Genomic DNA, 144179 nt, shown 5'->3' on the forward strand with positions numbered 1-144179 from the left:
AGGAAATCTTTCTGGCATCTTCATGATGCATGTCGATGATTTTTTTGTGGGGTGGGACTAGTGATTTTGAAGCTATTGTAATTCTGGTTTGAGGAAAGAATTCAGGGTTGGAAGTCAGGCTTCCGGTGCATTTACATATATTGGACTGGAAATCGGACAGACTAAGTTAGGGGTAACTTTACGTCAGCAATCTTATTTGGAAAGCATCAGCTGAATAGCAATTAGTCATGGCCGGGTTTCACAAAAAGACGCAATGGTTTCAAAGATGGAAAAAGAGCAACTGCGAAGTTTAATTGGGCAACTGAACTGGTTAGGGAGACAGACTAGACCAGACGTGAGTTTTAATGTCTTAGAATTGAGTACAAAGATGAATGATCCCAAAGTGGAAGACAAAATGAGGGAAAATAAAGCGTTGGTCAAGCTAAAAATGCAGGAGTGTGTTTTGAGGTTCCTGGTTTAAGGTACCTTAGGCACTTGAGGCTCATAGTTCATAGGGATGCGTCCTATGCAAATTTATGTGATGGGGTTTTATAATTTTTCTTTTGGGGAACAATGGTAAATATTGCCCTCTTGTGTGGGAAACAAAGAAAATAAGGAGAGTGGTCAAAAGCACTTTGGCTGCTGAGACGTTAAGCCTTATGGAAGCGGTGGATATGGCCTTTTATATAAATCAGATATTGACAGAAATTTTGGGATTAGGGGATTTGGGTAATATACCTATTGACTGTCACATTGACAATAAATCCCTGTGGGAAAATGTGCACTCTACAAAAAGTGTCAATGAAAAAAGTTACGGATAGACATCGCAAGTTTGAAGCAGATGTTGGACAGAGGGGAGATAGCAAAAATTAAATGCGTCGACATTAGCTATAAATTGTCAGACTGTTTTACAAAAAGAGGGGCTAGCTCACAGAAACTTTTGGATATTGTTAATGAAGGGCGCCTGTTCCTGTTTCTTCCAAAAAAAAATGAATAGAAAAAAAGGGGGGAAATTGGGTGTGTTTTTGAGTTCCTTGAAATTTTGTTTTCACCTAATTATTTTTTCTCCAAGGAAGGGGAGACTGTTAAGTAAATGGGTGAAGAGACATTCCAATTAGTTGTCTCATTTATGTTAAGTATCCAATAATTGACACTTATATGTAAAGGGGCTTCAGGTGGCCTTTGAAATGAAAGGAAAATGAAAATCGCTTATTGTCACAAGTAGGCTTCAAATGAAGTTACTGTGAAAAGCCCCTAGTCCCCACATTCCGGGAATTGAACCGTGCTGCTGGCCTGCCTTGGTCTGCTTTCAAAGCCAGTGATTTAGCCCTGTGCTAAACCAGCCCCTTTTGTCTCAGGTGATGTGATGATAGAGTTTTGTGCAGTCTGTTAAAGTGAAATAAAGGTGTTTGTGGAAAAGGAGCAGAACCTTTGACTCTTTATACAACAGCAGCTAAACGTCTAACATCTCAGACTAAAAGGACGATCCTTCAAAACAGAGATGAGGAGGAATTTCTTCAGCCAGAGGGTGGTGAATCTGTGGAACTCTTTGCCGCAGAAGGCTGTGGAGGCCAAATCACTGAGTGTCATTAAGACAGAGATAGATAGGTTCTTGATTAATAAGGGATCAGGGGTTATGGGGAGAAGGCAGGAGAATGGGGATGAGAAAATATCAGCCATGATGGAATGGCGGAGCAGACCCGATGGGCCGAGTGGCCTAATTCTGCTTCTTATGGTCTTATGCGGCCTCCCGTGTTGTCTGGGACAAATGTCCTGCTCATCCTCGCCCTGCTCTGCATCCTCCTTTTCGGACAAGGCTTGGTGTTCATCCTCCTCCAGCCATTGCTCCTCTGCTGTGCGATGTTGTGGAGGATGCAGCAGGCCACCACGAGGCAGCGGCCCTCTCAGCATCATACTGGAGGGCCTCTCAGAGCAGTCCAGGCACCTGAATCACACCTTCAGGTGGCCAAAGCACCGCTCAATCACGTTCTGGTCGCTGCATGAGTTTCGTTGTAGCGGGTCTCCACATCGGTCAGTGGCCTCCGGATAGGAGTTATCAGCCATGACCGCAGTGGATAATCCTTGTCGCCCAGGAGCCAAGCCCCTAGCCAGGGTGAGGGGTGTGCCTCGAAGAAGGCAGGAGCCGTCGAGTGTGCCAGGATGAAAGCGTTGTGCACACTGCCTGGGTATCGGGCGCAGATGTGTGTGATGTGCAGCTGATGGTCACAGATGATGTTCATTAAGTGAAACACCTTTCGGTTTGTGTAGAGCGGCTGGTATCCACAGTTGCCCATAGGGAGACATGCATCCAGTCGATCACCCCCTGGACCCGGGGCATGTCATTGATCGCGGTGAACCCCACTGCCCGGGCATCCTGGTGGGCTCGGTCCATATTGAACTGGATATATTGATCCGCCTGGGCATAAAGGACATCCGTGATGGCGCGCATGCACCTGTGCACCGAGGTCTGTGAGATCCTGGACAGGTCCCCACTCGGCGACTGGAAGGATCCCGTGGCCTAAATGTTCAGGGAGACCGTCAGCTTGATGGTCACCTGGAGCGGGTAATCCTGCCCCAATGTGGAATCCCACCCCCTAACTTTTATTTATTTTCATAAAACGTGGAGGAAAAGAGTCACAGAACCATTAATTAGTTTTAACAAGAAAAAAATGATTAAACATGAAAAATAGGATTATAATACAATACTCTGTTACTTCCCCTTAATCAATACACCCAGATTTGAAGGTTAACATGGATTACAAAGTATATCTTAAATTATAATGGTTTCCATAACACAATGCCCGTTTAAACTCACTGGGTGACTGATGTCAAATATACTCTCCACTCTGAACCTCAAGTGAATGTGGATTTTTCCTCAGAATCCCCAGATGATTGACACATGAAGAGTTTCCAAACTCCACTCCCAAAAACCACACCTTAGAATCTTCTTTCGCAATAGTGCTTTCTATTAGCAGTTTGCATTCCGAAACCAGATCCAGGTTTTCCAATTGACTCTTTTAAACAAAGTTTCTGTTCCACTTCAAGAGCGAATCTAGTATTCAGGTTTAACCACTTCCCCTTTAGAATCACTTTGTTTTGGCTTTTGTACAAATTGTTCATAATTGCTTTAACTATCGATACTCGGAATCTGTTATCTTTGAAGTCTGTTTTCTACTTTTATGTTTAGTTACAGCAACTTTCCCTTTAACTCAGAACATTTTGTTTACTTTTCCCCTTGAATTATCCTGAATAATACCTTGGTCTCCATTCCCTTAACTTCACTTTTCTTCAGACATTCTTTCTATTTCAATTCCCTGGACGGCTCAGTAACACAGTCATTAGCACTGTTACGTCACAGCTCCAGGGTCCCAGGTTTGATTCCCGGCTTGGGTCACTGTCAGTGTGGAGTCCGCACGTTCTCCCAGTACCTGCGTGGGTTTCCTCTGGGTGCTCCGGTTTCCTCCCACAGTCCAAAGATGTGCCAGTTAGGTGGATTGGCCATGCTAAATTGCCCTTCATGTCCAAAGGGTGGGGTTACTGGGGTGGAGGTATGGGCTTAAGTAGGGTTCTTTTTCCAAAGGCCGATGGGCTGAATGGTTGCTTCTGCACTGTAGATTCTATGATTCTATGATCTGGACTGTATCTTGTACTTCAGGAAGTCTGCCTCTTTGCAGCTCCCTTGCCCTGTCTCGTCTTTCTCCTGACAGAGATTAGAGGTCTGGTCTGCACTTGCAAAGTAATTCGGCTGAAAACTAAATTCAAAACCCGTTCTACCTTACAAGGCCCCCAGTTGCTAAGCAACCACTGATAATTTATTTACTCTTCACATTGTAACCTTCTCTAAGCACAACAGAACCACAGTTGGAAATGAGACCAACCCCCACATACAAACACATTTGTCCAGCATGGATCTAACTATAGGTTTACTCTTCCAAGCACAAAAACATTAAATTAAACCCATTTAAAGCTATACCCCCATTGCTAATGTTTACCAAAACAAATCCCTTAAAACTGCCTTCGTTTTCCCAAAGTTGGGTTAATTTATCTTTCAATTAAAGATTCAAAGTTCTCCCTATAACAAAATGATAAACGAACCGCTCTACAATTATTCAACTTACTCCTTTCTCACTTTTTAAAAATTGATTCTAAACACAGTTGTCAGCCACACATTCACTTTCACTAAAACCTCGGGAACTTTGGATTTTTCCTAATCGGTCGCAGCACTTCATCTGCTCTTAGCTTTAGTAACGTTTTAAATATTTTCCTTTCATTTTATCTAATAGGCTCTAATTGCTGTTAAGAATAGAAATAGGCTGACAGTAAATCAGCAGCTGAATTTTCACCGTCTTGGAAAACAATGTCCAGATTTTTAATTTCAAGCCAAACTCAGCACTCAGACTGGGCAATGAGTCTCCAACAGGAGTTTGAACTGTCCTTCTGTGAACTACAGTGCAAAGGGAACTTGGTTGTGTGAAAAATCAGCTGCTGATTTACCAGGAGCCAATTCATACATCAACAAAAGAGAAATTGACCATTTATTAGACTGGGAACAGGATGCAAACCCCAGAAAGCTCCTTAGTGAAGAGTTAATGTGATGATCCCAGTGTGAGTCAGTGCAAAAAAGACAATGAAAGTGTTGATTCTGGTGGACATAGAGACAAAAAAAATAAATTAAAAAATTGAGGAAAATAAACACATTCTGTTTGATTGTCAAAGTTTAAAACAGAATAAAATGGTTATCTAATTTTATACTTTAATTTGCTCATTAACATCAGGGAAGTGTCCAGTGTGACAATGACACTGCCTCTCCACATCAGAGCAGCTGAAAACGGTCACTCAGAGATGTTGTGATGCAATAATGTTGTAGTTAAAGTCTGGAGGATATTGGGAATTAGAATTCCATATTTCAAGTCCAGACAAGAATTCAATTTGCAAATCTTATTAAAAATTAGTGTTACAGGTGTCATTTTCAGCCTTTGAATTTCTAATTTTAAGCTCAGTGATTATTAGATGAATTGCTATGATAATGCCTTTTTTCAATTTGTCCTTGGGATTTGGGTGACATTGAGAGGGAAGAACTCATCACTTATCCTCAGTTGCCTCAGAATTCTAAGACCCAAAAGTTTAACTTTCTCATAGTATTACAAGTCTTGAATTTCTGCTAGAATCATAGAATGGGAAAAGCACAGAATGAGGCCATTCAGCCCGTCATGTCTGTGTTCACCCCCTGAAGAGACCCTTCAGCCCATCGAGTCTGCACCAACACATGACAAACACCTGACCTGCCCACCTAATCCCATTTGCCAGCACTTGGCCCATAGCCCTCAATGTTTAGACATGCCAAGTACTCATCCAGGTATTTTCTAAAGGATGTGAGGCAACCCGCCTCTGCCACCCTCCCAGGCAGTGCATTCCAGACCCTCATCACCCTCCCAGGCAGTGTGTTCCTGACCGTCGCCACCCTCCCAGGCTGTGCATTCCAGACCGTTATCACTCTCTGGGTAAGAACATTTTGCTCAAATCCCCCCCTAAACCTCCCGCCCCTCACCTATAACTTGTGTCCACTCGTAACTGACCTTTCAACTAAGGGGAACAGTTGTTCCCTCGCCACCCTGTCCATGCCCCTCATAATCTTGTCTACCTTGGCACATCGCTGGCCTCCCCTTCTGGATCCCTCCTCAGCCTGATGTGTGGCCGGGTCTTGGGGTGTGCGGCTGCCCCCGGCACATGTGGTGCCACCTCCAGCCTGTGTTGGTCTTGCTGTCTTCAACATGTGCCCGACTCGACTGCAACAAGCACAATGACGGCAGCTTCCCCGGGATCGGCACCAACAATCATTATTGTATCTGGAAGTATTTGGAGAATGAGAGAGACCGACACTGTTAGGTCTTCGATCCTGGGATCTTCTAAAGCCTCTCCCACCCTTACCATAACTGCCCTGCCTTCTCTCAGAGTGCCATCCAGCGAGCCAGTTGTACTGGCAAACCTCACTCTGCCCACTCACCCCCGGCAACATCAGGAGCCCCTAAACCCCAGACCTCTGCCGGGAACATTAGGGAGGTCGAACTCAGTTGTCCTCTGCTCATCCACACACTCAACCCATTGGCCATGAGAGGGTCCTTCTCTTTACTGTTTGATTCACATGTTTCAGGTGTGAGATGTTTTAATGGTGAACATTTTACTGTGACAGATTTCCATTCCCCTTCGCAATGGTCAGTGACTTCCCCAGTGTCCACTCACTGCTCCTCTCTCCTCTTGATCTTTTGTATCCCCAGGATGCATATCAATGTTGGGGACAGCCTGGATGGGGGCAGTCCCCAGGATGCATATCAATGTTGGGGGCAGCCTGGATGGGGGCAGTCCCCAGGATGCATATCAATGTTGGGGGCAGCCTGGATGGGGGCAGTCCCCAGGATGCATATCAATGTTGGGGGCAGCCTGGATGGGGGCAGTCCCCAGGATGCATATCAATGTTGGGGACAGCCTGGATGGGGGCAGTCCCCAGGATGCATATCAATGTTGGGGGCAGCCTGGATGGGGGCAGTCCCCAGGATGCATATCAATGTTGGGGGCAGCCTGGATGGGGGCAGTCCCCAGGATGCATATCAATGTTGGGGGCAGCCTGGATGGGGGCAGTCCCCAGGATGCATATCAATGTTGGGGGCAGCCTGGATGGGGGCAGTCCCCAGGATGCATATCAATGTTGGGGGCAGCCGGCTGCTTTCTGTGATCTGTGACCTTTGATTTCCTTGGAAGACGTCCTCTGGAGGTCCTGGAGCTGGAGGTGTTACAGGCGTCACTGTGCCAACCTGTTCTGCCCGCTGCCCTTGAGATGCACAGGTGTCAGGAGGGCAGGATTTGGAAGAACTGGAAACCGCTTTCGTCTCCTTGGTGGAAGGCCCTGGGATGGGCTCCAGCGCTTCCTCCTCACTGATGGTGCCCGGAGGGCCCTGGGGGACACCATGCGATGGAGGGGCAGCCTCTGAGACATCTGGAACTGCCAGTCCTGGAGGCTCCCCATTGTCTGCACCATGGTGTCGATGCCCTCAGCGATGGTCCTCAGTGACTCAGCCACTTTGCAGCGCCTTGCCAATGTCCACCTGCACCTCGGACATGTCCCTCATCAACTGGGACATGATGTCGAGGCCCTCAGCCATGGTTTTCACAGACTGAACCATGCCTTGGACACCACCACTCAAGGTGCGGACATCGTGCTCCAGGTTTTCCACTACAGTCACCACCCTAGTAGTGTTGGCCTTAGTGCCACACATCACCAGCATCATCTCCTGCACCTGAATACTCCTCAAAATGGTCTTGCAGTCCCTGGGAAGTTGCTAACTTTCTCTCCTGAATCTCATGGCTGTATCCTATCATCTGTGTCAGATCAGGGATGGTCCGGCCTTACCGATGGTTATCCTGCAAGAGAATAGACATCTGGTAAGTGAGAGGGAAAGAAAATCTTTGTCGACATCAACAACTCACTTGAGACTGGACACCTGGATAAATGGATCCTCACCTCCCTGGCCCAGGACGATCTCGGTATCATTGTTCTCTCCTCGGGAAACCTCGCAATCTCTAGGGCCTATTCCTCATAGAAGGTGAGAATTTGAATCTCTGGGATTCCTCACTCTGTCTTCGCCCTTTCCCTCCTATTAAGGGCTGTCTTGTCTTGCAGGGACAAAGAGAGGGCACATTTGATGGGTCAGGGGGGTGGGGGGGGAGGTTCTATAACAGATGGCACGATACTGGTCTATAGTGTGGGAACCACACCTGGACATGTTGGGGTTGTGCTGGTGGGTGCCAGGGAATTCTCAGGTACAAACTTGAAGATCGGATGTGGCGAGTGTCAGTCAGTGGATTGGGGGTGGGGGAGGAGAGGGGTGTTTGGGAAATTGAGGAGTGGCAGATCACCTGGATGCCAGGACAGAGGTGGTAACTTACCTTTGAAGCTCGTTGGAGGTCCTTTGTTTTCTTCCGACATTGGATGGGGTCCTCCTGCTGGCCGCACTGATTGCTGCTGCCATTGTCTTCCAGGTGGTATTGGTGACTCTGATGCTGACCCTCCGACCCCCCGCCTCTCATCCGCTTCTTTGAGAAGCCTGGCCAGGTCGGCATTCCCAAAGTGAGGAGCAGGTCTCTGCGCTGCCGTCCTCGTGTTCTGACTGGGAGTGGAAGTTGAGGGAGAATTTGGAAGTAGCTCCCCCATGTTAGCTATGAGCAGCTCAGATGCAAGTTGGGGCAAATCAGACCATGAGGGAGCGAAGCATGGAGACATTCACTTGGGAGCTGATTTTTGGGACTAGGTGCGGGTGATACAGGCCGTGATCTCACCATTGCAACCGACATGAAACACCTTACTAAATCACGCAAACTGACACTTTGACATTTATTGGGTGAATCACACTCAGCGTTTCAGTGAGTGCGATTGGCTTTTGGATGAGTTGTTGAGAAATCCCTGTCATTTCCTTTGCAGTGTGGTGTGTCTGCCCTGTGTTTGCATTTGGTTCATTTGCAACATGGGCTGGATGCTCCGCACCACAACTCCAAAATCGCGGCCTGGCCAGGGCAGAGAATCTATTTTGGTGCATGAAATCGGGACCGGCGCCGGTGCCCCGATTCTCCAGGCCCCAGAAACCTGCAGCCATTGCTGGAGGCCCCGCCCCGCCATTCTCTGCCCCCAACCGGCTGAGGTCCGGATAGTGTGGATCTAACACGGTCCTGCCGGTTGGGATACTAACGTGGGGCTGTGGACTCAGTCCGCGGCCGCCTTGGTCTGGCGCGTGGCCGATCGGGGGCTCCATTTGAAGGGTCCAGCTCCGGGGTCTGAGTCAGCCATGAAGCACAGCGCGGTTCCTGGAGGCTGCCGCCATGCGCATGCGCAGCCTCTGACCCGGACGTGCGGGGGCCGTATTTGCAGCAAAAGCTGCTAGTTTCACGCCGACCACCTGCAGGGCAAGGCCCTTTCACACCAGTTTTCCTGTCGTGATAGGCTACAGTTTTTACAACAGCTTGGGAACATAGTCGCAAAAACGGAGAATTCAGCTCCACAGATTTACTCTGAATATTAGAGTACAAGATAGATATCGTCAGTTGTTTTATCTTTCTAAATTTATATTCATCCGTAAAGATATAGCTAGGGTGTAGAAAGAGTGAATATTTGAATTATTTTCTTGTGTTCGTATTGAGAACTTTTCAAGGCTGTCCCGGTGACTTTATTTCTTTTTCCTTGTTCAATAAATGTTTTATCCTTTTTGCTAAGGTTTCAGCAGACTCTTGTTAATTTGTACAGTAACTTTCCTCCATGGTTTAAAAAAAACAGAATTAGCATCTATCAAGCCAGCTTTCATTCTGCGATCTGACCTGTCCAGTTAGCTGACATCGTAATACTTACTCTGGCTTTTTTCAATTTGCAGTTTGCAGATTTCTAAGGATCAGTTTACAGGAGAGGATGGAATCCTGGACATAGTGACATCAGCATTAATGTGTCTCCAAATAAAGTATCTGGGATAAAAATCACTCATTGGTCCTGTCTCCATCCCCTAGAAACTGGTGTAGCTATCTGGGATGGCCACTTACACCCAGGAACAGAGAAACTCGCAAAGCATAGTGGGTAAAATGGACAATGCAAGATTCAGGCCGGCTCAGAGCCTGAAATGTATATTTGCGAGTGAGGAATCCAGACGGTATCGAAACCCCAACCGATTAGCATTTGATGGTCCATCTGCCCCAGACAAAGGACTGGTGCTTGAGCGACCGGTACAGTCCCAGACATTCCGGCGCCACTCCCTGTACTAGGGAAGCGTAAACAACAGGGTCAGTGACTGCTTGGGACACGCCCAGCCATCCAGACACCCGCCCATTTATTGGTTCGAATCGAATATAGTGATCAGGGATCACCCAATTAGTGGGGTCCAAACTGAAGGACCGCCCAAAAGAGCGTGAAAACCCCCAGGAATAAGAAGAGAGTCGGCCATGTGTTCATCCTCTCTTGGACCTGACGCTCCGACACCGTCCATCTCCAATCGCAGCACCACCAGAAGCAAGTTCAACACCCGCGACCAGGCGGATGAGCCTAGCTGAGCAGCAGTTACTTCTACAGACCCGATAGATCCAGAATCGAACAATGGCTGCTGTTCCTCTGACCTAAGCCGGGTGCCTGAAGTTAAGTACAGGTTGTCTTAGTTGATAGGTGTAGTTTAACTAGTAGTGTTTATGTTGCATGACTAATTGTGTGTGTAAATAAAGTACCCTTGATCTTGAACGAACTAACTGGTGTTTGGCCCTTTGATCGATAGCCGGTTGAACCTTGTGATGGTATCATTGATACCTGGCGACTCTGAGCATTAGAACATAGATATCAAAAGAAAGGAGGGCAACCTCACTGATTGCCATAGTTACAGCAGAGGCACAGAACAGGCAACACTGGTTAGAAATGTTTGATTCACAGAATTTCATGAATATTTAACAGAAATGTTGCCTGGGTCGGAGAGTGTTAGTGATGAAGAGAGATTGGATAGACCGGGATTGTTTTCCTCGGAGCAGAAGAGACTGAGGGGGGACAGGATTGATATGTATAAAATTATGAAGGGCACAGATAGAGTCGACAGGAAGAAACTTTTCCCCTTGGTGGAGGGATCAATGACCAGGGGGCAGAGATTTAAGGTGAGGAGCAGGAGGGTTAGAGGGGATGTGAGGAAAGACCTTTTCACCCAGAGGGTGGTGGGAGTCTGGAACTCACTGCCTGAAAGGGGGGTGGAGGCAGAGACCCTCATAACATTTAACCAGTATTTAGATGTGCACGTGCGATCCCAGGGCAGACACGGCCATGGGCCAAGTGCTGACCCGCTTTCCGGAGAGCGGGCCAACAGGAACGCAAAGCAAACGCAATTCAGTCCCGGTGGCAACACTTATTGCGGAATTCTCCAAACGTTGGGGTTCTGTGTTCCTGCCGGCAGTGGTTCCCATCCCGCAGGTATCCTGGCTGTGTGTGTGGGGGGGGGGGGATAGAATCCCACCGCCAGCGAACAGCATGTGGCCTATAAACCAGCAGCAGGGGGCCGGAAAATCCATCCTTTGTCTCCCTAACGGAGAATTCTGACCAGTAAAATCATCTCGAGAACAATGATTTCAAACATTTAACTTTGCACAGGAAACTTTGAGCACGTGTTACGATATTGATATATTGTAGCCATCTGGGATGGCCACTTTCAGTATATAAAATGGACACTCGCAGAGCATTGAGGGAAATATGGGCAATGCAAAGCAAACAAGCAGGCACAGAAGGCAGTCTGCAGACGGAACCGAAACTCTGGGCCGATTTACATATTGATGGCCCATCTCCGAGGAACAAAGAGCTAGTGCTGAGGTCGCCGATACTGTCCCAGACAGTCCGGCGCCACTACCCCAGCAAGAAGACATAAACAAAGCAAGGCAAACGGCCACTTAGAACATGCCCAGCCATCAAGGCACCCGCCCCTTTATTGGCTTAGATCGATGGCAGTGATCACGAAGTTGCCCAATTAATTGGGACCAAGTTTAAAGCCCGCCTAAAAGCACGCGAAGCCCCTCCAAGCATAAGAAGGAATCCCCGCGAAAGGTTCAGCCTCTTGGATTTGCCTCTCAAGTGGAGAGACTTGTTTTGTTCTGCTCTTGGCGTAGCATAAGCTGCTTCCTTGATATGCACTCTGACAAAGGAAGGCTCTGACTTGGAGATAGCTTTAACACATTTATTAAACTGTTAACAATTCTCCTACTTGGATTCGACTCTCCCGTTAATCCCACTATAGCTACTCAGATTGACGAACCAGTCTGCTACAATCCACGTGGTGGGTGTGATGTGTTTCAAATCAACCCTGTCTACTCACTGAGTGTCTCCACTGGAAAGAGGCTGAGCATGTGTGCTGTGTCCTTTTATATGGGTTGGTATAATGCCCTCCTGTGGTAGTGTCACCTCTGTGTGTATCGTGAATGCCCATTGGTCATGTCCTATCTTACTGACCTATTGGTTGACTGTCTGTGTGTCATGTCTCTGGTGCTCCCTCTAGTGTCTATCTAGTCTACGTGTATTTACATTAACCCCTTGTGTATTTACAGTGATGCATATCACCACAAGATCCTTCCACCAGCACCACCAGAAGCAAGTATGTCCAAGGTCAACGCTCGCTACCAGACGGACGACCTTAGCTGTTCTCCTGTTACCTCTTCGAACCCAACAGCCTCAGATATGAACAACGGCCATTGTTCCTCTGACTGAGTGGGCACCTGAAGTTAAGTATAGATGTTAGTGATAGAGATAGTTTAGGCTGTAGTGTTATTGTGCATGAGTAGATCTTACTGTATGTAAATAAAGTAGTATTGACTTTGAACTAACTAACTGGTGTATTGGCTCTTTGATCGGTATTCGGGTTAAACCTTGTGGCGGTATTGAGAGATACCTGGCGACTCTGAAAGTATACTCATAATTAGGATTAAGAAAGGCGACCTTATTAACCGCCATATTTATAGCAAGTAAACACAGCAACAATATGTATATATAAATTTTCTGATTTAAAAGTGGAAAGTTAGATTTTGGGATATGGTTCAGTTGAGTATCTGGTTGTTATGAGGAGGAATTGCTAAATTTCAAAGCCACTCTCTGTGCTAATCGCAAACACACACGAGCACAAAGTGATGTCAGCCTTTTGTACAGAACCAGAAATGCACATTTGTAAATTGCAGCTAAAAGAAGCCATGCCTGAGGCTCCCCAGATAGTTAAATTATCCAAAACTCTCGCTGTGACCTGTGTCCCAGTTACGGCAATGACTTGGATATCTTGTTTGGCAAGTAGGAGTGACGAGGATGTGATAACGCTGCATATTTACAAGATCACAGATAGTAGCACACCTGCCCCAAGCGAGGGAACATCTGCACATCTGAGACATATAAATAGGAATCATGATTTAATGCCTAGAAATAGCAACCATACATTTTGTAAATAATACTAAATCTCAGTTAGAATTTTAAATCTGTTACACATTTCTAAACCTATTTCTAAATAAGTATATATCCAAAAGACAAATTGCAGAAAATTGCTTCATGATTTAGAGCAGTCAGGCCTTTTATTGGTCAGTTTCATTTGTAGAAAAGTGTTGTTATGTTTAAGCATCTCCAAATCCAGGAATTGTTTCATGAACAGTGAGCTTTCTGGCTGGTGTGTATTTTAAAATTAATTTACGGATGTGGGTGTCGCTGGTTAGGCCAGCATTTATTGTCCATCCCTAGTTGCCCATGAGAAGGTAGTGGTGAGTTGCCTTCTTGAACCGCTGCAGTCCCTGAGGTGTAGGTACACCCACTGTGTTGGTAGGGAGGGAGTTCCACAATTTTGACATAGCGACAGTGAAGGAACGGTGATATATTTCCCAGTCAGGGTGGTGAGTGACTTGGTAGGGAACCTCCAGGTGGTGGGGCTCCCAGGTATCTGCTGCTCTTGTCCTTCTAGATGGTAGTGGTCGTGGGTTTAGAAGGTGCTGCCTAAGGAACCTTGGTGAGTTACTGCAGTGCATCTTGCAGATGGTGCACACGGCTGATACTGTTTGTCGGTGGTGGAGGGTTTGAATGTTTGTGGAAGGAGGAGCAATCAAGCAGGGCTGCTTTGTCCTGGATGGTGTTGAGCTTCTTGAGTGTTGTTGGAGCTGCGCTCATCCAGGCAAGTGGAGAGTATTCCATTAGACTCCTGACTTGTGCCTTGTAGATGGTGGACAAGCTTTGGGGGTCAGGAGGTGAGTTACTTGCTGTAGGATTCCTAGTCATTGACCTCCCCTGGTAGCCACAGTATTAATATGACTAGTCCAGTTCAGTTTCTGATCAATGGTCACCCCCCAGGATGTTGATAGTGGGAGATTCAGTGATGGTAATGCCATTGAATGTCAAGGGGCGATGGTTAGATATATTTATGGCCTATATTTACATTATGTATTTATGTATGTCCTACATTGTTTGTTTCATGTAGTGAATGATCTGTCTGAACTGTACACAGAATAATACTTTTCACTGTCCCTCGGTACATGTGACAATAAACAAATCCAGCCCAATATATCTTCTCTTGTGGGAGATGGTCATTTCCTGGCACTTCTGTGGCATGAATGTAACTTGCCACTTTGCAGCCCAAGCCTGGATATTGTCACATGGATACTTTTTCATTCGGGGCATAAATTCCTACATTTGTCCAAAGAATATTCATTCATGCCCATCTTTAATAACAGCTTCTAACATTTTCCCTACAGCAGATGTTAGGTTAACCTGTCTGCATTTCCTGCTTTTTGTCTCCTATATTTGCTATCTTCCAATCGAATGGGACCGTCCCCCAATTGAGTGAGTTGAGAAGCATCAATGATCTCACTAACCACTTCTTTTGAGATCCGAGGATGAAGTCCATCAGTACCCGGGCTCTTGTCGAGTCGCAGCTCCAACAATTTACTCTGCCACTTCCTTACTGAGTTCCTCCCAACTTCTAATTCCTGGTTTCTAGCTGCTTTTGGGATATTTGTATCGTCCACAGAGAAGACCGATGCACAATATCTGTTTAATTCTCCAGACACCCTTGTTACAGGACTAACGCTGACTTTGTCAAATTGTTTATAGAAACTGTTATTGTGGGAGTGGTTGTCCGGCCTCCCAGCTTTGTGTTTCCCGGCAGGAGGAGGAGGTGGCCGTTTGCAGGTGGTGGGATTCTCTGCTTCCATCGCCGTCAGTGAGAATTCCTGTTGAAGCCTTTCGTGGGCGGGGATGACGCCAATATTCCTGGCCCATTTTTGTTTGTATTCTAATTATTCCCCCACTTATTAATTTTTTAGTCATCCTTTGCTGTTCCTTATGTTCTGTCCAATCTGACCGCAGACAGCTATCTTTGCACAATTATACACTTTGTCTTTAGGTTTGATGCCATTTTCAATCTTTCCAGTTAGCCACGGACGGTGCGTCCATCTCTTCGATTCCTTTTTCGTTGCAATAAGGGTTTCTTTGAGCCCATGTTAGCTGTGCAGGGTTGCCAATCCAGAGAGACTTTCCACACCTCTCACTAGCGACAGCACGAGGCTCATGCCCAAGTGTTTTTGAATATGTTTTACTGTAATTACCCAGCCCCCCGCCACACGAACCCCTCTTGCTGAATATTCCAACCTCATTGACGTCATGTCAGCAAGGTTTACAACAACAATTTGAATCATTTAAGACAACTGCCCCAGGGACCCAAAGGTAAGCATCGACCACGGGGGGAGAGGGTCATGCCCGGGCAGAGTCCTGGAACTGTCCCTGGCACTGCCCTGGTACAGATTGGCATAACTAGATTGGCACAGCGCCAGCCTGGAAATGCCAACCTGTGCCAGGGCAGTGCCAGGGACACGGGGGAGGGGATGAGCTGAAGGAGTGAGGAGGGGATGCCCAAGAAAATTATGCAGCAAATAACAGCACTGATACCTCCACAGTGGGCAGGGAGTTGAACTTCTGGTCTGATTGGAACTCCCTTGAAAGATGATGCCCTGATCACTGTGAGGCCGGCCTTGTCAGCCCTGATCACTGTGGGGCCGGCCTTGTCAGCCCTGATCACTGTGAGGCCGGCCGTGTCAGCCCTGATCACTGTGAGGCCGGCCGTGTCAGCCCTGATCACTGTGAGGCCGGCCGTGTAGGCCCTGATCACTGTGAGGCCAGCCTTGTCGGCCCTGATCACTGTGAGGCCAGCCTTGTCGGCCCTGATCACTGTGAGGCCGGCCTTGTCAGCCCTGATCACTGTGAGGACGGCCTTGTCGGGCCTGATCACTGTGAGGCCGGCCTTGTCAGCCCTGATCACTGTGAGGACGGCCTTGTCAGCCCTGATCACTGTGGGACCGGCCTTGTCGGGCCTGATCACTGTGAGGCCGGCCTTGTCAGCCCTGATCACTGTGAGGCCGGCCTTGTCGGGCCTGATCACTGTGGGGCCGGCCTTGTCAGCCCTGATCACTGTGAGGACGGCCTTGTCGGGCCTGATCACTGTGGGGCCGGCCTTGTCAGCCCTGATCACTGGGGCCCGCTCGCGCCGCCTGCTCCCGCCGGTCAGGTAGGTGGTTTAAACCACGTCTGCGGGAGAGGCCTGACAGCGGCAGTACTACGGCCCATCGCGAGCCGGAGAATCGCCACGGAGGGCCTGCCAACCGGCGGGGCGCGATTCCCGCCCCCGTTGATTCCCGGGTGGCGGAGAATTCCGGCCACGGTGGGGCAGGATTTACGAAGGCCCTGGACGATTCCCCGACCCTGTTGGGGGTCGGAGAAATCCGCCCCTGAAGTCCGCCTACCACCAGCTCCTAATCCGCCCAGAGGATCGGTACTACACAGACTTTGAGGCAGACGGCCGCCTCTTCCACTTCCTCCCGGCCCCTTCGGCGTCACCAACGGGTTCTCGGTCTTCCAAAGAACGATGGACCGAATGGTTGACCAGTACGGGCTGCGGGCCACATTTCCGTACTTGGTCAACGTCACCATCTGTGGCCACGACCAGCAGGACCACAACGCCAACCTCCAGAAATTTCTCCAAACCGCCCAAAAGCCCTCAACCTCACCTATAACAACCTCACCTACAACAAGGAGAAATGTGTTTTCCGCACAACCCAACCGGCCCATCCTCGGCCCTGTCGTGGAAAACGGAGTCCTAGGGCCCGACCTCGACAGTATGTGCCCCTCCTGCAACTCCCCCTCCCCCACTGCCCCAAGGCCCTGAAAAGTTGCCTCGGGTTCTTTTCCTATTACGCCCAGTGGGTCCCCAACTATGCGGACAAAGCCCCGCCCACTGATCAAAGCCGCCATCTTCCCCCTGACGGCTGAGGCCTGCCTGGCCTTCAGCCACATCAAGGCAGATATTGCCAAAGCCGTGATGCGCACGGTGGACGAGTCCATCCCCTTCAGATGGAGAGCGACTACCCTTAACCAGGCAGGCTGGCCCGTGGCCTTTTTCTCCCGTACCCTTAACGCCTCCGAGATTCGACACTCCTCTGTCGATAAAGAAGCTCAAGCCATTGTGGAAGCTGTGCAGCATTGGAGGCACTACCTGGCTGGTAGGAGGTTCACCCTCGTCACCGACCAACGGTCGGTAGCCTTCATGTTCAACAACACACAGCGGGGCAAGATCAAGAATGATAAAATCTTGGTGGAGAATCGAACTCTCCACCTATAATTACGATATTGTGTATCGTCTGGGGAAGCTCAATGAGCCCCCAGCTGCCCTGTCCCGCGGCACATGTGCCAGCGCGCAAGATGACCGACTTCGGGCCATCCACAGCGACCTCTGTTCCCCGGGGGTCACCCGGCTTCTCCACTTCATCAAGACCTCAACCTGCCCTCCTCCATGAGGAGGTCAGGGCCATGACCAGGGACTGCCAAGTCTGCGCAGAGTGCAAGCCGCACTTCTAGCGACCGGAAAAGGCCCACCTGGTGAAGGCATCCCACCCCTTTGAGCACCTCAGCATCGACTTCAAAGGGCCCCTCCCCTCTAATGACCGCAACGTGTATTTTCTCAAAGTCGTTGACAAGTACTCCCATTTCCCCTTTGCCGTCCCCTACCCCGACATGACCGCGGCCACTGTCATTAAGGCCCAGCATAATATCTTCACCCTGTTCGATTTCCCCACTTACGTCCACAGTGACCGGGGCTCCTTGTTTATGAGCGATGAACTGCGTCAGTACCTGCTCGGTACGGGCATCGCCTCGAGCAGGACTACCAGTTACAATCCCCGGGGAAATGGACAGGTGGAGAGGGAGGACACAACGGTATGGAAGGCCGTCCTCCTGGCCCTACGGTCTAGAAGTCTCCCAGCTTCCCGCTGGCACCTCTGGGGTCTCGTTTCCGACCTGGCTGACGACACCGTGGCCTGTACTCCTCCGAAAACACGTGAGGAGCCTTAAGTCCGACCCTCTGGTCGAGAGGGTCCAGCTCCTTCACGCCAACCCCCAGTATGCCTACGTGGTGCACCACGACGGCTGACAAGATACAGTCTCCCTCTGGGACCTGGCACCCGCAGGATCCCTTACGGCCATCACCTACCCTCCCCAACCTACAACGAACACCGCTTCCGCCCATACATGGCCTGCAGCCCCCCTCCTACACCCCCTCCCCCCATTGCCGACCTACAGGGATGAAGTTCCAGAAGACACGCTCCCGGAGACCACACCTGTGCCCGCAGTGAAACCAGAGCTCAGGCGATCACTGCGCATAATCAAGGCGCCGGACAGACTCAACCTGTGAGCCACTTCACCCCCGCTGGACTTCAATTTTTTAACAGGGGGTGAATGTGGTAAATGTATTACGGCAACCATTCATCACTGTATTGCATTGTACTATGTTGTTGCACTTGTGGGCTCCACCTATAGACCATTGTATCACATTACATTGAATTGTATCATGTTGGTGCCCTTGTGGGCTCTGCCCCTGGCTCCTCCCCCTCGGGGGAGGTATATAGATCTGCTGCCCTGCAGGCGGCTCTCAGTGCAGAGCAGACACAGGCAGGCACAGTTCACTTCAACGCTCCGTCTCCTGTGAATTGATGGTCACATCAGTGGGGCTGGCCTTGTGGCCGTGATCACTGTGGGGTCGGCCTTTTCAGCCCTGGTCACTGTGAGGACGGCCTTGTCAGCCCTGATCACTGTGGGGCCGGCCTTGTCGGCCCTGATCACTGTGAGGACGGCCTTGTCGGGCCTGATTTCCGTGGGGCCGGCCTTGTCAGGCCTGATCACTGTGAGGCCGGCCTTGTCGGGCCTCATCACTGTGGGGCCGGCCTTGTCGGGCCTGATCACTGTGAGGCCAGCCTTGTCAGGCCTGATCACTGTGGGGCCAGCTGTGTTAGGTCTGATCACTGTGGGGCCAGCCTTGTCGGGCCTGATCACTGTGGGGCCAGCCTTGTCGGGCCTGATCACTGTGGGGACGGCCTTGTCGGGCCTGATCGCTGTGAGGCCAGCCTTGTCGGGCCTGATCGCTGTGAGGCCAGCCTTGTCGGGATTGATCATTGTGGGGCTGGCCTTGTCGGGCCTGATCGCTGTGAGGCCAGCCTTGTCGGGCCTGATCACTGTGAGGCCGGCCTTGTCGGGCCTGATCACTGTGGGGCCAGCTGTGTTAGGCCTGATCACTGTGGGGCCAGCCTTGTCGGGCCTGATCACTGTGAGGCCGGCCTTGTCGGGCCTGATCACTGTGAGGCCAGCCTTGTCGGGCCTGATCTCTGTGGGGCAAGGCTTGTCGGGCCTGATCACTGTGAGGCCGGCCTTGTCGGTCCTAATCACTGTGAGGCCAGCCTTGTCAGGCCTGATCACTGTGAGGCCGGCCTTGTCGGGCCTGATCACTGTGGGGCCAGCCTTGCCAGCCCTGATCACTGTGAGGCCGGCCTTGTCAGGCCTGATCACTGTGGGGCCAGCCTTGTCGGGTCTGATCACTGTGAGGCCGGCCTTGTCGGGCCCCATCACTGTGGGGCCAGCCTTGTCGGGCCTGATCACTGTGGTGCCGGCCTTGTCGGGCCTGATCACTGTGAGGCCGGCTTTATCGGGCCTGATCACTGTGGGGCCGGCCTTGTCGGGCCTGATCGCTGTGAGGCCAGCCTTGTCAGGCCTGATCACTGTGAGGCCGGCCTTGTCGGGCCTGATCACTGTGGGGCCAGCTGTGTTAGGCCTGATCACTGTGGGGCCAGCCTTGTCGGGCCTGATCACTGTGAGGCCGGCCTTGTCGGGCCTGATCACTGTGAGGCCAGCCTTGTCGGGCCTGATCTCTGTGGGGCAAGGCTTGTCGGGCCTCATCACTGTGAGGCCGGCCTTGTCGGTCCTAAGCACTGTGAGGCCAGCCTTGTCAGGCCTGATCACTGTGAGGCCGGCCTTGTCGGGCCTGATCACTGTGGGGCCAGCCTTGCCAGCCCTGATCACTGTGAGGCCGGCCTTGTCAGGCCTGATCACTGTGGGGCCAGCCTTGTCGGGTCTGATCACTGTGAGGCCGGCTTTGTCGGGCCTCATCACTGTGGGGCCAGCCTTGTCGGGTCTGATCACTGTGGGGCCAGCCTTGTCGGGCCTGATCAATGTGAGGCCAGCCTTGTCAGGCCTGATCACTGTGAGGCCGGCCTTGTCGGGCCTGATCACTGTGAGGCCGGCCTTGTCGGGCCTGATCACTGTTGGGCCGGCCTTGTCGGGGCTGATCACTGTGGGGCCAGCCTTGTCGGGCCTGATCTCTGTGGGGCCAACCTTGTCGGGCCTGATCACTGTGGGGCCAGCTGTGTTAGGTCTGATCACTGTGAGGCCAGCCGTGTTAGGCCTGATCACTGTGAGGCCGGCTTTATCGGACCTGATCACTGTGAGGCCGGCCTTGTCGGGCCTGATCACTGTGGGGCCGGCCTTGTCGGGCCTGATCACTTTGGACCCAGCCTTGTCGGGCCTGATCACTGTGGGGCCAGCCTTGTCAGCCCTGATCACTGTGGGGACGGCATTGTCGGGCCTGATCACTGTGGGGACGGCCTTGTCGGGCCTGATCACTGTGAGGACGGCCTTGTCGGGCCTGATTTCCGTGGGGCCGGCCTTGTCAGCCCTGATCACTGTGGGGCCGGCCTTGTGCCCCTGATCACTAAGGGGACGGCCTTGTCACTCCTGATCACTGTGAGGACGGCCTTGTCGGGCCTGATTTCCGTGGGGCCGGCCTTGTCAGCCCTGATCACTGTGGGGCCGGCCTTGTGCCCCTGATCACTAAGGGGACGGCCTTGTCACTCCTGATCACTGTGGGACCGGCCTTCTCGGGCCTGATCACTGTGAGGCCAGCCTTGTCGGGCCTGATCACTGTGGGGCAAGGCTTGTCGGGCCTTATCACTGTGAGGCCAGCCTTGTCGGTCCTAATCACTGTGAGGCCAGCCTTGTCGGGCCTGATCTCTGTGGGGCAAGGCTTGTCGGGCCTGATCACTGTGAGGCCGGCCTTGTCAGCCCTAATCACTTTGAGGCCAGCCTTGTCAGGCCTGATCTCTGTGGGGCAAGGCTTGTCGGGCCTGATCACTGTGAGGCCGGCCTTGTCAGCCCTGATCACTGTGGGGCCGGCCTTGTCGGGCCTCATCACTGTGGGGCCAGCCTTGTCGGGTCTGATCACTGTGGGGCCAGCTGTGTTAGGCCTGATCACTGTGAGGTCGGCCTTGTCGGGCCTGATCACTGTGGTGCCAGCCTTGTCGGGTCTGATCACTGTGGGGCCAGCCTTGTCGGGCCTGATCACTGTGGGGACGGCCTTGTCGGGCCTGATCATTGTGGGGCCGGCCTTGTCGGGCCTGATCACTGTGAGGCCAGCCTTGTCGGGCCTGATCACTGTGAGGCCGGCCTTGTCGGGCCTGATCACTGTGGGGCCAGCTGTGTTAGGCCTGATCACTGTGGGGCCAGCCTTGTCGGGCCTGATCACTGTGGTGCCGGCCTTGTCGGGCCTGATCACTGTGAGGCCGGCTTTATCGGGCCTGATCACTGTGGGGCCAGCCTTGTCGGGCCTGATCACTGTGAGGCCGGCCTTGTCAGCCCTGATCACTGTGAGGCCGGCCTTGTCAGCCCTGATCACTGTGAGGCCAGCCTTGTCAGCCCAGATCACTGTGTGGCCGGCCTTGTCAGGCCTGATCACTGTAAGGCTGGCCTTGTCGGGCCTGATCACTGTGGGGCCAGCCTTGTCGGGCCTGATCACTGTGAGGCCGGCCTTGTCAGCCCTGATCACTGTGAGGCCGGCCTTGTCAGGCCTGATCACTGTGAGGCCGGCCTTGTCAGGCCTGATCACTGTGAGGCCGGCCTTGTCAGGCCTGATCACTGTGAGGCCGGCCTTGTCAGGCCTGATCACTGTGAGGCCGGCCTTGTCAGGCCTGATCACTGTGAGGCCGGCCTTGTCAGGCCTGATCACTGTGAGGCCGGCCTTGTCAGGCCTGATCACTGTGAGGCCGGCCTTGTCAGGCCTGATCACTGTGAGGCCGGCCTTGTCAGCTCTATCAGGCTCCACTCCGCCAGTCTAACGGTGTAAACTACACCAATTTCATTTTTTAACTCGGAGAGGCCGAAGGTCTGGGTGAAAACTGGGCCTTGCAGCTGGTTTTCAGTCTGTGCCTGACATTTTGAAAAAATATTCTGAAATAGCCTTTTAAATTCTGGAAACTGCATCTCTATTGACCTCTCCCTTAATCAAATTTACCAATTCACTTTAACAAATTCTGCTTTCAAACCCTCAAAATTGCCTGTATTTATGTTTAGAAACATACAGCGGGATTCTCCCTTCCCCACGCCGGCAGGAAAACTGGCGCCAATGACTCCGGCGTCAATGGGCCCCCAAGGTGATGAATTGTCACCTGTCTCGGGGGCTAGGTGGACGCCTGAGGGGTTGGCGCCGCTCCAGCCAGCACCGAAGGGATTGCGCGAGTTCGCGCACGCGCGGAATGGCCGTCGTGATCTCGGGCATGCGTGGAACCGCTGTCATGATTCCGCGCATGCGCAGACCGGCCGTTAGATTTTGCCGTATGCGCGGGGAGTTGTCTTCTCCGCGACGGACATGGCGGAGCCCTACGGGGGCCGGCGCAGAAGGAAGAAGTGTCCCCACAGAACCGGCCCGCCTGCAGATCGGTGGGCCCCAATCGCAGGCCAGGCCACCGTGGGGGGGCCCCCCAGGGTCGGATCTCCCCGTGATCCTCCGAGGACCGGCCCCACCGACTTACCTGCCAGGTCCCCCCATGTGGGACCGTGTGCAATCCACCCCGGCGGGGCTGGCCAAAAACGGATGGCCGCTCGGCCCATCGGGATCGGAGAATCGCCTTGTCGGGCCTGATCACTGTGAGGCCGGCCTTGGCAACGGCCCCCAACCGGTGTGGAGGGAATCCCTCCCCCACCCGAAAAACAGGCGCCGGAGAATATGGCAGCGGGCGGTGGGGCAGGATTCGCATATCCGCCCTGGGAATTCTCTGATCTGGCGGGGGGGACAGAGAATCCCGCCCATATGATGCAATTCTCCGGCCTCATTGCGCTCTCACTCAAACACAACGAGGCCGATGAATAGCGGGAGAGGCTGAAAACAAGGACAGGTCGGTCGGCAAAAGGTTTGCAATGCAACCAGCCTGCTCCTGAAATCAGGCAAGGAAACAATTATCACCACTCAAGCCCCATTTCCATACAATTAGCCACCACATAGCCAATGGCCTCCTCAGCAAATGGTCACGCTGGCGCCAATTACTACTCGTTTTGAAAAACATGAACCTGGCGGAAGGGCTTCTGTGGGGAGCCGAGAAGGTGAGTAGCCATCTTTACTCACAGGCAAAGAGCCCGCGGATACTGGACTAGCTGCCCCTGTGACTGGCGGGGTGGGGGACCCTCGGCTGGGGTGGGCTGCCATGCGGAGTTGGGGGGGGGAATGGATTGGGGGGAGAGGCACTGGGGGAGTTAACAGCATCACCATGCCAACCCCTGGATCGTGTGTTCCCGTTCCGGGGACAACCCTGGTCCCTGTCTGCCTGTCCCACCAACCACCCATCATTCCCACTTAATTGTGGTTAAGTGAGCACTTCACACAACCCAAGTGGATTCCCATGGGTGGGTGGCCATGTAGCACGTGGGTGTTATTGCCTAGCATCCCAATCACACCTTGATGCCTGAACACTGCGGGGGGGGGGGGGGGGGGGGGGGGGGGGAACAGCACACACGCAACAACCGAACACCCAGGGGATGGGGCACAGCTCCGGGACATGTCCACGGCCGGAGGGTGGGTGAGCTGTGAGGAGGGGCTGCCTGAGAGATGGGCCAAGGGTTCAGAGATCAGGCTGCTTGGTGGGTTGGGGGGGGGCTGAATGCCCGCGTGAGAGCATTGGTGTTCACTCACCCGTGTTGCTCGGTGTAGGCTGTTGACTTTCCGGCAACACTGAACGCCAGTTCTCCTGGTCACACTGCCCAAGCTCATGGCCTCCACCACCTCATCCCAGGCGGCCCTGGCTGCCCTGTGGCTCACCTTCCGGGACCCTCGGGGGGAACAGGACATCCGTCCCGGTCTCCATCGCATCGAAGAGCCTCCTCAGGTCCGCGCCCCAAATCTCGTGGCCGGTCTTCTCATCACCATTGTTGCGAGCTGAGTGGGGTTGGCTGAGCATGTTCTGCTCGACCTTGTTATTGGGGGGGGGGGGGGGGGGGGGGCGAGGCTGGCAAGCGTATTCCCATTGGATCAGCTGGTGAGCCTTCATTTGTGCTGAGAAGCCGTGAAGCATCGTTAAGTGGACCTATTAACGTTGAATTGTGTTGCCGGTCTCGCGGGGATGAGTGTTGGGAACCTCGTTATCACCTCGTTATCGCCTCGGTACCACCTCGTTATCCCCTCGTTATTACCTCGTTATTGCCTCGTTGTCTCCTCATTATCACCTCGTTATCACCTCGTTATTACCTCGTTATCGCCTCGTTGTCTCCTCATTATCACCTCGTTATCACCTAATCGTCACCTCGTTATCACCTCATTATCACCTCGTTATCACCTCGTTGTCTCCTCATTATCGCCTCATCATCACCTCATTTTCACCTCGTTATCACCTCGTTACCGCCTCGTTATCACCTCGTTATCACCTCGATATCACCTCGTTATCACCTCATTGTCACGCTTACAGTAGGGTGTGATTCAGGAACCTAGTCACAGCTGACTTGGGTCAGGGAGAGGCTGTTGAATCTCGCAAGAGGCCTGGATCTCGCTCTCGCTGGGTGAGATCCAGTCCCTCATATTTAAATGATCCATTAGGCTCATTAAACAAATGCACTTGCCCAATTCATCGGGGATTGACCGGCCTCACCAGCGAGACCTCAAGCTGGCACCATTTAGTAATGGTCAATAAAACCATGAACCAGTCATTATGGCACCTCCGGGGGTGGGGGGGGTTCTCGCTGGGAAATTGAGGCGGGGTCCTGCCCCTATGAGGTGGGATGAGGGAGATCTTAACATCGGGGCTGCCATTAAAAAGGCGAACCGATCGCAAGCAGTATTCCAGGAACTGACTTAAAGAGTGACCTTGATAGCGTCTCCCTCACCAAGACCAAAACAAACGGAAAAGAGTCGATGAACACGGGGGGGGGGGGGGGGGGAATTCTCCCCTACCCGGCGGGGGGGGGGGGGGGGGTCGGAGAATCCCACCCGGGGTCTTTCAGCATTGCTGACGCCAAGAAAGATCTCACTAAATGTGCCGTTCAGCCGACTGTAACCTGTCCGCTGAATTGTGCCCGCAGCCTTGGAACCATTCCTTCCCACGTCAAACTAAACCTACAATTCAGTTATGTTGTGGTCATATCACGTTTAATTAATTCATGGGATGTGGGCGTCGCTGGGTCAGCGTTTATTGTCCATCCCTGGGGGGCATTTCAGAGTCAACCACATTGCTGTGCATCTGGAGTGACATGTCGGCCAGACTGGGTAAAGACGGCAGATTTCCTTCCCTAAGGACATTAGTGACTCAGGTGGGTTTATGACAATCGACAATGGTTCCATGGCCATCATTAGAGTTTTAATTTCCAATTTTTTATTATTGAATTCAAATTTCACCACGTGCCATGGTGGGATTTGAACCTAGGATCCCAGAGCATTTCCCTGGGTCTCTGGATTACTGGTCCAGTGACAATACCATTATGCCACCGCCACCCCCTCACCACCCCCTCACCACCCCCTCACCACCCCCTCACCACCCCCTCACCACCCCCCCAACAATAATTAAATGAGGGAGAAGTGTTATTTTTTGGAGAGTTAGATGAGGAATGATGGGATGAGGCTGGAGTGGTGCAGAGACACTGACATGGGACTATTTGCTTTATCTCCTGTGCAGTTCATAGAATCATAGAATTTACAGTGCAGAAGGAGGCCATTCGACCCATCGAGTCTGCACCGGCCCTTGGAAAGAGCACCCCACTTGTTTTGTTTGCACTGAGTGCTGAGCTTGTGGCATTTGAGTGCTACAGTGAGAGTTTGGTGACTGAGGGAGTGCTGAGCTTGGCATTTGAGTGCTACAGTGAGAGTTTGGTGACTGAGGGAGTGCTGAGCTTGTGGCATTTGAGTGCTACAGTGAGAGTTTGGTGACTGAGGGAGTGCTGAGCTTGGCATTTGAGTGCTACAGTGAGAGTTTGGTGACTGAGGGAGTTAGGTGAGGAGGGAGTAAGGTGCTCTTTCCTATATTCCTATAAGGTGTAATTTCCTATATTTATCAAAGAGCGTGAAGGGAACCAGGAGTTTAGAGTACAGCTGACTGGGAGCAGAGTCGGAGGGCGGAGGTCCAGTTGGTCCACAGGGCAGCTAATTCTGTAAAGTAAGAGGGGATGGAGGCTAGGGCAGTTGCATGCTCCTCCTGTAGGATGTGGGTGGTGAGGGATACCACTGGTGTCCCCGCTGACTATACCTGCGGGAAGTGCACCCAACTCCAGCTCCTCAGAGACCGTGTTAAGGTACTGGAGCTGGAGCTGGATGAACTTCGGATCATCCGGGAGGCAGAGGGGGTCATAGAGAAGAGTTACAGGGAGGTAGCCACACCAAAGGTACTGGACAAGAGTAGCTGGGTTACAGTCAGGGGAAAGAAAATTAACAGGCAGACAGTGCAGGGATCCCTCGTGGCCATTCCCCTTCAAAACAAGTATACCGTTTTGGATGCTGTTGGGGGGGATGACCTACCGGGGGAAGGCCCCAGCGGCCAGGTCTCTGGCACTGAGTCTGGCTCTGGGGCTCAGAAGGGAAGGGGGGAGCATAGAAAAGCAATAGTAATAGGAGATTCAATGGTTAGGGGAATAGATAGGAGATTCTGTGGTCGCGAGCGAGACTCCCGAAAGGTATGTTGCCTCCCGGGTGCCAGGGCCAGGGATGTCTCTGATCGTGTCTTCAGGATCCTGAAGGGGGAGGGTGAGCAGCCAGAAGTCGTGGTGCACATTGGTACCAACGATGTAGGTAGGAAAAAGGGTGTGGAGGTAATAAACAAGTTTAGGGAGTTAGGCTGGAAGTTAAGGGCCAGGACAGACAGAGTTGTCATCTCTGGTTTGTTGCCGGTGCCACGTGATAGCGAGGCTAGGAATAGGGAGAGAGTGCAGTTGAACACGTGGCTGCAGGAATGGTGTAGGAGGGAGGGCTTCAGGTATTTGGATAATTGGAGCGCATTCTGGGGAAGGTGGGACCTGTACAAGCAGGACGGGTTGCATCTGAACCAGAGGGGCACCAATATCCTGGGGGGGAGGTTTTCTAGTACTCTTCGGGAGGGTTTAAACTAATTTGGCAGGGGAATGGGAACCGGATCTGTAGTCCAGCAACTAAGGTAGACGATAGTCAGGACGCCAAAGCACGTAGTGATGCAGTGGGGAAGGTAACAATGACAAAGGAGAGTACTTGCAGGCAAGGAGATGGGTTGAAGTGTGTATACTTTAATGCAAGAAGCATCAGGAATAAGGTGGGTGAACTTAATGCATGGATCGGTACTTGGGACTACGATGTGGTGGCCATCACGGAAACTTGGATAGAAGAGGGGCAGAAATGGTTGTTGGAGGTCCCTGGTTATAGATGTTTCAACAAGATTAGGGAGGATGGTAAAAGAGGTGGGGGGGTGGCATTGTTAATTAGAGATAGTATAACAGCTGCAGAAAGGCAGTTCGAGGGGGATCTGCCTACTGAGGTAATATGGGTTGAAGTTAGAAATAGGAAAGGAGCAGTCACCTTGTTGGGTGTGTTCTATAGGCCCCCCAATAGCAGCAGAGATGTGGAGGAACAGATTGGGAAACAGATTCTGGAAAGGTGCAGAAGTCACAGGGTAGTAGTCATGGGCGACTTCAACTTCCCAAACATTGAGTGGAAACTCTTTAGATCAAATAGTTTGGATGGGGTAGTGTTTGTGCAGTGTGTCCAGGAAGCTTTTCTAACACAGTATGTAGATTGTCCGACCAGAGGGGAGGCCATATTGGATTTAGTACTTGGTAATGAACCAGGGCAGGTGATAGATTTGTTAGTGGGGGAGCATTTTGGAGGTAGTGACCACAATTCTGTGACTTTCACTTTAGTAATGGAGAGGGATAGGTGCGAGCAACAGGGCAAGGTTTATAATTGGGGGAAGGGTAAATACAATGCTGTCAGACAAGAATTGAAGTGCAGAAGTTGGGAACATAGGCTGTCAGGGAAGGACACAAGTGAAATGTGGAACTTGTTCAAGGATCAGGTACTGCGTGTCTTTGATATGTATGTCCCTGTCAGGCAGGGAAGAGATGGTCGAGTGAGGGAACCATGGTTGACAAGAGAGGTTGAATGTCTTGTTAAGAGGAAGAAGGAGACTTATGTAAGGCTGAAGAAACAAGGTTCAGACAGGGCGCTGGAGGGATACAAGATAGCCAGGAGGGAACTGAAGAAAGGGATTAGGAGAGCTAAGAGAGGGCATGAAAAATCCTTGGCGGGTAGGATCAAGGAAAACCCCAAGGCCTTTTACACATACGTGAGAAATATGAGAATGACTAGAGTGAGAGTAGGTCCGATTAAGGACAGTAGCGGGAGATTGTGTATTGAGTCTGAAGAGATAGGAGAGGTCTTGAACAAGTATTTTTCTTCAGTATTTACAAATGAGAGGGGCCATATTGTTGGAGAGGACAGCGTGAAGCAGACTGATAAGCTTGAGGAGATACTTGTCAGGAAGGAAGATGTGTTGCGCGTTTTGAAAAACTTGAGGATAGACAAGTCCCCCGGGCCTGACGGGATATATCCAAGGATTCTATGGGAAGCAAGAAATGAAATTGCAGAGCCGTTGGCAATGATCTTTTCATCCTCGCTGTCAACAGGGGTGGTACCAGAGGATTGGAGAGTGGCGAATGTCGTGCCCCTGTTCAAAAAAGGGAATAGGGATAACCCTGGGAATTACAGGCCAGTTAGTCTTACTTCGGTGGTAGGCAAAGTAATGGAAAGGGTACTGAGGGATAGGATTTCTGAGCATCTGGAAAGGCATTGCTTGATTAGGGATAGTCAGCACGGATTTGTGAGGGGTAGGTCTTGCCTTACAAGTCTTATTGAATTCTTTGAGGAGGTGACCAAGCATGTGGATGAAGGTAAAGCAGTGGATGTAGTGTACATGGATTTTAGTAAGGCATTTGATAAGGTTCCCCATGGTAGGCTTATGCAGAAAGTAAGGAGGCATGGGATAGTGGGAAATTTGGCCAGTTGGATAACAAACTGGCTAACCGATAGAAGACAGAGAGTTGTGGTGGATGGCAAATATTCAGCCTGGAGCCCAGTTATCGGTGGCGTACCGCAGGGATCAGTTCTGGGTCCTCTGCTGTTTGTGATTTTCATTAACGACTTGGATGAGGGAGTTGAAGGGTGGGTCAGTAAATTTGCAGATGATACGAAGATTGGTGGAGTTGTGGATAGTGAGGAGGGCTGTTGTCGGCTTCAAAGAGACATAGATAGAATGCAGAGCTGGGCTGAGAAGTAGCAGATGGAGTTTAACCCTGACAAGTGTGAGGTTGTCCATTTTGGAAGGACAAATCTGAATGCGGAATACAGGGTTAATGGTAGGGTTCTTGGCAATGTGGAGGAGCAGAGAGATCTTGGGGTCTATGTTCATTGTTCTTTGAAAGTTGCCACTCAAGTGGATAGAGCTGTGAAGAAGGCCTATGGTGTGCTAGCGTTCATTAGCAGAGGGATTGAATTTAAGAGCCGTGAGGTGATGATGCAGCTGTACAAAACCTTGGTCAGGCCACATTTGGAGTACTGTGTGCAGTTCTGGTCACCTCATTTTAGGAAGGATGTGGAAGCTTTGGAAAAGGTGCAAAGGAGATTTACCAGGATGTTGCCTGGAATGGAGAGTAGGTCTTATGAGGAAAGGTTGAGGGTGCTAGGCCTTTTCTCATTAGAACGGAGAAGGATGAGGGGCGACTTGATAGAGGTTTATAAGATGATCAGGGGAATAGATAGAGTAGATAGTCAGAGACTTTTTCCCCGGGTGGAACACACCATTACAAGGGGACATAAATTTAAGATAAATGGTGGAAGATATAGAGGGGATGTCAGAGGTAGGTTCTTTACCCAGAGAGTAGTGGGGGCATGGAATGCACTGCCTGTGGAAGTAGTTGAGTCGGAAAATTTATGGACCTTCAAACGGCTATTGGATAGGTACTTGGATTAGGGTAGAATAAGGGAGTGTAGGTTAACTTCTTAAGGGCAGCACGGTAGCATTGTGGATAGCACAATTGCTTCACAGCTCCAGGGTCCCAAGTTCGATTTCGACTTGGGTCACTGTCTGTGTGGAGTCTGCACATCCTCCCCGTGACTGCGTGGGTTTCCTCCGGGTACTCCGGTTTCCTCCCACAGTCCAAAGATGTGCAGGTTGGGTGGATTGGCCATGACAAATTGTCCAAAATTCTATGATTAACCTAGGACAAAAGTTCGGCGCAACATCGTGGGCCGAAGGGCCTGTTCTGTGCTGTATTTCTCTATCTATCTCACTTAATCCCACACTTCCATCCTATTCCCATAACCCCACCTCACCTTTTTTGCACACGAAGGCAATTTAACATGGCCAATCCACCTAACCTGCACATCTTTGGACTGTGGGAGGAAACCGGAGCACCCGGCCCAACCATCTTCAGCTGCTTCATCAATGACCTCCGTTCCATCATAAAGTCAGAAGTGGCGATTTTCGCTGATGACTGCACAATGTTCAGATACTGAAGAGCCCAGGTCCAAATGCAGCAAGACCTGACCAATATCCAGACTTGGGCTGACAAGTGGCAAGTTACATTCACGCCACACAGTGCCAGGCAATGACCATCTCCTACAAGAGAGGATCTAACCACCACACCCATTATGATGGCATTACCATCATTGAAACCCCTACAATCAACATCTGGGGGTTAGTAGAATACTCTCCACTTGCCTGGCTGAGTGCAACTCCAACAATACTGAAGAAGCTCAACACCATCCAGGACAAAGCAGCCCCACTTGATTGGTCCCCATTCTATATCATTCACTCCCTCCACCACCGACGCAGTGGCAGCCGTGTGCACCATCTGCACGATACACTGCAGTAACTCACCAAGGTTCCTCAGACAGCACCTTCCAAACCCACGACCACTACCATCTAGAAGGACAAGAGCAGCAGATACCTGGGAGCCCCACCACCTGGAGGTTCCCTCCAAGTCACTCACCCTCCTGACTTGGAAATATATCGGTGTTCCTTCACTGTCACTGAGTCAAAATCATGGAACTCCCTCCCTAACAGCACAGTGGGTGTACCTACACCTCAAGGACTACATTGGTTCAAGAAGGCAGCTTACCACCACCTTCTGAACGGCACGTAGCGATGGGCAATAAATGCTGACCTGACCAGCGACACCCACGCCCCATAAATGAATTTTTAAAAATTTAAACTCAATAAAAGAATAGTAGACTGTAAGATTGTGCAGATTCAATTAATTATGGTAGCACAGTGGTTAGCACTGCTGCTTCACAGCATCAAGGACCCCGGTTCAATTCTGATCTTGGGTGACTGCGGTGTCTGCACGCTCTCCTCGTGTGTGTGTGTGGGTTTCCTCCGGGTGCTCCGGTTTCCTCCCACAGTCCAAAGATGTGCAGGTTAGGTGGATTGGCCGTGCTAAATTTCCCCCTTAGTGTCCAAAAGGTGAGGTGGGGTTGCTGGGTTACGGGGATAGGGCGGGGGAGTGGACATGGCTTGAGTCCTCTTTCAGAGGGTCGGTGCAGACTCGATGGACCGAATGGCCTCCTTCTGCACTGTCGGGATTCTATGATCTTCTATTCTATGTCCGGCAGTTTTAAAGTATGAGTTATAGAGGTCACAGAGGTTTACAGCATAAAATCAGGCCCTTTGGCCCAGTTTGTCCATGGTGCCCATTTTTTTGCCACTAAGCTAGTCCCAGTTGCCCACATTTGGCCCATATCCTCTATACCCAGCTATCCCATATAACTGTCTAAATGCTTTTTAAAAGACAAAATTGTACCCGCCTCTACCACTGCCTTTGGCAGCTCGTTCCAGACACTTACCACCCTCTGCGTGAAAGAAATGTTCCTCTGGACACTTTTGTATCTCTCCCCTCTCACCTTAAACCTATGCCCTCTAGTTTAGACTCCTCTGCCTTTGGGAAATGAGGTTGACTATCTACCTTATCTGTGCCTCTCATTATTTTCTAGACCTCTATAAGATCATCCCCGAGCCTCCTACGCTCCAGGGAAAAAAATCCCAGTCTATCCAGCCTCTCATAACTCAAACCATCGAGTCCCTAGTAAATCTTTTCTGCACTCTTTGTGCATCTTTGTGTTTTGCTATGACTTTTGACCTTCATTTTTCATGAATATCTCAATTATGTAGATGCTAGAGGACGAAGGCCAAATGACTTGTTAACTGTACCTGCGACCAATGCAGGTGTGGCAATGGCATGTCCTCTTTAGTGTATTCACTGTGAGGTCATTGCTCTCTCTTGGAGGTGGCACCTACTGTCACTGGTTGAAGGCAACATGATGTCAGAAGTGGTTGACATTTGTATCAACCTGTGCTGAACTTGAATGTCGCTGCTGGAGGCCATCTTGTATCGATTTGTGTAAATTCCATTCTGCAATACATTTTATATCCCATCATGTCATGAGTAATGACATTTGCATAACCCAGCAATCTCCATTTCTACCTTATTACCACATTCTTACGAATATCTCTCAGTAAAGCATCTTTGATATAAACGTTTTAAGCCTTTACAGTACTGGAGCATGCGTGGGCTACATCCACTGAAATGTTCAGATCGGAACTTTGTTCTTTTGTTCTTGAACTTTCTTTCTGATTTCCAGCCCACTGTGTAGATGATGTGTGTTCACACTTTGAGTGGTGCATAACTAACTGTTCTTCCTTCTTAGCATATTTGTGCTGACTATTCGAGGATGCTCCATTACAGACATTACCAACAGTTGCAGGTACATGTTTGTAAATGAAACTTTTCTCAATTAATTTTCATTGAAACTTTTGCAAAATAATTTGCATTAACCACATCTGAGTTATTAGTTGAGTGGCTCATTTGTGACCTAAGAAGTTTCAACGATTCAATGCTGCAGGCGAGTAACAGCCTTTAAATTATATTCTTCAGAAACTTACATCTCAAAACTGTGCATTCATGGGACATTGTTGGAAGAAATTACAGTGATAAACATCCATTTTATCCCCAAAAACCTAACTCCATATTGTTACATTGACAATCCGAAATTGAGTTAAATCCCTCAATAGTTTGAAACTTGCATTAAGTGAACATATTACAAATCCAATACGCAAATTCAGCATTAAACCCAGTCCACTTAATGAGAAGGAACAATATATCAAAAATCACTTCTTAGATCTTCTTTTTTTCAGCTATTGATGTTCAATATTTACTGTTAAACATTTGAGTTTCCAACTACAGAAGGATACTACTGTTTCTTCATCTTAAATAACATTATTTATAAAGGGACAGGACAAAAAGTGCTTCTTTCAAATAATAGTACTTTGACCCAATTCAATCCACTTTGATAATTTGCTGTTATCCCTGTGCTGTATGTAATTTCAGACCATAAAAATACTGTTACTATTCCTTAGGATTTAAAGGTTTCAGGCTTTAGAATTTGTGAGGAACACACATATAGTTAGTTATCCCTAGCTGCAATGTGCCTCTCCAGTACGTCATTCTAATCTTTCATACTCACCATTCTCAAACCATTTATCACGTGGCTAGGCAAGACACGCTGAGAATGACACTTGATAGAACTCTACTGTTGTCTGTAGGCAACCCATAATAACCCTCACAGTCTTCAGAAGGATTTATCTGATTTCATTTGTTTTAAGGCAAAATGGTTATTTTCTGATAACGTCAACATTTAATGCTCCCTCCTCTGCCTTAAGGTAAGTGTTTTGCATTAACACATTGGTAGCTGCAAAGGAAAAGGATGAACTGTTTCTAACCCTCAAGCTGTATTCTAAAGACTGTACTCTGCAGCTTAGTAAACAGAAAACCAGTTAGAATGAGGTATTGCTTTTCTCTGCATGAATTATATTCTTCAGAAATGTAACCAATAGAGGTGACTATACATCATCAAATTTTAATGTATTAATTTACCTACTTTAATGACACTTCAGTACAGTTCCCCTAAGAGTGAAGCAGTTAAAGCATTGCACTTTCTCCTAATGATGCTGGCTTAGCAGCAGGTGGAAGAATCCAGGGATAAACATGAATTGAAGGACAGAGGTTCAGACTGGATACAGAATCTCAGTGAAGGTGTCGGCACTCATTGTGATTGTTCTTCTTTAGCCTAAACCAGCCACAAGAAAAGTCCATGGAGCATAATCACATTTTCACCAGCGACAGTACTCTACCCTCCCATGATGGAGAGCAGTACGGATGTGGTTTAGGATATGTACGTGTTATCTACTACAGTCTTCTCCTGTGCTTAGGATTACCAGGTGAGTGCATGTTTAAATCAGTAAATAACCTTCATACTTAACATTGTATTGCTGTTTTGACATTTATTTAAATAAGTTTTATCAAATATAGTTAAAGAAACAGTAAAATAAATTATGCACCCTTATCTTTGAACAAGAAACTCACATTTATATATGTAATAGTCTCAGTACATGTTACATTAAATAAATGGTATCTAATCATATTTTGTCAATTTCAATCTAATATATTTTCCCCAATGTACACTGTATTTAAATTAAAAATGATTAATTTGAGACATGATTTGCAAAACATTGGGGGAAAATCAATCACCTTATTTTGACTTTATGCTAATTAATTTACTGAATGTCTAATTGGAAAGACAATGACTTGGAGGTGAGGGGCTGTAAGGTCACTGCTTCCTTTGTAAGCTCTCAAAACCAAAACATCTTCTCTTGTATCATTTCAAAATGTGAGCTCTCCAATTTCTAAAGTTAAAAAATATCATTAACTGTTCGAAGCCAAACCTATATCCTCTTAATGTATGTATAATAATCTGTGCAAGCACCATGATTTAAATTTCTGTTTATTATTACCATATTTTTCTACTATTCGAGTTGTTGTTTCACATATTGAAATTAATACATTGACACTTAAAATAATTTTAAACTGTTGACACCCGGAATAATATTTGTATGGATATAATTTATTTGATGTAGCTACAGAATAAAACAATAATTGTTAATAAAAACTATATTCAATGTTAGAATTGTTTATTGGGAATTCAAATCCCCATCTTTATGCATGAATAATGGCAGATAGAAAGGTGATTTCTGTCATAGGTGCAGAGCACAGCAAAGAAAAGCCTTGATAATTCCAGTATCCGTCAGGGTCGGAGGCTGTGACACGTAGCGCTGATCACAGCAATTTGAGTCTGATATGATCAATTCATCTAACCTTTTCATGGGTAAATACTACAGTTAAAATGTTAAATTAGTATTATTCAAACGCTCAACAGTCAGGCTGTTCATGAAAGTGCTTATTTCATCACCAAGAATGTCACAGGAAAATGTGGCCGCCTTTATTGAATACAAAACAGTACATTGGGAAAGGCTTGAGTAAAAATGAATGAAATTAATTGAACTAAATCAGTGTCACAATTAATTGATTTTTCAGAAAGTGAAAAATGTTGTTCACGCTTTTAAAAAAACCATATTGATAGATGGGAGGTGAGAGTGGGGGATGGTGAGGAGGAATTCTAACTTCCTCACAGTTCTTTGGCAAAATATAACAGATTAAAGAAACTGGAATTGTTCTCCTTTGAGCTGGGAATGCCAAGAAGAAATTTGACAGAAGGTGTTTAAAATCTTGATAGGTTTAGATGGTAAATAAGGAGAAAGTGTTTCCAGTAGCTGAGTGAGCATTAATCAAAGGGAACAGCGTTAAGCTGACTGGCAAATATTACCTGGTGTAGCACAAAGAAAAGCATTCTTCATGAAATCAGCTGTTAGGATTTTGAATTTTCTCGTGAACAGGATGGGGGATATAGATTCAATAGGATGGGGATATAGATTCAATAGGATGGGGATATAGATTCAATAGGATGGGGATATAGATTCAATAGGATGGGGATATAGATTCAATAGGATGGGGATATAGATTCAATAGGATGGGGATATAGATTCAATAGGATGGGGATATAGATTCAATAGGATGGGGGATATAGATTCAATAGGATGGGGATATAGATTCAATAGGATGGGGGATATAGATTCAATAGGATGGGGGATATAGATTCAATAGGATGGGGGATATAGATTCAATAGGATGGGGATATAGATTCAATAGGATGGGGGGTATAGATTCAATAGGATGGGGGATATAGATTCAATAGGATGGGGGATATAGATTCAATAGGATGGGGATATTGATTCAATAGGATGGGGGATATAGATTCAATAGGATGAGGGATATAGATTCAATAGGATGGGGATATAGATTCAATAGGATGGGGGGTATAGATTCAATAGGATGGGGATATAGATTCAATAGGATGGGGGGTATAGATTCAATAGGATGGGGATATAGATTCAATAGGATGGGGATATAGATTCAATAGGATGGGGGGTATAGATTCAATAGGATGGGGGGTATAGATTCAATAGGATGGGGATATAGATTCAATAGGATGGGGGGTATAGATTCAATAGGATGGGGGGTATAGATTCAATAGGATGGGGATATAGATTCAATAGGATGGGGGGTATAGATTCAATAGGATGGGGGATATAGATTCAATAGGATGGGGGTTATAGATTCAATAGGATGAGGATATAGATTCAATAGTATGGGGCATACAGGTTAAATAGGCTGGGGATATAGATTCAAAAGGATGGGGATATAAATTCAATAGGATGGTGGATATAGATTCAATAGGATGGGGATATGAAATCAATAGGATCGGGATATAGATTCAATAGGATGGGGGATATAGATTGAATAGGATGGGGGATATAGATTCAGTCGGATGGGGGGTATAGATTCAATGGGATGGGGAATATAGATTCAATAAGATGGGGGATATAGGTTCAATAGGATGGGGATATAGATTCATTAGGATGGGGGATATAGATTGAATAGGATGGGGGTATAGATTCAATAGGATGGAAATATAGATTCAATGGGATGGGGATATAGATTCAATAGGATGGAGATATAGATTCAATAGGATGGGGATATAGATTCGATAGGATGGAGATATAGATTCAATAGGATAGGGGTATAGATTCAATAGGATGGGGGGTATAGATTTAATAGGATGGGGGATATTGATTCAATAGGATGGGGATATAGATTCAATAGGATGGGGATATAGATTCAATAGGATGGGGATATGGATTCAATAAGATGGGGATATAGATTCAATAGGATGGGGATAAAGATTCAATAAGATGGGGATATAGATTCAATAGGATGGGGATAAAGATTCAATAGGATGGGGATATAGATTCAATAAGATGGGGATATAGATTCAATAGGATGGGGATAAAGATTCAATAGGATGGGGATATAGTTTCAATAGGATGGGGATAGAATGCCTTCTAAGCATTGTCTTGCACCTTTGACTTTGTCTATATATATGTTTCCGTTACCTACCTCTTCATTCTCCTGAGGAAGGAGCAGTGCTCCAAAAGCTAGTGTTTGAAACAAACATGTTGGACTTCAACCTCGTGTTGTAAGGTTTATTAGCCGAGGCATAGAGTTTCAGAGTAGGGAGGTTATGCTGAAACTGTATAAAATGTTGGTTAGGCCACAGCTGGAGTATTGTGTGCAGTTCTGGAATCCACATTATAGGAGGGATGTGATAGCCACTGGAAAGGGAGCAGAGGAGATTTACCAGGATGATGCCTGGACTGGAGAGCTTTAGTTATGAAGAGAGATTGGATAGACTAGGGTGCTTTTCCATGGAGCAGAGGAGACTGAGGGGGGACAGGATTGAGATGTATAAAATTATGAGGGGCACAGATAGAGTCAACAGGAAGCAACCTTACCCCTTGGTGAAGGGATCAGTGACCAGGGGGCAGAGATTTAAGATGAGGGGCAGGAGGTTTAGAGGGGGTGTGAGGAAAAACCTTTTACCCAGAGGGTGGTGGGAGTCTGGAACTCGCTGCCTGAAAGGGGGGAGGAGGCAGAGACCCTCATAACATTAAGAAGTATTGAGATGTGTCATTGTGATCCCAGGGCAGACACGGCTCTGGGCCAAGTGCTGGGAAATGGGATTAGAATAGTTAGGTGGTTGTTTTTGACTGGCGCAGACTCGATGGGCTGAAGGGCCTTTTCTGTGCTGTAGACCTCTGACTCTATGACTCCAACTTTCAAAATAGAACAGGAAGGAGAAAGTGTTGCAATGATTATGGGAATGAGGTGGGAGTGGGAGGTACTCATGGGCGGGATCTACTGGCCGCGTCTCCCTGGAATCGGGATGGGACGTGGCCAGTAGGTTCCGAGAGAGATCTCTCCCAGTATTCCTGATGGACGTTATGTATCGCGAGATCTGGATCCCGCAGACAATGGGCAGGGCCCAGACTCCCATCGCTAAAAGAGTTTACAAGTTCGCTGAGCTACGCTGCTGCCAGGTCTAATGTCCACCCGGCCTCGCCCAGGAGACCCCAGCCAGGAGCTGTTGAGCACTAGTCCCCACAAACAGGACCAGGCAGAATGGCATTTGAGGGGGGGTGGTCTCCCTGGTAATCGGAGCCTCTGGCCAGGCTGGTACCCTGCAGTGCCAGGCTGTCGGGGGCGCTGCCAATGTGCAGCCTGGCAGTATTAGCTGCTGGGGGTCGGGCCCGGGGATTCCCTACCTGCATGTGGGGGGGGGGGGTGCTTGGGGACCCACCAACAGATGAGTTGGGGTGTTGGGTGGATCCAGGAGTTGTGTCGGGAGTGGGAGGGGGTGGGGGCGGGGGGTGGGGGGGGGGGGGGGGGGTGAGATTTTAAAACGGTGCTCCGATCTCTTCCTGCATGAGGAGCATCCGCTCACCAGCTATGCGGCTAAGTGTGGCGTCGGCGGGATGTCCCCGGGGGTGGGGGGTGGTGGGGGGGGGGGGGGGCTGGATATACACAATGCTGTCAGATTAACAACGCTGGATTTTTTAAGCTAAATCGTGCCTGATATCTTTTCAACAGATTGGTGCTGACTGATGCCGCTGTGGTCTCCTTCTGAATTTTAATTATAAATCCGAAACCTGCGGCAGGGAGCAAGGTCCAATCAGAGAGCTGGGCCTGATTAATGTATGTGTGCTCACTGACTTGCACTTGTTAGCAAACAGAAGCCCCTGGACGCAGTGGGGGGAGGGTCTGAGGCAGTGTAATAGCCATGTGAGTGTGCAACAATGGTCCACGTTACTCTTCAGGGGCGCAAATTGCTCCCCCTGCCCCATATAGATAATGCAAACAATCCTCTCTCTCCTGACAACTGGTTTTACTGAGAGGAATGTCTGCTCCCTGCAACAAGGCGCCCATGTACACCAGGGCCCCCGTGTACAGCAGGGCCCCCGTGTACAGCAGGATCCCCGTGTACAGCAGGGCCCCCGTGTACAGCAGAGACCCCCGTGTGCAGCAGGGCCCCCGTGTACAGCAGGGCCCCCATGTACAGCAGGGCCCCCGTGTGCAGCAGAGTCCCCGTGTACAGCAGGGCCCCCATGTACAGCAGGGCCCCCGTGTGCAGCAGAGCTCCCGTGTACAGCAGGGCCCCCATGTACGGCAGGACCCCCGTGTACAGCAGGACACCCGTGTGCAGCAGAGTCCCCGTGTACAGCAAGTGCTCCCGTGTACAGCAGAGTCCCCGTGTACAGCAGAGTCCCCGTGTACAGCAGGACCCCAGAGTACAGCAGAGTCCCCGTGTACAGCAAGTGCTCCCGTGTACAGCAGGGCCCCCGTGTACAGCAGGGCCCCTGTGTATAGCAGGGCCCCCGTGTACAGCAGAGTGCCCGTGTACAGCAGGACCCCAGTGTACAGCAGAGTCCCCGTGTACAGCAGAGTCCCCGTGTACAGCGGGGCCTCCGTGTACAGCAGGGCCTCCGTGTACAGCAGGGCCTCCGTGTACAGCAGAGTCCCCGTGTACAGCAGAGTCCCCGTGTACAGCAAGTGCTCCCGTGTACAGCAGGACCCCCGTGTACAGCAGTGTGCCCGTGTACAGCAGAGTCCACGTGTACAGCAAGTGCTCCCGTGTACAGTAGGGCTGTACAGCAGAGTCCCCGTGTACAGCAGGGCCCCCGTGTACAGCAGGGCCCCCGTATAAAGCAGGGCCTCCGTGTACAGCAGGGCCCCCGTGTACAGCAGGGCCCCCGTGTAAAGCAGGGCCTCCGTGTACAGCAGAGTCCCCGTGTACAGCAGGGCACCCGTGTACAGCAGAGCCTCCGTGTACAGCAGAGTCCCCGTGTACAGCAAGTGCCCCCGTGTACAGCAGGACCCCCGTGTACAGCAGAGTCCCCGTGTACAGCAGGGCCTCCGTGTACAGCAGGACAGCAGTGTGCAGCAGAGACCCCGTGTACAGCAGGACCCCCGTGTACAGCAGAGCCCCCGTGTACAGCAGGGCACCCGTGTACAGCAGGGCCTCCGTCTACAGCAGGGCCCCTGTGTACAGCAGAGTCCCCGTGTACAGTAGGGCCCCTGTGTACAGCAGAGTCCCCGTGTACAGCAGGGTCTCCGTGTACAGCAGAGTCCCCGTGTACAGCAAGTGCTCCCGTGTACAGCAGGACCCCCGTGTACAGCAGGGCCCCCGTGTACAGCAGGGCACCCTTGTACAGCAGGGCCTCCGTGCACAGCAGGGCCTCCGTGTACAACCGGGCACCCGTGTACAGCAGGGCCTCCGTGTACAGCAGGGCATCCGTGTACAGCAGAGTCCCCGTGTACACCAGGGCCCCCGTGTACAGCAGGGCCCCCGTGTACAGCAGGACCCCCGTGTACAGCAGGGCGCCAGTGTACAGCAGGGCCTCCGTGTACAGCAGAGTCCCCGTGTATAGCAAGTGCTCCCGTGTACAGCAGGACCCCCGTGTACAGCAGGACCCCAGCGTACAGCAGAGTCCCCGTGTACAGCAGGGCCTCCGTGTACAGCAGGGCCCCCGTGTACAGCAGAGTCCACGTGTACAGCAAGTGCTCCCGTGTACAGCAGGACCCCCGTGTACAGCAGAGTGCCCGTGTATAGCAGGGCACCCATGTACAGCAGGGCCCCCGTGTACAGCAGGACCCCAGTGTACAGCAGAGTCCCCGTGTACAGCAGGGCCTCCGTGTACAACAGGGCACCCGTGTACAGCAGGGCCCCAGTGTACAGCAGAGTCCCCGTGTACAGCAGTGCGCCCGTGTACAGCAGGGCCCCCGTGTACAGCAGAGTCCCCGTGTACAGCAGGGCCCCCGTGTACAGCAGGACCCCCGTGTACAGCAGGGACCCTGTGTACAGCAGGGCTCCCGTGTACAGCAGGGCCCCCGTGTACAGCAGGGCCTCCGTGTACAGCAGGGCCTCCATGTACCGCAGAGTCCCCGTGTACAGCAGGGCCCCCGTGTACAGCAGGACCCCAGTGTACAGCAGAGTCCCCGTGTACAGCAGGGCGCCAGTGTACAGCAGGGCCTCCGTGTACAGCAGGGCCTCCGTGTACAGCAGAGTCCCCGTGTATAGCAAGTGCTCCCGTGTACAGCAGGACCCCCGTGTACAGCAGGACCCCAGCGTACAGCAGAGTCCCCGTGTACAGCAGGGCGACCGTGTACAGCAGGGCCCCCGTGTACAGCAGAGTCCACGTGTACAGCAAGTGCTCCCGTGTACAGTAGGGCCCCCGTGTACAGCAGGACCCCAGTGTACAGCAGAGTCCCCGTGTACAGCAGGGCGCCCGTGTACAGCAGGGCCCCCGTGTACAGCAGGGCCTCCGTCTACAGCAGGGCCCCCGTGTACAGTAGGGCCCCTGTGTACAGCAGAGTCCCCGTGTACAGCAGGGTCCCCGTGTACAGCAGGGCGTCCATGTACAGCGGGGTTCCCGTATACAGCAAGGCCTCCGTGTACAACGGGGTTCCCGTGTACAGCAGGGCACCCGTGTACAGCAGAGCCCCGTGTACAGCAGAGTCCCCGTGTACAGCAGGGCCTCGGTGTACAGCAGAGTCCCCGTGTACAGCAGAGTCCCCGTGTACAGCAGAGCCCCTGTGTACAGCAGGGCCCCCGTGTACAGCAGAGCCCCCGTGTACAGCGGGGCCTCCGTGTACAGCAGGGCCTCCGTGTACAGCAGAGTCCCCGTGTACAGCAAGTGCTCCCGTGTACAGCAGGACGCCCGTGTACAGCAGAGTCCCCGTGTACAGCAGGGCCCCCGTGTACAGCAGGGCCCCCGTGTAAAGCAGGGCCCCCGCGTACAGCAGAGCCCCTGTGTACAGCAGGGCCTCCGTGTACAGCAGGGCCCCCGTGTACAGCGGGGTTCCCGTGTACAGCAAGGCCTCCGTGTACAACGGGGTTCCCGTGTACAGCAGGGCACCCGTGTACAGCAGAGCCCCGTGTACAGCAGAGCCCCTGTGTACAGCAGGGCTCCCGTGTACAGCAGAGCCCCCGTGTACAGCGGGGCCTCCGTGTACAGCAGGGCCTCCGTGTACAGCAGAGTCCCCGTGTACAGCAAGTGCTCCCGTGTACAGCAGGACCCCCGTGTACAGCAGAGTGCCCGTGTACAGCAGAGTCCACGTGTACAGCAAGTGCTCCCGTGTACAGCAGGACCCCCGTGTACAGCAGAGTGCCCGTGTACAGCAGAGTCCACGTGTACAGCAAGTGCTCCCGTGTACAGTAGGGCCCCAGTGTACAGCAGGGGCCCCGTGTACAGCAGGGCCCCCGTGTAAAGCAGGGCCCCCGTGTACAGCAGAGCCCCTGTGTACAGCAGGGCCCCCGTGTACAGCAGAGTCCCCGTGTACAGCAGGGCCTCCGTGTACAGCAGAGTCCCCGTGTACAACAGGGCCCCCGTGTACAGCAGGACAGCAGTGTGCAGCAGAGACCCCGTGTACAGCAGGGCCCCCGTGTACAGCAGAGCCCCTGTGTACAGCAGCATCCCCGTGTACAGCAGAGTCCCCGTGTACAGAAGGGCCTCCGTGTACAGCAGAGTCCCCGTGTACAGCAAGTGCTCCCGTGTACAGCAGGACCCCCGTGTACAGCAGAGTGCCCGTGTATAGCAGGGCACCCGTGTACAACAGGGCACCCGTGTACAGCAGGACCCCAGTGTACAGCAGGGCACCCGTGTACAACAGGGCGCCCGTGTACAGCAGGGCCCCCGTGTACAGCAGGGCACCCGTGTACAACAGGGCGCCCGTGTACAGCAGGGCCCCCGTGTACAGCAGAGTCCCCGTGTACAGGAGGGCCCCCGTGTACAGCAGGACCCCCGTGTACAGCAGGGCCCCCGTGTACAGCAGGATCCCCGTGTACAGCAGGGACCCTGTGTACAGCAGGGCTCCCGTGTACAGCAGGGCCCCCGTGTACAGCAGGGCCTCCGTGTACAGCAGGGCCTCCATGTACAGCAGAGTCCCCGTGTACAGCAGGGCCCCCGTGTACAGCAGGGCCTCCGTGTACAGCAGGGCCTCCGTGTACAGCAGAGTCCCCGTGTACAGCAGGGCCCCCGTGTACAGCAGGGCCTCCATGTACAGCAAGGCTCCCGTGTACAGCAGGGCCCCCGTGTACAGCAGGGTCCCCATGTACAGCAGGGTCCCCGTGTACAGCAGGGTCCCCGTGTACAGCAGAGTCCCCGTGTACAGCAGGGCCCCCGTGTACAGCAGGGCCTCCGTGTACAGCAGGGCCTCCGTGTACAGCAGAGTCCCCGTGTACAGCAGAGTCCCCGTGTACAGCAGGGCCCCCGTGTACAGCAGGGTCCCCATGTACAGCAGGGTCCCCGTGTACAGCAGGGTCCCCGTGTACAGCAGAGTCCCTGTGTGCAGCATATAATCCCATTGCATCATGAATTCACTTTGGAAGCAGATTACTACCTGAATGGTTGTAAATTGGGAGAGGGGGAGTGTGCAGCGGGACCTGGGTGTCCTTGTGCACCAGTCACTGAAGGTAAGCATGCAGGTACAGCAGGCGGTAAAGAAGGCTAATGGTATGTTGGCCTTCATTGCGAGAGGTTTCGAGTACAGAAGCAGGGATGTGTTGTTGCATTTATACAGGGCCTTGGTGAGGCCACGCCTAGAATATTGTGTGGATTTTGGTCTCCTTCCCTGAGGAAGGATGTTCTTGCTCTCGAGGGAGAGCAGCGAAGGTTTACCAGACTGATTCCAGGGATGGTGGGACTGTCATATGAGGAGAGATTGACTAGGTTGGGATTGTTCTCGCTGGAGTTCAGAAGAATGAGGGGGGATCTCATAGAGACTTGCTGGGCGGTATTCTCCACTCCCGCTAAAAATCGGGATGGCCGTTGTGAAATCGGCCGAGGTTCACGACGGCCTCGGGGCTCGCTCCCCGCACCTAATTCACCCCCACCCGGGGGGCTAGGAGCCCGCTCCCCGCACCTAATTCACCCCCACCCGGGGGGCTAGGAGCCCGCTCCCCGCACCTAATTCACCCCCACCCGGGGGGCTAGGAGCCCGCTCCCCGCACCTAATTCACCCCCACCCGGGGGGCTAGGAGCCCGCTCCCCGCACCTAATTCACCCCCACCCGGGGGGCTAGGAGCCCGCTCCCCGCACCTAATTCACCCCCACCCGGGGGGCTAGGAGCCCGCTCCCCGCACCTAATTCACCCCCACCCGGGGGGGCTAGGAGCCCGCTCCCCGCACCTAATTCACCCCCACCCGGGGGGCTAGGAGCCCGCTCCCCGCACCTAATTCACCCCCACCCGGGGGGCTAGGAGCGGGCCCCCGTCGTTCCCGGCCGCGACCTCGGCCGCCGGAAATGACGCGCAAAATGGCGCATTTCTGAGGTCATCCGCGCATGCGCGGTTCCAATCTTTCTCCTGAGCCGCCCGGCAAGACGTGGCGGCTTGATCTTGCCGGGTGGCGGAGGGGAAACAGTGCGTCCGTTTTGGACGCTGACCCGACGATTGGTGGGCGCTGATCGCGGGCCTGTCCCCTCCCGAGGACAGTCGTGGTGCTCCCGTCCCAATCGGACCTCTAGGTGCCCCAAACGGGCATCTGGCGCCCGTTTCACGAATGCAGCGACCAGGTGTGGTTGCTGCCGTGGTGAAACGGGCGTGAAGGGCCGGCCGCTCGGCCCATCGGGCTCGGAGAATCGCCGTGAAAAACGGCGAACGGCGATTTTTCCAAGGGGGGGCGGAGAGAATCGCTGGGGGCGCCAGGGGGGGGCATGAAAAATGTCGGGAGACCCTCCCACGATTCTCCCACGCCACGTGGGGAGCGGAGAATTCCGGCCATAAAATTCTAACGGGACTAGACAGGGTAGATGCAGGGAAGATGTTGCCAATGATGGGTGTGTCCAGAACCAGGGGTCACAGCCTGAGGATTCTGGGTAAACCATTTCGGACAGAGAAAAGGGGCGGATTCTCTCACCCCGGGGCCGGGCCGGAGAACCTCTGCGGCCGGCGCGAATCGCACCACGCTGCCCTGACGCCGGTCTGCCGATTCTCCGGCGAGCAGAGAATTGGCACCGGCACGGTTGGCACGGCTCCGGTCAGGGACAGCTTTACGCAGCCTCACGGCGCCGAGGTCCCAGGTTCGATCCCGGCTCTGGGTCATTGTTCATGCAGAGTTTGCACATTCTCCCCGTGTCTGTGTGGGTTTCACCCCCACAACCCAATGATGTGCAGGGTAGGTGGATTGGCCACGCTAAATTGGGTACTCTAAATATATATTTTTTTAAAATTTTTAATGAAAGAAATCGGGCTGGATTCTCTGTAGCCCGACACCGAAATTGGGATCAGCGATCGCGCGGAAAATGGATTCCAATGGCGGAATCGGGGCAGGTGTCAGTTCGGCGCTGGTCTGCGATGCCCCCTCCAAACCGGTGTCATAGGGACGCTCGCTGCACGCAGTCGCAAGGCCGGTGACGCATCATCAGGTGGCCCTCCCGCAATGTTCCGCCCCCTGCTGGGCCGAGTTCCTGACGGCGTGGGCCACGTGTGGTCCCAGCAATCAGGAACCCGGCGCGCTGGCTGCAGACTGTGTTCAGCGCCACCACACTCATCTGTGATCTGTGTCGCTGACCGCGGGGGTTTCTGCTGGGGTTAATGGGAGGGGGGGTGTTGGGGGTGGCCAGGGGGTGTAGGGTCACGGTCGACAGGTTAGGGTCCAGCACGGCCGGCGCTATGTTTTCTGGCAGATCACTGCAAGCCGTGAGCCCTACGCATGCGCAGACCGGGACCCGGCAATTCTCCAGCCAGTTTCCACGCGATCCGCGTTGATTCCCCTGTTGCTGGTGTTTGCCCCTCACCAGTAACGGAATCAGTGAGGGGTTTGCACCAATTTCCCCGTCGCGATGCACCCATGGATTCTCCATTGGCGCCGGCACTTAGCCGCTGGAACAGAGAATTCCGCCCATCATTTTTATCCACACCCATCTGGAGGAAACGAGACACCAAAGTGTTAGTGAGGCCGTCACCTGGTAGCAACTGAATCAAAGATTACATTTTTAGTTGTTAACAGCCTAAAGGTGGAAATTATTCTGATTTTGTCGAATGTTACTGAAAATAAAAGCCTGGAGTTCTGGTTTCCACATTTAAGATAAACCTGCATTGGAGGTGGGAGAGTGAAGTTTTGCTTGATTGGCCCCTGGAGCGAAGGTGTGCCCGGTCCTCCGAGGGTGTGCCCGGTCCTCCGAGGGTGTGCCCGGTCCTCCGAGGGTGTGCCCGGTCCTCCGAGGGTGTGTCCGGTCCTCCGAGGGTGTGCCCGGTCCTCCGAGGGTGTGCCCGGTCCTCCGAGGGTGTGCCCGGTCCTCCGAGGGCGTCCCCGGTCCTCCAAGGGTGTGCCCGGTGCTCTGGAAGTCTGCAGAGGGATTTGGATAGGTTAAGTGAATGGGCTCGGGTCTGGCAGATGGAATACAATGTTGACAAATGTGAGGTTATCCATTTTGGTAGGAATAACAGCAAACGGGATTATTATTTAAACAATAAAATATTAAAGCATGCCGCTGTTCAGAGAGACCTGGGAGTGCTACTGCATGAGTCACAGAAGGTTGGTTTACAGGTGCAACAGGTGATTAAGAAGGCAAATGGAATTTTGTCTTCATTGCTAGAGGGATGGAGTTTAAGACTAGGGAGGTTATGTTGCAATTGTATAAGGTGTTAGTGAGGCCACACCTGGAGTATTGTGTTCAGTTTTGGTCTCCTTACTTGAGAAAGGACGTACTGGCACTGGAGGGTGTGCAGAGGAGATTCACTAGGTTAATCCCAGAGCTGAAGGGGTTGGATTATGAGGAGAGGTTGAGTAGACTGGGACTGTACTCATTGGAATTTAGAAGGATGGGGGGGGGTCTTATAGAAACATTTAAAATTATGAAGTGAATAGATAGGATAGATGCGGGCAGGTTGTTTCCACTGGTGGGTGAAAGGAGAACTAGGGGACATAGCCTCAAAATAAGGGGAAGTAGATTTAGGACTGAGTTTAGGAGGAACTTCTTCACCCAAAGGGTTGTGAATCTATGGAATTCCTTGCCCAGTGAAGCAGTTGAGGCTCCTTCATTACATGTTTTTAAGGTAAAGATAGATAGTTTTTGAAGAATAAAGGGATTAAGGGTTATGGTGTTCGGGCCGGAAAGTGGAGCTGAGTCCACAAAAGATCAGCCATGATCTCATTGAATGGCAGAGCAGGCTCGAGGGGCCAGATGGCCTACTCCTGCTCCTAGTTCTTATGTTCTTATGATCAGAGGCTGCCTTTATATTTGGAAGAGCGAGAGATGATCTAATTGAAGTTTTGACAGAGGAGGTTGTTCCCGCTGGTCGGGGAATCTAAAATTGGCTGAGTGGGGACAGAGGGCTGTGGGTGGGAGGGGGAGAGGGGGAGGGCAGTGGTGCGTGGGAATAGTCTCCGGAATAAGGCGGCCGATCTTTTAGGACTGAGATGAGGAGAAAGTTCTTCACTTAAAGGGTTGTGAATCTTTGGAATTTGCCACCTCAGAGAGTTCTGGGTGCTCCATTGCTGAATATATTCCCGTATCAGCCTCCCCGGACAGGCGCCGGAATGTGGTGACTAGGGGCTTTTCACAGTAACTTCATTGAAGCCTACTCATGACAATAATCGATTTTCATTTCATTTTCATTTCATCTCATTTCATATTTAAGGCTGGGATAGATAGATTTTTGGTGTCTCAGGAAATGAAGGGTTAGTGAGAGCAGGGTGGAAACAAAGAGCAAAGAGCAATACCGTGCAAGAACAGGCCCTTCGGCCCTCCAAGCCTGTGCCTTGGCCAACAAAATTCCATTTGCCACCATGGGGGCACCCATCCCGGGGCCAGACCCCACCCCCTGAGAGCCCCGCAGGCCGCCCGCAGAGTCAGGTCCCGCCGGGATTCATTGACGCAGTTTGATTGACGCCGGGGGGACAGGCTGAAAACGGGCAGCCTCTCGGCCCACTGCAGGCCGGAGAATCACCGGGGGTGGGGCTGCCAGCGGCCGCCAACCAGCGCAGCACGATTCCCACCCCCGCCAAAACCCCAGCGCCGGAAAATTCGGCAGCCGGCGGGGGGTCGGAGAATCTTGCCCCATGTGTCTATCCAGATAAGCCTTAACGGTCGCTAACGTATCTGCCTCAACCACCTCACTTGGCAGCGCATTCCAGGCCACCACCACCCTCTATGTAAAAAACTTCCCCCATACATCTCTACTGAACCTTTCCCCCCTCACCTTGAATCTGTGGCCCCTTGGAATTGTCATTTTCACCCTGGGAAAAAGCCTCCAATTGTTCACCCTATCTATACCCCTAATAATTTTATAAACTTCTCTCAGGCCGCCCCTCAGCCTCCGTTTCTCCAGGGAGAACAATCCCAGTTTATTCAATCTCTCCTCATTGCTAATATCCTCCATACCAGGCAACATCCTAGTAAACCTTTTAGAACATAGAACATAGAACACTACAGCGCAGTACGGGCCCTTCGGCCCTCGATGTTGCGCCGACCTGTGAAACCATCTGAAGCCTATCTGACCTACACTATTCCATTTTCATCCATATGTCTATCCAGTGACCACTTAAATGCCCTTAAAGTTGGCGAGTCTACTACTGTTGCAGGCAGGGCGTTCCACACCCCTACTACTCTCTGTCCCTACTTTTCTGTACTCTCTCCAAAGCCTCCACATCCTTCTGGTAGTGCGGTGATCAGAATTGCACACAGTATTCCAAATGTGACCGAACCAACGTTCTATATAATTGTAACATAATTTCTGAGCTTTTATAATCGATGCCACATCCGATGAAGGCAAGCATGCCATCGGCTTTCTTTTCCACCTGCTGCTACTTTTAAGGATCTGTGTAATTGAAGCTGCCCAGATCAGCCACAATGGGGTGGTGGTGGGGGGGGGGGGGGGGGGGGGGGGGGCATGGTGGCACAGTGAATAGCACTGTTGCTTCACAGCTCCAGGGTCCCAGGTTCGATTCCCAGCTTGGGTCACTGTCTGTGCAGAGTCTGCAGATCCTCCCCGTGTCTGTGTGGGTTTCCTCCGGGTGCTCCGGTTTCCTCCCACAATCTAAAAATGTGCAGGTTAGGTGGTTTGGCCATGATCAATTGGCCTTTGTGTCCAAAAAGGTTGGGTTGTGTTGGGTGGGGCTACTGGATTACGGGGATAGGGTGGGGGTGTGGGCTTAGGTAGAGTGCTCTTCCCAAGGGCTGATGCAGACTCGATGGGCTGAATGGCCTCCTTCTACACTGTAAATTCTATGAACTGTATTGAATAGCTCAAGGGTGGAAAAGATTTCTGCTCTTATTCCAAACGTTCAAATAAAATTAATATTTATTTGAAATTAGTTTTAAAATGTTTATGCAGGATATACTGTTGGGATGGATCAACACGTTGATATCTCAATGACTCAAGTCAGCATATTGAAAATTGTTGTTTCTAGTAAAATCAAATCATTACAATCATATTTTAAACGAATAAGGATGTGACCCTCTCTACATGAGATGAGATACATTTCAGTGTCCATCAAACACTTTTCCAAAGGTCAATAACAAACATTTTAAATATGGGAGACTGAGTTATTTTGCATCTTTTAAATCGTTCACTTTCTTTTAATTTAAATGCATCAGAATTTTTGTTCCACCCACGAGAAATTGAGGTTAATGTTTCAACTCACTGACCTTTCACCTGGAAGATGTTCGAAATGAAGAAACTTCCTGTGACAGAGAGGAGGCAACAGATAAAATAGAAAAAGGATAGAGAGACTGGAGTGATTAAATGAGAACCTTCTGTCTGCAAGGAAATGGTAACAGTGCTTCAGATCAACGGTTGTTGAACTCTATGGTAAGGCTAGAACCTACCCTATCATAAGAAAAGGTGGAAAGACAAGTGGTGAGGATGGAATCTAATGTGGGCAAATGTGAAGTGATGCACTTTGGTAGGAAGAATAAATGAGCTGAATATTATTTCAATGGAGAGAGATGGAAGAAAGCTGCAGTACGGGGATTTGGGGATTTGGGATCCAAGCGCATAAATCACAAAAAGCTAGCATGCAAGTTCACCAGGCTACAGGGAAAAAGCTAGCATGCAAGTTCACCAGGCTACAGGGAAGGCAAATGCTGTTGACCTTTATTTCAAAGGGAATGGAGTACAAAAATAGGCAAGTTCTGCTAAAACTATACAAAACACTAGTTAGATCAGACCTGGAATACTGCGAACAGTTTAGGTCCCGTATCTAGGCAACAACATATGGGTTTTGGGAGCAGTGCAGAGAAAGTTCACAAGGTTGATCCCGGGTAGGAAGGGATTTTCTTACGAGGAAAGGTTGAGTAGGTTGGACCTGTACTCATTGGAGTTTAGAAGAATGAGAGGCGACCTTGTTGAGACATTTAGGGCATGATTCAGCTAAATGGGAACAAAGTCCCATAACGAGCATGTTTAGCCACGTGTTTCCCAGAGCCCGCAGCACCAACAAACACATGGCGATTCAATGTGACTCGTATTAAATACGGGGTCTCAGCGGGGAACGCGTGGTCAAGGCTCCACATAGCTCCGCCTGCCGGAACTCCTCCGTTTAGCAAGAAAGGATGGGAAAGTTGTTTGAGCCTTGATATCAAATACAAAATGAAACAATTCTGGTTTTATAATCCTGCAAAGTCCCTCCCCCTGAGATTGCCTCAACTGTAAAATAATTGAAGCTTTTTCTACCCCAGATTTGATTAAAGTTTAACCTGAACATTTTCTGCTCTCACTCATTCTTGGTGTAAAGAATAATACAAAATAATTTGAGTTTAGTTTATTTTGTTCCTCAGTATTCCCAGTATTTGTAGCATGGACTCTAGTTTAGAGGACAAGTGATTCCATGAACTTCTTTAGCTTCCCAGCTAACAGCACGGATGTGATCACAAACTGATTTTCTCCTGGTTTAATCGGCAACAAAGCTCACCTCCTGCTCCAAACCAAATCCAATCACGGACGAAAGTTGATGACTCACCACTGGAACTTGAATCTATTGTTCAAAGATAAAAACATTACTCTTGTAATTTTTCGCATTAATCATTAATTAAAATAAAATTGCTTTCAAAATAATCAAACATTTACGGCTCATGCTGGTGAAATAATTGTCTAACTATTTAAAGGAGAGATTCACAAACATCCCGGGCTGGATTATCCATTCGGAAGACGATTGTTCTCCCACCGGAGCTGAATTGCAACCAGTTTATGATCCCCTGAGAACACAAACCACTCAGCAATTCAGTCTTCCACGTCATACAAATTTATACATTGTGTGGAATACGAGGGATTCCCGAGGGAATCTCGATATCAGGCCTCCCGCTCAAAATGGCGAAGTCCCACAGCTGGCCATTCACTGCCCCTCCCCCTGCACCGCACAATGGTGCGAGACCTCCCCCCACAGGAACCCCTGTAATAGGGAGACCCCCCCCCCACAGGGACTACTGTAATAGGGAGACCCCCCCCCACAGGGACCTTTATAATAGGGAGACCCCCACAGTAACCCCTGTAATAGGGAGCCCCCCCCCCCCACAGGGACTACTGTAATAGGGAGACCCCCCCCCACAGGGACTACTGTAATAGGGAGACCCCCCCCCACAGAAACCCCTGTAATAGGGAGACACACCCCCGCACCAAAACCCCTGTAATAGGGAGACCCCCCCCCCCCCACAGGGACCCCTGTAATAGGGAGACCTCCCCCCACAGGAACCCCTGTAATAGGGAGACCCCCCCCCCACAGGGACCTTTATAATAGGGAGACCGCCCCCCACAGGAACCCCTGTAATAGGGAGACCCCCCCCCCACAGGGACTACTGTAATAGGGAGACCCCCCCCCACACCAAAACCCCTGTAATAGGGAGACCCTCCCCCACAGGGACCTTTATAATAGGGAGACCGCCCCCCACAGGAACCCCTGTAATAGGGAGACCCCCCCCCACAGGGACTACTGTAATAGGGAGACCCCCCCCCCACACCAAAACCCCTGTAATAGGGAGACCCTCCCCCACAGGGACCTTTATAATAGGGAGACCCCCCACAGAAACCCCTGTAATAGGGAGCCCCCCCCCCCCACAGGGACTACTGTAATAGGGAGACCCCCCCCCCCCACAGGGACTACTGTAATAGGGGGACCCACCCTACTCAAACCCACGTATCCACCCTATATCCGTAACCCAACAACTACCCCCCTTAACCTTACTATTAGGACACTACGGGCAATTTATCATGGCCAATCCACCTAACCCGCACATCTTTGGACTGTGGGAGGAAACCGGAGCACCCGGAGGAAACCCACGCACACATGGGGAGGACGTGCAGACTCCACACAGACAGTGACCCAGCCGGGAATCGAACCTGGGACCCTGGAGCTGTGAAGCATTTATGCTAACCACCATGCTACCGTGCTGCCCCTTACTACAGATAGGAAACCTCCTATCTAATAGGGAGACCTCCCCCCACAGGAACCCCTGTAATAGGGAGAGCCCCCCAGGAACCCCTGTAATAGGGAGACCCCCCCCAGGAACCCCTGTAATAGGGAGACCCCCCCCCCCAGGAACCCCTGTAATAGGGAGACCCCCCCCCCCACAGGGACCCCTGTAATAGGGAGACCTCCCCCCACAGGAACACCTGTAATAGGGAGACCCCCCCCCCACAGGGACCTTTATAATAGGGAGACCTCCCCCCACAGGAACCCCTGTAATAGGGAGACCCCCCCCAGGAACCCCTGTAATAGGGAGACCCCCCCAGGAACCCCTGTAATAGGGAGACCCCCCCCACAGAAACCCCTGTAATAGGGAGACCCCCCCCCCCCCCCAGGAACCACTAAGTGGGAGCCCCCCCCAGGTCAAAGAAAATCTCTGTGAAGAAGGTATACCTGACTGCCAATCGTTCAAGAGCGGATTGAAAGCTGAGATGGGGTTTTTTTGCGAGTGGGAGTGAAGATAGCAGCTAAGGGTATTGTATTCACTGTATTCATCAGCATTGTTTGAGGGATAAATGTAACTTATTTTCTGGTGTGATGTTAAAGATTTTTATACTGTGTTAGTAATAAAGTTTTGTTTTAATTTGCTATATCCATATTTCTTTGCGAATCACTCCTGGAGGTTATTCATGAATTGTTGTTATTCTCAACCTTGCCCCTCGCCTGAGGTGTGGTGACCCTCAGGTTAAATCCCCACCAGTCAGCTCTCCCCCCTCAAAGGGGAAAGCAGCCTATGGTCAGCTGGGACTGTGGTGACTTTACCGTTACTCCTGGAGCGAAGTATCCTTCCTCACAGTCTTACAAACTTCAAATAAAATATTGGGGTTTCTGTCCAGTATTTGAGACACTGTTGGATCAAGTCTGGGATCGTAACATCTGCTTTTATAATAATACTAATCTATTATTGTCACAAGGCTGACATTAACACTGCAATGAAGTTACTGTGAAAAGCCCCTAGTTGCCACATTCCGGCACCTGTTCAGGTACACAGAGGGAGAATTCAGAATGTCCAATTCACCTAGCATGTCTTTCGGGGCGTGTGGGTGGAAACCGGAGTACCCGGAGGAAACCCACGCAGACACGGGGAGAACATGCAGGCTCCACACAGACAGTGACCCAAACCGGGAATCGAACCTGGGACCTGGAGCTGTGAAGCAATAGTGTGGCTAGACCAGTTCAGTTTCTGATCAATGGTAACCCCCAGGATGTTGATGGTGGAGGATTCAGCGATGGTAATGCCATTGAATGTCAAGGGGCGATGGTTAGATCCTCTTTTGTTGGAGATGGTCATTGCCTGGCACTTGTGTGGCACGAATGTAACTTGCCCCTTGTCAGCCAAAGCCTGGATATTGTCCAGGTCTTGCTGCATTTGGACACTGACTGCTTCACAAATGACTCTGCTAATGTGAAAATTGTGAATAAAATAGCGACAACTGGAGATTACATTACAGAGGGAGAGACCAGGACCTGTTTGATGGAATTACTTGAGGATGAACATTAATAATATTTCTGTCCTAAAGAGGCAGATTATAAAAACATTCACAATGACCTAGAGGATGGCACAAGACAGAAGATCCAGCAAAAGGCATGTTAACAAAAAAGCACATCTAGCCAAAAGATAAATGTTATCAGCAATGGAACGGAAATTGCACAGCGATTCATTGTGAAGAGGAAGACAGAGACAGAATCTGAGTAAGGTAATTAAAAAAAAGCTACAGATTGTACAATAGCATAAAATTAATACGATAATAACATGGAATCTACATTGATATGGCAATGTGGTGTCTCCATTAACTGATGCCAGATTATTCAGATATTTTATCCAGCTCCTCGTTCAGCTGGTATGCATTAGCTGTTGTATTTAATTGTCTGAGCTTGAACCAGAACATATTAACATTTTGATGCTGTACCCACACAGAAAAGAACACAGAAGATGTGTAGCAAACCTGAGTTGAATAATAAGATATTGAAGGTACTTTCTGACTTCAAGATCACTCCAAAGAAACATTCATTAAAGAAAGAGGAGTCCCTTTCAGATCTAACAACATCAGGGACATATCAGTTACTTTTGTCATGTTTTACATCCTCAATGCCCATATCACCCAAGTACAATTGTGTAACATACTCTATTAATTCTGGTGTTCAAAACAACACAAGTGATCCTGCAGAAGAAAATCCCTCTCCTCCACAATAACCTTGCTGCTATGCACTAAATATGATAGAAGATTCTTTCTGCCCTAACAGAATGAGGCTGCAGATGTACCAGCTGCTGTTTAACCCATCAGGATTCACAAGTGAGATTTCAACAGCTAACTGAATTGTTCAGTTGAGGTGACTTCACTCCGTCTCTGACAAATTCCAATCTCGGTACCCCGGAAAATTCCACAGATAGCATTTGTAAACATGCAAAACAATTCAAGTAATTCAATTCATTTTTGTTGTTCTATAAAAATAGCAGCAGATTTTACTGATGTTTGCATTGTCTTAATTTTTTTAAAAACATACTTTCATTGATTCTTTACTGAATAGTTTTTATTCTTGTTCAAAAGCTGGTTGGTAAAAATAATCAGGATAAAGATGCACAGCAACTGTTCTCATTGTTCTACTCTGCTAAGCTCTGCAATCAGTGTGTAGTGAAAATTGTGAGAGGTTAACTAACTGGGTACAGGTCGAGGAAACACTGACCTGAAACCAGAGAGTTGTGAATCTGCTGATGGAACTGACCAGGACTAGGCTACGTCCTAAATGAAGTAATTTAACTGCAAAGTTAATTTGGTTAACTGCACAAAACTTAAATTGGAGGAATGGCAAAGAGAGTTAAATGAATTCCCGAGTAAGTGGTTGATGAGATTCTTGTAGATAAAGAAGATGATGTTGCTAATGGAAAGGGTAATGCAGTGGAACCAACATTTATCTGTTGCTGAGAGAAGTTGGTGATGAGCTTAGCTGAAAGAAAAGTTGACTGGACCTGAATCTATAAGTTGTGGCAGCCAAGTATGTGTTTGCTGATGGTGTGTATATACTGACTGCATCTATATACTGATGGTGCGTATATACTGACAATGCGTATATACTGCCTACATCTATATACTGATGGCGCGTATATACTGGCAATGCGTATATACTGACTGCATCTATATACTGATGGCGCGTATATACTGACAATGCGTATATACTGACTGCATCTATATACTGATGGCGCGTATATACTGACAATGCGTATATACTGCCTACATCTATATACTGATGGTGCGTATATACTGACGGCGCGTATATACTGATTGCATTTATATATTGACAGTGCTTATATGCTGATGATGTGTATATACCGACCACATCTAAAGACTGATGGTGCGTATGTACTGACGGTGCATATAGACTGACGGTGAGTATGTACTGACGGTGCATATAGACTGACGGTGCGTATGTACTGACGATGCATATAGACTGACGGTGAGTATGTACTGACGATGCATATAGACTGACGGCGCGAGTATACTGATGGCACGTGTATACTTATCGCATCTATATACTGATGGAGCATGTCTATTGATGTTGCATATATAGTAATGGCGCGTGTATACTGACTGCATCAATAGCATGACAGTGCGTATACTGATGGTGCGTGTATACTGACCACATTTATATACTGAGGTGCGTATGTACTGACGGTGCGTATATACTTATGGCATGTATTAACTGACCGCATCTATATACTGAAGGTGCGTGTGTACTGATGACACATATATACTGATGGCATGTATATACTGACGTCGTGTGTATACTGATGGTGCATATATATTGGCGGCGTGTGTATACTGACGGCGTGTATATACTGACGGCGTGTATATACTGACGGCGTGAAAATACTGACGGCGTGTATATACTGACGGCGTGTATATACTGACGGCGTGTATATACTGACGGCGTGTATATACTGACGGCGTGTATATACTGACGGCGTGTATATACTGACGGCGTGAAAATACTGACGGCGTGTATATACTGACGGCGTGTATATACTGACGCCGTGTATATACTGATGGCGTGTATATACTGACGGCGAGAAAATACTGACGGCGTGTATATACTGACGGCGTGTATATACTGACGGCGTGTATATACTGACGGCGTGTATATACTGACGGCGTGTATATACTAACGGCGTGTATATACTGACGGCGTGTATATACTAACGGCGTGTATATACTGACGGCGTGTATATACTAACGGCGTGTATATACTGATATCATCCATATACTGACGGTGCGTATGTACTGACGGCACGGATATACTGACCGCATCTATGTACTGACTGTGCGTGTATTGTGATGGGACGTATATACTGACTAAGTTGTTATATTAACAGCACCTATATACTGACCACAGATGCAACCTGATCACACATGTATACTGACCTCATATGTATACCGATTGGCCATGTATACTGGTCATGTGTGTAAAATGACCACCAGTGTAAACTGACAACATGTATCTACTGAGTATTTGTGTATATTGACCGCCTGTGTCCACTGATTGTGTACCATATTTGTATAGTGACAGTGTGTGCATACTGTACGTGAGTGTAAACTGACCTCCTGTGGATACTGACTGTGAGTCCAAACTGACTGTATGTGCGTACTGACTGTGTATTTATAGTGACTGTATGTGCGTACTGACTGTGTATTTATAGTGACTGTATGTGTGTACTGACTGTGTATTTATAGTGACTGTATGTGTGTACTGACTGTGTATTTATAGTGACTGTATGTGTGTACTGACTGTGTATTTATAGTGACTGTATGTGTGTACTGACTGTGTATTTATAGTGACTGTATGTGTGTACTGACTGTGTATTTATAGTGACTGTATGTGTGTACTGACTGTGTATTTATAGTGACTGTATGTGTGTACTGACTGTATTTATAGTGACTGTATGTGTGTACTGACTGTGTATTTATAGTGACTGTATGTGTGTACTGACTGTGTATTTATAGTGACTGTATGTGTGTACTGACTGTGTATTTATAGTGACTGTATGTGTGTACTGACTGTGTATTTATAGTGACTGTATGTGTGTACTGACTGTGTATTTATAGTGACTGTATGTGTGTACTGACTGTGTATTTATAGTGACTGTATGTGTGTACTGACTGTGTATTTATAGTGACTGTATGTGTGTACTGACTGTGTATTTATAGTGACTGTATGTGTGTACTGACTGTGTATTTATAGTGACTGTATGTGTGTACTGACTGTGTATTTATAGTGACTGTATGTGTGTACTGACTGTGTATTTATAGTGACTGTATGTGCGTACTGACTGTGTATTTATAGTGACTGTATGTGTGTACTGACTGTGTATTTATAGTGACTGTATGTGTGTACTGACTGTGTATTTATAGTGACTGTATGTGTGTACTGACTGTGTATTTATAGTGACTGTATGTGTGCACTGACTGTGTATTTATAGTGACTGTATGTGCGTACTGACTGTGTATTTATAGTGACTGTATGTGTGTACTGACTGTGTATTTATAGTGACTGTATGTGTGTACTGACTGTGTATTTATAGTGACTGTATGTGTGTACTGACTGTGTATTTATAGTGACTGTATGTGTGCACTGACTGTGTATTTATAGTGACTGTATGTGTGCACTGACTGTGTATTTATAGTGACTGTATGTGCGTACTGACTGTGTATTTATAGTGACTGTATGTGCGTACTGACTGTGTATTTATAGTGACTGTATGTGTGCACTGACTGTGTATTTATAGTGACTGTATGTGTGTACTGACTGTGTATTTATAGTGACTGTATGTGTGCACTGAACCAGGGCCTGATAATCTACGGCCCAGGGTACTGAAGGAGGTGGCTCTAGAAATAGTGGAATTGGTGGTCATCTTCCAGGGTTCTAAGCACTCTGGAGCAGATCCTGCAGATTGGAAGATGGTTAATGTAACTGCACTATTTAAAAAAGGAAGTAGAGAGAAGATAGGGAATTATAGACCAGTAAGCCTGACATTAGCAGTGGGGAAATGCTGGAGTCAGTTCTCAAAGATTTCTCAAAGGGCTGGTTTAGCTCACTGGGCTAAATCGCTGGCTTTTAAAGCAGACCAAGCAGGCCAGCAGCACGGTTCAATTCCCATACCAGCCTCCCCGGACAGGCGCCGGAATGTGGCGACTAGGGGCTTTTCACAGTAACTTCATTGAAGCCTACTCGTGACAATAAGCGATTTTCATTTCATTTTCATTTTATAGCAGAGAACTTAGTGGCAGGATTGAACAGAGTCAGCATGGGTTTATGAAGTGGGAAATCATGCTTGACAAATCGACTGGAATTCTTCGAGGATGTAACTAGTGAAGTTGATGAGGGGGAGCCAGTGGATGTGGTATATTTGGACTTTCAGAAGGCTTTTGACAAAGCCTCGCAATAGAGATTAGCGTGTAAAATTAAAGCGCATGGGATTGGGGGAAGTGTATTGAGATGAATAGAAAACAGACAGGAAACAAGCAGTAGGAATAGCTGTTTTTTTTCAAATTGACCAGCAGTGATTAGTGGGGTACCACAGGGATCGGTGCTGGGACCCCAGCTAGTGGGGTACCACAGGGATCGGTGCTGGGTCCCCAGCTAGTGGGGTACCACAGGGATCGGTGCTGGGACCCCAGCTAGTGGGGTACCACAGGGATCGGTGCTGGGACCCCAGCTAGTAGGGTACCACAGGGATCGGTGCTGGGACCCCAGCTAGTGGGGTACCACAGGGATCGGTGCTGGGACCCCAGCTAGTGGGGTACGGCAGGGATCGGTGCTGGGACCCCAGCTAGTGGGGTACGGCAGGGATCGGTGCTGGGACCCCAGCTAGTGGGGTACGGCAGGGATCGGTGCTGGGAAACCCAGCTAGTGGGGTACGGCAGGGATCGGTGCTGGGACCCCCAGCTAGTGGGGTACGGCAGGGATCGGTGCTGGGACCCCAGCTAGTGGGGTACGGCGGGGATCGGTGCTGGGACCCCAGCTAGTGGGGTACGGCAGGGATCGGTGCTGGGACCCCAGCTAGTGGGGTACCGCAGGGATCGGTGCTGGGACCCCAGCTAGTGGGGTACGGCGGGGATCGGTGCTGGGACCCCAGCTAGTGGGGTACGGCAGGGATCGGTGCTGGGACCCCAGCTAGTGGGGTACGGCGGGGATCGGTGCTGGGACCCCAGCTAGTGGGGTACGGCAGGGATTGGTGCTGGGACCCCAGCTAGTGGGGTACGGCAGGGATCGGTGCTGGGACCCCAGCTAGTGGGGTATCGCAGGGATCGGTGCTGGGTCCCCAGCTAGTGGGGTACGGCAGGGATCGGTGCTGGGACCCCAGCTAGTGGGGTACCACAGGGATCGGTGCTGGGACCCCAGCTAGTGGGGTACGGCAGGGATCGGTGCTGGGACCCCAGCTAGTGGGGTACCACAGGGATCGGTGCTGGGTCCCCAGCTAGTGGGGTACAGCAGGGATCGGTGCTGGGACCCCAGCTAGTGGGGTACAGCAGGGATCGGTGCTGGGACCCCAGCTAGTGGGGTACGGCAGGGATCGGTGCTGGGACCCCAGCTAGTGGGGTACGGCAGGGATCGGTGCTGGGACCCCAGCTAGTGGGGTACGGCAGGGATTGGTGCTGGGACCCCAGCTAGTGGGGTACAGCAGGGATCGGTGCTGGGACCCCAGCTAGTGGGGTACGGCAGGGATCGGTGCTGGGTCCCCAGCTAGTGGGGTACGGCAGGGATCGGTGCTGGGTCCCCAGCTAGTGGGGTACGGCAGGGATCGGTGCTGGGTCCCCAGCTAGTGGGGTGCCATAAGGATCGGTGCTGGGTCCCCAGCTAGTGGGGTATCACAGGGATCGGTGCTGGGATCCCAGCTAGTGGGGTACGGCAGGGATCGGTGCTGGGACCCCAGCTAGTGGGGTACGGCAGGGATCGGTGCTGGGTCCCCAGCTAGTGGGGTACGGCAGGGATCGGTGCTGGGTCCCCAGCTAGTGGGGTACCACAGGGATCGGTGCTGGGACCCCAGCTAGTGGGGTACGGCAGGGATCGGTGCTGGGTCCCCAGCTAGTGGGGTACGGCAGGGATCGGTGCTGGGTCCCCAGCTAGTGGGGTACGGCAGGGATCGGTGCTGGGTCCCCAGCTAGTGGGGTGCCATAAGGATCGGTGCTGGGTCCCCAGCTAGTGGGGTATCACAGGGATCGGTGCTGGGATCCCAGCTAGTGGGGTACGGCAGGGATCGGTGCTGGGACCCCAGCTAGTGGGGTACGGCAGGGATCGGTGCTGGGTCCCCAGCTAGTGGGGTGCCATAAGGATCGGTGCTGGGTCCCCAGCTAGTGGGGTACGGCAGGGATCGGTGCTGGGACCCCAGCTAGTGGGGTATCGCAGGGATCGGTGCTGGGACCCCAGCTAGTGGGGTACGGCAGGGATCGGTGCTGGGTCCCCAGCTAGTGGGGTGCCATAGGGATCGGTGCTGGGACCCCAGCTAGTGGGGTGCCATAGGGATCGGTGCTGGGACCCCAGCTAGTGGGGTACCACAGGGATCGGTGCTGGGACCCCAGCTAGTGGGGTACAGCAGGGATCGGTGCTGGGGCCCCAGCTAGTGGGGTACCGTAGGGATCGGTGCTGGGACCCCAGCTAGTGGGGTGCCATAGGGATCGGTGCTGGGACCCCAGCTAGTGGGGTGCCATAGGGATCGGTGCTGGGACCCCAGCTAGTGGGGTACCACAGGGATCGGTGCTGGGACCCCAGCTAGTGGGGTACGGCAGGGATCGGTGCTGGGGCCCCAGCTAGTGGGGTACGGCAGGGATCGGTGCTGGGACGCCAGCTAGTGGGGTACGGCAGGGATCGGTGCTGGGGCCCCAGCTAGTGGGGTACGGCAGGGATCGGTGCTGGGACCCCAGCTAGTGGGGTACGGCAGGGATCGGTGCTGGGACCCCAGCTAGTGGGGTACGGCAGGGATCGGTGCTGGGACCCCAGCTAGTGGGGTATGGCAGGGATCGGTGCTGGGTCCCCAGCTAGTGGGGTACGGCAGGGATCGGTGCTGGGACCCCCAGCTAGTGGGGTATCACAGGGATCGGTGCTGGGACCCCCAGCTAGTGGGGTACGGCAGGGATCGGTGCTGGGACCCCAGCTAGTGGGGTACGGCAGGGATTGGTGCTGGGTCCCCAGCTAGTGGGGTGCCATAGGGATCGGTGCTGGGTCCCCAGCTAGTGGGGTGCCATAGGGATCGGTGCTGGGACCCCAGCTAGTGGGGTACGGCAGGGATCGGTGCTGGGACCCCAGCTAGTGGGGTACGGCAGGGATCGGTGCTGGGACCCCAGCTAGTGGGGTACGGCAGGGATCGGTGCTGGGACCCCAGCTAGTGGGGTGCCATAGGGATCGGTGCTGGGACCCCAGCTATTCACAATATGAATGAATGAATTGCTTATTGTCACGAGTAGGCTTCAAATTAAGTTACTGTGAAAAGCCCCTAGTCGCCACATTCCGGTGCCTTTTCGGGGAGGCTGGTACGGGAATATATTAATGATTTAGATGAGGGAACAAAATATAATATCTCCAAATTTGCAGATGACTCCAAGTTGGGTGGGAGGGTGAGCTGTGAGGAGGATGCTGAGATCCTTCAGTGTGATTTGGACAAGTTGAGTGAGTGGGCACACGAATGGCAGATGCAGTATAATTTGGATAAATGTGAAGTTATCCAAAACAAGAAGGCAGACTATTATCTGAATGACCATAAATTAGGAGAGGGGAATGTGCAACGAGACCTGGGTGCCCTCGTACACCAGTCACTGAAGGTAAGCATGCAGGTACATCAGGCGGTAAAGAAGGCAAATGTTATGTTGGCCTTCATTGCGAGAGGATTCGAGTACAGGAGCCGGAATGTCTTGCTGCAATTATACAGGGCCTTGGTGAGGCCACACCTGGAATACTGTGTGCAGTTTTGGTCTCCTTATCTGAGAAAGGATGTTTTAGCTAGAGAAGGAGTTCAGCGAAGGCTTACTAGATTGATTCCTGAGATGGCAGGACTGACGTATGAGGAGAGATTGAGTTGGGTAAGATTTTATTTAGTGAAGTTCAGAAGAATGAGAGGGAATCTCATAGAAACCTATAAAATGCTAACAGGACTGGACAGGGTAGATGCAGGAAGGATGTTCCTGGTGGTGGGTGTGTTCAGAACCAGGGGTCACAGTCTGAGGATACGGAGTAGACCATTTCAGGCAAGATGAGGAGACATTTCTTCACCCAGAGAGTGGTGAGCCTGTGGAATTCGTTACCACAGGAAGTAGTTGAGGCCAAAACATTGTATGGCGTCAAGAAGCAGTTAGATATCGCACTGAGGGTAAAGGGGATTAAAGGAAAGCGGGAGATAGCTGCTAGGTTAGATGGTCAGCCATGAACACAATGAATGGTAGAGCAGTCTCAAAGTGCTGAATGACCTCCTTCTGCTCTTATTTCTATGTTTCTGTATGTATATTGACCAGGTGTGTATACTAACCATGTATAAACTGCCTGCCTGTGCATACTAACCATGTGTGAATACTGACCGTATGTGTATACTAACCATGTGTGAATACTGACCGTATGTGCATACTAACCATGTGTGAATACTGACCGTATGTGTATACTAACCATGTGTGAATACTGACCGTATGTGCATACTAACCATGTGTGAATACTGACCGTATGTGTATACTAACCATGTGTGAATACTGACCGTATGTGCATACTGATTGTGTGTGTGTGCAGACTAATCACATGTGTAAAATGAACATGTATATTCTGACCACATCTGTATACTGACCGTGTACGTAAAATGGCCCCATTGATTTCAAAAGCATTGAAGTTGACTGTACAAGAAGCTGCTGTTATAGGCTAGGTGGGGGCAGGGGTGGGGTGGGGGGGAGGGGAGGGGGGGTGAGTAAGAAGACAGCTGAATAAATACAGAACAATTCACTGGGAAGCAGTTTGGTCCCGAATATAAACTGTAAAAGGCACAGTACAAGGAGCTGTGAGTCTGTGTGGCAGCATTTTCCTTTTCCTAAGTGGATGGTTTGTGCTGTGGTGATCAACACACCGTCTGGCGTGTCTCATGGGCCTCATTCTGACACTCTGCTCCATTAGATGTTCAGGAAGACATTGGGTTGAGAAGGTTAACAATTCACTGGCCTCTTCTTTCACTGGCCCTTTCCCAACCAACTGAGCTTTTAGATTCTGCTGGCCTCTCCCAAACAATCAGCCTTCACAGTCACAGCCATCAGTGACTCTCGCCCAGTTACTAGTGTGAATGACCATTATCTTCATATCTTGTACTGGAGGTCTGGACATCCAGGGGCTGGTGACCCAGAGACCAGCTGACTGTGCAGAAGGACTTTGATTACACCTCAGCTCCAATTAATGTGGTTGAGCCGAATCAGATGTTGCTGGCTTAGCAATGTGTATATAATGCTGCAAATACTCTTACAAAAGAGATGCTTTAATATAGATATTTGGAAAGTGAGCACATGCATTTTACTAGGAGCTGGTATTTAATATACGGCACTCCAGGGCACCACTGCAGGACTGTTGCATTTCAGGAAGTATTGTCTTTGTGATGAAATGTTAAACCAGGCCTGCCCTCCTGCTTGTTGACGTGAAGGATCCACAGTAAGATATCAAAGAGCAGCAGGAAATTTTGGAGCCATTATATATACATTTGGACGTACAGGCAGAACAGAAAAAACTGAACACAGGCCCTTTACTCCAGGATATACCTCCTCTAGGACTTGTCAGCAAGGATGTCACCGGAACAGGAGATTATTGCAGCAATATAATTAGAAACGATTCTTGAGGGCAAGAAATACATGGTATAAATGTCCCAATTAGCTCTTAATTCTCATTTGCTATTCTCCATAAGTTTGAAATGTGGTTTAGTAATTTCTGAATATCTCATTACTTCAATTCATATTCTGAAAGTTTATCACAAATTTACTGCGTCTTCAAAACACTAAAATTCTTCTGGAAGATGAGATTGCACTATTCCATTATATAAAGGAATATCTGTTCTATTTGGTTACACATCTTCAAAACTGAAAAACACCAAACTTTAAGAACCCTTACATAATTTTTGTTAAATATCAGAAAGGCGAGAACAGAAATGTGAAGCTATCAGAGCATCGCAATGGTTAGATATTGATCTGTCGGTTGTCTTCAGGCCAGTAAAGCACAAATATTCAAATTTTACTTGGAGATGAACATTCACTGATAAAATCTTCACAATAAATGGCAATTATTGTCCCACAACTTCACAAAACCCTAACCCTAACCTATACACTCGACCTTAACTCTAACCCTAATCCACACACTCAACCCTAACCCTAACCCAGACACTCAATCTTAACTCAAACCCTAACCCATACACTCAACCCTAACCCTAACCCAGACACTCAATCTTAACTCAAACCCTAATCCACACACTCAACCCTAACCCTAACCCATACACTCAACCCTAACCCTAACCCAGACACTCAATCTTAACTCAAACCCTAATCCACACACTCAACCCTAACCCTAACCCAGACACTCAATCTTAACTCTAACCCTAATCCACACACTCAACCCTAACCCTAACCCAGACACTCAATCTTAACTCAAACCCTAACCCATACACTCAACCCTAACCCTAACCCAGACACTCAATCTTAACTCAAACTCTAACCCATACACTCAACCCTAACCCTAATGAAAATAGTCCAGGCTATGAAGCCGGTCCGAACCCTAACCCTAATGTTCTTTGTAAAGTAAGTTGGCGCCAGGATTTTTTAAATTCAGGGTCGCGACCCAAGGGTGCGTCGCAGAGAATTCAGTCGCAGTGTTCCCAATCACTGGAGAATCACCCAATGGCCATAACTGGCTTGGAAGTTGAGAATTCCGGCCGCGACTGGCCTTTAAATGTGAACGCTGGAGTCTTCCTGTCAAAACCTGAGGAGAGCGCCGATCGCACTCCCGGCATGTAGACTGATATGAAGTGCCCTCTAGGTCCAATCTTTGGGCATGAAATCCCATGGACAGGTTCCTCCATTTTGTGCCGCCAGCAAGCAACAGGACTGGTGAAGAACTGAAAATGGATCATTTTGCAATGAAGGAAGAGGGGGTCAGAGACAGAAACAGGGGTCAGGATCTCACAACTGGATCTACTGGAGAGAGCTTCACAGGAGAGTCCACAGCAGGACAGAGCAGTGCTGGTATGAGCTCCTGCTCCAGAAGAAACTGAAATCGAGAACAAAGCAGAATAAAGATGATGTTGTGCGGTGTGTCTTTGTTAATTTTGCCAATCAGGGTGCGAACCCCATGTGTGTTATATGCAGGGAAATACTGGCAAATGAAAGTTTAAAACCCTCAAATCTTCAAAGAGATTTGAAGACTAAGCACGGTGAGTTCGAGGACAAACCTCTTGATTTTTTTTCAAAAGATGGAGCGAGAACTTAAATCACCAGCTGAAATCCTTAACAGAAATGTAACATTGAATAACAAAGCAAGTCAGATGGTGAAGACCAAGCAAGCCCACCTGTCACAGTAAAGGTAAGTGAAAATGGAGGGTCGCAAAGGTCGGCCGGCTGATAAAAGTGGGTCCTGGGGGAAAAAAGTTTCAAAGACACTGTCTTAAAGAAGACATCCATTGTGGTTGGAACAAATGCTGGGAGTCATGGGGTGGGATTCTCCGACCCCCTGCCGGGTATGGGAGAATCCCACCCATGGTTCAAGAGATTATTGGAAAGAGTGAAGGAAGGCACAACACAGGAGAACGCGAGTTCCAAAGTTTTTCAATGCTCCCAGCTGGAGGAGGTATTCAAGTGGAAAGATGTCCTGAATCTGTGGGAGTGAAAGAGGCCGTGCAGACATATGGTCAAAAGTTAGTTGGAGCAGATAGCCATGGACGGCAATGTCAAGCATCAAACCCACAGGAACTCTAATTAGTGCCTGGCGCAGTTCAATGGCCACATGTGAGGGACCAAGGTCAATGAGTTCAGCTTTAAAACCCAAACTCTAAACTTAACTCTAATACTAAACTTAGCACTAATATCAACCCCAACCCTAACCCAGAAACCGGTTTATATTGTGTCTTTCACAACTGCAGAATATCCCAAAATGGTTTGCAGCCAAAAATAGTCACCATTGTAATATTGTAAACTGCAGCAAGATCACCACAACTCCATTATTCAGTCTCTATTAATCAGGCCACAAACCTAACCAAATATTTCAGCTCAATCTCACAGCTTCACATTCCACCAGCTATTGAAGCACGATAGCCACACAGGCCCAGGTTACACAACATGGCAGATTGGTCATCCATTCACTGACCATCATCCCACAGTCTCTTCTGATTGAGAATCTGGAGATATTGTAAGAATTCACTTGTTTCTTTCTCTCCCGGCACCACAGCCTGGGAGACACGGTAGTACAGTGGTTAGCACTGTTGCTTCACAGCGCCAGGGACCGGGTTTGATTCCCGGCTTGGGTGATTGTCTGTGTGGAGCCTGCATGTTCTCCCCGTTTCCTCCGGGTGCTCCGGTTTCCTCCCACAAATCCTGAAAGACTTGCTGTTAGGTGAATTGGACATTCTGAATTCTCCCTCAGTGTACCCGAACAGAGGCCGGAATGTGGCGACTAGGGGCTTTTCACAGTAACTTCATTGCAGTGTTAATGTGAGCCTACTTGTGACACTAATAACGATTATTATAAAGATTATTATTATAATCTTACCCCGTCCTTTTTTTTCTTTCAGATACTCAAGAGATTGAATCTGGGCAGACCGTGGAAAAGCGCAATGTTAAAAACCAAACCCCTCTCACCAAATTCACACTCAGGCATCAGCTCAGATACAGAGACTGAACGCTTCTCATAGGGTGGATTAGAGGCAGGGTCTGAAAATAAAACATCAGCACAATGAGCTACAGACAGGGCAGTGGACACGAATGGCACAGGTGCCAGCTTGCACGAGGGCAAGGTGCACACAAGTTCCATTGCGAGGATTCAAAGATTCCAATCTGGTCACAGACCAAAGGGAATGGTAGATATAAATAACAAAATGCTTGGTGCATTATAGATATGTCAGAAAGGATGAATCCGGCACCATCTCAATGGAGGACTTTGCACAGAGCTTGGCACACATTCTCTCTCTTTGCGTATGTGTGACCCCAGTGTTTGATGACAATGTTTCTCCTTCCATTGTGGCAAAGACAGCTTCCCGTCTACTCGCTGCCATCCCGGCTGTGGAGTGTGAAAGGGCTGTAGGATGTCACAGCAATGCAGAAATCTGTTCTCCAACAGGTTCTGAGAATTACTGAGGCACTGCCTGAGGGAGTGTGCCAGCGGCTCCACGCAGCAGAAACCTTTGCCCTCTGTCAGGAAGAAAGCATTTGCCCTCATGCCTCTGACACTCCATCAGTTGCTTCAAATTAACGGCCAGGCAAGGCTGCTGATGACCGTCAGGGTCCTGCCCACACTGCGCGAGGTCACATTCTAAGGTTATCTGTAGATTACCTCGGGGAATGTCAGCAACCTTACACCAGCCAGGCTGCAGACACCAGGTAGGAGCACCAATACACAAAGGCAGGCACAAAGACAGGCACAAAGACACTCAGGCACTAAGACAGGCACCAATATACTAAGACAGGGGGCGGGATTCTCCAAGCCCCGCGCCAGGCCGGAGAATCGTTGCAACCGCGCCACGCCGCCCCGATGCCGGCATGCGATTCTCCGAGGAGCGGAGAATCAGCGCCATTTGCGCCGGCGCGTTTGGCGGGGCGCTGGTCACGTGCCGCTGTCCGCGGCCAGCCGCCAATTCTCCGGCCTTGATGGGCCAAGCGGCCACATGGAAACGGCAGAGTCCCGTCGGCGCCGTCCACACCTGCTCGCAGCCATCGGGAACTCTGCGCGCAGGGTCAGGGGGCGGCCTGTGGGGGTGGGAGGGGAGAGAGGCTCCTTCACCAGGGGGGGGGGGCACCGCTGAGGTCTGGCCCGCGATCGGGGCCCACCGATTGGCGGGCCGGCGTCTCCAGCCCAGCTCTATTTTGCTACGCGTGAACCCCCACACCATGTTGCGTCGGGGCTGGCACGTTGAGGAAATCCCCCGCGGGTCATGCACGGGTTGGCACGGCGCCCAGTTTTATGCCGGGAAGAGAGTCTGGAGCGGTGTGAACCGCTCCAGCGCCGTGCTGGTCCCCTGTGGGGGCCAGAATCGGTGGTGCCCGTGCCCATTTCCCGCCATCGTGAAATGCGACGGCGTTCACAACGGCGCGGCACTCTGCCTCCATTTTGGAGAATCCTGCCCGGGCACCGATACACTAAGACAGGATCAAAGGTGATCAATTGAATTCTGTGAGTGCACATTGCAACCTCCAGTCAACATGCCACATCCACAAGGGATTCTGGAATCTGGGACCAGTCTCTCAGTATCAACAACAAACGCAGAGGTCAGATTACCACTCAACCATCATCTCTCCACAGAAACATTCTTCCTCAGCCTCAGAGGGCATCGAGACAGCCTAACAGAGAATGAAGAAGAAAAAGTAGTGGCAAGGAGACAAATACCATATTCATCTATCCTGTAAAACACAATTGAGAGCAAGAGTGACCATGGATCAGTACAACAGCCAAGTTGATCGCTCAATGATTTAACATAAAGTAATGGAAACAAACATTGAAAACCAGTCCAATGCCAGACTAACCTCCAATTCAACCATAAGAACCAGAACCAATACACTCACCTGAGGAAGGAGCAGTGCTCCGAAAGCTAGTGATTCCAAATAAACCTGTTGGACTTTAACCTGGTGTGGTAAGACTTCTGACTGAACAGAATGTATCACTCTGCTGATACAACAACCAATGAGAGGTGGACAGATTATAAAGTCTCCACACCCCTTTAGCTCACTGGGCTAAATCGCTGGCTTTTAAAACAGACCAAGCAGGCCAGTAGCACGGTTCGATTCCCATACCAGCCTCCCTGGACATGCGCCGGAATGTGGTGACTAGGGGCTTTTCACAGTAACTTCATTGAAGCCTACTTGTGACAATAAGCGATTTTCATTTCAGTTTTTTTCATTTCATCTCTAAGTTCAAGGACCTAAGGGGAGAGTTGTTGCTGTAATAGCAATACTGCTGGAATAACATTAAGGTTATAACAATCAGGTAAATGAGACTTCTGGCAATGTCAGACTTGAAGTAAAAGAAAATAAATCTGTGCCCATGGTATACAGACGTGGGGGGGGGGGGGGTGTAGCCTAAGGGTCTGGTACATACATGGTTAATAATAATCATAATCTTTATTAGTACCACAGGTAGGTTTACATTAACACTGCAATGAAGTTACTGTGAAAATCCCCTAGTTGCCACATTCCGGCGCCTGTTCGGGTACACAGAGGGAGATTTCAGAATGTCAAATCCACCTAACACACGTCTTTCGGGACTTGTGGGAGGAAACCGGAGCACCCGGAGGAAACCCACACAGACAGGAAGAGAACGTGCAGATTCTGCACAGACAGTGACGCAAGTGGGAATCGAACCTGAGACCAAAAAGAAAATGCTGGAAAATCTCAGCAGGTCTGGCAGCATCTGTAGGGAGAGAAAGGAGCTAATGTTTTGAGTCCAGTGACTCTTTAGAGAGTCCAGACCTGCTGAGATTTTCCAGCATTTTCTTTTTGGTTTCAGATCCCAGCTTCCGCAGTAATTTGCTTTAATCGAACCTGAGACCCCGGTGCTGTGAAGCAACAGTGCTAACCACTGTGTTACTGTGGGACTGAGTACAGTATCCCCCCACAGAGTGATGTAAGAAAGCACATGACCCAGGCCCAGGGTCATTATGGTGTTGAACAGAGAGGTGTACAGTTATACTGCTTAGGCATCGCTTCATACCCATTACATAACGGCTCGCCTCATGCCAGCTTCGAATGGCTCAGATGAAACTTATTTTCGTGCCTCATATATTGCCAGAAAATGGCACACTGGAAGACCACAATCGAGCTAGGAAGAAGGAAGAAGCCTAGCGAGTGAGACATGTTTTTACATTTAACCAGGGGTATTGTGCTCTAGACCTTCCGATTCTTGAAAGGGGAGAGAGGACATGGATCAGAGACCAGAAACTAGAGTAACTGAGATCATATCTGATCAAAATGCTGTCAGGAATCATTCAAAAGAACATACCTGTCCTAACTTCAATGGACAGAAAACCATGGATCTGAAGCTCAAGAGATCTCACATCTATAGAACCACAAATGAGATAAACAAGGAGTGACAGCTCCCAGGAACTAATTGCTTTCTAGTTCAGAAGGAGACCACACTCATTCAGAAAGACTGGTGACATCACCAAAGAGACCGTCACTTTAAAAGGAGAGACTTTGGAGGGAGGTGAAGCTGAATGTCTGTACAATAGTAGAGGAATAAAGACTCAGGGTAGATGTAGATTAAAGGGTTAATCCTAAACATACTGAGCGAGTACATAAGGAACTGTGTCATTGTTGTGTCACTTACTGAGTGGAGATGACTGTGAAGAATCTCAGAGAGTTCTTCCAGAAATATCTTGGTCTTATTTAACCTTTCTAAATGGTTAACATGTAAATAAAAGTCGTTTGGTAATACTGAACTTCAGTATTGCTGGAAAAAGACATTTTGTCAAAGCTTTTCATCTCTCACTCAACAGGATAATAAGAATACCAATGTCAGGGGAAACAACAACTTTTTAGTGAATGAGGAGAGAGCGATGAGTGGTTGACATTCCTCAGGACAATGCCTTGACCAATCAGCGTCAAGCTACCTAGTTTACATTTTCAAACTATGATTGGTAGTTAACTGTCAGTCACCATTAACTGGTGCACACACCATGGCAATGCTTCTACTAGTGAGAGTCCACTTGCTAGTCAATCAGAACTTTTGTTTCATACATTATAAAATGGTTGCCGCCTCTGACATTGGATGGCACAGTGGCACAGTGGTTAGCACTGCTGCCTCATAGCACCAGGGACCCGGGTTCAAATCCGGCCCGGGTGACTGTCTGTGTGGAGTATGCACGTTCTCCCTGTGTGTGCGTGGGTTTCCTCCGGGTGCTCCCGGTTTCCTCCCACATTCCAAAGATGTGCCAGTTAGATGGATTGGCCACTCTGAATTACCCCTTAGTGTCCAAAAGAATAGGAGGTATTATGAGGATAGGGTGACGGCGTGGGCTTGAGTAGGGTGCTCTTTCCAAGCGTCAGTGCAGACTCAATGGGGAGAATGGCTTCCTTCTGCACTGTAAATTCTATGATCTATGGTATCCTTGTGATTGGCCTGATGAAAAGCTTCAACAAAATGTCTTTTATCGCAATACTGAAGCAAATAAATGTATTTGAATATAGTAACATTGAAAATAGGACAGGAAGAGGCCATTTGGCCCTTCTGTCCTGCTCCGCCGTTCATCACGATCATGGCTGATCATCCAACACAATAGCCTAATACCGATTTCCCCTCATATGCTTTGATCCTCTTCGCCCCAAGTGCTATATCTAACTGCTCTTGAAAACATACAACGTTTTTGGACTCGACTACTCCCTGTGGTAACAAATTCCACAGACTCACCACTCTCTGGGTGAAGCAATTTCTCATTTTAGTCCTAAATTTTCTTCCCCATGTCCTCAGACTATGACTCCTGGTTCAATATCCCCGCCATCGGGAACATCCTTCCTGCATCTACCCTGTTCAGTCCTGTTAGAATTTTATAGGCTTCTATGAGATCCCACCTCATTCTCCAGCGAATACAATCCTAACCGATTCAATCCCTCCTCGTACGTCAGTCCTGCCATCCCAGGAATCAGTTTGGTAAACCTTCGCTGCATTCCCTCTATAGCTGGAACATCCTTCCTCAGATAAGGAGACCAAAACTGCACACAATATTCCAGGTGTGTCCTCACCAAGGCCCTGTAGAACTGTACTCGAATCCTCTCGCTATGAAGGCCAATGTGCCAGTTGCCTTCTTTACTGCCTGCTGTACCTGTACACTTACTTTCAGCGGCTGATGCACGAGGACTCCAAGGTTTCGCTGAGTATCCACCTCTCTCAATTTACACTCATTCAAATAATAATTTGCCTGCCTATTTTTGCTACCAAAGCGGATACCCTCACATTTATCCACATTATACTGTATCTGCCATGCATGTACCCACTCACTCAGCCTGTCCAAATCCCACTGAAGCATCTCTGCATCCTCCTCACAGCTCACCCTCCCACCCAACTTTGCATCATCTGCAAATTTGGAGATAATACATTTAGTTCCCTCGTCCAAATCATTCATATATAATGTGAACAGTTGGGGTCCTAGCACCAATCCCTGTGGTACCCCACTCGTCACTGCCTGCCATTCAGAAAAAAAAACACTTATACCAACTTTTTGCTTCCTATCTGCTAACCAGCTTTCTGTCCATCTCAAGACGCGACCCATAATCCCATGAGCTTTAACTAGCAGGGTTATATTAGCTACCCTCCAATCTGTGGGAACCATTCCAGAGTCCAAAGAATTTTGGAAAGTGATTGCCAATCGATCTACTATTTCTAGGGCTACTTCTTCAAGTACTCTGGGATGAAGATTATCAGTCCTTGGAGATTTGTCCGTCTTAAATCCCATTAATTTCCCCAAATCTATTTCTTTACTATTACCAACTTCCTTCAGCATCTCACTGAAACTTGTGTTTCTCAGAACTCCCGGTACATTATTCATGTCTTCCTTTGTGAACACAGAAGCAAAGTACGAATTTAGTCCCTCAGCCATTTCTTTGTTCCCCGTTATGAATTCCCCCGTTTCTGACTGTAAGGGATCTACATTAGTTTTTATCAATCTTTTTCTCTTTACATATCTATAGAAACTTTTACAGTCAGTATTTATACCCCCACTAGTTTACTTTCATATTGTTTTTTTCCCCTTCTTAATCATCAATCTCTGTTCCCAATCCTCAGGTCTATTGCTTTTTCTTGCTAATTTGCATTGCCTCTTCTTTGAATCTAATACTGTCGCTAATTTCCCTTATAAACCATGGTTTGGTCACAGTTCCCTTTCTATTCTTGTGCCAAATAGGAATAAACAACTTTTGGAGTTCACCTATTTGTTCCTTGAATGCTGCCATTGCCTGTCCACTGTCCTTCCTACCAGTAATGTTTCCCAGTCTGTCACAGCCAGCCCATGCCTCATACTATCATAGTTACCTTTATTGAGGTTCAGGACCCTGGTGTCATAATCAACTCACTATGCACCTTGATATTTAATATAGAACATAAAACATAGACCATACAGTGCAGAAGGAGAACATTCGGCCCATCGAGTCTGCACCGACCAACTTAAGCCCTCACTTCCACCCTATCCCCGTAACCCAATAACCCCTCCTAACCTATTTTTGGTCACCAAGGGCAATTTACCATGGCCAATCCCCCAAACTGCACGTCTCTGGACTGTGGGAGGAAACCGGAGCACCCGGAGGAAACCCACACCGACACGGGGAGAACATGCAGACTCCACACAGACAGTGACCCAGCGGGGAATCGAACCTGGGACCCTGGCGCTGTGAAGCCACAGTGCCATCCACTTGTGCTACCGTGCTGCCCAACATAGAACAATACAGCACAGTACAGGTCCTTCGGCCCACAATCTTGTGCCGACCATTTATCCTAATCTAAGATCAACCTAACCTACACCCCTTCAATTTACTGCTGTCCATGTGCCTGTCTAAGAGTCGCTTAAATGTCCCTAATGACTCTGACTCGACCACACACCCACCACTCTGTGTAAAGAACCTCCCTCTGACATCTCCCCTATACCTTCCTCCAATCACCTTAAAATTATGTCCCCTCGTGACAGTCATTTCCACCCTGGGGAAAAGTCTCTGGGTATCCATTCTATCCATGCCTCTCATCACCTTGTACACCTCTATTAAGTCGTCACTCTGCCTTCTTCGCTCCAGTGAGAAAAGCCCTAGCTCCCTCAACCTTTCTTCATAAGACATGCCCTCCAGTCCAGGCAGCATCCTGGTAAATCTCCTCTGTACCCTCTCCAAAGCATCCACATCCTTCCTATAATGAGGCGACCAGAACTGGACACAATATTCCAAGTGTGGTCAAACTAGGGTTTTATAAAACTGCAGCAAAACCTCGCGGCTCTTAAATTCAATCCCCCTGTTAATGAAAGCCAACACACCATACTGCTTCTTAACAGTATATATTGTGAATAGCTGGGGTACCTGCAGTATCCCACTAGTCACTATGTTAAACTAACAAAGAAAGGGATTTTGTTTAGGCATTTTGCATTTCTAATTAGTATCCCACAGAACAGTTTCTCTGTCTGAACTATATCAATAAAGTCACAAAATTAAATTATTTTTTATTGAAGGAAAGATTGAGGGAAGACATGATTCAGGTGTCTTTAAAACAATATTCTGCATACATAAAATGGTCCAGCTGCAACAATATAATTGCAAAAGACGGCAATCAGGACAATAAGCAACAGGAGGACATGAATAAATGATTAGATACAGTCAGAGAGGGAGGCAGGAGGGGGAGAATTGCCAACCAAGAGAACAAAAGGTCAAAGCTTAAAAGGTATGATTGAAGTTTTCAAATGCTAAAAGGTTCATCGAATGCAGATGGAAGCAGGTTATTTCAGTTAAACTTTGATTGCTAAAGAGGCTGAATACAAAATTGGCAAAACTTAAAAGAAACCAAAAGGAGAAGACATTTGTTTTTCCCGACAGAGTAAAAGATGTGGAGAACTGATCTGGATTAAAAGAATTATTTGATGATTAATGATTTTCCTTTTAAAAGACTTTGATAAATATCTGATTGAGAAAACGATTGAACATAAATAAGAACATAAGAACTAGGAGCAGGAGTAGGCCATCTGGCCCCTTGAGCCAGTCAATGAGATCATGGCTGATCTTTTGTGGACTCAACTCCACTTTCCGGCCCAAACACCATAACCCTTAATCCCTTTATTCTTCAAAAACTATCTATCTTTACCTTAAAAACATTTAATGAAGGAGCCTCAACTGCTTCACTGGGCAAGGAATTCCATAGACTCACAACCCTTTGGGTGAAGAAGTTCCTCCTAAACTCAGTCCTAAATCTACTTCCCCTTATTTTGAGGCTATGCCCCCTAGTTCTGCTTTCACCCGCCAGTGGAAACAACCTGCTCGCATCTATCCTATCTATTCCCTTCATAATTTTAAATGTTTCTATAAGATCCCCCCTCATCCTTCTAAATTCCAATGAGTACAGTCTCAGTCTACTCAACCTCTCCTCGTAATCCAACCCCTTCAGCTCTGGGATTAACCTCGTGAATCTCCTCTGCACACCCTCCAGTGCCAGTACGTCCTTTCTCAAGTAAGGAGACCAAAACTGAACACAATACTCCAGGTGTTGCCTCACTAACACCTTATACAATTGCAGCATAACCTCCCTAGTCTTAAACTCCATCCCACTAGCAATGAAGGACAAAATTCCATTTGCCTTCCTAATCACCTGTTGTGCCTTCTTAATCACCTGTTGAGTGAAGTGTATGAGGAAAACCATAGACGTATCTGATCACTAACTATAGAACCAAGGACTGATGGAATTGTTAGACGGAGAATGAAGCTTTAAAGAAGGACGTTGGTCACAGCTTCATGTTTGGTGTGGTGCAGTGTCAAGGAAGATTTGGAAAAGGTTTTCCAAATTTTGTGTGGTCACTGCTTTCAGGATTTTTAAAAATATAACTTTAAAGTACCCAATTCATTTTATTTCCAATTTAGAGGCAATTTAACGTGGCCAATCCACCTACACTGCATATCTTTGGGTTGTGGGGTTATGACCCACACAGACACGGGGAGAATGTGGAAACTCCACATGGACAGTGACCCAGGGCAGGATTGAACCTGGGTCCTTGGCACCGTGAGGCAGCAGGCATATCGAAAAATGAGGTGTCGACCTGGTGAAGTTACAACACAGGATTACTTGTGTGTCAAACAGCATAAACCACAAATGAACGACAGAGCTAAGCGATTCCACAACAAACACATCAGATCTAAGCTCTGCAGTCCTGCCACATCCAGCCGTGAATGGTGGTGGACAATTAAACAACTCATAGGAGGAGGAGGCTCCACAAATATCCCCATCCTCAATGATGGAGGAGTCCAGCACACCCGCGAAAATACAATGCTGAAGCATTCGCAACAACCTTCTTGACATGGAAAACATAGATGACATAGAACATTACAGCGCAGTACGGGCCCTTCGGCCCTCGATGTTGCGCCGACCTGTGAAACCATCTGAAGCCTATCTGACCTACACTATTCCATTTTCATCCATATGTCTATCCAGTGACCACTTAAATGCCCTTAAAGTTGGCGAGTCTACTACAGTTGCAGGCAGGGCGTTCCACACCCCTACTACTCTCTGAGTAAAAAAACTGCCTCTGACATCTGTCCTATTTCTACCACCCCTCAATTTAAAGCTATGTCCCCTCGTGTTGGTCATCACCATCCGAGGAAAAAGACTCTCACTGTCCACCCTATCTAACCCTCTGACTATCTTATATGTCTCTATTAAGTCACCTCTCAGCCTTCTCCTCTCTAACGAAAACAACCTCAAGTCCCTGAGCCTTTCCTCGTAAGACCTTCCCTCCATACCAGGCAACATCCTAGTAAATCTCCTCTGAACCCTTTCCAAAGCTTCCACATCCTTCCTATAATGTGGTGACCAGAACTGCACGCAGTACTCCAGGAGCGGCCGCACCAGAGTTATGTACAGCTGCAGCATGACCTTGTGGCTCCGAAACTCAATCCCCCTACTGATAAAGGCTAGCACACCATATGCCTTCTTAACAGCCCTATTAACCTGGGTGGCAACTTTCAGAGATTTATGTACCTGGATGCCGAGATCTCTCTGTTCATCTACACTACCAAGAATCTTGCCATTAGCCCAGTACTCTGCATTCCTGTTACTCCTTCCAAAGTGAACCACCTCACACTTTTCCGCATTAAACTCCACCTGCCACCTCTCAGCCCAGCTCTGCAGCTTATCTATGTCCCTCTGTATCCTATAACATCCTTCAGCACTATCCACAACTCCACCGACCTTCGTGTCATCTGCAAATTTACTAACCCATCCTTCTACACCCTCTTCCAGGTCATTTATAAAAATGACAAACAGCAGTGGCCCCAAAAAAGATCCTTGCGGTACACCACTAGTAACTGAACTCCAGGATGAACATTTGCCATCAACCACCACCCTCTGTCTTCTTTCAGCTAGCCAATTACTGATGCAAACTGCTAAATCACCTTCAATCCCATACTTCCTTATTTTCTGCAATAGCCTACCGTAGGGAACATTATCAAACGCCTTACTGAAATCCATATACACCACATCAACCACTTTACCCTCATCCACCTGTTTGGTCACCTTCTCAAAAAACTCAATAAGGTTTGTGAGGCATGACCTACCCTTCACAAAACCGTGTTGACTATCGCTAATCAATTTGTTCTGTCAAGATGATTATAAACCCTATCTCTTATAACCTTTTCCAACATTTTACCCACAACCGAAGTAAGGCTCACAGGTCTATAATTACCAGGGTTGTCTCTACTCCCCTTCTTGAACAAGGGGACAACATTTGCTATCCTCCAGTCTTCCGGCACTATTCCTGTCGACAAAGACGACATAAAGATCAAGGTCAAAGGCTCTGCAATCTCCTCCCTGGCTTCCCAGAGAATCCTAGGATAAATCCCATCTGGCCCAGGGGACTTATCTATTTTTACACTTTCCAAAATTGCTAACACCTCCTCCTTGTCAACCTCAATTCCACCTAGCCTGGTCAACTGAACCAGAGTATTCTCCTCGACAACATTGTCTTTCTCCAGTGTAAACACTGATGAAAAATATCCATTTAACGCTTCCCCTATCTCCTCTGATTCCACACACAACTTTCCACTACTATCCTTGATTGGCCCTAATCTTACTCTAGTCATTCTTTTATAGAACATAGAACATAGAACATTACAGCGCAGTATGGGCCCTTCGGCCCTCGATGTTGCGCCGACCTGTGAAACCATCTGAAGCCTATCTGACCTACACTATTCCATTTTCATCTATGTGTCTATCCAGTGACCACTTAAATGCCCTTAAAGTTGGCGAGTCTACTACTGTTGCAGGCAGGGCGTTCCATACCCCTACTACTCTCTGAGTAAAGAAACTGCCTCTGACATCTGTCCTATATCTACCACCCCTCAATTTAAAGCTATGTCCCCTCGTGTTGGTCATCTCCATCCGAGGAAAAAGACTCTCACTGTCCACCCTATCTAACCCTCTGACTATCTTATATGTCTCTATTAAGTCACCTCTCAGCCTTCTCCTCTCTAACGAAAACAACCTCAAGTCCCTGAGCCTTTCCTCGTAAGACCTTCCCTCCATACCAGGCAACATCCTAGTAAATCTCCTCTGAACCCTTTCCAAAGCTTCCACATCCTTCCTATAATGTGGTGACCAGAACTGCACGCAGTACTCCAGGAGCGGCCGCACCAGAGTTATGTACAGCTGCAGCATGACCTTGTGGCTCCGAAACTCAATCCCCCTACTGATAAAGGCTAACACACCATATGCCTTCTTAACAGCCCTATTAACCTGGGTGGCAACTTTCAGAGATTTATGTACCAGGATGCCGAGATCTCTCTGTTCATCTACACTACCAAGAATCTTGCCATTAGCCTAGTACTCTGCCTTCCTGTTACTCCTTCCAAAGTGAACCACCTCACACTTTTCCGCATTAAACTCCACCTGCCACCTCTCAGCCCAGCTCTGCAGCTTATCTATGTCCCTCTGTATCCTATAACATCCTTCAGCACTATTCACAACTCCACCGACCTTCGTGTCATCTGCAAATTTACTAACCCATCCTTCTACACCCTCTTCCAGGTCATTTATAAAAATGACAAACAGCAGTGGCCCCAAAAAAGATCCTTGCGGTACACCACTAGTAACTGAACTCCAGGATGAACATTTGCCATCAACCACCACCCTCTGTCTTCTTTCAGCTAGCCAATTACTGATCCAAACCGCTAAATCACCTTCAATCCCATACTTCTGTATTTTCTGCAATAGCCTACCATGGGGAACCTTATCAAACGCCTTACTGAAATCCATATACACCACATCAACCACTTTACCCTCATCCACCTGTTTGGTCACCTTCTCAAAAAACTCAATAAGGTTTGTGAGGCATGACCTACCCTTCACAAAACCGTGTTGACTATCGCTAATCAATTTGTTCTGTCAAGATGATTATAAACCCTATCTCTTATAACCTTTTCCAACATTTTACCCACAACCGAAGTAAGGCTCACAGGTCTATAATTACCAGGGTTGTCTCTACTCCCCTTCTTGAACAAGGGGACAACATTTGCTATCCTCCAGTCTTCCGGCACTATTCCTGTCGACAAAGACGACATAAAGATCAAGGTCAAAGGCTCTGCAATCTCCTCCCTGGCTTCCCAGAGAATCCTAGGATAAATCCCATCTGGCCCAGGGGACTTATCTATTTTTACACTTTCCAAAATTGCTAACACCTCCTCCTTGTCAACCTCAATTCCACCTAGCCTGGTCGACTGAACCAGAGTATTCTCCTCGACAACATTGTCTTTCTCCAGTGTAAACACTGATGAAAAATATCCATTTAACGCTTCCCCTATCTCCTCTGATTCCATACACAACTTTCCAATACTATCCTTGATTGGCCCTAATCTTACTCTAGTCATTCTTTTATAGAACATAGAACATAGAACATTACAGCGCAGTATGGGCCCTTCGGCCCTCGATGTTGCGCCGACCTGTGAAACCATCTGAAGCCTATCTGACCTACACTATTCCATTTTCATCTATGTGTCTATCCAGTGACCACTTAAATGCCCTTAAAGTTGGCGAGTCTACTACTGTTGCAGGCAGGGCGTTCCATACCCCTACTACTCTCTGAGTAAAGAAACTGCCTCTGACATCTGTCCTATATCTACCACCCCTCAATTTAAAGCTATGTCCCCTCGTGTTGGTCATCTCCATCCGAGGAAAAAGACTCTCACTGTCCACCCTATCTAACCCTCTGACTATCTTATATGTCTCTATTAAGTCACCTCTCAGCCTTCTCCTCTCTAACGAAAACAACCTCAAGTCCCTGAGCCTTTCCTCGTAAGACCTTCCCTCCATACCAGGCAACATCCTAGTAAATCTCCTCTGAACCCTTTCCAAAGCTTCCACATCCTTCCCATAATGTGGTGACCAGAACTGCACGCAGTACGCCAGGAGCGGCCGCACCAGAGTTATGTACAGCTGCAGCATGACCTTGTGGCTCCGAAACTCAATGCCCCTGCTGATAAAGGCTAGCACACCATATGCCTTCTTAACAGCCCTATTAACCTGGGTGGCAACTTTCAGGGATTTATGTACCTGGATGCCGAGATCTCTCTGTTCATCTACACTACCAAGAATCTTGCCATTAGCCCAGTACTCTGCATTCCTGTTACTCCTTCCAAAGTGAACCACCTCACACTTTTCCGCATTAAACTCCATCTGCCACCTCTCAGCCCAGCTCTGCCATTTAACGCTTCCCCTATCTCCTCTGATTCCACACACAACTTTCCACTACTATCCTTGATTGGCCCTAATTTTACTCTAGTCATTCTTTTGTTCCTGATATACCTATAGAAAGCCTTAGGGTTTTCCTTGATCCTATCCGCCAACAACTTTTCGTGTCCTCTCCTCGCTCTACTTAACTCTCCCTTTAGGTCCTTCCTGGCTAACTTGTAACTCTCAAGTGCCCTAACTGAGCCTTCATGTCTCATCCTAACATAAGCCTTCTTCTTCCTCTTGACAAGTGCTTCAACTTCCTTAGTAAACCACGGTTCCCTTGCTCGACAACTTCCTCCCTGCCTGACAGGTACATATTTATCAAGGACACGCAGTAGCTGTTCCTTGAAAAAGCTCCACATTTCGATTGTACCCATCCCCTGCAGTTTCCTTCCCCATCCTATTCATCCTAAATCTTGCCGAATAGCATCATAATTGCCTTTCCCCCATCTATAATTCTTGCCTTGCGGAATATATACCTATCCCTGCTCATTGCTAAAGTAAACATAACCGAATTGTGATCACATTCACCAAATTGTTCACCTACATCTAAATCTAACACCTGGCCGGGTTCATTACCCAGTACCAAATCCAATGTGGCCTCGCCCCTTGTTGGCCTGTCTGCATACTGTGTCAGAAAACCCTCCTGCACACACTGCACAAAAACTGACCCATCTATAGTACTCGAACTATAGTATTTCCAGTCATTATTTGGAAAGTTAAAGTCCCCCATAACAACTACCCTGTTACTCTCGCTCCTGTCGAGAATCATCTTTGCAATCCTTTCCTCTACATCTCTGGAACTATTCGGAGGTCTATAGACAACTCCCAACAGGGTGACCTCTCCTCTCCTGTTCCTAACCTTGGCCCATACTACCTCAGTAGACGAGTCCTCAAACGTCCTTTCTACCGCCGTAATACTTTCCTTGATTAACAATGCCACACCCCCCCCCCCTTTTACCATCTTCTCTGTTCTTACAGAAACATCTAAATCCTGGAACCTGCAACAACCATTCCTGTCCCTGCTCTACCCATGTCTCCGAAATCGCCACAACATCGGGATCCCAGGTACCAACCCATGCTGCAAGCTCACCCACCTTATTCCGGATGCTCCTGGCGTTGAAGTAGACACACTTCAAACCAGCGTCTTGCTTGCCGGTGCCCTCTTTCGAACTTTTAACCCTATCCCTGACCTCACTACTCTCAACATCCTGTACACTGGGACTACAATTTAGGTTCCCATCCCCCTGCTGAATTAGTTTAAACCCCCCCGAAGAGCACTAGCAAATCTCCCCCCCAGGATATTGGTACCCCTCTGGTTCAGGTGAAGACCATCCTGTTTGTAGAGGTCCCACCTCTGGTATTGGTCTTTTCAAAGACATTAAGGTCTTTGGGCTGGAATGGATCTACCCCAGAATACTGAGGGAAGCAAGGGGGGAAATTGCTGGGGCCTTAACTGACATCTTTGTATCCTCATTGGCTACAGGTGAGATCCCAGAGGACTGGAGAATCGCTAATGTGGTACCGCTGTTTAAGAAAGGTAGCAGGGATAATCCTGGAAACTATAGGACAGTGAGCCTCACTCGGTAGGAGGTAAATTATTGGAGAGAAATCTCAGGGACTGGATTTATACCCATTTGGAAACAAATGGACTCATTAGCGATAGATAGCATGGTTTTGTGAAGGGGAGGTCGTGCCTCACTAACTTGATCGAGTTTTTGAGGAGGTGACAAAAGTGATTGATGACGGGAGTGCGGTGGATGTTGTTTACATGGACTTCAGTAAAGCCTTTGACAAGGTGCCTCATGGCAGACTGGTACAAAAGGTGAAGTCACACGGGATCAGAGGTGAGGTGGTAAGATGGATACAGAACTGGCTCGGTCACAGAAGGCAAAGGGTAGCAGTAGAAGGGTGTTTTTCTGAATGGAAGATTGTGACTAGTGATGTTCCACAGGGATCTGTGCTGGGGCCTCTGTTGTTTGTAGTGTACGTAAACAATTTGGAGGAAAATGTAGCCGGTCTGATTAGTAAGTTCGCAGATGACACCAAGGTTGGTGGAGTAGCAGATAGTGTTTTTTTTTTAAATTTAGATTACCCAATTATTTTTTCTATTAAGGGGCAATTTAGAGTGGCCAATCCACCTACTCTGCACATTTTTGGGTTGTGGGGGCGAAACCCACGCAGACACGGGGAGAATGTGCAAACTCCACACAGACAGTGACCCAGAGCCGGGATCGAACCTGGGACCTCAGCGCCGTGAGGCGGTTGTGCTAACCACTAGGCCACCGTGCTGCCCGAGTAGCAGATAGTGTTGAGGATTGTCAGAGGATACATAGATAGGTTGGAGACTTGGATAGGGAAATGGCAAATGGAGTTTAATCCGGACAAATGTGAGGTAATGCATTTTGGTAGATCTACATAGAGGGGAAATGTACAGTCAATGAAAAGCTTTCAGGAACACAGAAAGTCAGAGAGATCTGAGTACAGGTCCACAGATGTTTGAAAGTGGCAACATAAGTGGGCAAGGTAGTCAAGAAAGCATACGGAATGCTTGCCTTCATTGGACGGGGCAATGAGTATAAAAACTGGCAAGTCATGCTACAGCTGTATAGAATCTTGGTAAGGCCGCACTTGGAATATTGCGCACAATTCTGGTTGCCACACTACCAGAAGGATGTTGAGGCTTTGGAGAGGGGAAGAGAAGGTTTACCAAGGTGTTGCCTGGTATGGAGGGTGATAGCTATGAGGAGAGGCTGAATAGACTCTGACTGTTTTCATTAGAAAGACGGAGGTTGAGGGGTGACCTGATAGAGGTCTACAAGATCATGAGGGGCATGGATAGAGTGGATGGGCAGGCACTCTTTCCCAGGGTGGAGGGGTCAGTCACCAGGGGGCATAGGTTTAAGGTCCATGGGGCAAAGTTTAGAGGAGATGTGCGAGGCAGGTTTTTTACACAGAGGGTGGTGAGTGCCTGGAACACGTTGCCAGGGGAGGCTGTGGAAGCAGATACATTAATGGTGTTCAGAAGGCATTGCGACAAATACATGGATAGGATGGGTATAGAGGGATACGGCACAAGGAAGTTGCGGAGGGTTTTGATCAAGTTTGATATCATGACCGGTACAGTCTTGGAGGGCCGAAGGGCCTGTTCCTGTGCTGTATTGTTCTTTGTTCTTTGTTATATAGCGCCTCTAATGTAGAATAAAAAACACCTGGAGCTTCTCAGACATAATGCCAAGTCAAAGAAGATATTAAGATGGGTGGCCAAAATTTTAGTCAAATATTCTGCTTTTAAGGGTTTAAAAGAAAGAGAAAGTTGAAATATTGGGCAAAAAATTCTCGGCCCTCTGCTGACGGCAGATTTGCGTTTCTCACCCACACGTCACCTTCCAGCGGGAGGGGGCAAAGCGGGCCGGGTGTCATATTCTCCAGGACCGCGTGATTCGCTGGTCCTCTGGGCTGGAAATCTCATGGACGAAAATCACCGCAAGTATTTCCCAGCTTGTCCCTGATGTTTTAGACCTTGCAGTGGGCCATGGGGATAACTCCTTCTGCAAGAATTGCCCACCCCACCCTCACCAGATCCCCCCCCTCCCCCCCCACCAGAGACCTCCGAGATAAAGAGATCCAAGAGACCCCCTAAATAGGGTGACACCATTGACTTGGCCACATTTTCCGTGGACGTCTCTGGTGAGCCAGACCCTTATGAACGATCTGCTTCAAACTGAGAAAGTGGAATTCCTCTTACTAATGTGACACAGATCACCTCACCCTCCCTCCCAGGCTGATACCCCCCCATGCCGGACTGAATCTCCTCCCCCCACTCTGCTCCAACACTCCCTCCCAGACTGAACCCCTCTATCTCTGGTCAACACACCCCCACCCCTCCAGGACTGACTCCCCCCTCCAACCTCCCGGTCTAACCCATCCAACCCCTCTGGACTGACCCCCTCACCACTCCTGAGTGAACCCCCCCCCCCCTTTCTGGTCTGATACCCCCCCCCCCTCCCCCACCGGCCTGGCACCCCTCCCTCCGACCTGACCCTTTGCCCTCTCCGCTGTACAGAGCTGGGTCAAAGACTGAGTCACAATATTTGAAGACAGGGTGATAAATATGAGAAACAACATTCAATCTGTTGCCTTAGTGGGTGGAATAACTGATTTCCATTTACAGTCACTTCCCTGGAGAAAGATTCCGTTATTTAGCTGTTTGTTTTCACTGGTTTTATATCGACTGGAAGCCTCCTGTCGATGATCAATAATTAGAGTGGATTCATGATCTTTTCCCAATAGTGTTAATGGACTTATCCTGACCATATCATTCTGCATTAATGTGTTATTGTACAGAATCACACAGCTGTTAAGGGGCAGTAGGAGGCCATTCGGCCCATCGTGTCTACACTGTGAATGAACAATCTACCAGGTGCCATTCTCCCGCCTCCTCCCTGTAACCCTCCACATTGGGCATTAACATCCCTGCTCCAGGATAGTATATCCCGGGGTAACCCAAAGCAGAGCCAGGGACCTCCCCACCCAACCCCCTCCCTGGACATTCCCAGATCAGCGTTTGTAATTTCCTGGGGAGGTGAAAGTTCCGATGGGCAGCAGACCTACACTGGCAGGGGGGGTCGGGTCAGACCGGATGGGTCGGGAAGGGCGGGGGGATGGAGGGGGTTCATGTGTGTGGGAGTGTTCCATGTGAGGCTGGGTCTTGGATTGTTATAATTACTCTGGAGTTTGAGGTGATGTTTTTCCTCTGATTCTTTCAGAGTAATTATCAGAGTAAAACTGGCAGAACCACCTGAAGCTGACAATTTAAATCATTTTGTTGGATGGTTCCCAGCCCAGCGCCATTGTCCAGGGGAAGTTTACACTTCTGAGCAATTGCTGGGTAAACTCTTACATGGGAACTTCCTGGAGAGGGATTCCCAGAGAACCATTGGGATACTCCCTAAATGCCACGCTGGGGAACCAGGAGATTATGGGCCTTTGATACATTTGCCTTGGTTGAAAACCTAATTAAATTTTAGGTCATGAGTTTAGTAGTTTTGCCTCTTCAGATGGAGTAAATAATTGTACTTTATGGGTTATATTTACCAGAACTTCCTGTCAGATTGGCCGATTTAAAAATAGAAGTGACAGGATCATTAGTTATGTGTAAATATCAAATATGTATGTGTGAAATATGTCAAGTTATTTTCAGCTATGAAAGATATTTCTGCCACAAGCGATCTGAATGAATTATCATTGAAAGACGACGCGAGCGTGCACTCGCTGATCGCATGGCCGTCATGGTTATCACATTGGATGAATGAATTCAGCTCTACAATATAAATATTACACTTTCACTTGTATTTCTATTTGTCCAGAGTAAATCCAGATGTACCTGCTGTTGGTGCAATATTAGCAATCCACTCATCTTCAGATGTTCAGCGGAATTCATCAGAATTACTGGCAAATTAATAAACCCAATATCAGAGAATAGGTCAGCTGAAATGCCATTGATCCCTTTGATCCCGCCCATAAATCATGGACGGGATTCTCCGTCGGCCGACGCTGAAATTGGGAAAGGTGATTGGGCGGACAATCGTTCTGAGGCCAAAGTCGTGGCAGCAGCAATGCCGTGCCCAGGTCCCTCGACAGTGGCGTCAATGTGATCCACTCCGCATGGCAGCATCAAGCCGTGCCCAGGTCCCTCGACAGCGGCGTCAATGTGATCCACTCCGCATGGCAGCAGCAATGCCGTGCCCAGGTCCCTCGACAGCGGCGTCAATGTGATCCACTCCGCATGGCAGCATCAAGCCGTGCCCAGGTCCCTCGACAGCGGCGTCAATGTGATCCACTCCGCATGGCAGCAGCAATACCGTGCCCAGGTCCCTCGACAGCGGCGTCAATGTGATCCACTCCGCATGGCAGCATCAATGCCGTGCCCAGGCCCCTCGACAGCGGCGTCAATGTGATCCACTCCGCATGGCAGCATCAATGCCGTGCCCAGGCCCCTCGACAGCGGCGTCAATGTGATCCACTCCGCATGGCAGCATCAAGCCGTGCCCAGGTCCCTCGACAGTGGCGTCAATGTGATCCACTCCGCACGTACAGTAAACGCCGTTGACATATTAGTGGGCCTGACCCGGTATTCTCCGGGGCCTCCGCGATTCTCTCCCTCCACCACTTGGAATGACCGATGGCGCGGTCCACCTGTGGTTCTAAAAATCTAGAAATAGTTGCCATGGCTGCTGAGGGAGAGAGAAGGGGTATGGAAAGTGCCCCACATCTCCATAGTTTGCTGATAGTTGTGCCAATGGCTGGGGGGGCTTCTGCCAGGGCCCGGGGGGAGTAGCGGGGGGGTGGCCAGGAGCTGGGCTGCGGGGTCGGGGGGTGATGGGGGGGGGGGGACGCAACACCATTGCCGCAGCCGGGAAGGCAGCCATGCAGCAGCACACGCCGCTGACTGCCCACCGTGAACTTAGTGCCATGGGTCGTACAGGTCACCCCAGGATATCCACCCCAGGTGCCCTCTGACCTCAGCCGACCCATCAGCTGTATGGGCACGTTCCAGCACAACCAGTGCCATCGTGTTGGCTGGGATGCGTGTAAGGGGAGTGTAAAGTGTGTGTGGGGCTGGGATGAGTGTGTGTGGGGAGTGTAAAGTGTGTGTGGGGCTGGGATGAGTGTGTGTGGGGAGTGTAATGTGTGTGTGCGGCTGGGATGAGTGTGTGTGGGGAGTGTAATGTGTGTGTGCGGCTGGGATGAGTGTGTGTGGGGAGTGTAATGTGTGTGTGCGGCTGGGATGAGTGTGTGTGGGGAGTGTAATGTGTGTGTGCGGCTGGGATGAGTGTGTGTGGGGAGTGTAATGTGTGTGTGCGGCTGGGATGAGTGTGTGTGGGGAGTGTAATGTGTGTGTGGGGCTGGGATGAGTGTGTGTGGGGAGTGTAATGTGTGTGTGCGGCTGGGATGAGTGTGTGTGGGGAGTGTAATGTGTGTGTGTGGCTGGGATGAGTGTGTGTGGGGAGTGTAATGTGTGTGTGGGGCAGGGATGAGTGTGTGTGGGGAGTGTAATGTGTGTGTGGGGCTGGGATGCGTGTGTATGGGGAGTGTAATGTGTGTGTGCGGCTGGGATGAGTGTGTGTGGGGAGTGTAATGTGTGTGTGTGGCTGGGATGAGTGTGTGTGGGGAGTGTAATGTGTGTGCGCAGCTGGGATGAGTGTGTGTGGGGAGTGTAATGTGTGTGTGCGGCTGGGATGAGTGTCTGTGGGGAGTGTAATGTGTATGTGGCAGGGATGAGTGTGTGTGGGGAGTGTAATGTGTGTGTGCGGCTCGGATGAGTGTGTGCGGGGAGTGTAATGTGTGTGTGCGGCTGGGATGAGTGTGTGTGGGGAGTGTAATGTGTGTGTGCGGCTGGGATGAGTGTGTGTGGGGAGTGTAATGTGTGTGTGGGGCTGGGATGAGTGTGTGTGGGGAGTGTAATGTGTGTGTGCGGCTGGGATGAGTGTGTGTGGGGAGTGTAATGTGTGTGCGGCTGGGATGAGTGTGTGTGGAGAGTGTAATGTGTGTGTGCGGCTGGGATTAGTGTCTGTGGGGAGTGTAATGTGCGTGTGCGGCTGGGATGAGTGTGTGTGGGGAGTGTAATGTGTATGTGGCAGGGATGAGTGTGTGTCGGGAGTGTAATGTGTGTGTGCGGCTCGGATGAGTGTGTGCGGGGAGTGTAATGTGTGTGTGCGGCTGGGATGAGTGTGTGTGGGGAGTGTAATGTGTGTGTGCGGCTGGGATGAGTGTGTGTGGGGAGTGTAATGTGTGTGTGGGGCTGGGATGAGTGTGTGGGGAGTGTAATGTGTGTGTGCCGCTGGGATGAGTGTGTGTGGGGAGTGTAATGTGTGTGAGGCTGGGATGAGTGTGTGTGGGGAGTGTAATGTGTGTGTGCGGCTGGGATGAGTGTGTGTGGGGAGTGTAATGTGTGTGCGGCTGGGATGAGTGTGTGTGGAGAGTGTAATGTGTGTGTGCGGCTGGGATGACTGTGTGTGGGGAGTGTAATGTGTGTGTGCGGCTGGGATGAGTGTGTGTGGGGAGTGTAATGTGTGTGTGCGGCTGGGATGAGTGTCTGTGGGGAGTGTAATGTGTGTGTGCGGCTGGGATGAGTGTCTGTGGGGAGTGTAATGTGTATGTGGCAGGGATGAGTGTGTGTGGGGAGTGTAATGTGTGTGTGCGGCTCGGATGAGTGTGTGCGGGGAGTGTAATGTGTGTGTGCGGCTGGGATGAGTGTGTGTGGGGAGTGTAATGTGTGTGTGCGGCTGGGATGAGTGTGTGTGGGGAGTGTAATGTGTGTGTGGGGCTGTGATGAGTGTGTGGGGAGTGTAATGTGTGTGTGCCGCTGGGATGAGTGTGTGTGGGGAGTGTAATGTGTGTGAGGCTGGGATGAGTGTGTGTGGGGAGTGTAATGTGTGTGTGCGGCTGGGATGAGTGTGTGTGGGGAGTGTAATGTGTGTGCGGCTGGGATGAGTGTGTGTGGAGAGTGTAATGTGTGTGTGCGGCTGGGATGAGTGTGTGTGGGGAGTGTAATGTGTGTGTGCGGCTGGGATGAGTGTGTGTGGGGAGTGTAATGTGTGTGTGCGGCTGGGATGAGTGTGTGGGGAGTGTAATGTGTGTGTGGGGCTGGGATGAGTGTGTGTGGGGAGTGTAATGTGTGTGTGGGGCTGGGATGAGTGTGTGTGGGGAGTGTAATGTGTGTGTCCGGTTGGGATGAGTGTGTGTGGGGAGTGTAATGTGTGTGGGTGCGGCTGGGGTGAGTGTGTGTGGGGAGTGTAATGTGTGTGTGCGGCTGGGATGAGTGTGTGTGGGGAGTGTAATGTGTGTGCGGCTGGGATGAGTGTGTGTGGGGAGTGTAATGTGTGTGGGGCTGGGATGAGTGTGTGTGGGGAGTGTAATGTGTGTGTGTGGGGAGTGTAATGTGTGTGTGTGCGGCTGGGATGAGTCTGTGTGGGGAGTGTAATGTGTGTGTGCGGCTGGGATGAGTGTGTGTGGGGAGTGTAATGTGTGTATGTGGCTGGGATGAGTGTGTGTGGGGAGTGTAATGTGTGTGTGCGGCTGGGGTGAGTGTGTGTGGGGAGTGTAATGTGTGTGTGCGGCTGGGATGAGTGTGTGTGGGGAGTGTAATGTGTGTGTGGGGCTGGGATGAGTGTGTGTGGTGAGGGTAATGTGTGTGTGTGGCTGGGATAAGTGTGTGTGGGGAGTGTAATGTGTATGTGCGGCTGGGATGAGTGTGTGTGCGGAGTGTAATGTGTGGGTGTGGCTGGGATGTGTGTGTGTGGGGAGTGTAATGTGTGTGAGTAGCTGGGATGAGTGTGTGTGGGGAGTGTAATGTGTGTGTGCGGCTGGGATGAGTGTGTGTGGGGAGGGTAATGTGTGTGTGGGGCTGGGATGAGTGTGTGCGGGGAGTGTAATGTGTGTGTGCGGCTGGGATGAGTGTGTGTGGGGAGTGTAATGTGTGTGTGCGGCTGGGATGAGTGTGTGTGGGGAGTGTAATGTGTGTGTGTGGCTGGGATGAGTGTGTATGGGGAGTGTAATGTGTGTGTGGGGCTGGGATGAGTGTGTGTGGGGAGTGTAATGTGTGTGTGGGGCTGGGATGAGTGTGTGTGGGGAGTGTAATGTGTGTGGGGCTGGGATGAGTGTGTGTGGGGAGTGTAATGTGTGTGTGCGGCTGGGATGAGTGTGTGTGGGGAGTGTAATGTGTGTGTGCGGCTGGGATGAGTGTGTGTGGGGAGTGTAATGTGTATGTGTGGCTGGGATGAGTGTGTGTGGGGAGTGTAATGTGTGTGTGTGGCTGGGATGAGTGTGTGTGGGGAGTGTAATGTGTGTGTGTGGCTGGGATGAGTGTGCGCGGGGAGTGTAATATGTGTGTGGGGCTAGGATGAGTGTGTGTGGGGAGTGTAATGTGTGCGTGCGGCTGGGATGAGTGTGTGTGGGGAGTGTAATGTGTGTGTGCGGCTGGAGCTTGTCAGCCTCCCGAGTGTCAATCACGGACCCGGCGAATCCCGCACCGTTTCCCGTTGGAATCGGTCATGTTCTACGTGGACCTGTGCGAGCCCATTAACAGACACCGGCGCGGGCCTAGCCCCTAAAGGTGAGGAGGTTCCGGAGCCATGAGGCCATGTTGCAGCTGTACAAAACTCTAGTACGGCCGCATTTGGAGTATTGCCTACAGTTCTGGTCGCCTCATTATAGGAAGAACGTGGAAGCTTTGGAACGTGTGCAGAGGAGATTTACCAGGATGTTGCCTGGTATGGAGGGAAAATCTTATGAGGAAAGGCTGATGGACTTGAGGTTGTTTTCGTTAGAGAGAAGGTTAAGAGGTGACTTAATAGAGGCATACAAAATGATCAGAGGGTTAGATAGGGTGGACAGCGAGAGCCTTCTCCCGCGGATGGAGGTGGCTAGCACGAGGGGACATAGCCTTAAATTGAGGGGTAATAGATATAGGACAGAGGTCAGAGGTGGGTTTTTTACGCAAAGAGTGGTGAGGCCGTGGAATGCCCTACCTGCAACAGTAGTGAACTCGCCAACATTGAGGGCATTTAAAAGTTTATTGGATAAGCATATGGATGATAATGGCATAGTGTAGGTTAGATGGCCTTTAGTTTTTGACTTCCCATGTCGGTGCAACATCGTGGGCCGAAGGGCCTGTACTGCGCTGTATCGTTCTATGTTCTATGTTCTATGTTCTATGTTCTATGTATGTTCTAATTCGGCACCTTTGGGGAGGCCCGACGCCGGAGTGGTTCTCGCCACACCACAACGCTAGGACCCCCCGCTCCGCTGGGTAGGGGAGAATCCCGGCCCCAGTTCTGGACACACCCATCATTGGCAACATCTTCCCTGTATCTACCTTGTTTAGTCCTGTTAGAATTTTATAAGTCGCTGTGCGATCCCCCCTCATTCTTCTGAACTCCAGCTAGTAAACTCTTAATCTAGTCAAGCTCAGCAAACGTTTATACCAACAAAAAGGAAGGACGGTAGAAAGAGGAAAACTCAACCTTGGATATCTAAGGAAATAGAACATAGAACATAGAAAAATACAGCACAGAACAGCCCCTTCGGCCCACGATGTTATGCCGAACTTTTGTACTAGATTAAGAACAAATTAAGCTATACCCCATTATTCTACCATAATCCATGTACCTATCCAATAGCCGCTTGAAGGTCCCTAACGTTTCCGACTCAACTTTTTCCACAGGCAGTGCATTCCATGCCCCCACTGCTCTCTGGGTAAAGAACCTACCTCTGACATCCCCTCTATATCTTCCACCATTTACCTTAAATTTATGTCCCCTTGTAATGGTTTGTTCCACCCGGGGAAAAAGTCTCTGACTGTCTACTCTATCTATTCCCCTGATCATCTTATAAACCTCTATCAGTCGGCCCTCATCCTTCTCCGTTCTAATGAGAAAAGGCCTAGCACCCTCAACCTTTCCTCGTATGACCTACTCTCCATTCCAGGCAACATCCTGGTAAATCTCCTTTGCACCTTTTCCAAAGCTTCCACATCCTTCCTAAAATGAGGTGACCAGAACTGCACACAGTACTCCAAATGTGGCCGTACCAAGGATTTGTACAGCTGGAGTTCCGTAACAGCATTCCCCTCCTCACACACTCTCATCTCAGCCAAGAAGATGTCACCTGGAGAGCGGCCCCGAGGTTCACGGACACAGAGTTGGAATTCCTGCTGGATGCCGTGGAGGAGAGACCCTGTTCCCCGGGGCCAGAAAAAGCTGCACGACCCCCTCAGGGAGGCCTGGATGAGTCACCACCTCTGTGCTCCCGGCACTGCCCCGTCCCACACAGCCTCATCCCCTACCCCCCCCCCTCAGAGGGCGACCACACCCCACCCACCGGCAGCCCCCTCACACCCCACCCTGCACCACATACCAACACCTATCCTGCCCAATGTGGCCACCTGCCTCACCACCTGACCTTGCCAGCTTTACATCCTGTGGCCCCTGTCCCGCCTCCCCCCGGCAGTCTACCATGGGTGCCTTCTAGGGTGGGCCGCGTGCTACCCAGCCAGCAGGGTGCCACCTGGTTGTGGGGTAGCACCGCGTGCCACTAACCGGTGCCATGTCTGGTGGCATGTGTGCAGGCAGGGACCATGGAGTAACCTGCCTCCAGATATTCTCCTTGAATGGAGGAAAGAAAGGTTTAAATCTGCAATTAGATGTCAATATTCTCCACAGCATTTTGGTGACTCTGATCTGAATACTGAGATCAGTTCTGTTGAATGTGAAACACTGACTGTGAAATAAAACGGGTGACAGAAGAGGCATGTGGAGTTGGCACCCACAGAAAGAAAACAAGACTTTGAAGGATTCAACAACAGCTAAACTTGACATGTCGTTAAGGATTACACTCCCCACACACACTCATCCCAGCCGCACACACACTATAATAACATTCGTCACTTCAGGAAGATTCAGCCTAATCCTTATGAATTTAATAATAATCTTCTTCATTACTGTTTGTAACATTACAATCAGTAATGTTCTCTCGGATGCTGCTCCCTCGGATGCTGCTCCCTCGGATGCCGATCCCTCGGATGCTGTGCACCCCCCCCCCCCCCCCCCCCCCCCGCCGCCGCCCCGACCCCCCCCGACCCCCCGCCCTGAGAGTCCCACTGGCGTGATTTGGTGCAAGCCTGAGCAACGGGAATCTGGTGGCTCACAGTCTGAGGGATGGCATGGGGGTGAGTACTCTCCCTACAAATGCCTCCAGGGTGCTGAGGGGGATCCTTCATGGGAGGGTGGAGTCAGGGGGGGCTTGTGCTGGGCTGGAGGGGCTCTGGTCAGGGATCTTTCCTGGAATGGGGGTCGTTTGCCTGATTGTCCCATTTGCAGCCTTTAAACCCTGTCTGCCAGTATCTCAAAAATACAGTTCTGTTCATTTGGGAGATGATGGGGTGAATTCTCCACCTGCTCGGACGCATGTTCACAGAATCACAAAATTACTGTGCAGGAAAGGCCCTTCGGCCCATCGAGTCTGCACTGACGCATGAAAAGCACCTGACCTGCCTACCTAATCCCATTTGCCAGCACCTGGCCCATAGCCTTGAATGTTATTAGTACTCATCCATTGTAACGTATGTGAGGCATCCCGTCTCTGCCACCCTCCCAGGCAGCGCATTCCAGACCATCATCACCCTCTGGGTAAAACGCGTTTCCTCAAATCCTCCCAAACCTTCTGCCCCTCATCTTGAACGTGTGTCCCCTCGTCACTGATCTTTCAACTAAGGGGAACAGCTGCTCCCTATCCACCCTGTCCATGCCCCTCATAATCTTGTACACCTCGATCAGGTCGCCCCTCAGTCTTCTCTGCTCCAGGAAAACAACCCAAGCCTATCCAACCTTTCTTCATAAATTAACTGTTCCATCCCAGGCAACATCCTGGTGAATCCCCTCTGCACCCCCTCCAGTACAATCACATCCTTCCTATAATGTGGTGACCAGAATGGCACACAGTGCTCCAGCTGTGGCCTCACCAAAGTTCTGTATAACTCCAATCTGACCTTCCTGCTTTTGTAATCTGTGCCACGAATGATAAAGACGAGTGTCTCATTTTCTGTTGTCACCATCCTATTAACCTGCCCTTCCTCGGCAGCACCGTCGCCGGCAGCGTGATTCTCCGTTCCCGTTGCCGGCAGCGTGATTCTCCGTTCCCGTCGCCGGCAGCGTGATTCTCCGTTCCCGTTGCCGGCAGCGTGATTCTCCGTTCCCATCGCCGGCAGCGTGATTCTCCGTTCCCGTCGCCGGCAGCGTGATTCTCCGTTCCCATCGCCGGCAGCGTGATTCTGCGTTCCCCTCGCCGGCAGCGTGATTCTCCGTTCACGTCGCCGGCAGCGTGATTCTCCGTTCCCATCGCCGGCAGCGTGATTCTCCATTCCCATCGCCGGCAGCGTGATTCTCCGTTCCCGTCGCCGGCAGCGTGATTCTCCGTTCCCGTTGCCGGCAGCGTGATTCTCCGTTCCCGTCGCCGGCAGCGTGATTCTCCGTTCCCATCGCCGGCAGCGTGATTCTCCTTTCCCGTCGCCGGCAGCGTGATTCTCCGTTCCCATCGCCGGCAGCGTGATTCTCCGTTCCCATCGCCGGCAGCGTGATTCTCCGTTCCCATCGCCGGCAGCGTGATTCTCCGTTCCCGTTGCCGGCAGCGTGATTCTCCGTTCCCATCGCCGGCAGCGTGATTCTCCGTTCCCGTCGCCGGCAGCGTGATTCTCCGTTCCCGTCGCCGGCAGCGTGCTTCTCCGTTCCCGTCGCCGGCAGCGTGATTCTCCGTTCCCATCGCCGGCAGCGTGATTCTCCGTTCCCATCGCCGGCAGCGTGATTCTCCGTTCCCATCGCTGGGATTTCTCGTTAAAGGAACCCCAAGCCACCGGGAAACACACCGGCAGGGGAGCGCTGCCGGCACAACAGAGATTCCTACCGGCAGGGAATTCACCCCGTGTTCTCCCGCCGAAGGAAAATTGCTACTGATTTGTGATTCCGCTGGGAGCTCAGATCCGGAGGTATTTCAATATCCCTCACTATGCAAATTTATACATGGCGAGGAATCCCACTATCCAATTATCATTTTGAGCAGGTGGCCTGTTAGCGAAGGCCGGGGGCAGCACCCCTCCCCCGTCATACCAGCCTCCCCGAACAGGCGCCGAAATGTGGCGACTAGGAGCTTTTCACAGTAACTACATTTAAGCCTACTCGTGACAATAAGCGATCTTCATTTTAATTTCATTTCATACCGCAAGCCAACCCTCCCCACATCGCAAACCAATTCCCCCTCACATCGCAAACCAACCCTCCCCACATTGCAAACCAGCCCCCCCACATCACAAACCAACCCCCCCACATCGCAAACCAACCCTCCCCACATCGCAAACCAACCCTCCCCACATTGCAAACCAACCCTCCCCACATTGCAAACCAACCCTCCTCACATTGCAAACCAGCCCCCCCACATCACAAACCAACACCCCTCACATCGCAAACCAACCCCCTCCCCACATCGCAAACCAACCCCCCCGCATCGCAAACCAACCCCCCCACATCACAAACCAACTCTCCCCACATCGCAAATCAACCCCCCCTCACATCACAAACCAGCCCCCCCCGCATCGCAAATCAACCCCCCCTCACATTGCAAACCAGCCCCCTCACATCGCAAACCAACCCCCCCTCACATCGCAAACCAGCCCCCCCCACATCGCAAACCAACTCTCCCCACATCGCAAATCAACCCCCCCTCACATCACAAACCAGCCCCCCCACATCACAAACCAGCCCCCCCCGCATCGCAAATCAACCCCCCCTCACATTGCAAACCAACCCCCCCACATCACAAACCAACCCTCCCCACATCGCAAACCAACCCCCTCCTCACATCACAAACCAACCCCCCCACATCACAAACCAACCCCCTCCCCACATCACAAACCAACCCCCTCCTCACATCACAAACCAACCCCCCCTCACATCACAAACCAACCCCCGCACATCACAAACCAGCCCCCCTCACATCGCAAACCAACCCTCCCCACATCGCAAATCAACCCCCCCCTCACATCACAAACCAACCCCCTCCCCACATCACAAACCAACCCTCCCCACATCACAAACCAACCCCCTCCCCACATCACAAACCAACCCTCCCCACATCGCAAATCAACCCCCCCCTCACATCACAAACCAACCCCCTCCTCACATCACAAACCAACCCCCCCACATCACAAACCAACCCCCTCCCCACATCACAAACCAACCCCCTCCTCACATCACAAACCAACCCCCCCTCACATCACAAACCAACCCCCGCACATCACAAACCAGCCCCCCTCACATCGCAAACCAACCCTCCCCACATCGCAAATCAACCCCCCCCTCACATCACAAACCAACCCCCTCCCCACATCGCAAACCAGCCCCCCTCACATCGCAAACCAACCCTCCCCACATCGCAAATCAACCCCCCCCTCACATCACAAACCAACCCCCCCTCACATCACAAACCAACCCCCGCACATCACAAACCAGCCCCCCTCACATCGCAAACCAACCCTCCCCACATCGCAAATCAACCCCCCCCTCACATCACAAACCAACCCCCTCCCCACATCACAAACCAACCCTCCCCACATCACAAACCAACCCCCTCCTCACATCACAAACCAACCCCCGCACATCACAAACCAACCCTCCCCACATCACAAACCAACCCTCCCCACATCACAAACCAACCCCCTCCCCACATTGCAAACCAACCCCCCCACATCACAAACCAACCCTCCCCACATCACAAACCAACCCTCCCCACATCACAAACCAACCCCCTCCCCACATTGCAAACCAACCCCCCCACATCACAAACCAACCCTCCCCACATCGCAAATCAACCCCCCCCACATCACAAACCAACCCCCCCACATCACAAACCAACCCCCTCCCCACATCACAAACCAACCCTCCCCACATCACAAACCAACCCCCCCACATCACAAACCAACCCCCTCCCCACATTGCAAACCAACCCCCCCACATCACAAACCAACCCTCCCCACATCGCAAATCAACCCCCCCCACATCACAAACCAACCCTCCCCACATCGCAAACCAACCCCCTCCTCACATCACAAACCAACCCCCCCACATCGCAAACCAACCCTCCCCACATCGCAAACCAACCCCCTCCTCACATCACAAACCAACCCCCCCACATCGCAAACCAACCCTCCCCACATCGCAAACCAACCCCCTCACATTGCAAACCAACCCTCCCCACATCACAAACCAACCCTCCCCACATCGCAAATCAGCCCCCTCACATTGCAAACCAACCCCCCCACATCACAAACCAACCCTCCCCACATCGCAAACCAACCCTCCCCACATCACAAACCAGCCCCCCCACATCACAAACCAACCCCCCCTCACATCACAAACCAACCCCCTCCTCACATCACAAACCAACCCCCCCTCACATCACAAACCAACCCTCCCCACATCGCAAACCAACCCCCTCCTCACATCACAAACCAACCCCCCCTCACATCACAAACCAACCCTCCCCACATCGCAAACCAACCCCCTCCCCGCATCGCAAACCAACCCTCCCCACATCGCAAACCAACCCTCCCCACATCGCAAACCAACCCTCCCCACATCACAAACCAACCCCCCCACATCGCAAACCGACTCCCCCTCACATCACAAACCAACCCTCCCCACATTGCAAACCAACCCTCCCCACATCACAAACCAACCCCCCAACATCGCAAACCAACCCCCCCACATCGCAAACCAACCCTCCCCACATCGCAAACCAACCCCCTCCTCACATCACAAACCAGCCCCCCCACATCGCAAACCAACCCCCTCACATCGCAAAGCAGCCCCCCCACATCACAAACCAACCCTCCCCACATCGCAAACCAGCCCCCCCGCATCGCAAACCAACCCTCCCCACATCGCAAACCAACCCTCCCCACATCGCAAACCAACCCCCTCCTCACATCACAAACCAGCCCCCCCACATCGCAAACCAACCCCCTCACATCGCAAAGCAGCCCCCCCACATCACAAACCAACCCTCCCCACATCGCAAACCAACCCCCCCACATCACAAACCAACTCCCCCTCACATCGCAAACCAACCCCCTCACATCGCAAAGCAGCCCCCCCACATCACAAACCAACCCTCCCCACATCGCAAACCAACCCTCCTCACATCGCAAACCAGCCCCCCCACATCGCAAACCAGCCCCCCCACATCGCAAACCAGCCCCCCCACATCGCAAACCAATTCCCCCTCACATCACAAACCAACCCTCCCCACATCACAAACCAACCCCCTCCTCACATCGCAAACCAACCCTCCTCACATCGCAAACCAACCCTCCCCACATCACAAACCAACCCCCTCCTCACATCGCAAACCAACCCTCCCCACATCACAAACCAACCCCCTCCTCACATCGCAAACCAACCCTCCTCACATCACAAACCAACCCCCTCCTCACATCACAAACCAACCCCCTCCTCACATCGCAAACCAACCCTCCTCACATCGCAAACCAACCCTCCCCACATCACAAACCAACCCTCCCCACATCACAAACCAGCCCCCCCACATCACAAACCAACTCCCCCTCACATCGCAAACCAACTCCCCCTCACATCGCAAACCAGCCCCCCCACATCACAAACCAACTCCCCCTCACATAGGAAACCAACTCCCCCTCACATCACAAACCAGCCCCCCCGCATCACAAACCAACTCCCCCTCACATCACAAACCAACCTTCCTCACATCGCAAATCAACCCCCCCCTCACATCACAAACCAACTCCCCCTCACATCGCAAACCAACTCCCCCTCACATAGGAAACCAACTCCCCCTCACATCACAAACCAGCCCCCCCCGCATCACAAACCAACTCCCCCTCACATCGCAAACCAACCTTCCTCACATCGCAAATCAACCCCCCCCCTCACATCACAAACCAACTCCCCCTCACATCACAAACCAACTCCCCCTCACATCGCAAACCAACTCCCCCTCACATAGGAAACCAACCCTCCCTACATCACAAACCAGCCCCCCAACATCGCAAACCAACTCCCCCTCACATCGCAAACCAACTCACCCTCACATAGGAAACCAACTCCCCCTCACATCATAAACCAGCCCCCCACATCACAAACCAGCCCCCCCACATCACAAACCAGCCCCCCCACATCACAAACCAGCCCCCCCACATCACAAACCAGCCCCCCACATCACAAACCAGCCCCCCCACATCACAAACCAGCCCCCCGCATCACAAATCAACCCCCCCTCACATCACAAACCAACCCCCGCACATCACAAACCAGCCCCCCTCACATCGCAAAGCAGCCCCCCCCGCATCGCAAACCAACCCTCCCTACATCGCAAAGCAGCCCCCCACCTCCAGCTTTCCTGGGTGCCCCCCTTCTCCCAAGTATGGGGTGGCCTGACCTGCACCCCCAACGGACCCCCTAAATAAGGAGACCCCCCACAGTGATCCTCCCCAGGGACCCCTTAATGCAGCTAATGGATGTGAGGGGTTTAAACACAGATTTGGAGGCATGGACCTGTGTAGCCTCCAGGTGAGTGTTACAGCTGTAACTGCCTCTGTCTGGACTGCTCCCTAGCTTCCAGAAAAGCGTCTCTTTTCTGGGGGTCCCTGTGGAGGGTCTCCCTATTTAGAGGTCCCTGTGGTTAGGGCATCTCTGGGGCATCTTCCTGCGTCTGTGGATTCAGGGGCAGCATGGAGGGGTCTGGTGGGGTTGGGGTGGGCATGTTTGGCATTGTGGGTTGAGGGTACACCTCGGGTGGACTTTGTGCCACCCCTGACTCACAGCGAGGTCCACCACGACAAGGCCATGTTTGTCCACGCCTGTTGTGATGCACGCCCACCAGATTCCCGGCCCAGAGGACTGGAGAATCACGTTGCCTGGAGAATCTGGTGACATCCACCAAGTGGATGTCATTAAGACCCACTTGCACCCTCCCGCTGGCGGGCAGGCGAAAACTCCGATTCTGCCGCAAGTGGTGTGCCGGAGAATCGGCAACGCTCTCGATCCTGTTTTTATCTATGGTGCCCGATTCTCCGCAGCATCGGGAGCCCTGCTAGGGGCAGCGGACAATCCAGGCCACTGTTCTGTAGACCTAAGCCCTCGGTACAGTCTGTCAGTAAGCCAAGTTCATGCTCTTTCGAAGAAGTACTTGAGAACAGACAGCCTCTTAAAATAAACTGTTATTGGATCTCTGAGAGCTAAATAAATAAACAAACTTAATCTTCCCTTTGAAACTGCCTGGACTTGTCAATCAAAAAGCTTTTAAGAGGTAATGATGTGTGAAATTGAATGTAAACAATGCAGTTCAAAGATTTTTGCCATCTAGGATAAATCAACATGTGACATGTGGGACCCTTTCAAGGCCGGCACGTTGACATTGGATTGGATTGGATTGGATTGGATTGGATTGGATTGGATTGGATTGGATTTGTTTATTGTCACGTGCACTGAGGGACAGTGAAAAGTATTTTTCTGCGAGCAGCTCAATAGATCATTAAGTACATGGGAAGAAAAGGGAAGAAAAAAAATACATAATAGGGCAACACAAGATACACAATGTAACTACATAAGCACCGGCATCGGTTGAAGCATACAGGGGTGTAGTGTTAATGAGGTCAGTCCATAAGAGAGGAGTCTGGTAACAGCGGGGAAGAAGCTGTTTTTGAGTCTGTTCATGCGTGTCCTCAGACTTCTGTATCTCCTGCCCGATGGAAGAAGTTGGAAGAGTGAGTAAGCCGGGTGGGAGGGGTCTTTGATTATGCTGCCCGCTTTCCCCAGGCAGCGGGAGGTGTAGATGGAGTCAATGGATGGGAGGCAGGTTTGTGTGATGGACTGGGCAGTAGAACACAGAACATAGAACATTACAGCGCAGTACGGGCCCTTCGGCCCTCGATGTTGCGCCGACCTGTGAAACCATCTGAAGCCTATCTGACCTACACTATTCCATTTTCATCCATATGTCTATCCAGTGACCACTTAAATGCCCTTAAAGTTGGCGAGTCTACTACTGTTGCAGGCAGGGCGTTCCACACCCCTACTACTCTCTGAGTAAAGAAACTGCCTCTGACATCAGTCCTATATATACCACCCCTCAATTTAAAGCTATGTCCCCTCGTGTTGGTCATCACCATCCGAAGAAAAAGACTCTCATTGTCCACCCTAAAGAACATAGAACATAGAACAGTACAGCACAGAACAGGCCCTTCGGCCCTCAATGTTGTGCCGAGCCATGATCACCCTACTCAAACCCACGTATCCACCCTATACCCATAACCCAACAACCCCCCCCTTAACCTTACTTTTATTAGGACACTACGGGCAATTTAGCATGGCCAATCCACCTAACCCGCACATCTTTGGACTGTGGGAGGAAACCGGAGCACCCGGAGGAAACCCACGCACACAGGGGGAGGACGTGCAGACTCCACACAGACAGTGACCCAGCCGGGATCTAACCCTCTGACTATCTTATATGTCTCTATTAAGTCACCTCTCAGCCTTCTCCTCTCTAACGAAAACAACCTCAAGTCCCTGAGCCTTTCCTCGTAAGACCTTCCCTCCATACCAGGCAACATCCTAGTAAATCTCCTCTGAACCCTTTCCAAAGCTTCCACATCCTTCCTATAATGTGGTGACCAGAACTGCACGCAGTACTCCAGGTGCGGCAGCACCAGAGTTATGTACAGCTGCAGCATGACCTTGTGGCTCCGAAACTCAATCCCCCTGCTGATAAAGGCTAGCACACCATATGCCTTCTTAACAGCCCTATTAACCTGGGTGGCAACTTTCAGGGATTTATGTACCTGGATGCCGAGATCTATCTGTTCATCTACACTACCAAGAATCTTGCCATTAGCCCAGTACTCTGCATTCCTGTTACTCCTTCCAAAGTGAACCACCTCACACTTTTCCGCATTAAACTCCATCTGCCACCTCTCAGCCCAGCTCTGCAGCTTATCTATGTCCCTCTGTATCCTATAACATCCTTCAGCACTATCCACAACTCCACCGACCTTCGTGTCATCTGCAAATTTACTAACCCATCCTTCTACACCCTCTTCCAGGTCATTTATAAAAATGACAAACAGCAGTGGCCCCAAAACAGATCCTTGCGGTACACCACTAGTAACTGAACTCCAGGATGAACATTTGCCATCAACCACCACCCTCTGTCTTCTTTCAGCTAGCCAATTACTGATCCAAACCGCTAAATCACCTTCAATTCCATACTTCCTTATTTTCTGCAATAGCCTACCGTGGGGAACCTTATCAAACGCCTTACTGAAATCCATATACACCACATCAACAGCTTTACCCTCATCCACCTGTTTGGTCACCTTCTCATAAAACTCAATAAGGTTTGTGAGGCATGACCTACCCTTCACAAAATCGTGTTGACTATCGCTAATCAACTTGTTCTTTTCAAGATGATTATAAACCCTATCTCTTATAACCTTTTCCAACATTTTACCCACAACCGAAGTAAGGCTCACAGGTCTATAATTACCAGGGTTGTCTCTACTCCCCTTCTTGAACAAGGGGACAACATTTGCTATCCTCCAGTCTTCCAGCACTATTCCTGTCGACAAAGACGACATAAAGATCAAGGACAAAGGCTCTGCAATCTCCTCCCTGGCTTCCCAGAGAATCCTAGGATAAATCCCATCTGGCCCAGGGGACTTATCTATTTTGACATTTTCCAAAATTGCTAACACCTGCTCCTTTTGAACCTCAATTCCATCTAGCCTAGTCGACTGAACCTGAGTGTTCTCCTCGACAACATTGTCTTTCTCCAGTGTAAACACTGATGAAAAATATCCATTTAACACTTCCCCTATCTCCTCTGATTCCACACACAACTTTCCACTAATATCCTTGATTGGCCCTAATCTTACTCTAGTCATTCTTTTGTTCCTGATATACCTATAGAAAGCCTTAGGGTTTTCCTCGATCCTATCCGCCAACGACTTTTCGTGTCCTCTCCTCGCTCTTCTTAACTCTCCCTTTAGGTCCTTCCTGGCTAACTTGTAACTCTCAAGTGCCCTAACTGAGCCTTCATGTCTCATCCTAACATAAGCCTTCTTCTTCCTCTTGACAAGTGCTTCAACTTCCTTAGTAAACCACGGTTCCCTTGCTTGACAACTTCCTCCCTGCCTGACAGGTACATACTTATCAAGGACACGCAGTAGCTGTTCCTTGAAAAAGCTCCACATTTCGATTGTACCCATCCCCTGCAGTTTCCTTCCCCATCCTATACATCCTAAATCTTGCCGAATATCATCATAATTGCCTTTCCCCCAGGTATAATTCTTGCCTTGCAGTATTCATGACTCTCTGAAGTTTCTTACGGTCCTGGGCCGAGCAGTTGCCATACCAGGCTGTGATGCAGCCCGATAGGATGCTTTCTGTGGTGCATCTGTAAAAGTTGGTAAAGGTTAATGTGGACATGCTGAATTTCCTTAGTTTCCTGAGGAAGTATAGGCGCTGTTGTGCTTTCTTGGTGATAGCGTCGACGTGAGTGAACCAGGACAGATTTTTGGTGATGTGCACCCCTAGGAATTTGAAACTGCTAACCATCTCCACCTCGGCCCCGTTGATGCTGACAGGGGTGTGTACAGTACTTTGCTTCCTGAAGTCAATGACCAGCCCTTTAGTTTTGATGGCATTGAGGGAGAGATTGTTGTCGCTGCATCACTCCACTAGGTTCTCTATCTTCCTCCTGTATTCTGACTTGTCATTATTCGAGATCCGGCCCACTGTGGTCGTATCGTCAGCAAACTTGTAGATGGAGTTGGAACCAAGTTTTGCCACACAGTCGTGTGTGTACAGGGAGTAGAGTAGGGGGTTAAGTACGCAGCCTTGCGGGGCCCCGGTATTGAGGACTATTGTGGAGGAGGTGTTGTTGTTCATTCTTACTGACTGTGGTCTGTTGGTCAGAAAATCGAGGATCCAGTTGCAGAGTGGAGAGCCAAGTCCTAGGTTTTGGAGCTTTGATATGAGCTTGGCTGGGATTATGGTGTTGAAGGCGGAGCTGTAGTCAATAAATAGGAGTCTGATATAGGAGTCCTTGTTTTCGAGATGCTCTAGGGATGAGTGTAGGGCCAGGGAAATGGTGTCTGATGTGGACCGGTTGCAACGGAATGCAAATTGCAATGGATCAAGGCGTTCTGGGAGTATGGAGGTGATGCGCTTCATGATCAACCTCTCGAAGCACTTCATTACGACTGAAGTCAGGGCCAGCGGACAGTAGTCATTGAGGCATGTTGCCTAGTTCTTCTTTGGTACCGGTATGATGGTGGTCTTCTTGAAGTAGGTGGGGACCTCGGAGTGGAGTAGGGACAGGTTAAAGATGTCCGTGAATACCTCTGCCAGCTGGTCCGTGCAGGCTCTGAGTGCACGACCAGGGATCCCATCTGGGCCCGTCGCCTTCCGAGGTTTCACTTTCAGGAAGGCCGATCTGACTTCGGAAGCTGTTATGGTTAGCACTGCACTGCTGCCTCACAGCTCCAAGGTCCTGGGTTCAATTCCGGCCTCGAGTGACTGTCTGTGTGGAGTTTGCACTTTTTCCCAGTACCTGCGTGGGTTTCCTCCAGGTGCTCTGGTTTCCTCCCACAGTCCAAAGATGAGCAGGTTAGGTGGGTTGGCCATGATAAATTACCCCTTAGTGTCCAAAAGTTAGGTGTGATTACTGGGTTATAGGGTGGAGACGTGGGCTTAAGAAGGGTGCTCTTTCCAAGGGCCGGTGTAGACTTGATGGGCCAAATGGCCTCCTTCTGCACTGTAAATTCTATGATTTATGAAGCGTCAGTTAATAAGAATTCAGGACCGGCATGTTCCTGTAAGTATGGCGAGTTTCAGGAACCTTGGACAACGAGGGATATTGTGAGCCTATTCCAAAAGAAAAGGAAGCATTTGTAAGGACTAGGAGGCTGAGAACAGACACATCCCATGAGGAATATAAGGAAATTAGGAAGGAACTTAAACAAAGAATCAGGAGGGCAACAGGCATCATGAAAAGCCATTGGCGAACAGGATTAAGGAAAATCCCAAGACGCTTTACACGTGTATAAAGAGAGAATGGTTAGCCAGGGAAAGGGTTGGCCAACTCAAAGACAGTGGGGGGAATCTATGTGTGGAGCCAGTGGAAATGGGGGAGGTATTAAATGAGTACTTTGCGTCAGTATTCACCAGAGCGAAGGACTTGGTGGATGATGAGTCTGGGGAAGGGAGTGCCGATACTTTGGGTCATGCCGATATAAAAAAGGAGGAGGTGTTGGGGTCTTGAAAAGCATTAAGGTAGATAAGTCCACAGGGCCTGATGGGATCTACCCCAGAATACTGAGGGAGGCCAGAGAGGAAATTGCTGAGGCCTTGACAGAAATCTTTGTATCTTCACTGGCTACAGGTGAGGCCCCAGAGGACTGGAGAATAGCCAATGTTGTTCCTTTGTTTATGAAGGGCAGCAAGGATAATCCAGGTAATTACTGGCCTGTGAGCCTTACATCAGTGGTAGGGAAATTATTGGAGAGGATTCTTCGAGGCAGGATTTACTCCCATTTGGAAAGTTGACGTATTAGCAAGAGGCAGCATGGTTTTGTGAATGGGAGGTTGTGTCTCACTAACCTGATCAAATATTTTGAGGAAGTGACGAAGATGACTGATGAAGGTAGGGCAGTGGATGTCGTCCTCATGGACTTCAGTAAGGCCTTTGACAAGGTCCGTCATGGCAGACTGGTACAGAAGGTGAAGTAACTCAGGATCAGAGGTGAGCTGGCAAGATGGATACAGAACTGGCTAGGTCATGGAGGCAGAGAGTAGCAATGGAAGGGTCCTTTTCTGATTGGATGGCTGTGACTAGTGGTGTTCCGCAGGGATCAGTGCTGGGACCTTTACTGTTCATAGTATATATAAATAATTTGGAGGAAAATGTAACTGGTCTGATTAGTAAGTGTGCGGACGAATTCAAAGGTTGGTGGAATTGCGAATAATGGTGAGGACTGTCAGAGGATACAGCAGAATATAGATTGGTTGGAGACTTGGGTGAAGAGATGGAGGAAGATGGACTTTAATCCGGACAAATGGGAGGTAATGGATTTTGGAAGGTCTAATACAGATGGGAAATATACAGTGAATGGCAGAACCCTTAAGTGTATTGACAGGCAGAGGGATCTGGGTGTACAGGTCCACAGGTCACTTAAAGTGGCAACACAGGTGGAGAAGGTAGTCAAGAAGGCATACGGCATGCTTGCCTTCATCGGCCGGACATTGAGTATAAAAATTGGCAAGTCATGTTGCAGCTGTATAGAACTTTAGTTAGGCCACACCTGGAATGCAGTGTTCAATTCTGGTCGCCACATTACCAGAAGGATGTGGAGGCCTTAGAGAGGGTGCAGAAGAGATTTACCAGGATGCTGCCTGGTATGGAGAGCTGGTATGGATGGGACTGTTTAGCACAGGGCTAAATCGCTGGCTTTCAAAGCAAACCACGAAGGCCAGCAGCACGGTTCAATTCCCGTAACAGCCTTCCCGAACAGGCGCCGGAATGTGGCGACTAGGGGCTTTTCACAGTAACTTCATTTGAAGCCTACTCGTGACAATAAGTTATTTTCATTTCATTTTCATTAGCTATGAGGAGAGGTTGGAGAAACTTGGTTTGTTCTCACTGGAACGACGGAGGTTGAGGGGCGACCTGACAGAAGCATACAAGATTATGAGGGGCATGGATAGAGTGGATACCCTGGAAATGTAGGTGGTTTTAGGTAAGAGGAGCAGGGTGATCAGCACAGACTTGGAGGGCTGAAGGGCCTGTTCCTGTGTTGTACTTTTCTTTGTTCTTTGTTCTCAGACATAATTTGAGGCTTCAAAACTTTAAACGACAGTGAAATTGACTGTGAGAAAACCACCTCAAACATTCCACCACATTAAACAGAATACCTTCACAGTCATTTCACAGATCTTTGAACTGGGTAATATGGACAGACTCTTTCAAGGGTTTGGGGGTAAATATGGGAACATGTTCACTTTATTATCAGAGATATTGAGCTGGATTCTCCATTCTCTATTCTGGAGACTCTGGGTTGAATTCCTGGACCGAGCCCACCAGGATGTCCGTGCAGCGGGGTTTGCTGCCTTTGACAGGATGCCCCGGTCCAGGGGGTGATTGGCGGGATGAAGATCCTCCTATCAGCCCGTGCAGATGATAGGCTGCTCTACACCAACCTAAAGGGCTTCCTCTTCATGAACATGCAGCTGAGATGTGACCATCAGATGTGCATCATGGATGAATGCGGCCGATAGCCAGGCAGTATGCACGACCCCTTCATCCTTGCACACTTACCAATTCCTAGCCTTTTCCAAAATTCTTTGGACTCTGGAATGGTTTCTACAGTTTGGAGGGTAACAAATGTAACCCCGCTATTCAAAAAGGGAGGTAGAGAGAAAACAGGGAACTATAGACCAGTGAGACTAACATCGGCAGCAGGGAGGTGGCTGAATTTCACAATTTAGAAAGCATTTGGAAAACAGTGGTATAATCAGACAAAGTTAGCATGGCGACTGGGGGGTTTTCACAGTAACTTCATTGCAGTGTTAATCTAAGGCTACTTGTGACACTAATAAGATTATTATTATAAATCCCTAAGTATGAGTAATGTCACAGGTATCCATTTTTATTATTCATAGAATTTAAAGTGCAGAAGGAGGCCATTCGGCCCATTGAGTCTGCACCGGCTCCTGGAAAGAGCACCCTACCCAAGGTTAACACCTCCACCCTATCCCCATAACCCAGTAACCCCACCCAACACTAAGGGCAATTTTGGACACTAAGGGCAATTTATCATGGCCAATCCACCTAACCTGCACATCTTTGGACTGTGGGAGGAAACCGGAGCACCCGGAGGAAACCCACGCACACATGGGGAGGATGTGCAGACTCCGCACAGACAGTGACCCAAGCCGGAATCAAACCGGAATCAAACCCCCCCCCCCCCCCCGGCTAGGTCCAAGAATCCCCGAGGGGCAGTGTGAATCCTGCCCTACTGCCCCGACGCCGGCTGCCTAATTCTCCAGCGCCGTTTTTCGGGCGGGGGCGGGGTTCACGCCACGCTGGTCGGGGGCCATTGGCAGTGGCCCCCTGGCAATTCTCCGGGCCCTGATGGGCTGAGCGACCATCCGTTTTTTGCCAGTCCCGCCGGCGTAGGTTGGGGGACCTGGCAGGTAAGTCAGTGGGGGCTGTCCTCGGGGAGGGGGAGGGGGGGGGGAGGCGCAGGGGGATCCGACCCCAGGGGAGGCCCCAACAGTGGTGGGCCACGATCGGGGCCCACCGACCTGCGGGCTGGCCTGTTCCCGGGGCGGCCCCTGCAGGGCTTCGCCATGGCCGGCGCGGAGAGACCCTCCCGCGCACGCGCCAAAATACGCAGGCCGGTCTGCGCAAGCACGGAATCATGGCGAAGGTTCCGGCAAGAGACCACGCCGGCCCTTCGATGCATGCGCAAACTCGCGCAGTCCCTTTGGCACCAGCTGGAGCAGCGGCAATCCCTCCGCCATCCACCTAGCCCCCGAAAATTCAGAGAATTCTGCACTTTCGGGGCCTGTTGACGCCGGAGTGGTTGGCACCGGTTCTCCCGCTGGAATGGAGATTTAGTCCCCAGAAGGGAGAATTCCGCTGACAATTTCTGGACCACTTCTGTTTGCAAAGGAAAGGGTCCATGTGTGGAAATATATGTAGCTGTTAGCATGTGTAAGTGAGCCAGATTGACAATCGGCAATTGGTGTCAGTGTAATTTTTCGCTCAATCGGGATTGTTAAGTCAGTGTTTTCTATTCGGGGAATATTATCTTATGTTCGACAAAGGACAGTATTCTGTGCCCGCGTTTGCTGTGGGCACAAATGGCACAAAATCCCACGAGAGTGAAAAAACTGGAATCTCACTGGTGAATTCTTGCAATGTGATTGTCCCTGAGCACCCCCCAGCATTGACAGAAAGAGGCTCCTGTCCAGGAAGGTGGGAAACCTCATTTAAATCCATTAAGATATAATTATATGTATTCGGCAAAGTTTAATCACCTCACATTGGGATTTCCCCCTCGTCAATATATCACGTCTGCAAAGTTCACAACAGATCTGGAGCAAAAGCAACCAGGGAAAGGGAATCTGCCAGGTGCACACAGGTCTGAACATATCCCCCAGGGGGAGAGAGACATGCCCAGGACTACCCCCTGCCACTGCAGGAACGCCAAGGGACTGTGCCAGAGGTGCCCCATTGGGGATTCAATGGGGGAGTTCCTCATGTCTGCGGGAGAGAGGGGTCTCTGTGTCCATGGAGTGGGGAGGGATTCCCAGCTGCATATGGAGAGCTCCACTATTTTTTTAACTGGAGATCATCGCTGGAAAGCTGTAAATCCCGGCTTCTTCCAGCTCTGCTCCACCAGCATTGTCTCCACCAACACTTCCAGGATAAGTGCTGGCCCTATAGCGAGTACGGCTGGCAGATACAGGGGGTGGTACGGGGTGTGGTACAAGGGGGGGGGGGGGGGGGGGGGGCGTACAGGGGGGTGGTAAGCTGCTCGCTACCTTTCTCGCCTGAACAGCACTTGGAAGAAATTAAAGGAAACCTTTGCCTGTTGTGTCCTGAGCTTTGCAAACACGGGCGGGTTGATCACATTCAGCACTCTGCTTGTTGCAAACAGCAGAAATTCATAAACCCCATCACTTCTTTGTTTGACTGGCAGGAAATGTTTTTAGCTGTATGGCAGCACCATGTTGGTGGAGAATTCCGCTCGGGATGTGTTGTGTCGGCTTTAACTCCTGCAGGATAATTGCGAGGCTGTCACGTTCTATTCTGGAAAGTGCCCAATACCCCTCAGATTTCCCTGGACCTGGAAGGTGTTTCAAAAATTTCACAAGAATGATTCCAGGGATGAAGAACTGTATCCATGAGGATAGATTGGAGAGGTTGGGACTGTTTTCCTGGAGAGAAGGCGGCTGAGAGGAGACTTGATGGAGATATTCAAGTCACTGAGGGGTGTGGACAAGGTAAATGGTGAGAAACTGTCCCTCTCAAGAGAGAACCAGAGGACATAGGTTCTAAATAATTAGCAAAAGAAGTAGAAGTGATGTTAGGAAAATGTTTCACCCCAGACGCTGTTTAGAGTCTGCAATGAACTTCCAGCAAGGGAGATGGAGGCAGTTTCACTTGAGGTATTCAAAAGGGAATTGGATTTTTCGATGAAAAGAAAGAATGCGCACGATTACGAGAATAAGGCGGGGGAGTGGGACTCGGTAGAATGGTCTTTCAGAGGTCTAGTACAGACAGGATGGGCCAAAAGGCCTTGTTCTGCATTGTAAAGACACTGATGAATCAGGAAAGGCTTTGAAGAAGCAAATGTTAATGTGGAGACACACGTGGAGCAGTCAGGTGAAAGCTTTACCCCCTTTGGAATCTTTAATCATGAAAATGCTCAAAACACTCAGCAGGTCAGACAGCACCTGTGGAAAAGGAAACTTCTGCAGCGGGATTCTCCGTCGGCGAGAATTCTCCACTCCGCCAGCACCGCCCCCATCCCCCCGGCACAGCTCCCCCACCCCACCAGCAACCCACCCCCACCCCACCAGCAACCCACCCCTCCCCCTGGCAGAGCTCCCCCACCCCACCAGCAACCCACCCCCACCCCACCAGCAGCCCACCCCCACCCCACCAGCAACCCACGCCCACACCACCACCCACCCACCCCCACCCCACCAGCAGCCCACCCCCACCCCCACCCCGCCAGCAGCCCACCCCTCCCCCTGGCAGAGCTCCCCCACCCCACCAGCAACCCACGCCCACACCACCACCCACCCCGCCAGCAACCCACCCCCACCCCACCAGCAGCCCACCCCCACCCCACCAGCAGCCCACCCCCACCCCACCAGCAGCCCACCCCCACCCCACCAGCAGCCCACCCCCACCCCACCAGCAGCCCACCCCCACCCAACCAGCAACCACCCCCACCCCACCACCCACCCACCCCACCCCACCAGCAACCCACCCCCCCCCCACCACCCACCCACCCCCCCCCACCAGCAACCCACCCCCACCCCACCAGCAGCCCACCCCCACCCCACCAGCAGCCCACCCCCACCCAACCAGCAACCCACCCCCACCCCACCACCCACCCACCCCACCCCACCAGCAACCCACCCCCACCCCACCAGCAACCCACCCCCACCCCACCAGCAGCCCACCCCCACCCCACCAGCAGCCCACCCCACCCCACCAGCAGCCCACCCACCCACCCCCACACCCACCACCCACCCACCCAACCCCACACCCACCAGCAACCCACCCCCACCCCACCAGCAACCCACCCCCACACCCGCCAGCAACCCACCCCCACACCCGCCAGCAACCCACCCCCACCCCACCAGCAACCCACCCCCACCCCACCAGCAACCCACCCCCACACCCGCCAGCAACCCACCCCCACCCCACCAGCAGCCCACCCACCCACCCCCACACCCCCCACCCACCCACCCACCCCCACACCCACCAGCACCCCACCCCCACCCCACCAGCAACCCCCCCCCACACCCGCCAGCAACCCACCCCCACACCCGCCAGCAACCCACCCCCACCCCACCAGCAGCCCACCCCCACCCCGCCAGCAGCCCACCCCCACCCCGCCAGCAGCCCACCCCCATGTGATATTTATGTTGATTAATCAAAATACATCTATTGATCGTATATATCTACATGTCAAAATATAAATCTATATATCTGTATATCTAGCATATATCTATGTACGTATATACCCAGGATATTCTGGGCGGGATCTTTGGCTGTTGCTGCAGATTCTCTCTGATGAAGCTGCTTTGCTGATAGGAGGTATTGTGACAATCTCTCATTCCAGCCTCATTGGCATTATTCAGGCCTCAGCCAAGACAGGGCCTCGTCCTTGAAGGGAGGGACTGCAAAAGGCCTGAAGCTGGGGCGGAATCCGACCCCCCGGGGCGTCAATCCCGTCCCCGCCGTGTCCTGAATTCTCCCCCCCCCCCCGAGATTTGGCAGGGGCGGGAATTTCGGTCGGCGGGCCCCCCGCGGTGATTCTCCGGCCCGTGATGGGCCGAAGTCCCGCCGCTGACAGGCCTCTCCCGCCAACGTGGTTTAAACCAACTCTGGTACCGGCGGGATTGGCGGCCCAGGCGGGCTCCGGGGTCCTGGGGGGGGGGGGGGGTGCGCGGGGCGATCGGACCCCGGGTGGTGCCCCCACGGTGGCCTGGCCCGCGATCAGAGCCCACTGATTGGCGGGCGGGCCTGTGCCGTGCGGGCACTCTTTTTCTTCTGCCCTGCCATGGCCTTCACCATGGCAGGGGCTGAAGAGACCCCCCTCCCCTGCGCATGCGCCGGTATGATGTCAGCAATCGCTGACGCACCGGCGCTGGCACGGACTACCGCCGGCCGCGAAGGCCTTTCGACCCCGGCTGGCGGGGCGCCAAAGGCCGTTCGCGCCGGCCGGCGGAGCGACAACCACTCTGGCGCGGGCCTAGCCCCTAAAGGCGCGGAGAATTCCACACCTTTGGGGGGGCCCAACGCCGGAATGGTTTACGCCACTCCGTTCCCCCCGGGACCCCCCCCCCCCCCCCCCCGCCCCCCCCCCCCCGCCCCCCGCCCCGCTGGGTAGGGGAGAATCCCGGCCCCAGCCATTGTTCCCATCTTTGTAGATTGAGTCATTTCAGGACATTTTCAGGGATTCAGAGGGACCAGGATTATTTTATATTCTGTTTATCTCCAGGAAAAGATCAAAGTGTATTTTATTATTTTATTGTTATTTATTATTATATTATTTTATCGTCTAGCAACACAAAATTAAAACTTGCATGAAAGAGTGACTTGCGTAAAAATGGAAAATGTATTGCGAGAGAATTCAATTTGGCTTTAAGCAAATGAAGTATCCACAACGCAGCAGGAACTTTAAAATAATAAATTGAATTGCTCGGAATGTCTGAATAAACTTTCCTTTCTTTCCCAGCCAATATTCTCACAGTAATCATTCTTTCTCGGTTGGTGGCTCGGAGGCAGAAGTCCTCCTACAATTATCTCCTGGCTCTTGCTGCTGCAGACATACTCGTCCTTTTCTTCATTGTCTTTGTGGATTTTCTGCTTGAAGACTTCATTTTGGGTGAACAACTGCCTCAAGTACTGGACAAAATAATTGGAGTGCTAGAATTCTCCTCTAATCACACATCTATCTGGATAACTGTTCCTTTAACCATTGACAGGTACATTGCCGTCTGTCACCCACTAAAGTACCACACAGTGTCATACCCGGCTCGCACTCGGAGAGTGATATTGAGCGTCTACATCACCTGCTTCTTCACCAGCATCCCGTACTACTGGTGGCCCAACATCTGGAGTGAAAATTATACAAGTACTTCCATGCATCAGATCTTAATTTGGGTCCACTGCTTCACTGTATACCTAGTGCCGTGTTCAATTTTCTTTCTTCTGAACTCAATTATTGTTCATAAACTTAAAAGGAAAAGCCATTTCCGCATGCGGGGGTACTCTACAGGAAAGACAACAGCTATTCTACTCACTATTACAACCATATTTGCAATACTTTGGGCACCAAGAATGGTTATGATTCTTTACCATGTCTACGTATCGCCAATAAATAATGGTTGGTTGGTGCACATTGTGTCAGATGTCGCCAACATGCTTGCATTGTTAAACACAGCCATTAACTTCTTCCTTTATTGCTTCATCAGTAAACGATTCCGCACAATGGCAGCTGGGACACTGAAGGCCTTCATTAAGTGTGAGAAACAACCTGTGCATTTTTACACAAACCACAACTTTTCAATCACAAGTAGTCCCTGGATCTCCCCTGCCAACTCCCACTGCATCAAGATGCTTGTATACCAATACGATAAGGATGGAAAACCTCTGAAGATATCGCCTTGAATTGGAAACTTAGCACCAAAGCATTATTTGAAGATCACAATGTCTGATCATTTAAGTAATTGCATTTTAATGTCAACTTCTGCTTTTAGCACCATTTTCATATGACTTTGCTCACCGTTGAGATGTATCTACACATTTGGCATTTATTTAATATTCTCAAAGAGGATATTAACAATGACACGCAAGTTACCTTGAGATCTTTGTATGAAAGGTGGAGCAAGAAAATGTGTAGAAGAGTTAGCAAAAACCGGTGCAAAAGGATTACAAATTGCAAAAAAATGACTCAGTGCTTAATTTACAATCACTTATACCAAAAGATTATATGCTATGTATTCCTTAAGAGTCCTAAAGGATTTTATTATACAAGTTTTGTTGAGTGGAATGACAGTACCTGGATGTTTAGTGTTTAATTCAATAGGATTTTACAGTGCAAATATAGGTGCGTGTTTTCTGCAAACATATATGAACATATTTAATTGATCCTGCTTGTGAATTATTTAGGGATGTACTCAGGTGAGATATATGAATAGATGTGAACTCTATATTTACACCTGTGTTTTATCTGGGATTTTTAAAAACATGTTTTTCTCACTAATTCAGAGGAATTTCCTTGAACAGTCACCAGGTATAAAAAGGGTGGAGCTGAGAGAGGAGCAATGCTGACTTCAGGCCCAAAAGCTAAAGCTAATTAATTGCAGTCCCCATGCTATTCATTAAATAGACATTTATCAAATCTGGTGTTTTGCAAAGAGAAAAAGAATCAATTTGATTCCAGAGAATGTATTGCAATAATTGTATAGACTTTATACACAGAAAGCAAAAAGATTGTGAACTTTTCGAAGTTATCACCAAGAAATAGCCTGTCAGCAAACACACTGCACTCAGAGATCTTGACATGTGTTTGTTCTATAAACTGCACTTTGGACATTGTCTGAAACACAGCTTTTGTAAGGATGTGCTACTAACAACATTGTGAAGATTAATATTACTGCATGTTGTACAACTAGAACAACACAAGCCTAACAGTAATTCTCGTCCATGATCCAACATCCTTATCTCCATTTCATTTGTATAACTGTTCTGTAAACACATTGTTAAAGAGTTGAAATTATACAAGAGGAGTCTGGTTTTAGGACTACAGACGATGGATGATAGGTCCACATTGTTATTCCTCATTTGAAATATCCAACTGAGTGAATTAGGACTTTAAACGCATATTTTTATTAAAGTGGTTGTATTGTGAATGATATGTGATTGTTGAACATTATTATTCCTGCTTACAATACTTTGCACAATAAATTTAAAAGAATGCTAACTGACAAGTTTTATATGTTCATTAATTATTAAGTTTTCACCTACAGTATAATAAATGTCGCCATAGTCCCAGATGACCATAGGCTGCTTTCCCCTTTGTGCGGGAATGCTGACTGGTGGGGATTTAACCTGAGAATCAGCACACCCCAGGCAAGGGGCAAGGTTGAGTAATCTCAGCCAGTACGGGAATTGAACCCACGCTGCTGACCTTGTTCTGCATCACAAACCAGCCGTCCAGCTAACCGTCCGCCCGATAGATTAAATGTTTTTACTGCCTTAATTATGGATATTATCTGAATGTGGTTTTCTCATCAGCTACTTCTTGTTAAGAAATGAACCAAATCTCACACTTTCCACCTACTGTACTACATCTGATTTAGCTGTTTTTGGTTCAGTAAATACTTTTCCGATATTTAAATTAATTTCAGAAAATATGTTCTTTGTCTTTGATTTCCTTAATTAATTGATTTCAGGTGATGTCCAATGTTGTTCAAAACTGATCATGCAAAATTATTTGATCTGCCTGTTTGTTGAATTTTCTCTTTTCTTGAATTTTCAGTATTTATGGGGAATGATTTCAAAAAGTACGTTTCAGTTTATAAAAGGGACCTGGTATTTGGTTAACTCTGCACTGCAGGTCATTATGTATAAACACATAATAATTTCTTTTTGAAATGACTTGAATATTCTCTTTAATTTCTGTACATTTAAACAGTAAAAGCAAAGCTGTAATATCCGAATGGCTGGTATTAAAATATACAACATCATCATTTCACAATATTGACAAAAGTGATCGCAAACTTTCCATTAGTCACCAAAACATTGTTACCACGAATCATCATAAAATTAAGTATCAGAGAAAATATCAGTGTGAACATTTCCATGACTTGTCTGTGGTGAAAATATGCATCTGTGAATTTCCGATAGTTGGGACTTTATTTTTTATGAAGATGCACACATAGATATCAAAAAATCTAGATCTCATTAGATTCTAATTAGATACATGAATTACTAGTTACTTTACTGCCATTCAGAAATGATAAATAAAATATCAGCTATAGCGATGGCAGAGAAATAACCAAAACAAAAGCACTGGAGTGAAAGTGGCCTCTGACGCAGTGTGAAATAGGTGTGCAGAGAATCAGCAGCTTATTTCTCACCATATTCAATCCCTTTTCCACTGAAATTCACAGAACCAGAATTCAAAAGCATTTTGGAGACATTTCCTGGTCTCAGTGTTGCTTTTATTTGGTTTGAAATTTAACATTTTGGCACTATTTTCCAAATCCATTTCAGACAGAGATGAGGAGGAATTTCATCTCAGAGGGTAGCAAATCTGTGGAATTCTTTACCACAAAGAGCTGTAGAGGCTGGGTTGTTCAGAATGTTCCAGGTTGAGACAGAGAGAATTTTAATCAGGGAGGGAATCCAGGGTTATGGGGATCAGGTGGGAAAGTGGAGTTCAGGGGACTGGAGAATCGCCGCCAATCACGTGCGCACGGTCGACGCGGAGCCAATCGGGGGAAAATCTGCCATGACCCTCGAGACACATCGGCTCAGAGTCGGCAGACGCTGCTGTGTGTGTCCGATGGGGGTCCGAAGCCGGCAACTGGCCGAGTTCCCGCCGGTGTGGTTCACTCATAGTTCCATCAGGACTCAGTCCACGGACGTCCTGGTGGGGGACGGGGGGTATCCGTCACCGGGGGAGCCTCCAGGACGCGAATTTACTTCTCCTTAGTAATGGTCACTGCACTCACTTCTGCCCCCTGGTTCTCCTGGAGCTCTGGCATCCCACTGGTGTCTTCCACCGTCTGCCATTTCTTTGTTTCCTATTATTACTTCTCCAGCCACATTTTCTAGTCGTTCAATGTCTACTTTTGCCTCTCTCGTACCTTTTATATATTGAGAAAAACTCTTCCTATCTTCCTTTATATTACTAGCTAGTTTTCACTCATATTTCATCTTCTCCCCCCTTATTGCTTTTTTCGTCGTCTGCTGCTTGCTTTTAAAGGCTTCCCAATCCTCTGGTTTCCCACTAATCTTCGCCACTTTGTCTGCTTTTTCCTTAGCCTTTATGCTGTCCTTCACTTCCCTCGTCAGCCATGGATGCCTTGTCCTCCCCTTAGCATGTTTCCTCCTCCTTGGGATGAATTTCTGTTGTGCCTCCCGAAGAACCCCCAAAAACTCCTGCCATTGCTGTTCCACTGCCTTCCCTGCTAGGCTCCCCTTCCAATCAACTCTGGCCAGCTCCTCCCTCATATCTTTGTAGTTACCCTTATTTAATTGTAATACCGTTACATCTGATTGCAGTTTCTCCCCCTCAAACTGCAGGGTAAATTCTATCATATTATGGTCACTGCTCCCGAAGGGTTCCTTCACCTTAAGTTCCCTAATCAAGTCTGCCTCATTACACATCACCAAATCCAGAATTGCCTGTTCCCATTAGGCTCTGTCACAAGTTGCTCCAAAAAAACATCTCTTAGACATTCCACAAGTTCCTTTTCTTGGGATCCACTACCAACCTGATTTTCCCGGTCCACCTGCATATTGAAGTGCCCCATGATTATTGTAATATTGCCTTTTTTACATGCCTTTTCTATCTCCTGATTTATTTTCTGCCCCACATCCTGACTACTGCTAGGGGGCCTGTACATAACTCCCATCAGGGCCTTTTTACCTTTGCGATTCCTCAACTCTACCCACAGAGATTCTATGCCTTCTGATCCTATATCGCTCCTTGCTATTGATTTAACTTCATTCCTTACTAACAATGCAACCTCGCCCCCTTTGCCCATCTGCCTGTCCTTTCGATAGGACACATATCCTTGGATATTTAGATCCCAGCCCTGATCCCCTTGCAGCCATGTCTGTGATGCCCACAAGTTCTAACCAGCCAATTTCAATGTGCGCAACAAACTCATTTACCTTGTTCTGTATACTGCGTGCATTTAGGTACAACACCAACACCCTCAATCCTGCATTGACCACCTCCCTTCTCACACTTGTCACCTTTTTTGCTCTGCCTGAGGGGTGATGTAGTTCTTTTATTTTGGTTCTCTATTTCCCCTTCCGTTATTACACCTTCTAAGCTCACAGTCCCCTGCCATACTGGTTTAAATCCTCCTGAGTGAATTTAGCAAACCTCCCAGCCAGGATATCAGTTTCACCATCTGCTGGGATGGGATTCGTACCCAGGTTCCCAGATGTTGCCCTGGATTTACTAGTCCAGTGACACTGCCTCCCCTGAAATATCACGCTACATGTATGTCCCAAATTCCTTCATACTTGTTATCTAACTTTGCTGCTCCAATATAGTTCAGACATTTATAGAAATTAGTCTTTGAAATAAATAACAAAGCTCGTGAATAACATGGTGTTCTGAAGAAAAAATACACAAGTGTATTGGATAAAATTCATCAGTGGGATATTAAAGATATGAAATAAACAAAATAAACATTTGTTTGTGAATTGATTTAAAATATAAATATGAATATAATATATTGAACTGTTGTATTTGTCTAAATGTTTTTGTGTAATGCAGATTATAATGTTACTGCATTTTACATTGTAGAATATCTACATTTTTAAAAATAAACTATTGGAAATAAAGAATGAATTTGCATTTATTTCGAATCCTCCATAATCTCAGACACCCCAAACCTATTCACAGTTAATTTTGAAATGATGGCCGTGTTATGGGCCAGGGTTTAGAGAACCACAAAGTATATCATGGAGTTCACCTGACCCACAACTTTTAATAGATTGTGGTCTGGGGAGCACACGGCCCACTCTACAGGTGTGGTACAGCAGAAATGGAAAAGTAATTTTTAAAGAAAAACAATATTTATTCTATGAACTCAAGTTAACCTTTTTGAAACATAGTGAACATCTTAGCAGCATTAATTCAAATACAACCCCCAAAGAATACAACACAAAGTAATCGTGAAAAAAGTCTCTTTGAACAAGAAGGTCTCTGCACGATCCATCCATTTCTCGACACCTCGGCATTTCTCTTTAAAGTCAGATGCTTTTGTTTGATCTGATCACAGAGTTCTTTGTAACTCTCCAACACAGGAGCATTGGGTATCACAGCTTTCAGGCTGTCAAATGCCTGTTGAAACTCCGCTGTCCACCAAAATTTTTGACGTTTCTTCAGCAAGTCTATCAGTGGAGCAATCACGCCACAAAACTTTTGCACAAATGTTCGATCAAATCCACTCATGCCAAGAAATCGCACTATTCCCCTTCGTCTTGAGGGTATTGGAAACTCCCCAATAACTTTTGTTTTCACATCCCATGTGATCATTCGACCCTGTCCGATTGTATGGCCAAGGAAAGTGACTTGGGCTTTTCCAAATTCACTTTTGGTGAGATTTATCACCAGACCTGCCTCCAGAAGTTGATTGAATGACTCCATCAGTTATTCGTTTTAAATGTTTTTTCCATATCTGGCTGAAAATTACAGGATCGGCGATGTATACCACACAATTGGGTAATCCTGAAACAACTTTGTTAGTTAACCGTTGAAATGTGGCTGGGGCATTTTTCATGCCAAATGGCGAAACTTTGAATTGGTCTATACCATCTGGAGTCACAAAAGCTAAAATTCGATGGAGTTATTCAATCGACTTCAGGAGGCGGGTCTGGTGATAAACCTGGCCAAAAGTGAATTTGTGAACTCCCTCCCTAACAGCATGGAGGGTGAAACTCACCACCACCTTCTCAAAATAAGGGGAAGTAGATTTAGCACTGAGTTTAGGAGGAACTTCTTCACCCAAAGGGTTGTGAATCTATGGAATTCCTTGCCCAGTGAAGCAGTTGAGGCTCCTTCATTACATGTTTTTAAGGTAAAGATAGATAGTTTTTTGAAGAATAAAGGGATTAAGGGTTATGGTGTTCGGGCCGGAAAGTGGAGCTGAGTCCACAAAAGATCAGCCATGATCTCATTGAATGGCGGAGCAGGCTCGAGGGGCCAGATGGCCTACTCCTGCTCCTAGTTCTTATGTTCTTATGTTCTTATGAAGGGAACTAAGGATAGGCAATAAATGCTGGTGTAACCAGCGACACCCACATCCTGTGAAAACATTTGAGGCAATTCAGAGAAGTTGGATTGGGTTGATTCTGGGATGAGGTGATTGGCTTCTGAGGAAAGGTTAAGCAAGTTGAACTTTGCTCATTGGCAAATATTTGAGAATTGTGGGTTATAATGAGGCAGGCAGGAAGGTGGACTGGAAGATCACATGCAGATCAGTGGAGCAGGTGTGGGTTATGAGGGGTAGGCAGGAAGGTGGATCACATGCAGATCAGCGGAGCAGGTGTGGGTTATGAGAGGTAGGCAGGAAGGTGGATCACATGCAGATCAGCAGAGCAGGTGTGGGTTATGAGGGGTAGGCAGGAAGGTGGATCACATGCAGATCAGCAGAGCAGGTGTGGGTTATGAGGGGTAGGCAGGAAGGTGGATCACATGCAGATCAGTGGAGCAGGTGTGGGTTATGAGGGGTAGGCAGGAAGGTGGATCACATGCAGATCAGCAGAGCAGGCGCTAGGGGCTAAATGACCCACTGCTGCTCCTCATTCATATTCTCGCTGAAGTGAGTCGCACTATTTGTAAAGGGAGTCAGTGAGCTCACTGCTTCCTGCTGTCTATGAGGGTGGCTTCCTGAAAGATGCCTGAGCCATACAGGTTGGTTGCTGGTGTCTGGTGAGCACAATAATGCTTGCGATCTTCACACAGTAGGTCAGAGAAACATTCAACCAAATCTCTTGAAAAGCCAAACCCTTTGGATGCCGAGCTCCTCAGAGTGATTCTGATGGGTTTTGCTGTCATGTTTGTTGTGGATAATTGGTGGCTAGGTTGTAATATTTCTTCATAGCTGCTCTGGTAGTCACCACTGTTGTATTATATTGTATATATGGGTATTACAGTAACGCCCCTGTACTACAGGTACGGGGGTAGATCCCTGCCTGCTGGCTCCGCCCAGTAGGCGGAGTATAAATGTGTGTGCTCTCCGTACAGCAGCCATTTCATCAGCTGCTGTAGGAGGCGACACATCTCTGTGTAATAAAGTCTCGATTACATTCTACTCTCGTCTCAAGCCGGATTGCTCAAGCCCCTCGTCCAGGATGTGCCGACCAACGCAGAAGCCATGACGCTACTGAAGGAGAATTACGCTCAGCGGACCAACAAGATCTACACCAGGCACCTCCTGCCCACGCGGCACCAACTTCCCGGTGAGTATGTGGAAGATTTCTGGCGTGCCCTGCTCGCCCTGGTGAGAGACTGTGACTGCCAGGCCGTTTCAGCCACTGAACATTCGAACCTGCTGATGGGAGACGCGTTCGTTACGGGCATAGAGTCGAACTACATCCGCCAGCGCCTCTTAGAAGGGGCCATGCTTGACCTCGCCACGACCAAGAAACTAGCGCACTCGCTCACAGTTGCCTCACGCAACGTACAGGCGTATGCCCCTGACTGCATGGCCCACCCCCCTGTGCATCATAGACCTCGCCAGTGGCCACCTCATTGTGGACCCCATCAGCCAACCCCATGCCTGCGCAGCGCGGCAGCCAACCAATCCCAGGGGACCCAAGTGCTACTTCTGCGGACAGACAAAACACCCCCAGCAGCGCTGCCCGGCACGGAGCGCGCTCTGCAAGGCCTGTGTGGCAAGAAAGGACATTTCGCTGCGGTGTGCCAGGCCCGCTCAATTGCTGCTATTGTCCCGGCAACCCCCACGTGCGGCCAGTGGGCGCCGCCATCTTCCTCTCCTCAGACCACATGCGGCCCGTGGGCGCCGCCATCTTGCCTGCCCCAGGACACGTGCGGCCCGTGGGCTCCACCATCTTACCCGCCTCAGGACCCTGGCCCGCCGCTCATCGCCTGCAACCGCCGACGGCCAGCCGCGTCTCGCCTCGGTCACGATTGACCAGTCTCGACGGCACAACCTCGCGACCGCGTCGACAAAGGTGAAGGGCGACGGGCACGAGATATCCTGCCTTCTGGAATCCGGGAGCACTGAGAGCTTCATCCATCCCAATACGGTAAGGCTCTGCTCCCTCGCGGTACACCCCGCCAACCAGGGAATCTCCCTGGCCTCCGGATCCCACTCCGTGGCGATCCGGAGGTACTGCATTGCAACCCCTTACTATTTGCGGCCTCGCGACCCTTAAGGTCGACCCGCCTTCCCTTTTTGCAGACCTCACCCTGGATTGCAAACCCGTCGCCACCAGGAGCAGACGGTACAGCGCCCAGGACAGGAACTTCATCAGCCAGCGGCTGCTTTGGGAGGGTATCATCGAGGCCAGCAACAGCCCCTGGAAAGCCCAAGTGGGAGTGGTGAAAACCGGGTAGAAAAACAGGATGGTCGTTGACTACAGTCAGACCATCAACCGGTAGACGCAGCTCGATGCGTACCCCCTCCCACGAATATCTGATATGGTCAATCAGATTGCACAGTACCGGGTCCTCTCGACAGTAGACCTGAAATCTGCCTACCTCCAGCTCCCCATCCGTAAGGCGGACCGTCCATACACTGCGTTTGAAGCAGACGGCCGCCTTTACCATTTCCTTAGGGTTCCCTTTGGCATCACCAACGGGGTCTTGGTCTTCCAACGGGAGATGGACCGAATGGTTGACCGGTACGGGCTGCGGGTCACTTTCCCGTACCTGGACAACGTCTCCATCTGCGGCCACGATCAGCAGGACCACGATGCCAACCTTTCCAAATTTCTCCACACTGCCACTCTCCTCAACCTAACTTACAACAAGGAGAAATGCGTATTCAGCACGAACCGCTCAGCCATCCTCGGCTATATGGTTCAGAATGGAGTTCTAGGGCCCGATCCCGACCGCATGTGCCCCCTCATGGAGCTCCCCCTCCCCCACTGCCCAAGGCCCTCAAACGATGCCTGGGGTTCTTTTCGTACTACACCCAGAGGTCCCAAACTATGCGGACAAGACCCGCCCACTCATCCAATCCACCGCTTTCCCACTGACGGCCGAGGCTCATCAGGCCTTCAACCATATCAAGGCCGACATCGCCAAGGCCGCGATGCACGCGGTCGATGAGACGCTGCCTTTCCAAGTCGAGAGCGATGCATCAGGCGTCGTTCTGGCCGCCACCCTCAATCAGGCAGGCAGACCCGTGGCATTCTTTTCCTACACCCTCCATGCCTCCGAAATCCAGCACTCCTCAGTCGAAAAGGAGGCCCAGGCAATCGTTAAAGCTGTGCGACATTGGAGGCATTACCTGGCTGGCAGGAGATTCACTCTCCTCACTGACCAACGGTCGGTTGCCTTCATGTTTAACAACACACAGCGGGGTAAGGTCAAAAATGATAAAATCTTGAGGTGGAGGATCGAGCTCTCCATCTACAATTACGAGATTTTGTATCGCCCCGTTAAGCTCAATGAGCCCCCCGTGCCCTGTCCCGAGGTACATATGCCAGTGCACAGGTGGACTGACTCCGGACCCTGCACGTCGATCTCTGTCACCCAGGAGTCACCCGCGTTTCGCACTTCATTAAGGCCCGCAATCTGCCGTACTCCATTGAGGAAGTCAGGGCTATCACCAGAGACTGCCAGGTCTCACGGTAGCATGGTGGTTAGCATCAATGCTTCACAGCTCCAGGGTCCCAGGTTCGATTCCCGGCTGGGTCACTGTCTGTGTGGAGTCTGCACGTCCTCCCCGTGTGTGCGTGGGTTTCCTCCGGGTGCTCCGGTTTCCTCCCATAGTCCAAAGATGTGCGGGTTAGGTGGATTGGCCAGGCTAAATTGCCCGTAGTGTAAGGTTAATGGGGGGATTATTGGGATACGGGTTACGTGGGTTTAAGTAGGGTGATCATTGCTCGGCACAACATCGAGGGCCGAAGGGCCTGTTCTGTGCTGTACTGTTCTATGTTCTATGTCTGCACGGAGTGCAAACCGCACTTCTACCGGCCAGACCGCGCGCGCCTGGTGAAGGCCTCCCGCCCCTTTGATCGCCTCAGCGTGGACTTCAAAGGGCCCCTCCCCTCCACCGACCGCAGCACGTACTTTCTTAATGTGGTCAACGAGTATTCCCAATTCCGCTTCACCGTCTCATGTCCCGATATGACGTCTGCCACCGTCATCAAAGCCCTCAGCACCATCTTCGCTCTGTTCCATTTTCCCGCCTACGTCCACAGCAACCGGGGATCCTCATTTAGGACCTGCTCAACAGGGGCATTGCCTCGAGCAGGACGACCAGCTACAACCCCAGGGAAAACAGGCAGGTGGAGCGGGAGAATAGGACAGTCTGGACGGCCTTCCAGCTTGCCCTACAGTCCAGAAATCTCCTGGCTTCCCATTGGCAGGAAGTCCTCCCCGACACACTTCACTCTGGTCGCTGCTGTGCACCGCGACTAACGAAACCCCCCATGAACATCTCTTTGCCTTCCCCAGGAAGTCCACCTCCGGGGTTTCGCTCCCAACGTGGTTGGCAGCTCCAGGACCCGTTCTCCTCCGCAAGCACGTGCAGCTCAATAAGGTGGACCCGTTGGTTGAGAGGGTACAGCTACTGGCTGGGCAACAGGAGACAGAGAGTAGTGGTGGAAAGGAGTGTCTCAAAATGGAGAAGGGTGACTAGTGGTGTTCCACAGGGATCCGTGCTCGGACCACTCTTGTTTGTGATCTACATAAATGACCTGGAGGAAGGTATAGGTGGTCTGATTAGCAAGTTTGCAGAGGATACTGATTGGTGGAGTTGCAGATAGCGAGGAGGACTGTCAGAGAATACAACAAAATATAGATAGATTGGAGAGTTGGGCAGAGAAATGGCAGATGGAGTTCAATCCAGGCAAATGCGAGGTGATGCATTTTGGAAGATCAAATTCAAGAACGGACTATATGGTCAATGGAAGGGTCTTGGGGAAAATTGATGTGCAGAGAGATCTGGGAGTTCAGGTCCATTGTACCCTGAAGGTGGCAACGCAGGTTGATAGAGTGGTAAAGAAGGCATACAGCATGCTTGCCTTCATCGGACAGGGTATTGAGTACAAGAGTTGGCAGGTCATGTTACAGTTGTATAGGACTTTGGTTCGGCCACATTTGGAATACTGCGTGCAGTTCTGGTCGCCACATTACCAGAAGGATGTGGATGCTTTGGAGAGGGTGCAGAGGAGGTTCACCAGGATGTTGCCTGGTATGGAGGGTGCTAGCTATGAAGAAAGGTTGAGTAGATTAGGATTGTTTTCGTTGGAAAGACGGAGGTTGAGGGGGGACCTGATTGAGCGCTACAAAATTATGAGAGGTATGGACAGGGTGGATAGCAACAAGCTTTTTCCAAGAGTGGGGGTGTCAGTTACAAGGGATCACGATTTCAAGGTGAGAGGGGGAAAGTTTAAGGGAGATGTGCGTGGGAAGTTTTTTACACAGAGGGTGGTGGGTGCCTGGAATGCTTTACCAGCGGAGGTGGTAGAGGCGGGCACGATAGCATCATTTAAGAGGCATCTAGACAGATATATGAATGGGCGGGAACAGAGGGAAGTAGACCTTGGAAAATAGGAGACCGGTTTAGATAAAGGATCTGGATCAGCGCAGGCTGGGAGAGCCGAAGGGCCTGTTCCTGTGCTGTAATTTTCTTTGTTCTTTGTTCTTTGTACTCCACGCCAACCCGCAGTACACCTACCCTGACGGCCGCCAAGACACAGTATCCCTCAGGGACCTGGCACCAGCTGGGTCCCTACACCCCCCCCCCCCCACTCTGCCCTGGCGCCACTCTCCCTTCCCCCGGCGCACCCCACCGCAGCCCCCGCTCCAGGACAATCCGTCCTCCCCTTGCTCCCACCCGTGGATGAAGAGGATTTCAACATGCTCCCGGAGTCACCGCAGACCAAGCCACGCCTGAGTCGCTACCAGCACTGCGGCGCTTTCAACAACAGATCAACAGGCGCCCGATCGTCTAAATTTGTAACCTTCTCTGAAATTTTAAAACCAATCTGTATGTAAATAGTTTTCCACTACCCCCGCTGGATTCATTTTTAACAGGGGGTGAATGTGGTAATCACCACTGTTGTATTATATTGTATATATGGGTATTACGGTAAGGCCCCTGTACTACAGGTACGTGCGTAGATCCCTGCCTACTGGCTCCGCCCAGTAGGTGGAGTATAAATGTGTGGGCTCTCCGAGCTGCAGCCATTTCACCAGGTGCTGCAGGAGGCCACATACCTCTGTGTAATAAATCCTCGATTACTCTCTACTCTCGCCTCGTCAAAATTGATAGTGTGTCAGCTGCGTTTTCTGCTTGAGAGTCTGTTACTGCGGTACAGGGTGTGGAAATCTCTGTATGTTCTGACCCAGTACAGTCAGTGAAACTCAAATTCAGGTAGATCCCAGCAGGAGGTTCGAGACACAAAGATCAAAAAAAGAGGAAAGCTGTTTAGAGGCATGGGATGGAACCGAGTTTCCCCCATCCGATTTTAACAATGTTTCTGTGCTGCTGGGAAGTTACTCCGTGTCTTGTTGACGATATATTCCAGGTCAAAACTGCAGCACAATTCTTCACAGGCTGATTATTCAGTATTCCTGCAAAATTAAAACTACTGAGCCATAGCCTAAAATTCAGCATTTATCAGTCCCAAGAATATAAGTCATTCTCCTCTGCTGGTGAATGTCTGCCACCACTCAGATACTCCAGATGCAATTCACCTGCTCAAAATTCAGTCACAATTAATTATAATTACAATGAGCATAAATAATCATTCACGTCCGACAAAGTGCCAATTTAGTCCACAAGCTACGTGACCAAACTGCTGCCTCAGTGACATTAAACATCTCTGCAAGACATCTCGGTGCCAAAATACAGCATCAAAGATTTCCTCTGCCACATTTCCCAATCACAGAAACACTAACATCTTCCAGGCCTCTGAAAACAAATTAGTTGGTTCTGTAAACCTGCAACAGAAGCAGAAAGTAAATGGTTAATGGGTGAGAGATGCCAAGCAAAATAGTCATTCTGAGGGAGGTGACATTGGGCCAGTTGTTAATATTAAATTAATAATTTCATCCCTCATGTAAGTAGTAACAAAAATTGGAAACCTTCTGGCAATTTTGATAATTTTTACTCCTAATGTCAAATTATATTTCATCTAGTTTAGCGCAATCTCTTCTGTAGGGATGTACTTTTGAAACTTGAGTAAAATAAATTATTCATTATTCATTAAGTCATCAAGTCATTACAGAAAGAGACCATTTGAACCATCGAGTCCAAACCAGCTCTCTATGGAGCAATCAGTCAGACTCACTTCCTCCACCCCTTCCCACACTGCCTCGCTCCTTCCCCATTACCCCGCTCCTTCCCACACTGCCCCGCTCCTTCCCCATAGCCCCGCTCCTTCCCCATAGCCCCGCTCCTTCCCACACTGCCCCGCTCCATCCCCATAGCCCCACCCCTTCCCACACTGCCCCGCTCCTTCCCCATAGCCCCGCTCCTTCCCCATAGCCCCACCCCTTCCCACACTGCCCCGCTCCTTCCCCATAGCCCCGCTCCTTCCCCATAGCCCCGCTCCATCCCCATAGCCCCGCTCCTTCCCCATAGCCCCACCCCTTCCCACACTGCCCCGCTCCATCCCCATAGCCCCGCTCCTTCCCCATAGCCCCGCTCCTTCCCCATAGCCCCACCCCTTCCCACACTGCCCCGCTCCTTCCCCATAGCCCCGCTCCTTCCCCATTCCCCCGCTCCATCCCCATAGCCCCGCTCCTTCCCCATTCCCCCGCTCCATCCCCATAACCCCGCTCCTTCCCCATTCCCCCGCTCCATCCCCATAGCCCCGCTCCTTCCCCATTCCCCCGCTCCTTCCCCATAGCCCCACCCCTTCCAAAACTGCCCCGCTCCTTCCCCATAGCCCCACCCCTTCCCCATTACCCCGCTCCTTCCCCATAGCTCCACCCCTTCCCCATTCCCCCGCTCCATCCCCATAGCCCCACACCTTCCCCATTCCCCCGCTCCATCCCCATAGCCCCGCTCCTTCCCCATTCCCCCGCTCCTTCCCCATAGCCCCACCCCTTCCCACACTGCCCCACACCTTCCCCATTCCCCCGCTCCATCCCCATAGCCCCGCTCCTTCCCCATTACCCCGCTCCTTCCCCATTCCCCCGCTCCATCCGCATAGCCCCGCTCCTTCCCCATTCCCCCGCTCCATCCCCATAGCCCCGCTCCTTCCCACACTGCCCCGCTCCTTCCCCATACCCCCGCTCCTTCCCCATTACCCCGCTCCTTCCCCATTCCCCCGCTCCATCCCCATAGCCCCGCTCCTTCCCCATTACCCCGCTCCTTCCCCATAGCCCCGCTCCTTCCCCATTCCCCCGCTCCATCCCCATAGCCCCGCTCCTTCCCCATTACCCCGCTCCTTCCCACACTGCCCTGCTGTTATGGGCCAGGCTTTAGAGAAGCCCAAAGTGTATCATGGAGTTCACCTGACCCACAACTTTTACTAGATTGTGGTATGGGGAGCACACGGCCCACTCTACAGGTGTGGTACAGCAGAAATGGAAAAGTATTTTTTAAAGCAAAACAATGTTTATTCTATGAACTCAAGTTAACCTTTTTAAAACATACAGTGAAAATCTTAGCAACCATTAATTCAAATACAACCGCCAAAGAATACAACACTTAGTAAACCTTTAAGCTTTCCTTTTTAACATCCATACAACTTAAAAACAAAATCTTTATCAGAAGCACATCAGGTTAAAGTCACTACTGAAAACATTTATATTTCTGAATTCACCAAATGATGAATAGATAGTCTTTTGATGGCAGAGAGAACAGCGGTACACCTGCTTGGTCTGGCTTCAGCCCCGCTCCTTCCCCATTACCCTGCTCCTTCCCCACAGCCATGCTCCTTCCCCAGAGCCCCGCTCCTTCCCCATTACCCTGCTTCTTCCCCACAGCCATGCTCCTTCCCCATTACCCTGCTCCTTCCCCATTGCCCCACTCCTTCCCCATTACCTCGCTCCTTCCCCATTACCCCGCTCCTTCCCCATTACCCTGCTCCTTCCCCACAGCCATGCTCCTTCCCCATTACCCCGCTCCTTCCCCATTGCCCCACTCCTTCCCCATTACCTCGCTCCTTCCCCATTACCCCGCTCCTTCCCCATTCCCCGCTCCATCCCTATAGCCCCACTCCTTCCCCATTACCTCGCTCCTTCCCCATAACCCTGCTCCTTCCCCATAGCCCCGCTCCTTCCCCATTACCCCGCTCCTTCCCCATTACCCCGCTCCTTCCCCATTGCCCCGCTCCTTCCCCATAGCCCCACTCCTTCCCCATCACCCCGCTCCTTCCCCATTACCCCGCTCCATCTCCATTACCCCGCTCCTTCCCCATAGCCCCACTCCATCCCCATTACCCTGCTCCATCACAATTGCCCTGCTCATTCCCTATTACCCACTCCTTTGCAATAGCAATGCACATCCCCCAGAGCAATTCTTCTGCACATTGTTGTGCTATTCCCCAGAGCCCTGCTCCTTGCTCATTGCCCTAACCCTAACCCTAAACCTAACCCTAAACCTAAACCTAACCCTAACCCTAACCCTAATTGCCCTAACCCTAACCCTATTACCCACTCCTTTGCAATAGCAATGCACATCCCCCAGAGCAATTCTTCTGCCCATTGTCATGCTATTCCCCAGAGCCCCGATCCTTCCTCATTGTCCTAACCCTAACCCTAACGCTCACCCTAACCCCAAGCCCAACCCCAACCCTAACCCTAACCCTAACCCTAAACCTAAACCTAACCCTAACATCTAATTTGCCCCACGCCTTCCCCATTATCCCGCACCTTCCCGATTACCCCACTCCATCCCCATTGCCCCGCTCCTTCCCATAGCCCCACTCCTTCCTCATTGCCCTAACCCTAACCCTAATCCTAACCCTAACCCCAGAGCCCGGCTCCTTCCTCATTGCCCTAACCCTAACCCTAACCCTCACCCTAACACTAACCCCAACCCCAACCCCAACCCAACCCTAACCCTAAACCTAAACCTAAACCTAACCCTAACCTAACCCTAACTCCTTCCCATAGCCCCATTCCTTCCCCATTGCCCCACCTTCCCCATTGCCCCAACTTCCCCATTGCCTCGCTCCTTCCCCATTATCCCACTCCTTCCCCAATACCCCGCTCCATCACAATTGCCCTGCTCATTCCCTGTTACCCACTCCTTTGCAATAGCAACGCACATTCCCCCAAGCAAAGCTCCTGCTCCATTGTCGTGCTCTTTCCCCAGAGCCCCACTCCCTCCTCATTGCCCTAACCCGAACACTAACCCTAACCCTAACCCTCATTGCCCTAACCCTAACCCGAACCCTAACCCCAACCCCAACCCCAACCCTAACCCTAAACCTAACTGTTACACCAACCCTCACACTGATCCAAAACCTAACTCTATACTAATGACTAACCGTAACCCTAATCCTATTGCAATATCTAACACTAACCCAAACTCTAACCTAACCATAATCCTAACCCTAACCCTAACCCTAACCCTTAACCCTAACCCTAACCCTAACCCTAACACTAACCTTAACCCTAACCCTAACCCTAACACTAACCTTAACCCTAACCCTAACACTAACCCCAGAGCCCCGCTCCTTCCTCATTGCCCTAACCCTAACCCTAACTCCTTCCCCATTACCCCGCTCCATCACAATTTCCCTGCTCATTCCCTATTACCCACTCCTTTGCAATAGCAATGCATATCCTCCAGAGCAATGCTCCTGCCCCATTGTCATGCTCTTTCCCCAGAGCCCCGCTCCTTCCTCATTGCCCTAACCCTAACCCTCACCCTAACACTAACCCCAACCACAACCCCAACCCCAACCCTAACCCTAACCCTCACCCTAACCCAATACCTAACCCTAACCCTACCCCGATACAGTGGAGAATACAGCCCATTGTTAAGAAGAGCAGGTGATGGTTATTAATTGTCTTTGAGCACAGATAAATAGGTTATAGCTGAGACACTATGTTGGGTGCTGTTGAGCGACTTAACCATTGAGGGCAGCTCTGTCTCTGTCTCTGTTTCAGCTTCAACGACCTGCTGGGATCCTCCCTACATGAAGGACATGAATTTGGAAAAAGCCCCTGAACAAATCAAAGGCCCCCCGAGAGAGCAGGAGTACTAGTTTCTCACACCAGTCCATAAGGTGTACTCGCAGATTGACTATTTCATGGTGGGGAAGGCGCTGCTGGCTGGGGTTAAATGGTCGGAGTACTTGGCAATTCCAATATCAGGTCATGCTCCACATTGGCCGGATTCTCTTAAGGTTAATGTGCAGTTAAAAAGGCAAATGCAATGTTAGCATTCATGTCAAGAGGGCTGGAATACAAGACCAGGGATGTACTTCTGAGGCTGTAGAAGGCTCTAGTCAGACCCCATTTGGAGTATTGTGAGCAGTTTTGGGCCCCATATCTAAGGAAGGATGTGCTGGCCTTGGAAAGGGTCCAGAGGAGGTTCACAAGAATGATCCCTGCCATTAAGAATCTGTTGTATGAGGAACGGTTGAGGACTCTGGGTCTGTACTGGTTGGAGTTTAGAAGGATGAGAGGGGATCTTATTGAAACTTACAGGATACTGCGAGGCCTGGATAGAGTGGATGTGGAGAGGATGTTTCCACTTGTAGGAAAAACTAGAACCAGAGGACTCCATCTCAGACTAAAGGGACGATCCTTTAAAACAGAGATGAGGAGGAATTTCTTCAGCCAGAGTGTGGTGAATCTGTGGAACTCTTTGCCGCAGAAGGCTGTGGAGGCCAATTCACTGCGTGTCTTTAAGACAGAGATAGATAGGTTCTTGATTATTAAGGGGATCAGGGGTTATGGGGAGAAGGCAGGAGAATGGGGATGAGAAAATATCAGCCATGATTAAATAGTGGAGCAGACTCAATGGGCCGAGTGGCCTAATTCTGTTCCTATGTCTTATGGTCTTATGATATGGTACTGGAGAAGTGGATGGTACAGGGACTAGGGTGGAAGTTAGATGTGGGACTGTTGGGGGACCGAGGGTTCTGTGACAAAATTGCAAAAGTAATTGAGGAATATGTAGGTTTTGACTGCATGGTTGAGGTGTCTAAGGTGGTTGTCTGGGAGGCTTTAAAGACAGTGGTGAGGGGTGAGGTGATCTCATTCAAGGCTAGGCTAGACAATGAGGAGAGGTTGGAACGTCAGAGGGTCATAGATGAGATGTTGGAGGTAGACAGGAGGTATGCAGAAAATAGGGACCCAGCGCAGTTGGAAAGAGGAAGGAACTCCAGGCAAGCTTTGACCGACTATCTACCAGGAAGGCAGTACGCCAATTGAGGCGAGCAAAGGGGCAGTTTACGAGCATGTTGGTGAATCAGCTCCGCAGGGAGGCTGCGGCAAGGGAAATTGTCCAGGTGCGGGACAGGGCAGGGAAGTTGGTGGTAGCTTCAGATCAGATTGACAAGGTCTTTAAGGAATTCTATGAGAGGTTGTACAGGTCAGATCCACCTGAGGAGACCGTGAGATGCAGGAATTTGTAGATGGGTTGGAGTACCCGAGGTTAGGGGAGGGGGACAGGGCTACATTAGAGGGGATGATAGTGGAGCAGGAGATAAAAGGTGAGTTTGGGAGGATGCAGTTGGGGAAGGTGGCAGGGCCGGATGGGTTTCCGGTGGAATATTATTTAAAAATTCAAAAATGATGGTGGGGATGTTTGAGGAGGCGATAGGGAGGAGGGTGTTACCACAAACCTTGGGGCAGGCATCGGCTTCCCTGTAACTTAAGAAAGATAAGGATCCGACGGAATGTGGGTCGTATAGGCCCATATCACTTTTAAATGTGAACGCAAAAATATTGGCAAAGGCACTGGCGGGAAGGCTGGAGGAGTGCCTCCCAAAGGTGATAGGTGAAGATCAGACGGGGTTCGTGAGAGGGAGGCAGCTCTTTTCGAACGTTAGAAGGGTATTGAATGTCGTTATGGCACCGGCGGAGGGGAAGGAAACAGAGGTGGTTGTGGCATTGGATGCCGAGAAAGCGTTTGACCGGATAGAATGGGGGTAGAATGGGGGTAGAATGGGGGTAGAATGGGGGTAGAATGGGGTAGAATGGGGGTAGAATGGGGTAGAATGGGGGTAGAATGGGGTAGAATGGGGGTAGAATGGGGGTAGAATGGGGTAGAATGGGGGTAGAATGGGGGTAGAATGGGGGTAGAATGGGGGTAGAATGGGGGTAGAATGGGGTAGAATGGGGGTAGAATGGGGGTAGAATGGGGTAGAATGGGGGTAGAATGGGGGTAGAATGGGGGTAGAATGGGGGTAGAATGGGGGTAGAATGGGGATACTTGATGGCAGTTCTTCAGCGGTTTGGAATTGGACCCAGATTTGTGGACTGGGTAAGGCTATAATATAAGGAGCCGAGGGCGAGTGTCCGCACAAACAACATCAACTCAGAACACTTTCCTCTCCGCCTTGGGACTAGGCAGAGATGCCCCCCACCCCCCCCCCCCCCCCCCGCTGTTTGCATTCGCGATTGAGCCATTGGCCATCGCTTTAAGAAGTTCGGGGGTATGGAAAGGAATAGTGCGGGTGGGGGGGATAGAACATAGGGTGCCCGTTTTTGCCGATGACTTGCTGTTATACGTGACAGAACCAAGGGTGTCAGTAGGGGGAATATTGGAGGTGCTTCGGGTGTTTGGGTCTTTCTCAGGGTACAAATTAAATCGAGACAAGAGTGAGTATTTTGTGGTGTCTTGGCAAGGGTGGGGTTAGGGGTGGGGGGGCTGTTATTCTGTAGGGCAGGGACTCACTTTAGGTACCTGTGGGTGCAGGTTTCTCGAGATTGGAGGTGGCTCCATAGGTACAATATTTCTAGTTTGGTGGGGAAAGTGAAAGCTGATCTGGAAAGGTGGGATGGTCTCCCTCTGTCACTGGCGGGTCGGGTACAGGCGGTTAAAATGAATGTGTTGCCGTGATTCCTGTTTATTTTTCAATGCCTACCGATTTTCCTGTCAAAGGCATTTTTGAGAGAGATTGAGGGATGATTACCTCATTCATATGGGGAGGGAAGGTGGCCAGAATTAAAAAGGTGCTAATACAGAGAGGAAGGCAGGCAGGGGGTTTGGGTCTTCCGAACCTGATGTATTATTACTGGGCGGCAAATGTGGAGAAGGTGCGGAGCTGGGTCAGAGGGGTTGATTCCCAGTGGGTCAGAATGGAGGAGAGTTTGTGCACTAGCAACAGCACAGCTCCCGATAGCCCCAGGGAAATACCCAGGGAGTCCGGTAATAATAGCTTCATTGAGAATTAATTTGGAGGCAGTTTCGACAGCACTTTGGGTTGGGGGCAGGGTCAAGGGAAATGCCGATTCGGGGGAACCATAGATTTGAGCCAGGGAAGTGGGATGGAAATTTTCGGAGCTGGGAGGAGAAAGGAATTAGGACACGAAAGATTTATTTCTTGGGGGTCGTTTTGCGGGATTGAAGGAGCTGGGAGCGAAGTATGGGCTGGAGCAGGGGGAAATATTTAGATACATGCAGGTTTGAGACTTTTCCAGAAAGGAGATACAGAGCTTCCCAGTAGAGCCGGCCTCCACATTGCTGGAGGAGGTGCTGACAACATGGGGGCTGGAGAAGGGGGTAGTATCGGCGGTTTACGGGGCTGTTTTGAAGGAGGAGAAGGGATCAAGGCAAAGTGGGAGGAAGAGTTGGGGGAGGGTATGGAGGAGGGGTTCTGGTGTGAGGTGCTCCGGAGGGTGAATGCCTCCACCTCATGTGCGAGGTTGGGACTGATACAGCTGGCGGTGGTGTACAGAGCGTACCTCAGAAGGGTGAGGATGAGCCGGCTCTTTGAGGGGGTAAAAGATGTGGGTGAACGTTGCGGGGGGGGGGGGGGGGGGCACGTTCATATGTTTTGGTCCTGTCCAAAGCTGTAGGTTTCTGGGGTAATCTCTAAAGTGGTGCACATGAAACTGGACCCGGGCCCACGGGAGGCCATATTCGGGGTGTCAGACCAGCTGGGGTTGGAAACTGGTGCCTCGTTGATCGCCCGAAGGTGGATCCTGTTATGGTGGAGATCAACCTCTCCACCCTGTGCCCTGGTGTGGCGGGGGGGGAAGGGGGCTGGGGGGCGGGGGGGGGGGGGGGGGGGGGGGGGGGGGGGGGGGGGGGGGCGGGGGGGGGCGGGGGGACCTGCTGGAATTCTTGATGCTTGCGAAGGTCAAATTTGAACTGGGGGAAGGATGGAGGGGTTCTACAATTCATGGGTGCTATTCATTATACACTTTCAAGAATTGGATCACATCAAACATTAGGGGTGTTGGGGGCTGTTAGGGTTGAGGGGAGGGGGACTGTGTGTTAATGGCGACTATGGGTGAATCCTGATTCCTTTTTGTCATTTGTTTATGTTAACATGCGGGCTGATGTTTGGGGTTTGGTGGGAGGATGGGATTGTTGTTATTGATACGGGGATTGACATTACATTCCTTACTGATTATTGTTTATTGTTGGTGGGTGTAAATTTGGGAGAAAATGTGAAAAAGGAGAATAAAAATATTTTTTAAAAATCAAAGGCCCATCTTACACCTTGTAGATTTCCCATTGGTTTAGACTAATTTCACTCACAAAATGCTTTACTTTGTTCTGCAATTTCTTTAAAAACTCATGCCAAAATATTTCAGTTGATTTTCAGTTATTGTATTAATACATCTAAATAGAGAAAAACGCATCGTCAGTACCACAAAGACCTCTTTGCGCTCAATGAATTATAACTGAGTCAAAGTGAAGCATTCCTAACCTAGTTACTGAAATCCCCTGACAATTTCTGCATTAACATCTCGTGTCAGCTTCTCCTCTTCCCCACGTGAGGCACCATCTGGGTTAAGGCACCAACACCTTCTCAATGTGCAACATTCACATTGTTATTGTTGTCATCAGCACAAACTGCATTAATATATCATCCAAATATGATGAACATAAATGCTCTGGAAGCATGATTTCTGTACATTCCAATGATGTATGGGTGGCAAAGTGTTAAAATATCTGACAGTAACAATTGGATAAGATAATGAATCTTCAATACCATGTCACTGACCTCAAATTTATTTTCAATAGTTCCAGTCTGCATCACTAATTCAGAGTGGCAATCACATTTTCATTTCAAAAGGTGACTGCCAATGATGCATTTTAATCCTATAAATAAGCACATGTCCAGTATTTTATCAAGCTTACCGATTATAAATGTAGATCCGTTCACATTAAGGATATAAATATAAATCACGGCCAGGAATTGTCGATGGGCTTTCCTGATCTGTAACCTTGGTGGAAATTCTGGATAAATATCTTGGCTGGGTTTCTGACAGGCTTGTGTTGTGACAGCTAATCAGGGGGGACACTGAGGAAATTCCCATTAAACATTATTAACTTACCGCTCAGCCGCACATTCGGTGCCAAAATCAACAATGTTTGTATGTCCGACACGTCCTGTACAGCCACTAGGCTGGTTTAGCTCACTCGGCTAAATCGCTGGCTTTTAAAGCAGACCAAGCAGGCCAGCAGCACGGTTCAATTCCCGCCTCCCCGGACAGGCGCCGGAATGTGGCGACTAGGGGCTTTTCACAGTAACTTCATTGAAGCCGACTTGTGACAATAAGCGATTTGCATTTTTTTTCATTTCAATAATTGATGTTTGAATCTGATGTTGAAAATGTCAATTCTGCTGCCTGGAGTCACCAATACCCTTCAGTATCGTTCGAACATTATCTGATAACTGCACACAGTCATTCCAGCCAGTCTCCTGGTGATGGTCCTCACATTAGGAATGAGGGACAAATCTATGCAATGAAAGTAGTTTTTAAAGTTAGAATGAACTTTGGTGGTTTGCTCTATCATCATTTTAATTGTTTGGCTGCCCCCATGTTCAATGCACTGAATTCAACAAAGCCTTTGAGTCCAGCGATCTATGTATATAGAATCTGTATGACAGATGCAGTATAATGTGGATAAATGTGAGGTTATCCGCTTCAGGAGGAAAAATAGGCAGGCAGATTATTATTTGAATGGGTGTAAATTGAGAGAGGCGGATACTCAGCGAAACCTTGGTGTCCTCGTGCACCAGTCGCTGAAAGTTAGCGTGCAGGTACAGCCGGCAGCAAAGAAGGCAAATGGTATGTGGCCTTCATAGCCAGAGGTTTTGAGTAACGGAATAGGGATGTTTTACTGCAATTGTGCGGGGAATTGGTGAGGTCACACCTGGAGTATTGTGGGCAGTTTTGGTGTCCTTATCTGAGGAAGGATGTTCTTGCTATGGAGGGAGTGCAGCGAAGGTTTACCAGGCTGATTCCTGGGATGGCGGGGCTGTCATGTGAGGAGAGACTAAGTCGGTTAGGATTATATTGATTAGAGTTTAGAGTGAGAGGGGATCCAGGATTCGACAGGGTAGATTCAGAAAGAATGTTCCCAATGGTGGGGAGTCCAGAACTCGGGGTTATAGTTTGAGGATAAGGGGCAAACCTATGGCTTGGTTTAGCTCAGTGGGCTAGACAGCTGGTTTCTGATGCTGAAAAATGCCAGCAGTGCGGGTTCCATTCACGTAGCAGCTTCCCCAAACAGGTGCCGGAATGTGGCGACTAGCGACTTTTGGCAGTCACTTCACGCTTGTGACAATAAAAGATTATTATTATTTTAGGACTGAGGTGAATCTATGGAATTCACTACCACAGAAAGTAGTTGAGGTGAAAATCAGGGGCTGGGTTCTCCGATTCTGGGGCTATGTCCGTAAGCCGGCATGGGAACGATGGCATTAAGATGCAAAACGGTCACCTATTCCCCGTTTGGCTGGGGGTTAGCAGAACGGCAGCACCCAGCTCTAGCTGCCGATACGCCCCGGAGAATTACCAGGTTCATGGCAGCGCATGGGCAGCACGGTAGCATTGTGGATAGCACAATGGCTTCACAGCTCCAGGTCCCAGGTTCGATTCCGGCTTGGGTCACTGTCTGTGCGGAGTCTGCACGTCCTCCCCGTGTGTGGGTGGGTTTCCTCCGGGTGCTCCGGTTTCCTCCCACAGTCCAAAGATGTGCAGGTTAGGTGGATTGGCCGTGATAATTTGCCCTTAGTGTCCAAAATTGCCCTTAGTGTTGGGTGGGGTTACTGGGTTATGGGGATAGGGTGGAGGTGTTGACCTTGGGTAGGGTGCTCTTTCCAAGAGCCGGTGCAGACTCGATGGGCCGAATGGCCTCCTTCTGCACTGTAAATTCTATGATGCGCTATCTATGATGCACTATCTATGATGCGCTATCTATGATGCGCTATCTATGATGCCCTATCTATGATGTGCTATCTATGATGCCCTATCTATGATGTGCTATCTATGATGCGCTATCTATGATGCGCTATCTATGATGTGCTATCTATGATGTGCTATCTATGATGCGCTATCTATGATGCCCTATCTATGATGCCCTATCTATGATGCACTATCTATGATGTGCTATCTATGATGCGCTATCTATGATGCGCTATCTATGATGTGCTATCTATGATGTGCTATCTATGATGTGCTATCTATGATGTGCTATCTATGATGCCCTATCTATGATGTGCTATCTATGATGCGCTATCTATGATGTGCTATCTATGATGCGCTATCTATGATGCGCTATCTATGATGTGCTATCTATGATGCGCTATCTATGATGCCCTATCTATGATGTGCTATCTATGATGTGCTATCTATGATGTGCTATCTATGATGCCCTATCTATGATGTGCTATCTATGATGTGCTATCTATGATGCGCTATCTATGATGCCCTATCTATGATGCGCTATCTATGATGTGCTATCTATGATGTGCTATCTATGATGCGCTATCTATGATGCCCTATCTATGATGTGCTATCTATGATGTGCTATCTATGATGTGCTATCTATGATGTGCTATCTATGATGCCCTATCTATGATGTGCTATCTATGATGCGCTATCTATGATGTGCTATCTATGATGCCCTATCTATGATGCCCTATCTATGATGTGCTATCTATGATGCGCTATCTATGATGCCCTATCTATGATGTGCTATCTATGATGCGCTATCTATGATGTGCTATCTATGATGCCCTATCTATGATGCCCTATCTATGATGCGCTATCGATGATGTGCTATCTATGATGTGCTATCTATGATGCGCTATCTATGATGTGCTATCTATGATGTGCTATCTATGATGTGCTATCTATGATGCGCTATCTATGATGCCCTATCTATGATGCGCTATCTATGATGCCCTATCTATGATGTGCTATCTATGATGCCCTATCTATGATGCGCTATCTATGATGTGCTATCTATGATGTGCTATCTATGATGCACTATCTATGATGCCCTATCTATGATGTGCTATCTATGATGCCCTATCTATGATGTGCTATCTATGATGCGCTATCTATGATGCACTATCTATGATGCCCTATCTATGATGCGCTATCTATGATGCCCTATCTATGATGTGCTATCTATGATGCCCTATCTATGATGCGCTATCTATGATGTGCTATCTATGATGTGCTATCTATGATGCACTATCTATGATGCCCTATCTATGATGTGCTATCTATGATGCGCTATCGATGATGCGCTATCTATGATGCGCTATCTATGATGCCCTATCTATGATGCGCTATCTATGATGCCCTATCTATGATGCGCTATCGATGATGCGCTATCTATGATGCGCTATCTATGATGCGCTATCTATGATGCCCTATCTATGATGCGCTATCTATGATGCCCTATCTATGATGTGCTATCTATGATGCGCTATCTATGATGCACTATCTATGATGCCCTATCTATGATGTGCTATCTATGATGCCCTATCTATGATGTGCTATCTATGATGCGCTATCTATGATGCCCTATCTATGATGTGCTATCTATGATGCCCTATCTATGATGTGCTATCTATGATGCGCTATCTATGATGTGCTATCTATGATGCACTATGATGCCCTATCTATGATGCGCTATCTATGATGCGCTATCTATGATGTGCTATCTATGATGTGCTATCTATGATGTGCTATCTATGATGCGCTATCTATGATGCCCTATCTATGATGCGCTATCTATGATGTGCTATCTATGATGCCCTATCTATGATGCCCTATCTATGATGTGCTATCTATGATGTGCTATCTATGATGCCCTATCTATGATGCCCTATCTATGATGTGCTATCTATGATGTGCTATCTATGATGCGCTATCTATGATGTGCTATCTATGATGCGCTATCTATGATGTGCTATCTATGATGTGCTATCTATGATGCGCTATCTATGATGTGCTATCTATGATGCGCTATCTATGATGCGCTATCTATGATGCCCTATCTATGATGCGCTATCTATGATGCCCTATCTATGATGCGCTATCTATGATGCGCTATCTATAATGCACTATCTATGATGCCCTATCTATGATGCGCTATCTATGATGCGCTATCTATGATGCGCTATCTATGATGCCCTATCTATGATGCGCTATCTATGATGCGCTATCTATAATGCACTATCTATGATGCCCTATCTATGATGCGCTATCTATGATGCGCTATCTATGATGCGCTATCTATGATGCCCTATCTATGATGCGCTATCTATGATGCGCTATCTATGATGCGCTATCTATGATGCACTATCTATGATGCCCTATCTATGATGCCCTATCTATGATGCGCTATCTATGATGCGCTATCTATGATGCACTATCTATGATGCCCTATCTATGATGCGCTATCTATGATGCGCTATCTATGATGCACTATCTATGATGCCCTATCTATGATGCGCTATCTATGATGCACTATCTATGATGCCCTATCTATGATGCGCTATCTATGATGTGCTATCTATGATGCGCTATCTATGATGCCCTATCTATGATGTGCTATCTATGATGTGCTATCTATGATGTGCTATCTATGATGCCCTATCTATGATGTGCTATCTATGATGTGCTATCTATGATGCGCTATCTATGATGCCCTATCTATGATGCGCTATCTATGATGTGCTATCTATGATGTGCTATCTATGATGCGCTATCTATGATGCCCTATCTATGATGTGCTATCTATGATGTGCTATCTATGATGTGCTATCTATGATGTGCTATCTATGATGCCCTATCTATGATGTGCTATCTATGATGCGCTATCTATGATGTGCTATCTATGATGCCCTATCTATGATGCCCTATCTATGATGTGCTATCTATGATGCGCTATCTATGATGCCCTATCTATGATGTGCTATCTATGATGCGCTATCTATGATGTGCTATCTATGATGCCCTATCTATGATGCCCTATCTATGATGCGCTATCGATGATGTGCTATCTATGATGTGCTATCTATGATGCGCTATCTATGATGTGCTATCTATGATGTGCTATCTATGATGTGCTATCTATGATGCGCTATCTATGATGCCCTATCTATGATGCGCTATCTATGATGCCCTATCTATGATGTGCTATCTATGATGCCCTATCTATGATGCGCTATCTATGATGTGCTATCTATGATGTGCTATCTATGATGCACTATCTATGATGCCCTATCTATGATGTGCTATCTATGATGCCCTATCTATGATGTGCTATCTATGATGCGCTATCTATGATGCACTATCTATGATGCCCTATCTATGATGCGCTATCTATGATGCCCTATCTATGATGTGCTATCTATGATGCCCTATCTATGATGCGCTATCTATGATGTGCTATCTATGATGTGCTATCTATGATGCACTATCTATGATGCCCTATCTATGATGTGCTATCTATGATGCCCTATCTATGATGTGCTATCTATGATGCGCTATCTATGATGCACTATCTATGATGCCCTATCTATGATGTGCTATCTATGATGCCCTATCTATGATGTGCTATCTATGATGCGCTATCTATGATGTGCTATCTATGATGCACTATGATGCCCTATCTATGATGCGCTATCTATGATGCGCTATCTATGATGTGCTATCTATGATGTGCTATCTATGATGTGCTATCTATGATGCGCTATCTATGATGCCCTATCTATGATGCGCTATCTATGATGTGCTATCTATGATGCCCTATCTATGATGCCCTATCTATGATGTGCTATCTATGATGTGCTATCTATGATGCCCTATCTATGATGCCCTATCTATGATGTGCTATCTATGATGTGCTATCTATGATGCGCTATCTATGATGTGCTATCTATGATGCGCTATCTATGATGTGCTATCTATGATGTGCTATCTATGATGCGCTATCGATGATGTGCTATCTATGATGCGCTATCTATGATGCGCTATCTATGATGCCCTATCTATGATGCGCTATCTATGATGCCCTATCTATGATGCGCTATCTATGATGCGCTATCTATAATGCACTATCTATGATGCCCTATCTATGATGCGCTATCTATGATGCGCTATCTATGATGCGCTATCTATGATGCCCTATCTATGATGCGCTATCTATGATGCGCTATCTATAATGCACTATCTATGATGCCCTATCTATGATGCGCTATCTATGATGCGCTATCTATGATGCGCTATCTATGATGCCCTATCTATGATGCGCTATCTATGATGCGCTATCTATGATGCGCTATCTATGATGCACTATCTATGATGCCCTATCTATGATGCCCTATCTATGATGCGCTATC

The 144179-nt window shown here is 49.7% G+C and overlaps 1 protein-coding gene across 2 annotated transcripts; it reads left to right on the top strand.

Annotated features, from left to right (window-relative positions):
• The first annotated feature begins 32005 nt into the window (after positions 1–32005).
• On the top strand, positions 32006–116817 carry gpr139 (G protein-coupled receptor 139). 2 transcript variants are annotated; one of them, XM_038821051.1, is made up of 3 exons: positions 32006–32891; positions 34253–34404; positions 114220–116817. In XM_038821051.1, exons 2-3 carry the CDS (start codon positions 34278–34280, stop codon positions 115152–115154), a joined length of 1062 nt encoding a protein of 353 aa, XP_038676979.1. In that variant the 5' UTR covers positions 32006–32891; positions 34253–34277; the 3' UTR covers positions 115155–116817. The 2 variants fall into 2 exon arrangements, with proteins under 2 accessions (XP_038676979.1, XP_038676980.1); XM_038821052.1 differs by lacking the exon at positions 32006–32891 and adding an exon at positions 33718–33846.
• Positions 116818–144179: the final 27362 nt, after the last annotated feature.

This window comes from Scyliorhinus canicula, chromosome 15, assembly GCF_902713615.1.
Source record: "Scyliorhinus canicula chromosome 15, sScyCan1.1, whole genome shotgun sequence".
Taxonomy (NCBI): Eukaryota; Metazoa; Chordata; class Chondrichthyes; order Carcharhiniformes; family Scyliorhinidae; genus Scyliorhinus; species Scyliorhinus canicula.

Coding starts and splice junctions, on each gene's coding strand:
- gpr139 (XM_038821051.1), top strand. CDS start 34,278: ATGGAGCATAATCACATTTTCACCAGCGACAGTACTCTACCCTCCCAT. Junction 34,405..114,219: donor CCTGTGCTTAGGATTACCAG/GTGAGTGCATGT, acceptor TTTCTTTCCCAG/CCAATATTCTCACAGTAATC.